This window comes from Malurus melanocephalus, unplaced genomic scaffold (genome assembly GCF_030028575.1).
Source record: "Malurus melanocephalus ecotype Western Australia unplaced genomic scaffold, MMel_1.1 scaffold_140, whole genome shotgun sequence".
In the NCBI taxonomy this organism is placed as follows: Eukaryota; Metazoa; Chordata; class Aves; order Passeriformes; family Maluridae; genus Malurus; species Malurus melanocephalus.
In genome coordinates, this window is record NW_026623372.1 from 1163480 (window position 1) to 1279225 (window position 115746).

Consider the following 115746-nt stretch of genomic DNA (forward strand, 5'->3'; position numbering starts at 1 on the left):
ATTTTTTTTTCCCTACAAGCAATTTTCCGAAGTTTTGAGTGGATTGCTGTAGACTTTCTCTTCAGATAATGTCAAATAAAAAAAATTAAATGTATTCCTACTACTGCTGCAATCCCCGCATCAGATGTTGTTTTTCTGGAAAAACTGACTCTGGACGGTTTTTGCTCATCCAAAAGAAAACAACAAAAAGCCCACCCAATYTGCGCTGCCCCTTTAAGCCCGACCGACAGCCTCACAGTCCACCCCCCTTCAATTTAATTTCATTAAAACAGAGCATGAATATTTCTATTAAACCTAAAATGAAATATGAAGCCATTTAGACTCTGCCTGCACCAATCACCCAGATTTATGACTTTTATTCATCACATCAAGAGCTGGGAAAAATGAATTTTCTTCACCCAGGAAGGAAATAAAAACCCAGCCTTGGTCATTTCCAGAAAGCTGTTAATTTGCCCGTGTGGTAATTACTTTCACAATTAACTAAAATACAAATCAACCTGACAAATTGGGTTAGTTTATATATTAATTAGCCAGTTTAAATTTATTCATTATGAAAAGACAATTTAAGAGGACCCCGGGTGTCTGTTTTATCGCAATAAATTATTGTTAGGAAATGGGGGCTAATAAAACATCACCGCATTTGAGGGCACCGGCGCGGGGCTTCCGCGGGCCGGAGCGCGGCTCTGCGCGGGGGCGGCGATGGGAGMGGCGGCCCGGAGGAGAGGGAGAGGGGCCGGGGCCGTGCCCCGCCTCCAGCTGCGCTGATTTAACACTCCGTCGATAGGATCATTCGATGCCTTYTAGCTTGTGATCTTTATAAATGTCCCGCTATTAAATTAGAAAATGATTCTCTCCTCGTTTAATTGTATTCTTTCGTTTCTTATTTCCAATTAATTAGTCCTATCGACGTTGCAATATTTTAAATGACTGGAGTCCGTTTACAGTTTAAAATATATGGGTCAGCGCGTGCAATTTTAGACTAGGCAGAACTATATAATGTGGGTTTTAACTACTCTTCTCTCATACGTCTTAAACATCTGGCTGAATGCATCACTGGGAAACACCGCGCGGATTTTGCGCGCTCGGGACCGGCCCCCGGTCCRCCCGTGGCCGCGGTGGCTGCGCGCAATGCGTGTCTCTGAAAATCGCTTGCGAGGCTCATTCCGCCGCCGCTGCGGGGAACTGAGAGGTTAAGGACAAACCGGGCCGTTTAGGGAAAAGCTGAGGGTTCGTTTTGTTTTATTTTGTTTCTCAGTGCAGCTCCGGGGGCTGCAAAATGCTTTCGGGGCTCCCTCCGCCCCCCATCCCCTGGCAGACCCCAGTGCCGGCACCGCAGGGGRAAGAGCTGAGGGGCTGCGCAGGGGACACGTCCCTCCCCTGCTGCCTGTCCCGCGCAGGAGCCTGGGCGGGGATCTAGAGAGGGAATAATGGGGCATTAAATAGAGATCAAATATGTGTTAATGGGGTATTAAATAACCGGCCCTCTCCTGGCTGGGGTTATCTGCAGCCCCGCCCCCCCCACCCCCAATCCCAGCACTGCCCAAAGTGTGGGCCGGGGATGGAGAGGAATGTGTGTCCCTCCCATGGCAGAAGACGCTTGAGGGGRTCCTGGTGCTTTTTCACTTCTCTGCTCCTCTCCCCTGTGTAGGAAAGACCCCTAAGAGCTTCCCTGAGAGACAGGTTGGGCAGCATGGGTGATCTTATTTAACTCTTTTCCAGGGTCATCCTACCCCCAGTGCAAACCCCCCTTCCTGATTAGCCACAGTCTTTTCACTGTCCCACCTTCTCCCTGAGCTCGGTTGGCTCCGTCCCCATGCTGTGAGTCCTGGGAGGACCCCACGAGCCCATGGAGGCACCTGAATATACACAAGGCCAATGGAGCAGCCCCCCAGGAGCAGGATGGGTGCAGGGAAGGGGCTGCCAGAAACGCTGAACAAGCAGGAGAGCATGGCAGGGCTGTGACAGTGTGGCACTGTGGAATACACGTTTTGATTCCTGCTCCTCTGCCCCGCTTGGTGCACGTGGATGTAAATGCCCTGATCTCCTAGTGCTTCATCCCTCAGCTGATGCCTCCTCCCTGGTGCAGCCCATCCCATCCTCCCCTCCAGCATGTGACAGTCTGGGCCACTGTCTGTGGCACCTTGTCTGTACAGTCACTGGGACATGCTGGGGCTTTCTGGGTGGTCCTTCACTGATTTGCACTTAAACATCTGTCACAGAGAAGGTGCCTCTCACCCACATCTGGGGTGATGCCAGAGCTCTCCCTGATGGCTTGGGCAAAGAAAACCTGTAGCAGACACAAATGTACTTCGCTGTCCCCAGCTCACCTCGTGTCCCTGGTCCCTCCAAACAGGAATGTGCCAGGGTCCATAGACCTTGGAGGCTGCCTTCCACATTCAGGTGATTCCAGCCTCCAACTCCAGCCCTGCCGCCATGGGACCCCCTCTCCAATCAGGCAAAGCTTCTTGAAATTATTTTGGATGAATTATTTTGAGAAATACCAGATCCATGTGGATGGAGGGTGGGGTACTTGCCACCTCTCCAGGACACACACGAAGCCTCTTTTCACCTCCAGGCTGTTCGGCTCTGGCTTTGTTTGGGCCTCCAGTGTGCAACATAAAAAATGCCAGGAAGGATAAAATATGAATCATAAGGACAGATTAATAATGTGACAAATGCTATTGTTTCCTGGCCAGGGCTCCAAAGGTCCTTCCCATCCACGGTGGGCTCAAGAAAGCACCTAATGTGGTAAAACCTGAACGTGAACTGCTCTCACAATCGATTGTATCAAATGTCATTGTAGCCACATCAATCACGGCAAGTTCCTCCCGCGATTTAGGAGATTGTAATATGTGATTCCATAAGACTCTCATTGTGATTTAGCATTGATTAATATCTGTTCATAAAATGATATAAAACTTACTTCTCTTCCATTGTAGAGCCCCAAACCGCATCCCAGCCAATATTTCAAAGCCTTGTTAATGTAACTGCTAATTTCAGAGGGTGATGGGGATGATTATGGTGTACATGGGCTTGTGCTGAGGGGTCTGCAGCGGGGGCAGGAAGAGGTTAGAGGAATTATWTCCAAGGCAGAAAATTGCTGTCCAGTTTAAATTATTTTAGGTGTTACATGGTCAATCTGCTGTGCCTTCAGATTCATATCAGAGTTCCTGAGGATTTAATCAGCACTTTGAAATGCTTGACTCTAAATGCTCAAAAAATCAAATTATTTTGGTGATAAACCCCACAGTATTTGTACCTGTGGCTTCTTCATTTCTGCATGGCATTTGGCCACCTTCCACTCCCAGTGAACTGGCTGCTCTGAAGATATTCATAGATACCGTTTGCTTTCACTGTATTTTCTGGAGGTAGGAGGCTCTGCTTGGCACACGGCCTAGTACAAAATAGCTCATGCTTTTTATTTCCTTTTCTCTTCTTTTTTTTCAGACACATACCAGGGATTGTGATGTGCATGCATAATGGTATGTGACCCAGGAATCATGCTCTTGCAAAAAAAAAAAATCAAATTAGAGAAGTGGGGAGAAGACTGACTAGCAAAATGTTTAGAGAATTTAAAAAAAAAAAGGCTGAAAATTGACAGCTGCATGAAAAAATGTAATAGGAAGTTGAACATTTGGTGCTTTRACATAAATAATTTAGTTACAGATAATAGACAATAGAGAGTTCAAAGGATTACTTGATGGGAAATATATTGATATTACAATTTTTCTTTGCAAAATGTATGCAATGATTGCAGTTTTGGTTTAATAATAAATGTAACTTTGAAGCATMATTTGATCCAAACCTCTGCTTTTTCTAATGGCATTCAGAATTATTAATATCTGTCTAGCYAGCTAAAGAGGTTTTTAAAAGAGTATGCTGGGTGTTCTGCAATTAGAGTAGCCATCTGCCCTTTATTAAAACTCCATTAACCTTTACATTAAAATACATTTAAAATGCAGACACACTGAAAATATCAAACACAAATAAAATAGATAAATCTAAGTGGTTTCTTTGCTTAAGTGGCTTATTTGTGCAGAAYCTGGCACCTTGTTGTGGCACCTATAATTTTCTGGGGAGAGATAGCGTCCTAGAATAAATTTTGCCATGTTAGGGGTAGGAAATAATTACAAAAAGGTAATAGAAYTAATAACATCCCTGATGAAAATTTCTAGAATGTGATCTTGTTTATAGAAGGCTAGAAAATGGTTCAAAGTTCATATTATTAACTGCAGAACAAAATGCTCAATTTTAAGAGCAGAATTAAATTACTTTGCTCATCCAGCTGATTACAGTGGATCTATTTCTGTGGTGGAATGACTCATGCAAATAAAATGATTGAAAATTTCCTGAAAATATTCAGATATATTGTCCATATAAAATCCAAAACGGCTCCTGTAGATGCTTCTACATTGTTCATTGAGCCTTATGCTGATGTCTCTCTAAGGAGTGAGAGCGATACTGTATTTTCCTTGCCTGAATTATTGCTACCATTAGCAGAGCTGCTGAATTTGTCTGTAAATAAATACACCTAAAAAAACCCTTCTAAGACCTATTTTTACTTACTTCTGTTTTCAAGCATTTGATCGATGCAGGCTGAAATTCCTGAATATCTGGAATATCTGCCTGCTTTTTTTTTTTTTTTTTTTTTTTTTTTTTTTTTTGTGTTGGGGGGGTTTTTTTTTTTTTTTTTTTTTTTTTTTTTTTTTTTTTTTTTTTTTTTTTTTTTTTTTTTTTTTTTTTTTTTTTTTTTTTTTTTTTTTTTTTTCAATTATTGCTCAGCTATTTCCAAGACCCAGATTAAGAAATAATCTCGTTTTTTCGGCCAGTTTAAAGTCTTCCCTGTGAGGGTGTTTGCACACCCACTGAGCACTGATTTACWGCCACATCTGGCCGGGTTCAGCCCCCCCCGCCACAGGGCGCATCTCCTGTCATTGATCCCACAAACCCAGCCTTTGGCCAAATCATAAAACTTTCCAAAGCGGTTCCTCCGTGAGCCGCACATCCTGCTCAGCTGCATTTCCCGGGGGCTGCCTTCGCTCCTGCTCGGGCTCTGAGCAGGATTTCCCTCTCTGTCGCTGGTTTTCCTGCGGTCCGAGGGGAAGGAGGTGCCAGAGTCCCCGGCAGCGGGGGAAGGAGCCGGGGACAGCAGGAGCCGGGTGAGGGATGCTCCGAGCGCTGTGGGTACCGCTCCTGCAGGGCTGGCAGGGCAATTCAGAGCTGGCTGCGAAGGAATGGGGATGCTGAAGGGACAGGGATGCTGAAGGGACAGGGATGCTGAAGGGACAGGGATGCTGAAGCAGGGAAAAGAGAGAGGGTGGTGGAGGTGAGGAGGGACGGGGAGGAGCGGGATGGGGAGGGGTAACGGGGCAGAGAGAGACAGAGCCTGCGGAGAACCGGGCAAAGAGGGCATCAGAGACAGGGAGAGGTTAGCAGTGAACTCTGGTGGTCAGCAATGGCCAGTGGTGGTCACTGGTGGTCAGTGCTCTGCACGATCAGCAGTGCTTGGCAGCTGCTCACAGAGGAATGAAGTCCTGGAATTGAATAACCTCACTTTCATTGCAGAACCGACTTTGCAAAAATTAAATGTGGCAAACCTTTTCAATCCATGCTGCAAGGGAATGTTTTTGCTTGGCTCGGCAGCATAGTCTCAAAGCTCTGTTTTCTCAGAAAGATGTACAACATTTCCAGTTTATTTTTATTCAGAACAAACACAAATGTCAAAATTATAGAATTTCCCAAGAACCACAAATGMTGCTTCATTTAGGGCTCTGGTCTCAGCAATTCCTGGGTATCAGTTGGTACAATTTGAGGTCAGATCCCAGTAATGCCCTTCTGATGAGAAAACAGCTGGGGAATTAAATAATATATTTCCATGGACTCTCATGCTGTTTTCTTAATGGCACTTTCAACAGCAGAATCCACATCTCCCTAGTTTGAAGGAACATCTTGAAAAAAAAAGCTCAGCTTTCCAACAGGTTTAGTTTTCTTAGCTGGGTTTATATATGGTCCTTATATTGACAGTAGTTTTTGATTAATATTGTGTATAACATTCCTTAATGCATCAGTTGAATTAATTATGCAGAAACATTTGGCCACCTGGACGCTCTATTGATGAAACGACATTTTATTGACAAAATGACAATTTAATACTGAGCTCYCCTAAAGCTCTCTGCTGAATAGATTACTTGAGCAAGCACAACAGGGGCTGTGGGCAATTTGGGAAATCCTTTTGTTCTTCCCAAAGTTTCTCAGCTGGCTACGAGTACCTCAGGATTGCTACAGGATATTAGTGTTGGGCTACTTTGTGTCCTCAAGTCCARTTGGATGGGGCCCTGGGCARCCTGGTCTAGTGGATGGAATCCCTGCCAATGGCCAAGATGCAGAGGGGTTTCAATCAGATGATCTTTAGGGTYTCTTCCAASCCAAACTGTCCYATGGTTCTGTGGTTTCATGGCTCTGCCATCGGACAACACAAAAAGAAGTGGTTTCACCCATAGCTTCTGCTGGCTGAGCTCAGTGCAGTTTTCTGAAATGCACCTGTGGGTCACGGCTCCAACATCTCCTTTTGGCAGGAGCCCTGCTCTGGCTTTGCACAGTTGAAATTATTCTGGTAAATGAGTRGAACTGTGGCTGGGTGACAAAAATGGCTGTTAAGGGGAAGAATGATCTGCCTCCAGCAGCATGGCTTGCAAAGAGCCTGGGTCTGCTGCCCTACCCACACCTGGMAGAGAGGAGTGCTCAAAACTTTCCCTTCCCACTGCTCTGTGGACAGTAGGATCTTGCTGTGTGGTCTCAAACAAGCTTTATTTTTTCACTTTTGCCATGTTTTTGAACCCCAGACATTAAAAATCAAACACACTTCAAAATTATACATTTGGAGCGGGATTTTCAAAAGCTTACAAGTGATTTTGGAACAGGAGTCCTGTGAAATTGCTGGGGTCTTCCATCATTTGGTCACCTTTTCTTAAAAAAATATTCTTTATCGGGACCTTAGTTTAACTTCCTTAAAAAATTGGAGTGTAGAGGTGGTCTTGATGATGGAGAATAATATTGACTTTCTGTAGCTGATAGCAGAGATGTGAGTGGGTTGGGAGTTTTCCAACCAGATGTTTTTCTCTTGGAAAATGCTGATTTATTAAAACTGAAACTTTTCATGGGAACATATCAGTACTGATTAAATCTTGTTGAGAGAGATTGCTAGGGTCTGAGCCAGAATCTCTGACTGTAACAAAAAAATGAAATCCTTGAATGGGGAATGGCCAGCAGGTCAGGGCAGCCATCTGGAGCCTGTCTGGGTCAGGTAGAGGAGCTGAAGGGCTGTGAGTCTCCCACATAACTGACAAAGCCCTTGGGCTGTTGCTCACTCCAAGGACCATCCACTGGTTTTTCACAAAGCTTCATGAAGCAAACTTAAAAACCTCTCCAGCTTATTCTTATATGGAACAGGGAAAGTATTTCCTGCCTAGGTTACTGTGAAAATTAAATACTTGCTTGCAATGTCTTTGAAATTATCAGTATTGCATTATTAATACTAATTTAGAGAGGAAAGTGCATTGCAAGGTAAAACCACCAGGAACATTTTGAAGGCGATGGGTGAATGTCAAGTCCAAAGACTTAATCCTCTGGAAGCAAATTACTGGTAACTGCATTATGGTRAGTTAATATCAGTAAATGTTATTAGCGTGAGGATTTGTTCCCGTGTCAAAATGATGTTAATACAATATTAGTGATGCAGGTCTTTGGTGTCAACAGAAGAATATCAAATGCAAGTGGAGGAAAATTGTATTGGATTGTGGAGATGATGGCAAATCAATGACACAGAAAATCTATGGAGAGCAGTTCACAGTGACACAAGAAAGCAGWGTCTGCATAAATCAGTGCAGACCAATGGCACACTGAGAGGAAATTTCCATGCAAGATTAAGTGGACATAGTTATCACATCAGGACTACATGAAATAAGTGCTGAAAAATGAGTATGATACTGTAATACCAACACTTAGACCAACCAATGTCAACAGAATTTGCTCTCACGAAGAGAAGGCAGCAGGCTCCTCCAATGCAAACTGACAGCACCAGGAGCAGTTACTGGGCTCCATCAGGCCTGGGAGCTCCTGTGGAGGATCAATCCCTGCAGCATTCCGGGCTGAGCAAACACAGACCTGCACAACCTCTCCTGGCCCAGAAAACTGCCACTGATGGGGACAGCAGATGTCTGTAAAAGGGACATGGCACAGAGAGTCCAAAGGACAACGTGGGCAAGGTGGGGGCAGCAGCCTCTGCTTTGCTGAATTTTCTGTATGCAAAGGAGACAGGTGAAGGGCAAGGATGGCATGATGCTCTGGGAACTCATGGGAGTAATGGAGAAGCAGGGGAGGGGGCTGGAGAACTGGACTGGGAGTTGGCAAGCTGATGCTGAGGTGAAGGAAAAGCTGATGGTGGACCTATCCAACACCTTTTCTAACTAGATGTGTGTTTAAGAAGGTAATCAATATCTTTTAGGGGGATGAGTTGATATGTCCCAAAATCAATACTTGCAGTGTGAAATTTGGGGAATATTCTTGACTGTATCTTGATCCACCTGTCCATCCATCACTGTGGCCCAGCTGAGTAGCTCGGTCACACGCCAACCCAGCCCTGCCTTAAGCGCAGAAGGGCATCACAATATGTGGAATTTGATGGCAGCACCCAAAGATATCTGCAAAGATAACCCTGCTCCAAAGGCTGCTCTTGTGGAAACACCTCCTCGATTCCACAGGCTCAACCCAGCCCCTGCAGGGCCCCATTTTCCAGCAAGGTCCCTGTGTACCTCGGACTCGAGGAGCTCTTTGCTGTGGGTGGAAGTGAGTCTGCATTTTCTACATTTAGTACACATTTACTGTACATTTACTGTACATTTACTGTACATTTATTGCACATTTATTGCACATTTGTTTAGTTGAGGCCTAGCGAGCTGGGTCTCAGGGAACTCAGTGGGAATTCTGCCACCAGTTTGACAGCGAATAGGACCAGGCCCTGTGTCTGCAGAGCAGTGTAAGTGTCCTAATGTGCTTAAAGTGTTTATAAAATTACTTAAGTCAGACACATTTTTCAGTCCAGCCCATTAGCCTTTCACACGTGTTKGTGCAGAGCACAGTGCCCAGGCAGACTGGCGGCTTGTAAATGTTAAATCAGCATAAATATCACAGCCTCCACAAGGCCCGTTCGTGTGGCAACTCACAGCACGATTAACATAATGTGGGGAGAGAAAATATTGACATTTTATAAATCTGTATCTCTGTAATGCTGCACGAAGTGATATCTGTGATACTAATGGGCGCCTAATTAATGTTATTACAATACTTACAGCTCACTGAGAAGCTGATGAGAGAGCCTGTAAAAGAGATAAGATTAAAAGAGAGAAGAGTAGCAGTAATTTCAGCCCCATTTCTGGCAGAGAGCTCTAGTGCTGCTCTTGCTTTATCTCCTGCCACAGTCACTGCTGGCATTTATGGCTTTGTAGCTTCAGGGGCTGCTTCTGCGAGGATGCTGGGTGGTAGAGGAGAGCAGAGGGTGCTGAGCAAGAAAAGCCACATTTGGAAATTGTTGTGGGCTAAAAGTCTTCTCTTTTTGATCCCTTTCTTTGGGAATTTTTTCTTTCCCATTTGTTGCTGGGATACACTAATTGCTGGGTCATCCTTTTGATGGCTGGGTGATTAACAAAGACAATGATACCTATGCCCCACCCTAACGGTCTGGCCAAGTGCTCAGAGAGAGTGTTTTTGTGCGGTGGGGGGGGGATTTGCAGTTGTTTTTGCTGCTTCATGTAGAGAAGGTAGTCTGCTGGCTGGCTGCTCTGGAGAAAAGCTRGCCTGCCCTTTTTCTGCGGAGACCAACACCTCTGCTCATTGGGTTCCTGCTTGCTGCACTGTGATTTTCTCCCCTGTGCCTTGCCGGGGATTCCAGCTTCAGGGGTGAGCTCCGCTCCATCCCGTTTTGCAGCCGCGGAATTGTGCTCATCTCTTTGCCGTCCTGGGTTTCTTGCTGTTCAGAGGAGCACCGAGATCGGCATTTCCGCTGTGAGTTTTGCAGAGAAACTTTTCTCCATCCACCTCTGCCATTTTTGTGTCAATCATTGGCAACGTGGGAGATCTGAACCCACCGGGACCCACGCCACTGCGTCCCCTGCAGCCTCCAGAGAATCGCTGCCCCCACCCTGCCCAGCCGGGAGCCAACAGCATCCCTGCCAATGGAACTGTAACTGCACCAAAGGGGAGGCTGTGTCTCTGTAATGCTGTCACTGGGTTTGGGACTGGGCTGTGTTGTTGCTATTATTATTGTTACTTGTTTCACCTTGTTATACATTTTAGTAAAAACTGTTATTCCCTTTTACCCATATTCTTGCCTGAAAGCCCGTGATTTTTCAAAGCTATAATTCGAGGAAAGGGTGGTCATATCCACCACTCCAAGAGGGGGTCCCTGCCTTCATTGGCAAACACCTATATTTCAAACCAAGACAGAAATGAATCAGAAGGATTTTGTTGCTGGTGACATTAGTGGCTGCTGCTCAGAGCTGTCTTGACAAAGCAGAGGAGACAGAGAGGACCTCAATGACAGCCACTGAGACAGCAGTGACACGGGGAAAGGCTCAAGGAGGAAAAGGCAGAGCTCCTTCCTGGCAGGGTGTGCTGCCAGTGTGAGGTTTGAAGGTTTTCTGGGTTGTTTACTCAGACCTTGCCATTAACCAGCAAATTTGGTTCAATCACRGTGATGGCACAGTATTGGCTGAGCCCTGTGCTGCTCAGGGAGAGGAGCCTGAGTGGCATTTGAAGAAACATTCCTGTAACTTGGAATGTGTCATTCCCAGCCATCCTGAGGAGCTGAGCAGGGGCATCTTGGTGGGCCAGGAAGGCCCCAGYTGTGTGACCTGGGCTCCAGGCAGGTGAGGGAGCCCAGGGACTGGCACAACCCATGCACAGCAGGGACCCTGGGACACATCAGCATTGCAGGGCATGGTGGTGCAGTGAATGRGAAACTCCACAAAAACAATGTTAAAAACCATTCTTGGGCTAAACCACTGGCAGTGGTCAGAAAATGAAAGCTCAGGATAATGCTTTTCTCTAACAGGGCTGCAGGATTTCTAGTGACACTGATCTGTCTCTGGAACATACAGATTTGCCTTTTTTTTCTCTGTTGTTTGAAAGATGCCAATGTTCTCTGGAAGCATAGCAGGTGCATTAATACTGACTGCATTCTAAAGAGGATTTCCTTCCTCCAGTCTCTGGAGATGTGGGGCACTGGTTGAAATGCTGGCCTTGCTGGAGAGCTCTGTCCCTCTGCAGTGAGGCTTTCACGCTGCATTTTCCTGATTGCACATCCCAGCCTGAGTGACACCATCCTAAGGTACTCTGCCAGGCTGTTGCAGGGGAATGCAAACAACACACAGCAATGCTAGAACTGCATGGTGTCATTACAGGCAAATCCTCTAGCAGTTACCTTGAGTGCACCAGGAATTCTTAGGATGTAAGGACTGATGTGTGATTTGCCTGAGGACACAAATCCACTGTTTGCTTGTCTCCAGCTCCAGGGCTGCTGATYTTGCTTCCACAACATTTGAGCAATTAGCTTTAGTAGCTAGGACATCATTTGCATGTTGAATAGCCTAAATTCTTTAATAGAAGACTGTTTTCCCCCAGACAGGTTTTGAATTTTCCTAAAAGATGGCAAAGAGCCACTGTGTTGTCTTGAGTCACAGTCTAGTTCCAGAACAATCAACTCTAAGTTGTTTAAGAAGGTTGGGTACATTAAAATGGCTGTAAATCAGCATAATGAAAACAACAGTACCTACAGAAATTCATTRCATATCTGATAGGCTGGGGTGTTACTTTTTTTATTTGGTTCGTTTTGCTTTATGATTGTTTCACAGCATAAAATTCAGCCAATGGATGTGAAAATACAAACTGCTGCCACCTCTCTCACAGTAAACAGAAAATGTTTTGGAAAATAAATAAATAAAATAAACACCTAAATGTTTTATTATAATAAAGTTACTTGAGGCCAAGAGTTCAATAAGGAGAATTTATAAACATATCATTTCAGATCTTGGAAGGATTTCAACATAATTTGCTTGTGGTATGGTWAGTGAGGTGAAATCCATCTACATGTCTCTCTGGAGTAATAAATATATGGAAGTGTCTCTTTATATTTGCTATGAATTTACTGTAGCACAAAAATGCTCCAGACTATCCAAATMAAATATGCATGACTTTGGGGCAAGGAAGAAATTTTTGATGCACTTTATTCTTATATAAGTTAAATTCTATTTCTCCACAAAACACAATCCTTATTCTCTCTTAACTATTTTGGCTCCAAAGGTACTACTCAGAGGTAASGTTTTGAAGAATCAGGCCCCAGGGTCCCAGCTTTCAGCAATATTTTTTAATATGTTTTCATCTAAGCTGACAGTGTAAATAAATTATAATAATTGAGACTTCATTTTATGTCCATTTGTAAATGAACATAGATTTTTCAATTTATCTAAGTAATTAACCTTTATCAGCACTGCTGGCTGTAATGCAATGACAATTTTATAAGCAAATAGACACAGGTGATTATCTGTGGGTATTTTGGGCTTGGTAACCAGTCTACCCTTGAGCAAATTCSCTTTTGTGCAGGTGGATGTGGTTGAAGAGTCACCTACTGCAAAATTCCCTCTCACATCATCAGCAGCTGCCTCTGCAGGACAGTGAGAGATGGAGTTGCTGAAGGGAACAACTTTGTTACAGCAGGAACAGTTTTTCATTTAGTGGCACTGCTGAGATTTTCACCTTTGCTGCCATTCACCACTGGAATTGAATGAACCTATTCAATTCAAGTCTAAACAGAGGACTTTCAAACCTTGCATGAAGAGTAGGGGAAAAAAAGGATGATCATTCAAAGCTTCTGGTGAGCAGTTAGTAAGTGGATATTAAAGACCCCTTGTACCACTCCAACAGAAATACTGCCTTCTTTCCAAATATCTGGTTTTAGACTAATTTCCTAAGGCAACATTGTTTGCTCCAAACAAATTTCCTCACTAGGGACAGACAGCCAATACTTCTCCTGCCTCTGCTAAGTCATCTCTTTCTATCCTACCCATATAAAAAAAAAGGGCCAAGAAAGGCAGCAATAACCAAGGCCAGCCCTTTTCTTAACCCTGTAGTGAGCACTTCTGTAGCTGGCCCCTGGATTTCCTGCAAGGGAATCTGCTTGCAGGCATCCAGAATGGGAGCAAAGCAAGCCCCACTTTCCCTCTGTAGTTTTACAATGATCTGGAGGCTTTCCCAGGAGTTCAGATATCTTGTATTTGAAAAGTTTAATGATTTGTTACCTGTACACTATTTCAGATTCAACAAAGCCATCTGTTACAACTTAAACAAACAAAAAAAAAACCTCAAAAAAAAGATTAAATAATATTTAGGAGTAGGTCTAATGGTTATACCTCCACAGCCCTCCAGGACCAAAACTGAACCACAGGAGAAACACAACTGGCACAAATATAATTTTTTTTGGCGATTTACCATTTTATTAAATGAAAACAAAGTCTTAAGWATAAACCTTCTACACCACGTTTACRGTAAMGTTGGAACTGAAGGTGATGGTCACATTCAAACTCTGATCATGGACTGGGCTACCTAAGGAAGGTCAGTTCTCCTGCATGAACAGCCTGTAAAGCATGAAGGGTTATATCCAGAGGCAGGAGGGGCTTCAAGTCTAATGCAGAAAAATATTTTTTAGAAGATCAGGCTAACAAAAGATCAATCAGAGATTAAGCAGATATTTTTGATCACACCTTAGGGGCTGAATCAAGGGCTTCTCAAGGTCTTTCCTGTTTGTCAATCCTGTTTTCTAAGATCTGACAGTTCCAGACTGAACTGCTGAAAATCTGCTATGTAATATAATTGATTTTAAAAAGTACTATGAGTTATTCTGGCCAATCTAAGAGAGAGAAAATGTCCCTTCTGTCCTCCTGGCTTACAAATCAAAAGCTAGATAATAAAATACAGATCATGACAGAATTGCTTTTCCCTCTGTTTTGGAAATGAATGATTTTAAAACATTGGCAATCTCCTCTTGCCTACAAACTCTCAAACCCATGTTTAAGCACATTAGGTTCTTTCCATTGTGCGAGGCACGGTAAGCATTTCAATGTTTTGGGTTTTGGCAAGCAGGGGAAAAAAATCATCAAACCCTCCTATTATTAAACTCTTGAGAAAGCAAGCAATGCAATCAGCAAAAAGTTGCAGTGGAAAGGAGCCACTCCTCAAGAGGAGTGGCAGAAGAGGATCACTGAACTTGCTCTGGGACCACAGGGATCAAGATGGTGAACCCTCGCCAAATCCTAAAACAGGCAGAAGATGGAGAAGGTCTGATGTCCCACCAGACCTGGAAATGGATGTAAAGAGAAAGAAGGACAAATTGGCAATGACTGAAAGTATGTGTGAAAAAAWGAAAAACAGCAAAAGCTTTGAAATCAAAAAGTCCCTGGAGAAGGATGCTGTTTGCAGCAATTTTTTGCCAAGTCTAAAGGATGAAGTGAAAAATCTCCAGTTTAGTCTGATTAACAGTGGAAGTTGCTACTGTCAATGAGGAAGATGAACCAGAGTACCCATCTCTCTATCCCTGATCTCAGCAACCTAAGGAAACTCTTAATTTGCTCTTCAAGGCCAGGATGGTGCATGGCTGTGTCATTGGAGGAAGTGTGTTTTCTGCCCTTGTTCTGAATCACCACACAATGGGCAACTTTTGCCAGTGAGAAATGTAATTTGCTTTACCAAAAATGGCCTTTCTCGTGAATCAATACATTTCTCCTGCTCAAAGTTTTCACCCTGCCAATCTGTCAGCCAKGTGGCACATGTCAGAGACAGCAAATACTCCATGAAAAATTACTTTTTAATTTGTAAAGACGAGCTGGAACTGCTGACCCAACTATGCATTGCTGACCCCACTATGCAGTGACAGCTCCCAGGTAATTTCTGAATGATCTTGCAAAAGAGTAAAACAGAAAGTTAAATTTGTTCAGCAAGGAACGGCCTACATATTCTTATTTCTCTTGTGTGGAAATACCCTCTGTAAGCACAGTGGGTGTTACCTGTGGCTGTGACCATGACAGGCAAATCTCATGGCTGCTCTGTGTATCACTTGCCCTATTTGCAGATCAACAGCAACTTCATGATTTGAAGTTATTTGGATTACTTTTCCAATGTGTTTGGGTGGAATCCCATGAACTAAACATGCCTGGTGGTCCTCATGCTRCTTCAGGTGACATTGCAGTTGCTTTACCAGTTATTTATGAGCAGCAGTTGCCTCASACATGAGCACTAAGTCTTCTTCACAGCCCTTGTTGACCAAATCCGGCAGCTGCCAGCACTTCCTTGGGTGAGAGACCTGGACCTTTTCCCCTTGTGGCAGGTGAGTCCTGAACTCAGTTTTTTTGTTCCTCTTTCTGGCTAAAACTTCCAACCAGAAGAGTGGAAACATTTTCTTCTAAACTGATAYATTTCTGCCAAATGCTTTKCTAAYTGGAAAGRATTTAATGGAAAAGTTCCTGYCCAGTTCTGGTKCATTGTCACACCAAACTCTCAGCAAGCACAGGAGCATGCAGAGACCCAGAACAGAATGTTACAAACTGGTGCAGTCCCCATGAATATAATCAATTTCCTTATATTTTATATCGGTTTAGCTAGGTAGTTAAATTCAGTTAACTGAAATTAGCTTAATTTGAGTCCTTGAGCAAAAGCAGCAACACAACCTGTGTGAGAGTCAGGAGYTGTTCTTTTGTTCTGCTCACGCTGCCTGGGGTAAAGCAGCCCTTTAGTCTTTCTGACAGTGTTAGAAATTGATATAAAGTGAAGACATATGGATTYGTTCTCCTCCCAGCTATTGTCAAGCAACCTGGGAGCAATTCCACTAAAATCAGTTGTTATGGTCTAAAGGTCAAAAGCTCAGGATTTTTATAAAATTTGGTCTGACAAAGAAAGYATTTCTTTTGTTCCTGGCTGCTTCTGATTTGCTGGGTTGTCTCTGTGGTGCCTACTCCAGTATCAGTGAATGRGTTTCTCCTTAGACATTTTCTCCATAAATTTCAGAATATCCTTKCTGGTTTATGTTTTTAATGTGACTTGAATGTTTGGTACCTGGAAAAAAGTCTCTGCTACAGAAGAACAGCAAACAATTGCAATGGGAACATAAAATGGCCCCTTGTGATTAAGGAAGTACCTGTGTTCAGCACTGGGAAGTATYTGACTCTCACTGAGTTTTAATAAAAATCAGCCAGTGAGAAATGGTGACATCTGCATGTGATCAGTGACTCCCATATCCCTGATGCAGTCAAGTCCAAGACCCTTCTCTAGTGAGGGAATGGGGGTAACCACTGGACTTGGAAGTGAATTTGTGGATCCCAACGATTATAGAAAGGAGTAGTCATTGCTGCCTCTGAAGAGAAGTTATCCAAACCCTGCTGCTTGAAGGACTTGATTCAAACCCCATTGAGCTGCACTGGGAATGTTTCTTTAGAGTTCAGTGGACGTGGCCCAGGGCTCAGAGCAGGCAGGATGTGCCCTTCCTTGGGCTCTATTTCTAAAGTGCCCACATGCGGAAACTCCTTGGCACAGAAGCAAAATGGGCCTTTCCAAACCTTACCCAGCCCTCTGGCAAACTCCAGGTCCTGTGGAGTGCTCATCACGGGCACTCCTACACAGCAGCGTTCTGCTGGCTTCGGGGAGTGAKGGGGAGAGGTGGATGAGTGACCTTGATGAGCATTCCCTGGGTGAGCAGCAGCCTTTGCTCCCCGATGTTCTACCTGGAGCCTCCTTTGCCTGCTGCTGTGGCTTTGTACGAGCAGAGACATTGCCTCCCTGCTGCTCCTCCTGTCCTGGGGAAGTGCTCAGAGGGTCTCTGTGATGCCTAAAACAAGGCTCGCCTGAAACAGAAGCCAGAAAAATTTAAGAGAATAAAAGCAGACAAATTTAATCMATGCCTACTGGTACATTGAGGGCAGGCAAAGCYTCCTCCTGAGGCTACACCCAGAAATGGATCCTGAGTAACGAGATCCTCCTCTTTTATAAGTTCTGTCTTATTAACATGTTGGGCCTCAATTCTCCAATGACACCGTCAGGTGATGATGTCAAGCACGTCAAACTTACTCCCTCCAATTCACTGTTTTTTCCATATTTTGGGACTCTGAGGCAGCAAAGYGTCCTTGAATTCAGGTTCAGAGAGGAATTATTTTGTCTAAAGATGGGAKAACGGTAGTTTTAGTGCTGTATACTAGAGAAGTACAGATATTTGAAAATATAGAAACTAAAAAATYCTAAGGCATCATCTGGAAAAGCTGTTGACCTTCAACAGCCAGCACTGAGAGGAAAAATGCTTGCACTGGCCAAGGCTTATTCTTGTTTGTTCAGAACTGAGCCCAGGACTCCCTGCAGAGGAGAGGGAAGCTTGCTTGGTAGCTAAGCTTTGACCTGGCCATTTGGCTAGGAAGAGTAAGAAATATTACAGCCCACCTGTAGATGGCCATCAGCTGTACACAGATGGCCAGCAGTGGTAGAGAGATGGTCAGCATCTATCCCAGGCTTGATTCTGTCAGAATTCAGTAAASACAGTTGCTAAACACAGGCCCAGGGGGATAGAAACACCTCTTAATGCTCTCAGACCTGGCCTCTACTGGAGGATACAGACACRGGTATACTCCTGGGACATCATTCTGTGGGGACTGGGTCAGTCCTGACATTAGGAAGCCAAAAAATGAAATCCATGAGGTTTGCCCTCACCCTTCCAGCATAATTTAGAGAAGTCAGGTGAACCTTGTTTCAACCTTGTTCTTGGGTTCTAAGTGGTTGTTTCATTTAGGACATTTGACTAAAAGCCCTTTTCATGRAACCAGATTCTGCAGGAAAGATGCCAGCAATTAATGAAAGATGATAAAATAATAAAAGAAGTAATACATTAACTATATTATCCTTGCACATTTGGGCAGTCTTTTTCATTATATCCTCTTTATGGACATCCTCCAGCAACAATTGAAGAGCTTCTTTATTGCTGTTCTGTGACTGTTTAGGTTTCTAGACATTTAAAAGTTATTTAAATGCAAAAGTTCCCTTTTGCTCATCCACTTTATATTGGCAGATTTGATTGAAATAACAAAAAACCCCTGTGGTACGTTACATTTATACAATTTCTCTGTATGTAGGAATACCCGTATCAAAAGGAATTTGGATATTTGACTTTCTTCTTTTTCTCTCTCCCTCCTGCAAACACAAACAGATGCAAATATTCCTTATACACAGGTGCACACTCTTCTGGTTGAGTAGCACAGCACTGTGTAGCCACACTGTTTTGATTATTGAGACAGTATTTGCTGAGTAGGGAAATCAGAGTGAGCCCACCAGCCCACAGAATAGTGATTTCTCAGCACCTTGGGAAAGACAACCTCTATCCCTTCTGGGCTAGATGGGAATCACACTGGCAGTTCAGGGCAGATCCTTTCACACAAATTCCAAGGCCCTGTAACTCCTTTGGTGCTAATTCTTCCAGCACCAACACAAATGCTGGTTTGGAGGTGCCATTCAAAGCTTGACTGCTTTTGTACAGAACAGAAATAGCTCTCCAGGCAATTCTGACTGCTGCCAACAAAACTGGGCATCCCATGGGAATGTCTGGTTTTAGAGCCCAGATTTAACAGGCAGGCTGGATTATTTTGAAAYGAAAGGTAGGTATGGTCAAGCCCAGTAAAAAAATTAGAGTGCAATTGCCTGAATGTGATAATCATTCATTGCACTGTCCCCAGATGCCTTCTGATAACTCCTTAGGAAAGGCAGCAGCAGAACTGGATCTGGGAGCTGGTGATTCCTGGGCTGCCTATGGACCACAGCTCTGTGTTGCTGCAGTGTTCATGTCTTCCACAAAAATCAAATACTGTGTCTGATTTTWAATTCTGCARTRCTACAGAGGCTGATGAAAACTGCCAAGGTTCTCAATGTCATCTTTATTTAGCCTATTTTTACCCACCTGCATTTCTTCTGAAGGACTTCTTGTTCCAKCTCCATATATGTTTTTAAATTCTCAGCTATTAAACAGTAGTTTGCCATCCTGGAAAAAGAATGTCAATGAATTGTCAATTCTTTATGTTGAGTAATTGATTAATTGGCACATTAATCTCTAAATCAGCAGCAATAAATTCTATCATTTTTAATCTTGAYCTAAAAGTACTAAACCACTTCTAATTGCTGCTGTTGAAGCTGTAAAATGGCTGATTAAACTGCATTCATATCATGATCTTGGTTGCTGTTGAGAAGTCTGATTGAAGTCACATCAGTGACTCAGTGCCAAGAAGGGAAGGGGACCCTGCTTTTGCCTTCTCTCAGGAATGACTTGGATGGGAAAATTTGACATTTACCCCTATCTGTATTGGACACTGGCCTCTGATTTTAATTCTTGCAGCAACGATATTTATTGCCTGCACTGAGTCCCAATGTGCTGGGTATTTTACAAACTCAAGACAGGACAGTTCTAAAAGAGTTGAAGGAGAATAGGGAGAAGTAGGAAAGCACAAAATGATGGTGAAGCACCASAACAGACACCAGTTCCAGAGTAATTTTTGCAAAGTTTCCATCAGGCATCAAAGCAAATGGGAATTGTGAGGAGACATTTAATTTTAATTTGCTGTTCAYGTAATTATTTTCTAGCAATTCAACATCACAAAGACCCTGGAAATCAGCTTTAGCCTGACCCTAGTATACATTCCTAGGAAAAGGGATAGAGCCCAAAATCCCACCATTATGGTGAATCATAAATCCTGGGGGCAGCTGGGATTAATGAACATCTGAGTGGCCCAAGGATTAGGATGACCATGGCCAGGTTTCCTTTGTTCTCAAGCCTTCTCTAGGCTGAACACAGCTCAGCCTGGCTGGTCCAGCCCTCTTGTTCTATCATCATGTACAAACAGGATTTGTGAAGTGGCACTTTAACCTTGTGAAAAACAGAGTTTTCTGACAAAGAAGCAGAGCAGACCATCAGGATCCAGACAGGACTTCTTTGAAGCTGGGGGAACTGGGGATGTTTTCTGACAGACAAAATACCATCCAACCCTTCCTGCATGAGTTATGCAAACTGCTGAGAAACTTGAGTGACAGCTTTGATTTGTAAAAATCTAAAAAAAYGAAAGAAAAAAAAAAGTAAAAATAATAAAAGACCCAAATCCTACAGGATTAAGCTGAGGCCCAGCTTCTAAACTTTTGGGAACTAAGTCAGCATAAAACCCATCTAAAAAGTCACAATGCTTTCCATCCCAGATCCTTAGATTCTTGTTCTGTTTTATTCATTATCAGCCCAAGTTCTGTAACTGCAGCTTTATTATCATTATAATACCACTTATAGTTTGCAGGTGAGAAAAGTTTTGAAACTGTACCAGATGTGGTCTGAAAGAAACAGGAAAAAAGAAGTCCAGACCACCATAATGCTGTAACCACAATTTTAGATTTTGTAAACCTTATCCTKCTTATTATATTCGACAGTGTTACACTGTAAGGAGCTCTATTGAAAGTCTCCAAACCCGAGAACCCTTTTTTAATCACAAAATTGGTTAAAGCAATCCAAAGCAACTAGAAAAACTCCAGGACAATCAAAAACCATCATTCCTTTTGCTTCCTTACACTTCCCGTGATCCTGAGGACAACAGGCCGGGGGGCGGGGGCAGCTAAGCTCTGTAGGATTTTGGAGAAGGTACTGGCAAGGCAGAAAGGAATGGGGAGAGGAAGGACACAACTCTTACACAGAGTTCTCTCAGTCAGTACACAGCAAATGCCCCTGGGTACAGGTCAACTGTAGGTGTTTTTAAATACAAGGAAGGGAGAATGCAGCTGATGAGGACACGAAGGACAGAAAGTTTCTCATTTGATGGACATCTGAGGGTCTGAAAGGATGGAACACCTCCTCCCCATGCTGGGAAAAGCCCTGCATTTTTCTGTTTCATGATGTGGGTCCTGAGTGGAACACAAGTGCGCCAGTGCAGTGTAATTCTGCTCCTGCAGGTCAACACCAGGGTGGCAGAGGGCTGTGGGTGAATGCTGGCATTTTCTATTATTTTTCTATATTTTTGAATCAGTGAGGAAGATATCCAATGCTTTAAAGGAGTATTTTAGGTTTTGGGGTTTCTTTAGGAAWGGGTTTTGGGGGATTTCTCCTATGCCATCTTTGCCTGATTTTGCAGGGAATTTCCCAGCTCTAGCGCTGGCAAATGGTGGGCAGCAACCGAGTGAACAGAGCAATGAGGAAAGAGGAAATAGGGCTGTRAAGTCAGCCAATTTAATCTCCTCCATGTAAAATGTTGTAGATGAGAAGGAAGCTCCAGCTGATGGCCATCTTTCATCAGACATTTCTGTCATTTGAAGTTTCCTCTACAAGGATTAGAAAGTATAAAAGTATGGAGTATTAATCATAGCTGATTTGATTGTTAAAATGACCTCTATAATTTCTTTAGGGTTTTCTCTTCTTTCAGAGCAACCAATTACTCCATATTGTGCTTTAAAAGCAACATGAAAATTGCTCTTTAGAACAGCTAAAGAGCACTGAAAGAATTTGCCTTGTTTCTTAAATAAAAGGTTCCTTCTACTTCATCACTGCCTTAAAATCAGCAGACATCACTGGTCATTTCTGTTTTTCCTAGGTGGGGCTGGGTAATTTGGAAATGCTGTGATTTTTCTGATCACAGGTGCCAGGATGGGAGTCGTATGTCTTTGAGAGAGAGAACTGATGACTTTTATACCAAACACCAGCAACTGCAATGAAACAACTTTAAAAACCAAAGCCACAAGTCCTTGGAAGCCATCTAAGAGATCACCTCCAGGGCTGCTAGTCTCCTGTCTCTTGTGATGTCCTGTCTCACCAGCTGCGAGGCACCACAGATCGTTGACCCAGCCAGGAGCTGGCTGAAGTGGTCTGAAAAAAGGAATAATAGCATAATACCCATTATTAAAAAGAAACAATAGCAAAAAAATTTATCGTGAGCCCCAGACTGCACAAATGCCTCAGATTTCCTTCCTTGAATGTCATGAAAAAGAAAAAAAAAAAAAAAAAAAAGGATAGAAGTTCAGTTTAAAAGAGAAAATTTCAGGAAATCTTTGTGTAAAGGGATAACTCCTGGCCCTTACTGAGATTATTCAATCTCATTTCCTCCTTTTTTTCCTCCATGTGTGCCAGGTATACGTGACATAATGCTGACAAGAGTGATTTGTACAATTGTCAGATATCGAATACAGTTGAAACTGGAAGAAGCCACGATGGGACTACAGGAACTTTTGGCACCAACCCCTCTGCACCATGGATTGGGTGTTCATGGGAAGGAGTGGGATGGCTAGTGGATTTAATTTGGTTTATTTACATGGTGTAAATATTTCCATTTCTCCTGGTKCTTTGGCCTTCAAGCCTGTGGCTGAGCATCTCCACCACAGCTCTGGAACTGCTTTGTGAGGTTGGAGCATTGAAGTAGCAATGATGGGCTCAAAACCCTGTGGGAGAATCCCCACCTGCATGGGAATAAAGGAAGATGTCCCTCTGAGTAATCAGAAAGAGCTCTTGAAAGACCTTGCATGGCTTAAAAATTATAATAAAATACATAAATAGTTGAGTTAGAAAACTATCATCTCTGGTTGATCTGAATTTCAAGTTTTCTCTAGAGCAGTGGGAGCTGTAATTTTGAAACCTGGGAATCACATAGAGCCACTCGCTGCAGGACAGGGCAGGGACACAGAAGAAGGGCRAATTTGGGGCTCAGACTGTGGTGATGGGGCTGTAGCAGAGGAGCTTCTTTGACCAAGAGTTTAAAATTCGGTGAAATGATGAATMACTCAACCAGCAAAGCTGAAGTTACTCCTGTGATAAAATTCATTATCTCTGCTGTTCTCTGTGTGACTTGTCCTGGAAGAACAAGTTCATAGCTTATTATTCACCAGTACTGAATACAAACCCAATTGTATGATGCAATACTTGCAATGAAAAAACTTTATTGACAAACTAATTTGGGAAGTAATTTATAACAGATACATTTTAAGAAGAGTGTAATATGGCAAGCTCTGGAAAGTCAAACTGTGGTGACTCTATGAAAGCCAAAATTTACACATTAGTAAACCTTAAAATAGTCCCTGTCCTAGATTTTAGAATAATCTACAAATGGATCATTTTTCAACCTGCAGATTCAGAAACTTTTAGACAGATCCAAAGAAGAATTTGATTTGCCAATAAGATTTTCCAAAGGAGCTGCTTTAAAAATGGTTAGAACATAATGTAATGACTTTATCTAACATTTTCATCTAATGGTTTTGGTTTCCTATGATTAAGAGTTTGGGACAGAGACATCTTATTATTCATATATTACAAAACAATTTCATCGCTATTTTAAAAACAAATGTCCATACAAACTCAAGTGCTGGGCTGCCTTTTAAATATTTGTCATCAAATCCATTTATCCTCCAAACCCTGAGTCCATTTGTGATTAGATTCATCTGTCACATTAGACAGCACCCTTTCTAAAATACTAATCAGTGGAACATTAAGTGACACCCACATGATGACCTGCAGATCRCAGAGGCAAGGCCCAAAAAGGTATTAGTGAATGAACTTTCAATCTTTCTCCAAATTTATAAGATTTTTTAACTGCCAAAATTTTAAAATAGTATACTGCCATTGCCATGAACATAATTAAAAATGAACAATAAATCCATGGAATAAGAGATGCTACATTAGCAGATTCACACAACCAGAATGTACCTTCAGTCTCTGTTTTGCTACAGTCCAACAGCCAGATTTCACAGCAGTAAATCTGTCAAATGTATTTTTGTACCTTYAATGGTCCTTTTCATATGGAGGCCTCAGTACAGGACAAACATGACCAAGCCCTCATATTATTTTTTATATTTTTATAGATATTTTTATAGATAAAACCATCTAATAATAAAAAGAAAAATAATGATACCCCCAGCAGAAAACAAGAATTTTCTTATATTACACAAGCTGTTAGACAAATGCATTTGTAAATTTTCAGCAYGCTTACTGTAGTCAGCTGCAGCTTTTGGTAGCACAAAAATAACTAAATTCCTGTTTTAAAGGCATATCTCAATGCAATCTTCAGTGCAGAAACATCTTGGTGATTCCACATTAAATGCTACTTCCAAAACTCCATTTGTAATCTTGTCATTGAAATCAATTGTACAAGCCAAATAACATGACAAGTCTTTGAATTTTTTTTCAGCACAAGAAGACAATTAACTGTAAAGGAATTAAATGTRAATACTTAAATTTGAATGCATTCAGTTGTAATGTTAAATATTGAAGATGAACATTCCAGTTCTTTTGGATGTTGAAAAATTCCACCATCTGACAGCTATGGTCTGATACTAGGAGAAGTCAATGTCCATGAATGCTATGAATTAATTTAATCTTAGTACTGTCATCACTACAGAAGCAACAGAGTTTATTTTCTTGTAGGTTTTTTTTTTTTTTAGTCACCTTCACTTGAGTTACTCTGTGAACTAACATTCTAATTTTGTCCACATTGTTCTGCACTTATTCTGACAAAGACAAGTTTTTTATTTCAGGGCACTGGTAGAAGTTGATCTATTCAGCAAATTCATTCCTAGTGAACATGGAAATACTTTTCTTTTTGGGCTGTTAGAGGATTTGTGAGAAGATCATAGCTTATTATTCACAAGTACTGGCTGAACAGAGCTGGTCTGGGCTCACACTACCTTTCAACTGTGTAGCTACTGAGCATGGACTGGGCTACTTGGGCCTCTTTACCCCAGTGGCTTAATCAGCTTGAGTTCAAGGCATTGTCTCTCTAGATTAAAACTTTCTCTGTGTGAATTTGACTATGACTAAAACTGCATTTCAATGATGACATCACTTAGCTTTGTTGCAAATACCAGCAAAATTTTCTTTTAATTCCARAAGTATTTGCCACCTGGTTGCCTGGACACCAATAATCAGAGCATTTTTAAAAGCCTTTTTTTTTCATTCAAAAATAATGAAACACAAATTTCAGGAAGTCTCTAGATGATCTACCGTAATCAAAGTAACTTGAATTCTTGACATTTCTCCCTCTTGCCTCTTCCCTCACCTGTCACATTGTATGTTTTTACAGCTATACTTCTTGTTTCCATGTTGCAGCATTTGATTCCTCACACTGTATCAGGGCTGGTCATCACTGGATGTTTCTGATCACCTTTTGCACTTTGCTACAGTGATCTGSTAATCATATTTCATTATCAAGTGCAGGGTAAAATACATTATATAGGCATCATAGGCAGGAGACCTGAAAGGTTAATGCAAGTACAGGAATAACTGCTCTTTGAATATAATTATATTTTCTTTGTATTCACTCAGCTATTTTCTTTTCCTAGAGACCAGGGTTATGCTGTGGAAAACGTTACTTTCCATCAGGCCTTGTTATTGGACTTGAGATTAATGTCCTTAAAATCAAAATACAACCTGCAGAAGATGTCATCTATTGGAAAATTGCTACCAGAGATACTTTATTTAGTAAATTAGAAATCAGTGGTGACACATTGCTGTAGTGTGTCAAGTACAGCAGAAAACTGCTCTGCAAAGCTGTCATTTGAGCAGGAACCATCTGAAACTAAGTAAAGAGTTTTCCTTGAGTTCAAAAGTTAAACACATCCATAAAGTTTGGTCCCTTTTTAGTTTTGCGTACTAGATAGTAGATAGTGCACAGTGCAGGGCCAACAAATGCATATCAAAGGCTGGATAATTCTTTATATCCCAGGGTGTTTTGTTCCTTCTGTGGCTCCTGAAGGCAGGAGTTTTACCTAGGAATTATGTCAATTTGGTGTCAGGAAGAAAAATCAAACTTAATCATGACAGGTTCTAAAAATAACATAATTACAGCTAACAACTAGGYAATACTCAAGATTTCATTGTTCCATCTCCATAGCCAGGTAACTAAATATCTGAAGATTATCTGTGGTGTAGCACCTGGTGACTTCCATGTTAAAYATGCCACGTAATTTTAACTCAAGAATAAATTAAGTGGAAGCAGGGGATTTAGTTGGCTGCCAAATAAATGACAATAAATAGCACACTCACCTGAAAATTATTAATACCCGTTGTAAGCAAKAAGGAGATGAGATGCATGGGGCAGTCTCCTAATCCATGACCTTCTAGTCACTGAAAATTAACTTTTAAATATACTTTTTTTCCAGGAAGTCTTCCAAAGGCAGTCTACCCTGGAAACAAACCCAATTTAAAAAAGCTTTGCACAAACAAACGAAAATAGCAAGAAGAGTACAGTAATTGATTGCACATAACCTATATATGTTTACTTTTATTTTTTAAACATTTCCTCTTGTTTAGGCTTTACAGTACTTTGAATGGTGAGGAAAAAAARTCAAGGTCAAGTTGTCTGACATAATCTGTCTGCTTTGCAACATTACATTTTCCTTAAGTTTGCTGTTATCAGAGTTTAGTGAAGAAAAACTCCAGTCAAGCAGAAATTTTCCCAGTCAAGGGGTCACCAGAGATGCTCTCTAGTGCCTGTCCAGCCTGGGGCTTGTCTTGTACAATTTCTCTATCAATGATTGAGACACATGCATCAGGAACTCGCCGAAAGTAAAAAGTTGAGAGGCATTGATACTGAATTGAATCTGATCCAGGGCAAAGAAAGTACTGAATAACTAAAAGTTACCGAATCTTATTGAAAATTGAGTCCAAATTTCATTGTGCAAAAGTGTCCAGCTTCAGGGGAGCCACCAGAAGGACTTGTACTGAGAATGTCTGAGGTAAAGRAAGATCAGGATGTGCCAGTGAATGCCAGGACTATTAGGAAAAAACAGTGTTATGCAGAGATGAGAAAAGTAAATGGAAACACATTGACAGAAGTAATTCAAAGAGTCAAAGTTTCATTTTGACAAGGGAGACCACCTGTTCTGCAACTTGTCACCCGGCTCTGGCCTCACGTCCTGAAAAAACGTGTGAAGAAGGGCTAATGAGATGATGTTGGGAGTGGGGAGCTGGTCTTACAAGAAGACACAGTGGTTCCTAGAGGTGGCCTGAATGAGCCCAGTTTTGACCACCTGTCAAACTGACCCTGCTCCCTAAACCAGCAGAAAGCTCTTCATATTTTCTGCTCTGTTATTTTACTAATTTAATCACCTATTTTATTTATATTGATTTAATCACCTAAATTGGAAGGTCAGATAAGAGCCAGAAGCAGTTGCATAGAAAATACATACATGGATAGGAGAGAGAAGAGGAGGAGGAGGAGGAGGAGGAGGAGGAGGAGGAGGAGGAGGAGAAGGAAGAAATCCCTTTCAATGGCAGGAAGCTGATTGATTGACTCAGCCTGTTTCTGGAACCTTGCTCAGCCCAGAAAAACTTGACAGGGCGGAAAGTAGATTTTGTCTATCAACACCCAACCAGATAAGACAGAAGCCAGTGCTGTTGCAAGAATAAATGGATACAAACTGGCCATGAACAGAGCTGGCTGCAAATTAGAAGAGTGGTTTTAGGCTCCAAACSAGCCAGATTCTTCAACTGCTTCTAATGGGATTAGTCAGGAAAATGGGAAAGACATAAGCACTGAGGGACACTCAATAAACAGTCAAGTAAAAACCTTAGAACAGAGGGCATTACTTTTTCACCCACAGAGAATTTATAAGCATGCAGCAACAGGACTCTGCTGTTGGAGGATGTTACAGAGGCCTCGAGGAAAATTTAGCTCAAACAGGGATTGGCCAAACTTGTGAAGGGAAAACCCATCAGTTTCTGCTTCAAACAGTCTAAGTGTTCCTGTGATGGAGCTCCATAAATTTGTGCAAAGGATTATACACATGGAACATGCGGTAGCAGAGGACCAGAGTGCATGGTGCAGAATGCCTTTTGAAGTCTCAGACACACTTCAGTGTGTATGGAGCACTGCAGAGGCAAATGAACCAAATTCCATGTCCTGTATTCCACAAGAGWCCAAATGAGCATTCTTGGCTGGCCAAAATATTCCCTTGCTTAAGACTGGGGTACCAGATAGTGCAAAACAGGCACAGACATGTGCAGACATGTTTTCCATTTCTCAGTTAAAAATATTTCACTTTTATTCTCCACCATCCATCACTTTGCTATTATTGATTTCAAATGCTGGAGAGACTAATTGGTAAGCATAGAAAATGGAACTGACTAAAGTGAGTATTTAATTAATATAAAATCCAGTTTTGTAGYTCTTACATCCATTATTTGATTTAAATAATTTAATTTTTATATTACAGGCTAAATTATTTATATAATTATAATTATATTATTGTGTTACAGAGATGCATAATACACAAGATTTAGCAAATGGTCATACTTCTGTTACAGAGTACCACAAAAYATTGTATTGCCAAGCCAAAATATTCAAAAGTTATGAATGGGACCCCAATAATCAGGATACGTCCTTAAAATATATTTTTAAAGGAATCAAGAAAATTCTGACTGCATTAAAGTCAATGACAAACCTTTTGTAAAGTCAATGACGAAATCCATATGGGATTAGTTTTAATTGCCTTTTGTTTTTTATGAGCCTTCAGGACTCACCTACTTGCCATTTCCAGCCTCTGTAATCAGAAAATTAATTTTCCTCTTTAACTGACTGATGGAGTTTTCCCATTGTCTAATAAGTCCAGAAGCTGAGGCAATAAGGGAAGGACAAGTTATCAGAAGCTCTGTGCTCTAATTAAGTGTCTCCAGTCAATTGGAGAGCAAATTTTTCTTTTAAACTCATCCTACAGGAAAAATGTAGTGTCTCACAGGGAGATTTGATGAATTGGACAAGAATGCCCTGGAATTACAGGCTGGGAGTGTGGTCCAGRCAATCCTGAGAAGGTGAAAGGATGCAGATCCTGCTTGAGCTGTCCTTGCCACTGCTCCTCAGAGGAGAGGTGTGTTGAAGCAATGACATCTACTTCTGGGACTGTCTGCCTCCTTCCTTATTGCTGTCAATTTTCTGCCCTGCAGAGGCAGGAGCTGCTGGTCCTGTTCTGCAGATGGCACAGGCAGGGGTGCAGTGGGAGCAGAGATGTCAGATTGTGACTTCMTCTGTGCCTGGAGTCACCCCTGCTTGCTGGGCTGCATGTGGGATGGAGGGAAGCAGAGGACTACCCTTGGAAATATTTAATTTGAGGCCACTTTTACTCAGTTCAATCTTGACATCTCAAATGGTGGCTGGCAGTGGATGTTATTTTTGATGTTATTTTACAGAAGATGGATTTCTCTTCTGCCGATGTTTGCTGACAATCTTTTAGACCTGACTAACTCTTCATTGCAGATTGAACTTCCTGGGAAATGTTTCATACAGGAACAGTGAAGACCTCTTTTGAGGCTGGGAAAAAAACATGGAAAATAGCTTGAAATGTCTSCTTGGAAGATAAGTGCTCAGCCAAGGAAAGGGGAAAAAAAGAAAAATCTGCAAGAAACAGGAATGGCAGGAGGGGGCCAAGAGGGACAGAAATGTTTTAAACTAAGAATAAACCTCAGTTCTGAAACTTAAATATATAAAGCTGTCTATTAAAAAATAGCACCAGATTACATCTATACAGTGCCAAACAATTAATAACTTTTAATAACCCTAATAAATTTGGATTTCATCAAAATCTTGTTGCATATCATTGACTGTTTCAAGCAASGACTATGAGTTCTTAAGGGAGACTAGCACCTGTGTTAAAATGTACACTGCTGACATCTTTCCCAGGTACATCAATTATAATTAAAGTGTAATAAGGATGCCAGGATGGACTTCTCASGTACTTTCATGCAGGAGCCCTAGCATTTAAAATTAAAGCCATTAATTGTAACTACTGTACGTCTGTGATCTCTCAGATAGCGCACAAACTAATTCATTGCTTTTGCAATCATGCCAATCTTTGTTAATTAAGGTTTKTGATTTATTTAATTTGAGCAGGGATGTATCAGAGTGCCCCAAACTGGACTGATAAAAGTTCATTAGTTCGTACTGTTTAAGACAATTTGGGATCTGATAATGAAAAATGTTTCTAGGCGCCTGACAAAAATTGATTAGCAAAATGGTCTCTAATTGTTTAAAGGAAAGCTCCATATTTTCTTCAACCCACCCATCTGAAAGTTCAYGTGTTAAGAAGCTCTTCTCACTCTGAAGTGGCTCTGAAATACGTTTGAAGATAAAAGGCTGATTTAAAATTATTGTTGGCATTGCTTGGAGGAGGAGGGAGCCACTGTTCTGTCATCATCTGGAAGGCTTTATTTCTTTCTCTTTCCATACATAGCAGCCAACATCACAGTCTCTGAGTGAGACTCAGTTATTAGCAAAAGTGTTCCTCCAACAAAATATTAAGGCTGATTTACAAATGTGAAAGAGCTGAAGCATGTGGAACTGCTATGACCAAATTGTCATCAGAAAGATCTCAGCCATCGAGCAATAATCCTGACCGTGGACTGGTGAGTCTCATCATGRAGGTGGCACTGGGTGAATCACAACAGGGATGACAAAGGGAACCCAGAGMAAACAGATCAGACATGAACAACCACACCATAGCTATTAGTTTGGTGAACTGAGTCCCAGAGCCAGAGAAGAGTTGAGGCTGGAAGGGACCAGTGGACAAAGCAGGGCATCAGATTGCTCTGCACACTGTGCAGAGTTTGCAGTGTAGGTTTGAATGTCTGCAAGGAAGGAGGTTTCCCAAGGTATCTCTCTGGGTCCCATCCCRGTGTTTCACCACCACCAGCATGAAAACTTTCTTTCTAAAATCTAGTTGAAAATAATCTAATTTCCCTCATTGCAACTCGTGCCCTGATCGCAACCTGTGTCCTCAAGAGGAGTTTGGTTCCTCCTTTGCTGTACACTCCCATTAAATGATGATAAACTGCAGGGAGGTCTTTCCTTCAGCTTCTGGTCTCAAGGGTGAACAAACCCAATCCTTTCAGCCTCTATTAGTATCATACAGCTCAACCCCTCATGATGTTGTTTGTCCTCTGATGGATTTCCTCCAGTATTTCAAAGCCTTTCTTGGCCTGAGGAGTCCAGAATTGCRCGCAGCTCTCTAAATGCACTCTCAGAGGGAAAAGTCACTTCCATTATGCTGCTGGCTGCTCTCTAGTTAATATAACCTGATACATGGCTGGTTTTCTTTGATGCAAGGGTGCACTGGCCACTCATATTGASCTTCTTGCCTAGGTGGAGCCCAGGCCCTTCTGTGCACGGTTGTTTTCCAGCTCGCTTACTTGGTCATGATTATACAGCAGGCTAGTGGAAGTGCTGGGCATTTAAACCACATCTCCCAAATCCTGGCTGTGGCACCTTCATTTCTTCCTGATGGCATTTTGAAAATCCAAATTTACTGGAAGAGATCAAAAGCCAAATGTAATTTCTGTGTCTTTTTCCAAAGCAAATGTTAACTACAGTCTCTAGATTGATAAAATGGGAATTATGGCACTTTTCTCGACATCCTTCTGTRACACTAATAATAATCCTGAATAATCTTATTGCTCATTTGTCATTTAGGTCTTAAAATCTGTTTAGAAGAATCTAAGCATCATTGTTCCTACTTTAAGGATGAAGGATACATTTTTCTTTATTGTTTTATTTTCTTTATTTGTCTTTATCTCTTTATTTTCTCTACTGGCTTGTCTTCAGTCACATGGAGGGTGAACTCACCCCAGTTAACTTCAGCCTTGCACATGAACTTTCAATCAACATGTCCAGTGACCTGAACCCATTATAAGGGAGGAGTTTAGAGGAGGAAATGACTGCCTGTGTGGAGAGGTCTAGATGAAGAGGTTAGACCAGATGCCTAATATTTAGACAGCTAAAATAAGATTATATTGATGTCACTTATAAGGAAATATATGAATAAGTAGGAGGAAAATTAAGGAGCTTTATTCTAAGGCAGCATAAACTACCTTTACCCCTACTGAATTCTGTGTAACCATGCTCATTTTTATCAATGGTAAAGCAAAATGAATGGATCTGAACCATGCAAAATCTAAATTTAGAGGARAACCTATACAGCTCATATAGGATTGAGCTAAAACACCCATGCAGAAAATTAATCTGAATAACTTGAATGATATGCAGATGTAAATCAGACCGATTYTCCAGGATCTCATGGCTAGCTGTAGTAAATTCTCCAGAGTAATTTTAAATATCAGAATACTATTGTTTCCCCTTAGTTATCTAAACTGATTTCTGTGGGGTTTTTTCTTGCTTTCTCTTAATTATTTTACACCAGATCATAATTTGTCTCCGTTAAAGACTTCTTGAACAAGTCTTCAGAATATGAACTTACTGTCTGCTTTTAATTTCAATCTGCTTCCAAATGAAGACCACTTCCACCTGATAAGAACTGGTCAGTGAAAGTTGATTTTCTGAGCGAGCATGCTACTGACATGTGTTTTCAATAATTTTTTTCACTGTTACAAGAGCCCAGGCTCTGTACAGCAAACAACTCATCTAAGTGTTCATAATTAATGAACATAGGTTGGTGTGTACTGGGATCTTCTTCAGACATTCAAGACTGTGAACATTTGTAATTATGAGTAATTTGATATGAAGGACCTCTTTAAATTCTTTTGAGAGTTTCTGCATGAAAACATATCCATATATCTTTGTATCAATACATACAAATGTAAGCATGCATGTGTGTATGYGTTTTCTGGATTATGGGGAATTTCAGACCTAATTCAAGGAAATAATCTGGTCTGTTTTTTCTCAAACCARTGAAAGCTTTGACTTCAACAAGGTTCTTGTTTACACGGGCACCAAGGGAGGGTGAAAATACTCCAACCAATTTAAATAGGAAATTAAATGGAACGTGTTTTATCAACAGCTAGATGTGTACTGCCCCATAGCACATGTGTTTCTCTCAAGATAAAATCAACATGTTGGAATTTGCTTGGAATGGCAATTTTTATAAGGCTTATGTTTAGGGAAAACTTCCAGGTGTATCAAAGGTGAGCCAAAGATAGCAAGGTAAATATGAAGTTATATTTGTGTTCACTTGAGGGTAATTGTTCCTTAAAATTTGGTTTTCAATGGCATCTAAGAATCCTGAATGATCCATTCCTATTAAAATAAATAGCTCAGTTTTTAGGCAGACTTGAAAAAGGTGATATAATCTTTCCTRTTTAGCTGAACATCTTTGCAGCAATAGCATTTGAATTAAATATTTTTAAACCCCAGAAAACAAATTAGGATTTATGGTTAACTAACACCTGCCAAGCATAATAATGTCTCACAATCACAGCTATAAAACTATAAAAAGCCCTTACTCCCAATGCTCTTCAGAAGACTGGATTCTGAAAATAAATTATCTTGCTCCATCAGAAGCTGAGATTGAAATGTAGACACCTCTGGGGGAGGGGARATTTTGCCATGTAGATATTTGAAAGGAGCTGAGACCATAGACTAATGAATTTTTCATCTCAGAAACTATGGATGTAAGGTTCTGAGACTCTTCAGCTTAGCATTCCTTTAGAGGAATAAGGTGTCAGTACTGAGAAAGGTACCACTTGTTTGTTTTGCAGCCTGAAAAGCAGGGATGGCAGGCAACCAATAGATATTTGTAGATTCCTAATGGAAACCCCCAAAATCTCACTGAGCCAAGCCAACAAAACATGGAATGATGGCCCCAGACTGGAATCCAAAGGCATCTCTGTAGTTTGCTGATGTGATTAGCTCTGTAGTACAGGATGGAGTCTGTCCATTTTTCAAAACTGGGCAAAGCCTTGAACAGTTGTTTTGGTAATGTAGATGAGGCTTTAGGTCCTAATAGTTCCTACAATTACTGCWGAATCTGGCCTTGGCTCAGGAATAAACTCCTTGTATTGAAAAGATTTACTACCCTAACTATATCTGTATCTCAATTTAATGAAAATGTTAAGGATAATTTGATGGTCTCTTGCCAGTGTAATTTTAAATAAAATGTCTTCATTCCTTGGCAGTGTTTTTGGCACTCAGGTTTAACTAAAGGAAGTGCTTAAGTGAAGTGCTTTTTACATTACAGTCTTGCCAGTATCTCCTTTGATAGAATAGATTTAATTTTCAGTGTTTTACCCAGAGTAAATAAATTAGAAAAAAAAAAAATTACCTCCCACCGTCAATCCATATGGTAGCAAACCTTACTAAAAGCATTACTAAAAATCAGATATTGGCCTATCACAGCATTTGGACTAATCTCAAGCCTCATCTCCTGTAAATTAAAGCATTTCTAACTTATTTACTGTCCATTTTTTATGCACTCTTGTAAAAARTCTTTCTGTACCTTGGGAAATAATGTAGCACATAATGAGGCGCTGTCAGTGCATCTTAGATTTTCATTTGAGTTCAGCAAGTCAGCAAAAAAGTTTAGGACACTTTATTATAATTGCATAGGGAATGGAAAGTAATGGTTAGGTGGTGACAATTTGGCCATCATACCCTACAGAACTGAGCAGTTGCCAAATACAGTCTTGATTGCTTACCCTGTCTAAATCAGGAATGTGTGTACAGAATGAGGCCAGGAGGACAATGCATCAGAACTTAAATTGTTTGGGGATTAGTTTGAGAATAAAAAAAAAGGATTGTAGATATAAAATAGTGGTCATTCAARGGGTAAAACACATGTAATATTTATTTTCTTTCTAAAATTTAAGTGCCATTGATTTGTTTTAGTATGTAGAAAGAGTATTTAGAAAAATAAAAAAAAAAATCTCCCTGTCAGAGTGTTCTGCTACTTACATTAAGGTACCAGTAGCTCATCATTTTAAAAGTTAATAAGTCACCTCAGTAATGTTATCCTTGGCACCCAGCACAAAAACTCAAGATCTTCATCACTGTCGGGAAGAAATGATTTTTCTTGTTATTATTGCTACCCACCAAATCTTCATTCCTCTTTCTCTTCTGCTCAACAAGAGATACAAGGAAGTGTCAACAAGAGACTTTTAGAAGATGGCTTTGCTTCGAGCCACTCAAAGTGAATAAAGGAAGATCTTACAACAACCATATGGGCATCACAGATTTCTCCTGTCCTTTGGTACTTAGAGGCAGGCCCTGGAGAGATTCTATAATAAGTTTCTCTGTAATGTGGATTGAATCACACTTTACCCATATTTTCTACAATTGTGMCTACCTTTGCATTGCTGTTTTAATTTCTATGGCGTGCATTTACAAGAAAAAGATGGTATTTGCACACATTTGAAAAACTTAATTTCAGGAGTGAAGAAAATGTTGAGTAATGCCATCTTTCTAAGAGACTGCATCTGATAAACAATTGGACTTGTGCAGTTCACCTGTACCTGGCAGCAATGTGAAGAAGCAAATGGGTACAATCACAGGGCAGGGAACTGTGATTAGGAGAACACAAAATGTTTTGTGGAATGGGTAATAAAGAGATGAGAAAGATGGGKATGATTGCAGAGGTGAGGCAGAATGGTTAATGGAACACATGTACAAGAGCAGTATTCCTACATCCTTGAGTAGGATCCTTCYCAGGGCCCTGGATTTCCCTGAACAGCTTCATCTGGGGACTCCACTTGCTCACCCCACTGCTCATCAGTCCATCTAAGCTCAGGCATACCCATCTTCAGCCTTCCTCCTGGATGCACCTCATAGCTCTGTTTGGCCTCTGGCCTCATCCCCTCACCCTGCCTGGGGCTGTCAGTGAATCCTGTGTAATCACCACAGGCTGTGCCCTTTCTCTTGGATCTTGTGGGATTATGTTCTGCCCTGGGAGGGCATGGCCTGTGCTGGGGTCATGCTGGGGATATCCACTTGTCTTCCTTCATGGAACAACCTGTTCTTGCTGCTCCCTGAGAATATTAAACCAGTCATGGCCTTAAGGGTCACATGCGAATCATAGAAACCCAGAATGGCTTGAGTTGGAAGGGACCTTAAAGACCATCTTGTTCCAAACCCCTGCCATGGATAGGGACACCTCCTACTAGACCAGGTTGCTCAGGGTTCCATCCAAGGAACATTCCCAGGGATGGGGCATCCACAACTTTTCTGGGCAACCTGTTCCAATGCTCACCACCCTCACAATAAAGAATTTCTTTCTAATGTCTAATCTGAACATACCAGCTTTCAGTTTAAAASCATTCCCCCTTGTCCTGCTACTACATTCCATTGTAAAAACTTTCTTTGCATCTTTCTTGCAAGCTCCCTTTAGGTACTGGAAGGCCATAATGAGGTCACCTCAAAGCCTTCTGTTCTMCAGGCTGAACAACCCCAGYTCTCCCAACCYTTCCTCAWAGGAGAGGTGCCCCATCCCTCTAATCACCTTGGTGGCCTCCTCTGGACTCAATCCAACAGGCTGATGTCCTTCCTGCGTCAGGGACCCCAGAAGTCATTAAGACTTCTCAGACATTCATCAGCTGGGCCCAACCAATGTCATCTACCAACCACTTCCTCAGAAGGTAACAGCCAGAGTCAGCAGAGGACCTTGTGTGTTTCTGACACTTACACTGGAACAYGTCAAGTGTGTATCAGTCAAAACTCTACTTCACAGAAACTCTGCCTCTCTGCAGTTTCACATTTCTTTGGCTTCCTACATGAGGGGGATTGCATCCCTACATTGTCTTTGATACAATTAAAACCAGCACAAACTTACAATCTAACAGGTTGCTTCTGTGCTAATGCAAATTAATTAATTAACTGCTAGGGACATCTAGACCAGTCTTTTTTTTTTTTTTTTTTGTATGAGACTTACAAAATTTATCAAGGCTTAAGTACAATTGAAAAGAATCTTGTCATGTCTGGAAAAAAAACTTGCTATCACTGCAGTATAGAGCGGTGGGATATTTCATCAGCAATGCAACRTGTTGAAACTATGAACAAGTATTTGATGTGGTATTTCACAATACCCCAAACCCCATCTGCATTTGTAAACAGTATTTAAGGAGGCCAAGCTTGCCTATAYTGAGACTATATTATCTGGGGAAATGGCAGGCTAATGCTTACTCTTGCCAAGGACTCATTCCCTTATGAAAAGTCTGAAATGTAAAAATTTAGTCTCTTCTGAATCATCCAAATCCAATGAAATCTCAACAAATATTTCATTTGTCAGCCAGCTTGGCAGCAGCTAAAGAGCTCTGTGCTCTTGGTATGAGCAGCTGCAAAGCACATACTTTCTCTCCTGAAGTGGGTCCTTGCCATTTGTTTGTTGTGATATGCTGTTGTGAGAATTCATGAGTTAGGGCTCAATCAAATTTCCACCAAAGGGAATGAAAGCAGGATTTGACCACCTACATTTATTTAGCACCTTGAGCTGCAGACTGAATAACTGCTTTTTGATATTGCTGTTGTCTGTATGACCTTTGTATCTGGMAGGATGCAGTCACTGTGCTGAACAGCGGAGAATGGTCTAAGGAATGCAAATGACCCTTAGGTGTAGTTTTACCATTCGGGTCTGCTGCTTTTACATTACAGCCGTTTTCTCTTTGCTGACTTTACRTTACAGTGTTTTTCTCCTTCCACCCCTCATCAGCTGTTGAGGCCCCATTCCTGKGCGCAGCCCACCTGCATCAGGGACATTCTCAAGTGTATCTTCATGGCTGTGTGTTTTTCCATGGCTACACAAAAGCCTGTGCTGGTGTATCCAGAGTTCARTCTTCAGTCTCTGTGACACTGGTCACAAAGTCTTTGCAATGGARCAATGTCCATCACATGTCCATCTCTTTCTGGAGAAGAGGAGGCTCAGGGATGAYTTYATYGCTCTCTACATCTCACTGAAAGGAGTCTGTAGCCAGGTGGGGGTCAGTCTCTTCTCCCAGTGACAGGATGAGAGGAACTGGCCTCAAGCTACACCAGGARATATTCTGGATGGACAGTAGAAGGAATTCCTTTGCAGAAAAAGGTGATTAAACATTGGGATGGACTAACCAGGGAGGTTGAGTCACCTTGAGTTGTTTTAAGAAGAGAGTGGACATGCCACTTAGTCAATGGAGGTGTTTGGTCAAAAGTTCGACTCTATGATAATCTCAGAGGTCTTTTTCAACCAGATGGATTCTGTGATACGCTTATCCTACGAAAAGTACTAATTATATATATACGTGTGTGTGCGTGTGTGTAACAAGTGTGTCCCCGCAGCCCACTGACGCTGAGGGGGCAAGCGGTGCCAAAGCCCTGMCGGACCCTCAGCGGCCCATTAGGGCAGGAGGTGACACCACAGTGCACAGCGGACCCCGCTCCAGCCGCCCCTGCACACCCACAGAGCTCCCCGGGAGACCGGGACCAGGGAAGTTTCCCCAGGAGCAGGGACGTTTCCCCGGGAACACCCGCAGCCGGGACAGCCGTCCCTGCACACCCGCAGAGCTCCCCGGGACACCGGGAGCAGCGAAGTTTCCCCAGAAGCAGAGAAGTTTCCCGGGAACACCCCCAGCCGGGACAGCCGGCGCCGCTGAGGCCGGCGCGGGCCGGGGGCGGGGCGGCGGGCGCGGCCGTGTGTCGGGAGCGCGCCCGGCGGGCGGCGGGCGGCCGCCATCTTCTCTGCGCGGCCGGCGGGAGCGCTCCCACTGCCCCCTCCTCCGCTCCCTCCGCCTCCTTCTCCCTCCTCCCACTACGCTCCGCCGTCGCCGCCGGTCAGGAAGGGGGCGACCGGGATAGCGAAGGCCGCGGGGAAGGCGGGGGACGGGGTAGCAGCCCCGCGGGGGCGGGCGGGCCGCGGGGCGCCAGCCCGGGGGATTCGTGCGGCCCCTCCGCTCGCCCTGCCGGCCGGCCGGGCCCCGCTCCCCATGGGATAAGCTGTAAACATGTTCAGCTTTGAAGGAGATTTCAAAACAAGGCCCAAGGTGTCCCTCGGAGGAGCGAGTAGGAAGGTAAGGAGCGGCGCCCGCCCGTCCCTGTGTCTCTGTCGGTTCCGCCGCCCCCCGCCCTGTTATCGGTGCTTTTACCGTCGGGCCTTCAGAAACGGGAGCAGCGATGACTAAGGTTTAATAGWGGGGAACAACCCTCCCCTCCTGATGATGTGTTTATCTCCGATCTCCCTGCCTGCCTCTTATTATTATTTTTTGTGTAATCAGGCCACACCATGCCAGACTTGTAGTGTAGTAAGAATTGTGGGAAGCGAGGAAATGTCTCCTTGGCTCGTCCCCCCCGCAGGCGATCGATCGATCCCGGGTGTCGTGGCCGGTGGCACCTCCCGAGCAGTCGCTCTCCAGGTCTTCCAGGGGGAAGGGACTAGGAGACCTCCTGTCATTTCCCTCCAGAGAGAATATCTGGCGTGGAGCCGCCTCCCCGGAGGGATGTGGGACACACACAGCCTCACACAACCCGAATTGCTGGGGGAGGCTCATCSACGTGAGCCGGGGCTGCTGGGTTGGTCTCTGTCAAGTTTAGGTTCAATCAATTTGTTGTGTCCAGGGTGAGTAGCAGTTAATTGTTAGCTGTACCAGACTATTTGATCTCCTTGTGTTTATTGATGGGAAAGAAGCTGAATGATTTATTCAGATTTTGCTGATTGGACAGGGTAAGCAAATGTTAGTCGAGCACTGAAGGGCACAGGACCTCCGAAGAGTGACAGAAAGAACGAAGTGTTTTTAGAAGTGGCCTGATCTGTAGAGGTCACTTTAATTCACTGTGAAAATACTGAATCTCCCTGTTGTCATTGGAGATGACTGTGTGGGAAGCTAATGAGTGTTTCCATTAGTATTTTTGAATTTTAATTGGGTAAAAAAAAAGTCTTAAGTTTTTATTACTGTCCACTAAAAGAAACTTTGGTTTGGAAGTACAGTGAGGAAACAAGCAAAAATACTGCAGTATGTGATACTAAAATCACAGTGAAGTTTGCATTTTGGCATATTGACTTGATATGAAGAGATTGTGTACAGAACTGTATTTAGATTATGCAGCTTTTCCTCTGATTCATCTTCTGTTTATCTTAAAACATTTCTGTTCATTAGGCTACATAAACTGGCATTACATGAGTCAAAATGCCATAAATACTACCCAGCTTAAGTAGGAATTGGCAGGACATGCCCTGGTCCTCAGCTGTACACTCCAGGTACTTTGCAGCTTTTGACCCTGACTTGCTCATAGTGCTTCTTGCTGAACATGTTGCCTTCTACAGAACTAAACAACTGTCATTAACATCTTCTTTTACACTTAGCAGTTCATGAAAATGTATAGGTATGATGTCTTTTAATTATGTGGGACAAATTCATTAATGTTATGCAGGTGTAAATTCCCAAGGGCAAATATTAGCTTGTAAAGGACTGGAGACTGAAATTGATGCATAACCTTCACTCTGTGCAGTAGAGGTTGTATTTCATGATGAGATTGATACTGACTGGTGCGCAGTTTTCATGATTTTACATTGGTTCACTGAAGTGCTTGTGCTGCATCAGTGCAAATCAGTTACATGCAGCTTTGGGCATCATGGTTATATAGACATCCTAGAGTGTCCTTGAAATAGCTGCTTGTTTGCAGAAACTGTACAGTACTGATGAAAGAATTTATTTAAACMGTATTAAAATCTACTTCTAAACACAGTTCACCTGAACTTCTATGAAAACGTTCTACAGCAGAGATTGGCTTGGGAAGTGTTTATGTGGATTCCGTGAGTTTCTCATTATTTCACATCACAGGCTCTTTGGGATTAYGTTTTTCATACCTATAGGCTTCATTTTTAGAGAAGGCTGAATTGTAAAGTATTTCCTTTCAGCTTTTTGTACACTTACTAAGAATGTACACATACTCATTTTTTTGACAAATGCCCTTGCCCTCCCAAATGGTATGTAATTTTAGAAAGATACAACGCTGTACCTCTGCCATGCTTTTGGTAGTTAGCTGGATACTTAGTGCTGCCTATTGTGATTCCTTTGGTGGAAGAAAGCACAACTCAGAAATATTGGTGCGTGCAGGCTGGTTAGTGCTAAGAATAACTCTGTATCCAGTTTGGGGAAGTTTCCCAAACGTGGTTGCACCACTGCAGAACAATGTCAAAACCTCACAGTATGGAAACGAGCACCCTTATTTGAGGAGCAGTGAGTGCTAAAGGTCCTAGGGGAACCTGATGTGAGTACATCTCCACCAAAATAGCGGTCAACAACACTATTACAYGTGTGTTATGCTGATGGAACTGCAGCTGCTAACAGTAAATGTGTTGGTCACTGGTCACATGTGTTGACACCTGTCTGGCACTGCCATGTGTGTCTGCAGCGTTCCCTTAGGCCTCACAAGGGGCTGATTTCAGTAAGTTCTATGAGTGCAGTGATAGAAATATAACGGGACTTGCATCGTTGTGGCAGTTAGAAATGTACTCAATCAAGTGTGCCTTCTCATGAGTAGCTTTTATGGCATTTTTGAATTACAAAAACATAGTTTCAGATCTGATATTGCCTGTTTGCATCTTCTRTTCATGGGTGTGTGAAAAACGAGAAAACACAGGTGTTATGGTCTGAATTGTAGCTGCTCTAGAGAGGCACTTCAATTCACCCATATCTTTGGACAAAAAAGGTAGTTTTTAAGTATCACTTGCTTTTGTTCTGGTCATGGGGTACTAATTGGTGTTCTCAAAATTACTACSYCATTGACTGATCCTTTCAGAATATTATTGTATATTATAATATTGCATTGTACGTAAGTGTAAAAATGTGGGTAGTATAGTAAGTATTTAGACTTTTCCTTCCATACCTACTTTCAAGAATGTGYTGATTCATCTGGACTATTTGCGCTGTCGTATATGTGTTTGAGGGTGTAGATATAGGGTTTTATTTACAATGTGATAAGCTAATTTTAGTGGGTTTTTAAAATTTATTTTTATTATTGGGTTAGTTTATCATCACCGTTTAAATGTGGTTCCTTGCTTTTTGAGACTCTTAAAAAGAAATTTTCAAATTTTATGTAGTTGTAACTGTCAAACCATATTTTTGTGCTTCTGAAGTAAAGTAGCCTCCAAAAATGAATGCTGTTATTGGAGTTCGATATGGGAACGTCTTGAATTACTCATGGACATTTTGTGCAGGACAGTAATTGTTGCCTGGAAGGCTGTGGCTGTGGAGAGTCTGTGGTGTGTTAGGCAGGAAATGCAGAGCTGTGCCTGAAGAGTTGGCTTGGGGTGCAGCTCAGATTGGACTCCCCCAACCCAACTGTGCAGGGGACTGAAGCAGATGGTCCTTCACCTGGGTGCTTCCCAGCCTATCCCCTGTGTCCCATGCAGTGAACATATTTCTGCTAGGTGGATGTCACCAAGGCTTCTGGGGGCAGCTGGTAGGTCTCACTGATTTCAGCATGAGGTTGAACATAGTACAAAAATGGTTTAACAATGTCAGCCTGTTTTGCTACAGTCAGGCCTTGTATTACTTTATTAATTCATTAATATTAATAAAAATCTGAGGTAGCAATGCTGTGGTACATCCATGCAGGGATCCCCAGGCCGATGCTGAGATGCACAAGGGGCTCTGGAGCCCCACATTGTTTTATTACGTTGTGAAATGTATGGATGACACCTTRTAAGTCTAGCAGGAAAAACAGGTAAAAGAACATTACGTCAAATGTATCACTTGGAATWGCTAAACTATGCTTTCATAAATCCCAARACTGTTTCAAATAGAGTATTTTTAAATTATAGTGCATTATGAGATGATTTTAAAAAGCCCCTCTTTTTCAGAATTCGTAATACAGATAAGTTACCACTGTCATGAAAGTGAAAGTGAAAACAGTTCCATTGAGTTCGGGGAGTTGTTTTGATGCTTGGCTTTTTTTGTGGAAGACAYGGTAGGTTACTAATGAGCAAATAGTGATGACTCCATCTGTGTTTTAAAAATTCTCTGTAATTTCTTTTAATATGAACATTTTTAATAATCAGAGATCTTCAATTTACAAAGTTTATTTATATTTTAATTTAGTAGTTACTGATGTGCATTCTTAAATAAGTAGCATGACATTAAACATGAGATTTTTTTGTATATTTCCCTTTGCTTTCAGATGAAGTGCAGAGGTAGAACTCCAGAAGCACCTTGTTTGCTCTTTGTTGTTGTCAGTGTTCTACACATGAAGTAACTTTTTTGGACTAAAAATTAAAGTTTTACAAGCAGTAAGCTGTAAGTTTGCCAATGTATGGAAAGATCTGCCCAGGTTTGGATTGATTATCGTGACAGATGTCTGTAGGATGTAAGCATTGATGGGATAGTTAAAAACTGGTTTTGTTTCTCTCCTACTGATTGATTGAGGAAAAATTTTMATAATTTTAGGAAGGAAAGACTGTTCTATTATAACTTATTTGAACCTACACCATGTGGCAGTGGAAATGAAATGATGCTAAGGATTTATAGTATGGAAATTCTAGATTACAATTACAAATTCAGTGTTTATTTTTACATTTTGGGGAAGAATTGCAGTGCTTTGCTCTCCATGACCTTTGTCCCTTAAGGCGCATGGTGTAGATCCGTGTGCAGGTACGTGCCTCATTCTGAGTCAGAACTATGTTTTATCCAGAATCTTGCAATGTCAAAGCCTTAGTCCTGAAATACTCTTTGAATATCAGATCTGTGGTGTAGATGTATGAGGAGACCATCATGTTGTAAAATAATGACTGTAAGTAGGAAGCTATACAGTTAATGCATATTAGATTCTTGGGCACTTTTTTCCCTCTCTGTAAACTTGAAATTCTCCTGATTTGAAAGCAAGCTACAAAAGATGGAGTTGTAGTTAGCTGACAGCCATGATTATGCTGTTCTTTTCAGTTACGTGCTGTTTTTTCAGATTCAAACTAAAAATTTCTACTTTTATTAATACATTTTTCCTGCTTGATCCTGAGAAAATAATGAGTCATAGAATGGTTTGAGATAGAAGGGATGTTAAAGATTACKTAGTTCCAACCCTCTTGTCATGGGCACGGACMCCTTCCCCTGAAGTCACTGAACTCAGCTGTGTGTACAATATACATCTTAAAAATCATACTAGGGACAAAATGAGCATAAATGTAAAAGCAACTTGCTGGCATTTCAGTTAGCCCTTGAAGCCTCCAGTCAAATCCTGGTTCTTGGTTCCAAATTCTACAGTACATCGTACAGTAAATTTCAGCTAAAATGCTGAGGTGTTTTCGAGGGAGCACTGTGACATTGACTTCRGTGAGGCCAGGCTTTCCCCGGCCAAGTGCCTCCTCCTGGGAGTTGTTCAAACTACCTTCTTCTGCAAGATGGTCTGCTCTACATGTAAACATACCTCTGATTAGTCACATCATTATTAAGAAGAGTCACAAACTATTTAAAAGCAGGATATTTCAAGCTGCTGGAGACATTTTACTCAGACATATTCAATGGAATTTGAATTGTTGAGATTCAGTTCAAGATGTTGTAAGCCTTTCAAAATGCAAATTCCTTTTACTATTCAGATTTTAAAAAACCCAGTTGGAGTTCATCTTGTCCAACATAATGTTGGGAAATAGAAACATTACTGAGTAGGTGGGGGACATCTCCCAGTGTCCACATTTGTTCAGTAAAAGTAAATGCTAGAAAACTTTGCATWTATTTGCTGAAGTTACTAAATACTTGTATTTAAAGGAATTTTATTCTGTAAATTGCTTAGGTCATTTCATTTCTTTTGTGAGTTGTTACTGATTTTTATGTGGTTCAAGCTAAATTCTGCTGTAAAGTCATATTCCTCATTTTAAGGAAGAAAAGAAAAATTTAAGTTTCTGGGTTTTGTAGACAAAAGTCATACAAGTTTTTATAATTGTCCCCAAAAATTAAAATATTTAGTGCTTATTTGTTTTTTGAAGAAAATTTCATAAAGTCACTCCTTGTAATGTGAAATACAAAACATTCTCAGCTACTAACTAAAATAAACCCTGTTTGTTTACAAGTAGGCATCAAACTTATTAATTAATATTATCTCTTTTGCTTCAGTGTGTCATTAATTTTTTTTWAAAAATGTGATCAGTGTTTAGCTCATACCTGAAAATAATTATTCAGTTTCATCTTTGCATCTGGCATATTTAGGTTTTAAATTTATTTGCTGTAAGGTAGCTTGATTAACATAGCTGTCCAGGAGCATTCAATTTCAGATTTTAACGGTCAACAAATAATAGAAGTGTTGAAAAAGACTTTTGTATGCATTTTGTTTTTCTGAATATGGATTTTGAGCCAAGAGGGCTGAAAGTGTATGTCTTTCAAGAAAAAGTGTTCAAATGCAGGATGAAAAGAAGAATTATTTCTGTGTTTGTGTACCTTATTCAGTCTTTGTCAAGGATATGTGAAGGCTAGGAGTTCTGCAAACTTACTTTTGGAACCAAAAAGTGTATTTCAGCCAAATGAGGATAAGAAAACAATATTAGCTCTTTTTCCTTYTTTTCATTATGGATTGAATTGGTGTTTTTGATGCACTGACAATGACATTGTTACACTGTTAGATGTGGCTCTTCCAGTGAACTGCTCTGTTACAGCAGTGGTGCCACTTGGAACTTTGGTGTGATGCATAGTACAGAACATAGCAGTTTTATCCCCGTGTACAAATTAACATTTCAAGTGTTACTCAACACTTCTTGGGTGGCAGTCACAAGTTTTTCTTTCTGTATACTGTCCTCCATCTGCTTCCCTGTTTTCACCTCTTTCCTCCTTCTGTCTTACCCTTTGAGTCATTGTCTGTAATGTCACATTTTGTGTTGCTGTCACATATTGTTTCYCTGCTTTCTTGTTTCTTTGTAAAACTTCTCAGAGTGGGCTTTTCATGGTCCTGCAGCTCGTGTGCTTTTCATGATCCCGCAGCTCGTGTGGAGGAGGAGGTCGCTTGTCTTTTCTCGTTTGGAAGAGGCATCAGGCAGGAAAGGAACTGCCAAATGTATTCTGTGTTGCATGGGGAACTCACAGTGTATTCCCTAKTCTGTGTATTCTCCCTCTTAGGGAGGGCAAGCTCATCATAGAAAGTGTCAGGACTGTGATTCAGGGAATAGCCCTTTCCTCCTTTTGAGTTAAGTTTCCCCCTACCTTGTGTGCCTGCCTACCGTGAGAKATGGACTCAACACATGACATGTGGCAGGTGTAGAAAGAGGGTGGCGTGACCATCCCAGGAGCGAGGCAGGGTGAGGAGCAGGAGTGAGCCAGGTGGGATCTGTGCGAGTTCCTTTCAGGCCATCTCCTACCRTGGGTAGCTCTGGGTGTCAGCAGCAGGARGAGGTGGTGGAACTGCCGCTGTCAYTGGCCAAAGGAGACTSTGGGAGCTGTGAAACTTGTGTCACTTGCATAACACTGTTGTCATTCACAGCTGGCCTCAGAACACTTGAGTTTGGCTCCTTTTCACAGTGCTGCTTGTTAAGGTTCTCTTCAGGGAGGATTTCAGAGATGACTGAAGTGCAGTTATCTGTCTTTGAAAAATAGGCTTGTTAGAATGCCCTTTGTAGGTGATGAAGATTGTTTCATGGTTCTTTCCATCTCTTTTCTACTGTACATGTATTTTCTTTTGCACATGTACAGTTTCTTCTTAATTTTTTAAGAGATGGTGTATTCCAGCTTGGCTTGATAAAACTTAAGGGGATATATTTTTCTTGCATTTAATTTAAATGTATTTTTTAGTCATAGTGATGGTCTGTGTATGTCTTGTGAACATGAGTAATAGTATTATTTTACCCATAATAATTCTTTAAAGGTAGGATGTACTTACCTAAAAATTTTGATTGCCTTAGGACATTTCTTATATTTTATTTAATTTATACTTTAACAAGTAGTTTTCCTTTAAAAGTACTCAAGTATGTGGCTGACTAAAAACTTCTGTTAAAGAGTGGATTGCTTTAAAGAGTGCTTGCCACAAAGAGACCCAGTTCCTCATCAGTGAAAATCTGGTGATACRCTGAGGATACACTGCCTTGTTATATCTCCTTCCCTCTTCAAATGATTTAAAATTGTTTGGTTTTGATGAGCGCTCTGGCCACTTGTGTTCCTTTATCTACTAATAATTAGTATTTATTGTGTGTGTTTGTGCGTTTTTGTACCATTCTCTACTCACRTGTAGGAATTTGTTTTCCCTTTTTTGTATTTTGTTCTGCTTTTTCTTTCAATTCTCTCTAAAGTGTAAGGACAAACTAAAAATCTGCTCTTTTTCTAAGCACAAATGCACTTTACATGGTGCTGCTTGCAGAACAATCATTTCKAAACAGGGACATTTCACTAATCTCTTTAATGCATTGGGTATCAGCTGTTGAAAAAGTCTGAAACTTTAAGCCGTTTGTTGGTTATTAATTTAGTAGCTTGTTTTGTCTTTGTGTGTGCCTTTCYGTACTGCTTGAGTGGAGACAGAGCATCCTTATGTATGGATTTTGTTACATTTGTTTGTACTGTGTTTAACACATGGAACAAACCCTGTCTTTAGAGGGCAGCAACTGTAGTTAGTGGTGTCTTTGGCCATAAATACTGTCTTTAGAGGAAAAGATGGTTAACCCTCTTGTGGGATTTTTTTTCTTTTTCACTCTTGGTGGTCTGCGTTCGAGTATTTTCTATCCTAAAGAAACAATGTGTCATCAAAAAAGAAATTCTCAAGAGTTTTGCTCTCATTTTTTGTATCTGCTGATAGATATTGAAAGTATTCCAGCACAGTTGCTTCAGTCGTGACTAAATATTTTGTAAACATTTGTTTGCCAACTTCAGGTTGATTTTTCAGTATTAAGATAAAATACATTTTCTGCTTGAGTGTGTCTTATTTCTTAACTTCTCTGGGCTAATAGGGGCATAGGGGGGAAAAATTAAGTTATCATATGTGTTATACTGTCAGAAAATGAGAATAGTTTCCTTAAATCGGATGTGTATTTTAGACTGGATTTGGGAAGGTGCCAGGGTGCTTTCATCTCCTGCTACCTGCAGTGGAAACTGAACACTGTACATAAAAATTGAATCATTTTGTATATTTCCTTGGAAATTACTCAGAACCATCCAGTTAGAGAATCCTGCAAATTAAGCTTTGTTTGTGTATTGTAATCTATTTAAGATTGTGGTTTAAAAGCTTAAGCACGGGTTTTCTGTTGTAATAATACTGTGTTTTGAGGCCTCATGAATACTTTAGTATTCTTTTCTTTTTCTCTGTTGATAAGATCATTGTCCTGAAAGTTCTAGTTTGTAGCCCTAATTTGAGTGAAGAGTTCAAAATTTTAAAAGGAAAAAATTCCTGTCGTTTGTGCYATGTCTCTTTTGACGTCTTTTCTGGACAAGTTTTGAGAACAAGGATAAGAAAATATGAGAGCTTAATTCTTTTTTACAAGTTAGACAAAAGCACAGGGCTTTGGAACACGATGCTATTGCTCTGAACGTGCCATAGCTTGCTGTGTGCACCTGGGTCGTGGCTTTTATGTACCTTCCAGGCAAGGAAAACACTCAGACTTTTGGTATGATCTGGTGGGACTGGGACCTTATTGTGTCCAGCTCTGCCATTTGTTAATGGCTGGTGTTTGCCGGGGTTATTGAAATGCTGAGAACACAAACGKGGGCAGGGATCAGTACAGTTCGCTGCTCTTTGTGTCCCTTTTCACAGGGACATAGCTTCCCTCCTTCGCTATTCTTTTGGGAGGGCTGTGAGTCATATATTTGTGAGTTCAGAAAATGATTAACACCTACTTTTCTCTTTGTTTTACGTGTTAAGCATTCTGAGCAAAGTGAAGTCCCTAAAGTGAAATCTGCCTTAAATATCCTGAGCACAGCTGAAGCATGTTTGAATGAAAATGCAGTAGTATCTTTATTTGTGTCTTACAGGAAGAAAAGGCTTCTCTCCTTCATCGTACTCAGGAAGAAAGGAGAAAACGAGAGGTAAAGTAGCCTGTAAGCATTTGCCTGCCCACTGGACTTTCCTTTGGTCTAACATTTACAGTACAAAGTACTTCTGCTCCAGTTGTACTTAGTTCAGCAATGTTTTCTTTCAGTGTGCAAGTTCTGTACAGTTTTAAAGTATGCTGTAATTGGCAAAACAGTTTGAATGCTCTAAGGTGTTTCTTCTGAGTGCTTTTCATATTAAAAGAAGATAAACTGTAGCTGGTGGCAAAGGGAATTTTTTATTTTGGTGTTCATTGTGTCTAGTCTTTGTTGAGGAAAGATAGGTATTTGGCAAATARATTTCAAATTTTACCTTGTCCATAATCACTTGCTACAGACTGGTCTCAGAAAACTTTCTTCTTCCCCTGGTTCTGCTGTGGTTTCTTGGCTGACCCTTAGTAATTCAATTCCCCAGTGTGTGCCTCAGTTTTGTGAAGGTAAAATCAGAACAGTGGTTCTTGAATGCTTTGAAAATTGCTCAAGTGCTTTGAAATCACCTCCATCATTAAAGAGCAGCGAGATGTGGCAACCTTAATGCTGGTTTATGATGGAAGCTTACTGCTCTGGATAATTCAGTCYGGAATAATGCAAAGGAGGAATAGGCATTGAAAGAAAAAACCCAGAATTTAGTAGTATAGAGTTACATTGAATATGTCAATGTTGTAATTTCTCCCCCACCCCCTCTGATATAAATTGAAAAAAACTCTTGGAGAAAACAGCTCTTTGGCCCTTAAAGGTGTGTTTTACCCCTGCTAAATTAAGCACAAGTTCTGCAGTGGCTCCTCTGAGAATAAAATCACCTATGGCTTTTAAAAAACTGCCTGTAGCAGAATCTTAGCAGTGACCTCAGACTTAAGACCTTTGCAATTACGGGTACCATTTTCTGGTTAGGAGTGGATACAAAGTCTCAATAAATGGACAATTATGTGTTCTGAGATAAAACTGGTACCTAGAGAAAAGGAGATCCTATCTGTGTTTTAGTTGAACCTTACATTATGGTTCTGAAGAGACACTGYCTCTCTGAAACCCTGTCCTGATTGCACTTTTACTATGGCTACTTTGGAGAGAAAAATACTCTTTGGGCTATCAAAATTTTTTTTTTTTGGTCCATGCTTTAGATGTAATTAGAGTCTTCAAGAACCTGCTTATGCAGACAAGTTGCTTTAGGAACTGGAGTTTTCCAAGAAGATTAAAATAGGCCTTGAATAGCAACTTGTCTGGTGTTTTCTCTGGTCAGTTCATGTTGTATTTTTAARTTGGATATGTCTTTATGGGACAGTAAATTAGAAATCAAGGTTTTGTGAATTAAAAGTTATTTGAACTTTCCTAAAGGTAATTWATGAAATTTATGAAAACATTTTGGTGATTTGTTTTGCTTGGTGCCCCTCAGGTTCTTTTTAGTTTAAGGATTGTTTAGGTTAGAATTTCTTTTTAAAGCAGGCTTCTTAATCCTTGTGCTTTTCTTTCAACCACTGCTTTATAGTTCTAGCTTCATTCACAACTCTTTATTTTGCTCTTTTGTTCCCTGAGAAACCATATGGACCTTGTTAGAAACATAATTACAGTAGCCACTTCCTGGATGCATTTATTGTAATGGGATGTGCTGAGGGTGTTGTTAGGGAATCCTCCAAGTGCTCTTTCTGTAGCATCTCAACCAAGCTGGCTTTCAGTTCCTCAGAGCCATTGTAAAGGAGTGATTTTTAGCTACCCTTTCCACCTCCTGAGGAAGATGKCAGTTTGGAGAAGGCACTAAGAATTTTTGTATTGTGCTCTTGTCCGCGATGAGCTTTAAGACTCTTTTTCCTTTTGATAGAGGCACTGTCTCCAAATAACTAGTTCTTTTAAACTATTTTCCCAACATCTAAACTGTGCCAGCATCATAATACTTTTGTATTTTTTTGAATGAAAACAAGTAATTAGGTCTTCAGTGTTTGCTGCTCTATGCAGAAAGAGGTATCATTGAATTTGATGAAGACTTCAGTATTTTTCAACGTAATATTAAGACCTTTTTGGCAAATAAAATGCATTAATAATGAAGTGGTACAAAGTAATAAAATGGTCATGTTGATTTCTGTAGTATTACATACTCACTGAGTATTAAAAATCCTTTTGCAATATTTAATGGTAAATTTGCACTTAAAACGTATTCTCACTGATTTGTGTGCATTGGATACAAACATTAAAATAATTTATGTTAGTAATAATTACTGCCTAATTTTCATTAAAAACCCATTTTGAATACAAATTTTTGATAAAATGGTAGAAATTAGAGTCAGTCCTATGGTGTTGATTTCAGTTTTCTTGCTTTGTTTTACAGGAAGAAAGGCGGAGGCTGAAAAATGCAATAATAATCCAGTCATTTGTAAGAGGGTACAGAGAYAGAAAACATCAAGTCAGTACCTGTTTATTTTATTAGAAAGATGCTAAATGGTTTTGTTGAAAATCAGACTTTTTAGTAATAAATAATTTCTTTGAAAAATCTTTCTGAGTATTTGTATATTTCAGAAAGTGGAAGTYCTTTTTTCTCCCTTGAAATTTTAATTTCAAACTCAGTATTTTAGTAAGCAGATATGTGTTATGCAAAGCACAGATGTGCCTGGATCTCAGTGAGTTCATGAATGTTTTCTTTTTAACTGATAAATTAAATGAAATCCATTAGGTATTAAGAACTTTCACACACCAGTAGAGCTTTTAATTTTTTTACAGTATGACTCTGGTGGTAGTTTGAGTCAAAAAGTTGTTCTAAGTTGCTATTGGGTAGACTATTCTAAGAAAGTTTTGTTTAAATKCTTTAATTTGGGTAAATTTGATTAAAATGCTTGATGTGATATGCTTGATAAGCAACAGATTTTTTGCATGTGTACTGAGTTACAGAATGGAGTTATGGCTTCAACTATGATACCATGTGTATATTTTGATCTCTTAATATGTGATGTATTTGTTTTGCTGCTTTGCAACCTCTTGGGATGGGAAGCTGAAATTTTGCATTGATGTTTTAAATCATAACCATTACTGATAGATTGATGTGTGTTTTATTTTGAAGTACTCTATACAAAGAAGTGAATTTGATCGCTGTGCTAATTTGGCCCARTCTGGAGGAAACTTCTCCACTGCTAATGGAGCGAATTTGACAGTTTTAGTTCGCCAGTTACTATTTTTCTATAGACAGAATGAGGATTCAAAGCGTTTGGTGAGTACTGGTACATACTTGATTCATAGTACATGCATTTTATGCATTTTAAAAGTGGTCTTTCACTTGAAAGATTTTGAAGGAATGCATTTCAGTAAATTCATTTAAAATTCTGGGTTTTGCCTGCACTCTGCTGTTTTTCATTTGGTCACAATAACTTAAAATTAGATTATACAAGTGCATGTGCCCACACACATACATAGTATGTGAAATGAAGCCTTGAAAAATCCTATGTGTATTATTCACAGTAAGTTTTTAAAAATACTTATWCTTCTCCTAGAATTTTAATTTTTGGACAGTATTCCTGCTTAGCGTCCTGGTCATTCCCAAGGTGTTTTTTGTGATATTTTTTTTTCTCATGGTTCAGTATTGCTGGCATATCAATTGCAAAGTCACTGCCAGCTTCCCAAATGTATGAATGAGTGTTATTCATAGTGGCTGTTAATAATGGATATTAAAGAATTATGGCTGCTTAAAACAAAAAAAWTACAGATAATTTTGTTGCCAGAATAAAGTTATTTGAAGTGTAACTCAGTTGTAAATTTGATAGTTTAGTGCTAGTGGTTGTGGGATTCATAAAGAGTAATAACATTTTTTTATCAACTGAACACGATTCAGTTTGAGTTTGTGTGTTGTAAGTCATCCAGARGTTCCACAACAGCCTTGAAATACTACTGTCTGAGTTGCAATAGATGATAGAACTTGTTTTTATGAACTGTAAACTTGTGCATATCTTGTTGYAGGTGTGGATGTGTCAGAATTTAATTAAACAGAGTTCTCAGTTTGTTAAGCAATTGGATGGTCCAGACAGACTTACTTGCTTATTCCAAATAAAAAGACTGTTGGGGCTGTGTTGCAGGTAAGTTCTTTTTTTTCTATGTGCTACTATGTAAAAAAATGTTCAGAATTTATGTTGGACACTTGTTTGTTTMTTTTTGCAGCAAATGAAGTTTAAGTGTGAGTTTATATAGAGGACTGTTTATATTAAATATTTGTAGGCCGTGGTAAAAGATACCTCTTCCTATGTAGAAGAGTGGAATGCTCTTAAGCACTGTTTGACTTTCAAGTTCAACATGTGCATAAGTGAGCCTCTCCTAGGATAAGCCTAAGTATGTTCTTAACTGTTTTGGTTCAGTGATATCATTGGSAATATTTGTGGAAAACAGGTTTTCTTGGGAACTGATAGTGTTTAGGTGTCATTATCTGAAGTAGACTAATGTTCCAAGGATATGCTTTGGATATGTGTTGTTTCAAAACTAATATAATTTAATATGCCTCCTCCTTCATTTTGAACTTAAGGCATATTAAGCAGTGACATTATTGGCTTCAGTGTTAAATTTGTTATTTTTGGTGCATCACAGGAAAATAAATCTGTTAAGATGACTTGAATATATGGCAGCTGTTGTTATTCTATTAATARAAAACTATGTATTTGTTCTTATCAATAATAGGGACTAGTTATACTCTGCAGAGCTTTAAAATATACTTTTTTAGAAAATTGTTTAAGTCACTGAGCCTTGCATTCTTGTAAGTATAATGTGTGTATGATAAACAGAGACATCGGGTGCTAAAGGAGACTTGAGTGGTGGGCTTTAAAATCCATATGCAGTGGGACACGGCTGTGATGTCACTGCGTTGAATTGTACATTTTCACTGCAGTGGAAATTGTCATGCAGCTCTTAATATGGATGAGGAAGAAAACACATTGTTAGGGCAAGTCTGCCTATACCCACCTTACTAAAAAATCCTTTGAATTCTGAACAGGCTCTTAACCTTCATAATTTCTGTGGTTACTGGTAGCAATTTGTTAAAAGGATGGGAATTTCTGTATTTTTAATATTTCAGTCTATAATCAAAGACATATTTTATTAGTTGTGCATATAGTATTCCCTAGCACTTGTTCCCAGCCYGTGCTGCTCTGGGGTTTTCATGGCTTCATTTTTAATATGGCTAGCTAATACATGTTGGAGAAACATGTATTATGCTKTGCTTCTCTTACAGTTTATGCAGCAAACCTCCAAATTTTCAAATCGATGAGAGCAAGAATTTAGTAGGATTTAAAGGTAGAATGCCATAATTATAGATACCCTAAAATCAGGAGTTACTATTATAAAGATGCCATTGGCAAATTGTAGCAAAATCACTAAGGGCACCTGCAAACCAAGTAGATAGAAATGTAACTTTAAGGAGAATGTGAAAAGGTTTTMATGATTTTAATTCTAAATCAGTATACACATGCCTGTGGTGAAATAAGAGAAATTTCCTGTTAAGTAATTTAAATTTCATTTTGTTTATAGGCTACTGCAAAATTGCAATGATGACAGTCTGAATGTTGCACTTCCTATGAGAATGCTTGAGGTATTTTCATCTGAGAATACATATTTGCCTGTTTTACAAGATGTCAGCTATGTGACATCATTAATTGAACAAATTTTGCACTACATGGTTCAAAAAGGTGAGTAGCTAGGAACTAGAAGTTCTGGGAAATACTCAGAAATTAAACACCTGAAGACCATATTGTTTAATCAAATTTTTGTCTTTACCACAGACATAATAAAGTGCTGTATACACTAACCTATACTTTAGGTAGATTTTGTGCTTATARTGAGATTGCGGCTTGAGAAATTACTGCTTGATTTATTGGGAAATTCTGTTTATAAATTGTATGTGCTACCAAGTTACTTATACAGACTTGTAGCACAGATTTTGAGGGTAGATTGATATTGCCTAAGGGAAGTTTTATTCCAGTACCTGTTTAACACGCTCACRTGGACACACACACACACACTGTGGCAGATACAAGCTTTAGTTGTCTATAAGTTGGTCACCGTTCTGCACTATTGTTTTCTGTAAATGTTAACAATCATTATTATTCTAGATTGGCATTACCTTTTAATCCAGGCAACACTCAGACAGCTTACCAGAGATGGTGGCCTGGCTTTTATTTCTCTCCTACCATCGTCAGCAAAACCATTTGCTAAACTGTGGTCAGCGACACCTGTGCAAACACACCAAAAGTTAATGAATTGGATAATTAGCACCAAAATAATGCTTTGTTGCAAAGAAACTTCATTATTCTGGGGATGTCCAAAATAAATTCTTGCCTTTATGGTATAGTAACTTAAGTGTGCAAAACTTGCGTATCATGAGGAAAGACAAAAACATGTTGAAATAAACCTCTTGGGTGCAGTTTTGGATGCATAAAATGCACAAAGAGCATCCTCCAATCATTAGTTATTGGAATATTCAGGTATAATATTTAAATGCATTTAGTGGACTAGGCTATCTCATCTTGTTACTAAGGATTTGCTTTTAACTACTGTATGTTGTAGTCACTGTGAGGAAAAAAATACTTTTATTGTGGCATATTTATTTTACTTGCCTTGATGTAACAAAAACTAGAAGTATTTGTACTTGAAGTATGTGTTTGTCTCATTATTTTTGTATAATAAATATGTCTTCCAAAATGCATATATTTGTTCTTTTAATGTAATTATATCAGTCCTCACAACTGATATATGAAAGTTTGATATCACAGAATCATTATTTTTTTACTAAAATTTAGCTTTCTAATTACTTCTAATGAGAATAAAAAGCAGTTTTGTGCAACCACACATGTTATGTCTCCTTATCTCCTCATTCTGATGCTAAACTTGTAAATAACCTGTTACGAGTTTTTATTAGTGTATGTTTTTGGATATAATTTGCCTTCCATATGTGTCTGGTCAGCRTTGCTAAGTCATTCCTTTATGGGGGCATTCACTGTGACAAGTTAGGTGGTCCCTGAGAAGGAGTCTTAGAGTGGACTCTCAATGCTGTGATGCTTTTTATGCATTTACAGTGTTCCTGTAATTGTGGAACTTGTGTCTTAGTTTAGGAGTTCATTGAGCAAGAGGAAGTTGGTTTAAGAAGAATGAAATCACRTGGTTTCATTTGTACTTCAGTGAGACAAAAATAAATTACTCTCTACACATGTCTTTATGGCATGGGTGATAATGCATTTTATTACTGTCTGACAGAGYACTGTTCTGGAGATAGTGATTGTATTCTTCAGCCTGCTCAGGCAAGGTGGAATCGAGAAATTCTGCCAGCAGGCCTCATGTCTGTATGCTGCAGTTATGTTTTGGTATGGAGTGGAAAACTCTTCATTTCTGGAAGAGTGGAAGGGCAACGTGACTAGAATCACTTATTCATGACTACAGTCACTTAAAGGAGAAGAAAACATAGTTTTCATAAACCATTATTTAAAGGAATCAAAATATTCATTTCATCAGCAAGAAATGATTAGTCCTTGAAAATCTGAACTGAACTGAAAAAACTGACTGACTACAGTTATCAAAGAATGATTTTTTAATGTGATATTTCCAAAGGGATAGCTGATATAGCCTATGAGTTATGTGAGGGTGACTTGGACTGTTGTAACATGTCTTCCTAAGTGAAGCAGAATGTAATGAAATGTAAAGTATTTTTCAAGTTAATTTAAATTGTTTTATATTGAAAAGAGGAAAAATAATACTGTGTTTAAAAACTGATCCTTTTTTTTATTTGCAGGCTACTACAAGTCGCTTTATTTGTTAATTAACAATAAGCTTCCCTCGAGTATTGAGTATTCTGATGTTTCTCGTGTCCCTATTGCAAAAATACTTCTGGAGAATGTTCTGAAGCCATTGCACTTTACATATAGCTCCTGTCCAGAAGGTGCAAGGTAAATAAAGATAATATTAAACATTTGTGTACTCATTTGCTATAGTCAGAGGTGCAGTGTGTCCAGACRTTCTTTCAGGGCAGTTTTTCGATTTATTTGTGTAGTAATGGATTCTTGGTAACACTGTATATCAGTGAAACAATGTAGTTTCAGGTGTGTTTAGGAAAAAGGCAATAAAATGCTGAATGCTGCAATAAACAGCACAGGGAACAGCAGGTGCCACAATACACAGGAATGAGGATGTGGAAGATTTCGATGAGAGCAGAGATGYAACTAAGGATAGATGAAAAGAATTTTAGAGTTTAAAAGACCTTTGTGGCACRTGAACTGAGGTTTATGGGGAGAAAATATTGAGTCAGTCTAAGCTTACAAGCAGAACGAGTCAGGTATGTAGACAGAGGGAACATAAAAAAAATTGTGGTTTTATCACATGCTTTAGTGCTTTGTGTTAAAATAGGATTTTGTGTAARAAGGGATTTTATATTAAAAATGTATTTAACTTCAGAATAGTTTTCTTTGAGTTCATGAAAAGTTTAAAGGATAAAATTGCATGTAAGATCATCAAGAGGATTTAGTGTAAGAAGTTAGTTTTTGAGAAATCTGAGAAATTTGATGTACTAGGAGAGTACTAATGGAGCACATCTTTGCAGTTYTCTTGATGGATGTGTTCAAACTTGAAAATTGATCTATTATTCCACGGGCATAATTGTGGGAAATTTTGCCTATATTTTCTATAGCAACAATTTTTCTTCATTTCAGGCAGCAGATATTTGCAGCCTTCACAGAGGAGTTTCTGGCAGCACCTTTTACAGATCAGATATTCCATTTCATCATTCCAGCGCTTGCTGATGTGCAGACCATTTTCCCTTATGAACTCTTTCTGAATGCACTATTATTAGCAGAAAGTGGATGTTCAAGAAGTGATCAAGCCCCATGGCTTTTCTACTTTGTGTTAACAGTTGGAGAAACATACTTGGGTGAGCAAGCTGAGTGGCCAATTCACTGGCTTTTTCATGTTGGAACCAATGTATATTTGCACAACTTGGTTCATTGCCAAGTGAAAAGGACATTTTRTGGAGAAAAGTATTGGAGAGATCTGTTTCATGACCAGTTCTTACCCTTTTAAGTAAAAAATGCACTGATTYGATAAGATTTGACATAACTTGTTTTGGTCAGCTATTTCTGGTAAAATATATTTTATAGCACAGTGTGATCTCACTGATCTTTTGTTTCAATGTATGTGCTCTAGGATCCCTTTCAGAGGAAGGACTTCTTGTGTATTTGAGGGTACTTCAGACTTTTCTCTCTCAGCTGCCAGTGTCTGCTGCTGGTACAAATTGTCAAGATGCCAACAGTGATTCTGAAGATGAGGATGAAGAGATCAGTAAAATGACAACTACACCGGTAAGCAGTTCAGAGTTTCTATGAATGGATTTGTATTATAGCAGCAACAGCAAAGATAGGCAAAAACATGATCACTGTAAGTYCACTGTTATTGTATAGGTGTAGAAGGGAGCCAAGCGTGTTTACTTCTTAAAAATAGATGACTGTTCACTGCAAGCAAATGGAACTGATTGCTTACATTAAAAACAAACCCCTTACTATRATAAGAGATCCTAACTACRGATARTGTGTCTATGGAAGGACAAAGCTATTATTTCTAAAAACAGGCTTAAAATTRCCTTTTTACATTTGTATTTTGCACAGATTTTGTCACTCTGCATTCTGTAGGTCCATGATGATGCTATCATGAAACACACTGCTCTGATACTCCAACTTAGTATTCTCTTTTTTTTTTTTTTGTCATGGAAATACTACAAGTCAAGTATGGTCTTTACCCTGTAGAATAGGTCTGTGTATATCCACTAACTCAAAAGTCCTCAAAGGGAAACACCTGCTTTCTGTAATAATATGTAGAGACAGTTTTATAAATAGAACTTTTTCACTATACTTTAAACTTAGAATAAATCTGTGGTAACTTAGCCTCCTAATATTTGTATCAATGCTTTGACTAACCAAAGTTGGACAGATGTAAATTCAACAGTTTCTTATTGGCCTTTGTGTAATCTTTCAGAAGACACTGTCTTTTGAAGGACTTAGTGTGCAGGTCTTCCTTGTAAAGTGTGAGAAATTTCACCAGAATTTGGGTTCATTAAAAAAACACAACTTAAGAAGAGCCATGCTGCCATGGAGTACTTGCAGCAGTTTACTTGTGTGGTTTTAGATGTTGTTACTGTCACACCAGAATCTTTACCAGGATAGTGTGAATAAAATAYTTAATTTGCCAGTTGCACACAATGTGTACAGTGTAAATATTGGCAGATTCTACTTGTGGCATATAGATCAGTGGTGTATAAGAGGTGATTAGGTAAAAAACAAAACACAAATTTCTCTTCACATATAACTWACACTAATTTTTAAATAAGAAAAAAGATTCTGCTCTGAGGAGGCCTTACATTTATTGTAGTATGTTTTTTGTATGTTTATCTTGTGCATTTTATATGTATTCCATATTTTCATGCATGTCTTAGAAAAAAAAAGTGAGCGGGTGGGGAACAGCTTTGCTCAGTTGGGAGCAAGGTGAAGATAGGAAATTAGGAAAAGGTTGTATGCCAAGAGAAAGCATTCCTCTTCACACACTGCTACTACCCAGATGTGCATTGACCACCCTGAGCTGTGTTGTCATTTGTTAACCCAAGAATCATGAATATAAAAATACTGCTTGTAAAGGAATTTAGAGTCAACATTAATTTCTGGGTGTCATGTCCAWTACTGACTGATCTCACTGGAGAAAAGATAATTTTTCCCATGTTTTATGCCAGTAAATAATTTTGCCTTATTGTATCCAAGCGTTGCAGAACATGCTTRTTTGAAACCCAGTATTTCCACTGGCCTAAGTGAAGGATGGATACCACAGCCCAACAGTTGCCTGCCTTGGGTTTTAGGTTGGCTCTTGGGTGTGATGCTTTTAAGAATTTGATATACATATGTATTATGGAATATATATATTCCATTTTATTATTTATGCAAAAMACTTTATGTGCTAGTTAAATTTGGTGGTTTTTTTTTAATAGAAATGAGGATACTTGAGCATTAAAAAGAATTAAAAGTAATCTTTTCTTTGATGTGTTTGTAGGGTGATGGAAGAATATCAGTTCAGTACATAACTGAGGAGTGCCTAAAGAAATTGGATACAAAGCAGCAGACGAATACTCTACTGAATATGGTTTGGAGAGATTCTGCGAGTGAAGAAGTCTTTACCCTGATGGCATCAATCTGCCACACGTTAATGGTACAACACCGAATGATGGTGCCAAAAGTCAGGTAAGTAGAAAWAATAGTGATCTTGAACTGTAGTGCATCAGAAATTAGTTCTATTAGATAGATTTGTTTGACGTAGTGAAATTTTTTCCTATGTTTTCTTTTACGATCAGCTGAAATAAATTAGACTTTCAGAATTTAAACAGTAATTCCAGGCAAACCAATAAGTAGATTCTTTGTTTCTTRTTTTTCTTGTTTTYCCATATGCCCTCTCAAGATTCTTGRAAGGRTTTTCTCTTGCCTTGCTCAGAGGCAGCGTTGAGTGCCATTCTATTAGAAATTGGACTACCTTGTTTTTAAAGCATTCGGTGCTATGGATTCCACAGTCTCTAGCTAGCTGAGYGCTGAAACCAGCTTGTTCCCTCCCTTCTTTAATCAAAATCTCTTGCTACTAATTAAAGTAATTTTTAACTATTGAAAATCRTATTGTTTGGGAAGGGTTTGGCACCTGAGATGAAGATAAAGGATATGTTCATTTGTGCAGTATTCTTTTACAAAGATTGCAAACCACAAATGTCAGAACAAGGGGAGAAGATGTTTGACCTTTTTATTATCAGACTGAGACCCATAAGTATTAACAATGTTCTGGTTCAAGTAGTTTTGAGTAACTATGTAGTTGCTGGTAGTAAAGTAAGTATTTAGGGAATGTTGTAAACATAATTCAAACTGCATTGTAAACAGTGATACAGAAAACTAATTAGGTGCTATCTTAGCCCAATGGTGTTTATAGCTGCTAGAGGAAGTAAGATGTCAGTGAAACTGTGATTGCCCGATTAGGGTAATTAGTTCTTTGTAGACTAATTGCATTAGAGCAGGATGTGAGACCTGAAGATCATAGCAGCTGTTGAATTAGTGTGCCAGCTTTATTGTTGTAAGTAGTACATTGCCTTGGATAGTAATTACTAAGCKTAAATGCACCACTGCTTTGACTGGAGGTTTGCTGGTGGACTGTGTGGAAAAGGGTGTTTAATGAATAAAGAAGTCTCCGAACTTTAATTGGATGAGTATGGCATCTRTTTCCTCTGAGAAGCTGTATTAGGTCTTTGCAATTATTTGTGATAAGCTATTTACACGTTGGATAAATTCAGAAGTTATGGAAGTTCTACTCAACATCAAATGGAAAATAATGTACAAATTTTAGCTTTTGAATAGCTCCAAAATTGCTGAATTTTAGAAATAAGCAATATGGATACTAAGATTTCTTTTAGTGATAGCACTTGCATGGTCAAAATAAAGTTAATTCATACAGATATTTGGTGAATTAAGGTAGACATTTATTTACTTGCTCTGACTTAAAAGTCAGCTGTAAGTGCTGAGTTTGCTGGGGATCAGTATTTCAGCAGGTGTCAATCTTTTGTCCTATTCTCAGTGCATTTGAGAGCTGGCTTAGGTTACCAAGCAACTATTTAAAACATTATTTTTGAGTGTTTTTTGAAGGGCAGATCATATTTATTTGTGGAATTAAGAAAGATAATTATAAGACTTTTTGTTATTAAGTTCCACTTTTTTTAGTTGTCTGGTGATCTTTTTAAAATCCCAAATAATTTTATTAGATTAAATGATAATCTTTTGAACGATGCTTTACTTTCTTTGAARTTGACTTGTGAGATACTTAATACCCAGAGTAAAGTATTTTTATTTAAGTAAACCGTGTAGAAATAGTTAAGCAGAAATACTTGATCTCAAATTATTTTTAATATATTCTAAKAGTTTAATAGTCGTCTTGTATTTTGTGTTTGAAATCATACTGGGTCAAATGGTTTAAAATAGAAAGAGTTATTAAAAACTTTAATATTTGCTTGTTTACAGCATATACAAGTATAATAATAAAAACAGAAGTTTGAAATCTGAAAAATGGGATGCTAAATAGAGTAATAATTGAAAATAATTTTTCAATAACTGAAGAAAATTAGACTAAGATTAACACAGTTTTAGTAGGGAGGAAATTACAAATATCTCACTATTGTTTTATAGTTCTGAGGTTTTTTCCCTTCTTGAACAAAGATGAGAATTTCAGAATATGGAATTGTATCACTGTTTTAAAACGGAATGCTTTTTCTTTCTTAAGCCTTCTCAGTACTTTTTTAATTTGACTGATGATTATGATAATGTGTGGTATTAGGAACATTGATGTTGCAGAATTAACTTAGTATTTTCCTTGGTTTCGCAACAGATGCAAGACAAAAACAAGATACCCACAAATATAATGTAGTTTTGAAAGCAGCAAGCCTGTAAAATTCTCTTCTGACACTTTACAGAGGGTGGTGGGATCCAGAGGTGAATAACTGGAAAAAGGCATTGCTTTGGGTTAGTTGCTAGGAATTTTGGTGAATTCTGAATAATTCTGGAAATATACAGYCAAGCCCAAATAAAGGGGAAGGTCACAACAGAAGAAAACTTAACTGTAGCTTATGTTCAGTAACCCAGATGAGAGGTGTAGAATAAAATCCTGATTGTGAAGAAGTCATTGGGAATTGTGTTTGTTTCTCGAGGGACAGGACTTTCATCTTTTCACTGTAAAGTTGATATATGTTATTGAATACAATTGCTAAAAAAAAAGAGATAACTTATGCCTTGGACTGTAGTTCTCATAGACAGGCTTGCAAGACTTTTTTCCATCAGAATTGTACTTTAAATAAATAGTAAGTTCTGTTTCTCTAGAATATTTTGGGGTGTGGTTTAATACCTTAGACTTGATCTTCACTGCAGCTGAATATTAAATAGTGATGGAAGCTATGTTTGTACTGGGACATCAGTCACTGTCAGTTGTCTGATCAGTGCCCCTGAGTTCGCTCATCTTCTCTTCACAGTCGCAGGTCATCACTACTGTTTAATTGCAATAACATTGCTCATCTTAGCCTGTGGTTCAGAATTGTTTGGTAGATGACGTTCTGGTGTAATCTGAGCAGCCTGCGTTCATGTGTGTGTTGAGATCCTCAGGAGCCCCAGGGAAAGCCTGGATTARATCTTCAGGGAGCATTCTGATTTTGCTTTTCTCAAAACCAAAATCATTGTATATGCAGTTTTAATCTACTTTTTTTTAAMCTTTGCTTTACGTTCGGAGTCCAGTACAATCAGAGGTAAAAGCATAAAGCAGCCTAAAGTGCAGAATAGTTCATTTACCAATGGCTCTACTGCTGTCTTGTACCCGTGTCACCTCACAGTTCTGAAGTGACAGAATCCGCTGCCCCGGCAGCAGTGACCTGTCGCAGGCTGTATGAGCTTCTCTCATTCTGCTGTATTCTCTTCATTAACTTAAATGGTCTCAGTGGGAAACTGGGCCCAATTTATGACCTAGACTGAAAATCTTGCCTTTAACTAATTAACTTGTAGTGGTTCCTCTGCTAAATTAAGCTTAATGGGTCATTTAATCTGTCCCATTGCACAGGAGGAATTTGACACTTTTTTTAAACCAGAGGTGCTCAGARTGCTGTTCTGGCAAGTCGACATAAATCATGTGGCCTTTGTGGACAATTAGATACCTAGAGAGAGAAACAAGGTTCTAAATAAATGATTGTTATGTACTTACTTTTGGGAACAGATAATTTAATTTGGTATGATTAAAATTGACAGGAATTACTGAAGTGGATTTAACTCTGTCACAGCCTGTGGCTGAGGTAGTGTGTGTTTTTCCACCTGAAAGGAGTTTATCCTTTCTGATRGGAGGGAAATGTTTCTTTCTTCCAAACGAAGAAAATCTTGTGCTAAGCCCTTAATATTGGGCTTAGTATCTGTGCTAAATCTTAATATTGGGCTTTACAGAAAATCTATTAATGAATCCATTGCATAAAAAATGTGTAATGTTCTCATAATAAAGAAGTTGGTGGCATTCAGTGAAATTTTGAAGAAAATGCAAAACCCCCAGATAGGAGGAGTTTAAACATTAGCTGCTTGGTTTTTTTTAAGAATAGTGCAAATCTTGAAAATGAAACCCCTGAGTTAGATTTTACAAGTTTATATAAAAATCAAAATGTCTAATCTTTTCCTATTTTTTTGTGTGGATATCTTTTTTTCTTGAAAGAAAAAAGTGCTCAAGATTGGATGGACACTCAAGCTTTATATTAACTGATTTCTTGACTTTGTGGATTCTTAAGACTTTTTCTTCAGGATGTATAAGCCATCCCTCTACTGTTCCACAGTTTATCACGAGTTCTTGCATTGTGTCATTTTAATGTAGCTCTACTTGGAAAGGTTGTCTTTAAGCAGATGCACATCTTTACCAAGAAAAAAGACCAAAAAAGGTAGATTTTGACCTATTTTAATTCTCAAAGTTTTTATTTTTTACTTTTCACTTTTTTTGCAGTCCTTTTTTTGTCAATGTGTAGCCAAAGATTTTGAAACTTCAGTGCAGCCAATTTTGTGTAGACATGACTTTTCAAACCATCCTTGCATTTTGTGGTGGGTTTCTTTTTTGTGTTTTTTGGTTACTGTTGTTACCTTTAACTTTGAAAGCCAGTTTCTGTCCTTGAAGTTGGAAGCTATCAGTTTTCTTCTGCCATCTTTACTTTTGCAATGGATTAAATTTCAGGTGAATTTATTGATGCAAACTTCTGTAACACAAGGCGAAATTCACCATTCTGTGTTCAGTTTGCAGTTCCATGTTTGTTTTCTGGTCACGGTACGTAAAGTTTAGAATTGAAGCTTTAGAACGGATGAATTCATTGCTTCATATTTACAGATATTTAATATTAAGGAAAATAGGCTGTTGGTACCATCTTCTGCCAAATGTGCATTTTTGTACTTAACCAGATTTTCAGGRAAGGGAAATGTGAAAGTTGAATTCACTCAATGTTTCTGGACCTGGGCCATGAAACAGAGCAGTTGCCACAATTGACTGCCTGAATCACGGATATGGAATAAAAATGGCTAAAACTTAGATAAAGGTTATTATTCTAAGCTCTTAAGGTTTGTCCTTTTCTCCCCTTCATTACTGCTGAATATTGCTGGAATGAAAAAATGAATTACATTATGATAGGTTCATTGTCCATAATGTTTGTTCATTTCTGCTCAAASGGTTACATAATTTCCAGGGATGATTGTAAAATTAACAAGTTTTTACTTGGAAGCTGTGTGAGACCTGAAGGCACTGTGCCAAATTACTTTTCATTTTAAATATGAGGCTGAAAACTGAAGGTCACCGAGGAAATTTCTCATTTCGGAAACCAAGACATCTRAGCTATCATTCAGATATTTAAACATTAAAACACAAATCCTTATTCTAAATTAGCTAGGTATGAAAAGCCCTTCCTTGCATGTTAATGCATAATTTTTGCCAAATGTCAAAATAATGTGACTTTGGAAGGGAATAGAATTCTCATGTATCAAATTCAAGTTGAATTTAAAAAAAATMCACATAATTAGAGTAGATGTAACACTACTGTTACAATGTAACAGTAAAGCTTATCTTTAACTGGCATTAGCTGCAGTTARTTCAACTTTGACTCGAACTCAGTGATGTCTCCAATGTGCAACTTCTTTGAAATCAGTGAAGCTCCCAACTTTTTTTAAAGGTACTGATCTATGCGTTTAAAATTCAAAGAGACACTGCAAACTAGAGGTTGCTTGTGTTTCACTTTCCCTTTTTCTGCGTGTCTCTACTCTATTTCCACAGCTCCCTGTACCTGTGAAACAATCCTTTGTGCTTAATGACGAGTTCTGCCCTTCCCATCCTCCTTTATCCTGGCACAGATTTTTGTGTGTGTGGCTGGGTCTGGTGAATGCAGGTGAACTGGGAGCCCGAGGAGCTGTGGGGATCAGGAGAGAGACTGTGCTTGTGGGAAGGCAGCAGGAGGAGCAGTCACTGAGCCAGGACACASGGGCTTGTGGCACTGTGCAGTGGTTTGTGAGAGCTGTGGAGTTGTTCTTGTGTGGCATTTTTTGTCTTTGGTTTAAGTGGCAATTCATTCATTCTCCAATGTTTTTAGGTCTGTATTGATACTTTACTTCCTTAATGAAATGTGTGCTTCCTTTTCTTTTGCCATCTGGCAAATTTTAATTTGTCTTGTGGTCCRCAATAAATACTGTGTTTTCAGACAGCAGCTAGTCCCCCCTCCCTGCTCCCATTTCCCAGCCTCCTACCTCTTGTATGCCTGGTCACAGAGAATTTTGGTRTTACAAAGCTGTTGACCACTGAGAGATGTCGACCTCAGTATTTGTTTTCTTTATTTATTCTAACACTAACTGGGAGACCTAGGAAAGTGGCATTTGAAAAAAACTAACTGAACACTGTTCTTCCAATACCTGAAAMATGACTGTTTAGTGAGTGAAATCCCGTTTGGTTCCTAGAAGACATTGTTTCAAATGATTTTGTCTCAAATGTTGTTTGCTGCAGGGTGGGAAAAATACTCCAATGGGGGGGGGATGATTTTTGGTTTCAGGAAGCTTTTTATTTTTCATTTCTATAAAAAGTTGATCATACTGTAATCATGTCTGAAATTGCACATTTATTTTTACAGTTTAGAAACAATTTTCAAACAAACAGTACATAATTTTCAGTTTACAGTTGGGTTAGTGTATGTGTAGCTGCCCTGATATTGTTCCGTTGATGTTTTATTTCTCTCTGCCAAGCAGAGTACKCCAGTAAAATTGCTATGTGAAAGTATTTTTATCTGCCTTTTGAACAAATTGCTATGTTGGTTACTGTCAGAAGAATCACAGAAGTGACCTGTTAACTAGTTTAGTGGGATTTTCTAGATTACAATTTTTAAAAGTCCCAGATCAATAACTCAGTGTTACGTTATTTTTATTAATATGTGTTGAATTCTGTGGAAGACTGGAAATGTGGGTTTATATTTTATGGTTTGTTGCTGAGTTAATAAAAACTAGTATTTTTGGTATGAGGTTTTATATGCTCAGATTCAACTTTTGGGGCTCTCACCAGATTTTATCAGAATAAAACCCTTCATCTTGAAAAAATAAATTAAAATSGTTAATTTCTGAGAACWACTTCTCAGAAAAGTTCTTAYAGAAACATTGTACTTTGTGAATACMGTATTTTGGAAGACACAATTTATTTGAACTTCTTCTTGCAGGCTTCTTTATAGTTTAGCCTTTAATGCCAGATTCCTGAGGCATCTTTGGTATTTGATATCTTCAATGACTACACGAATGATTACAGGGTAYGTATTATACCATTTCTGAAATTCATTCTTTGTTAAAATACAGAATATTTAAATGAAAAGGGAATGGGAAAATCAGATGATTTCATAAAACTGRGCAAAGTCTTGGAAATTCTCGATAGTTATAAATGAAGAAAATGCTTATTTAAAATGAATTGAATGTTTTGTAGTTCTTGAAGTGCTTATGAGCATCAGTGTAACAAACTGAAGCCCCAGGCSGTTCATCCCAAGTGTGTGAGTTTTATCTCACATAGGTCAAGTAGTCAGAAATAGATGGTGGCAGAGCCATGTTCCTGGGAGCTGGGACACTGGACCTACAGATGTGTTTAGTGCTGACATGCAGAAAATTATTCTCTTTGCTTTGTGTCTCAAAACTATCTGCAGTCTGTAACAGATAATGCCCAAGTTTATTTATCGTGGAGACACCAAGGTCCCAGTGACAAGAACTTTCTGTTTTGCAAAAATTAGAAATAATTGTTATTTAACTGAAAACACCATTGTTATATTACTGTTGGAGCTACTCTCACTTTTTTTTTTACAAGAATGCTGAAAGTAATACTTCAAAGAGCACTTTTATTAACCCTCTCTTTTATATTGCATTTTATATTTGAAGGTCTATGGTGCCACTCCTTCAAGTGATTTCAAGAGGCTCTCCAATGTCGTTAGAGGATTCGAGCCGAATTATCCCTCTCTTCTACCTTTTCAGTTCTTTGTTTAGTCACTCACTTATTTCTATTCATGATAATGAATTCTTTGGTGATCCAATAGAAGGTGAGTTTCTAGCATACRAAATAGCAGTGTTTTGTAAAATGTTTTTGTGTAAGGCTAGACAGCTCCCTGGGCAATGATTTGCTGACATCTGGGAGGAAGGATCTTCTGGGCTGCCTTGCTGATGGTCCCCTGAGCACTCAGCTGTCAGCTGGCTCTTTTATGGTGATTGCATCTAGAAAAAAGAGAAAAAAAATAATGGTCTGCACCTTGGGAACCCTAGCTTTACACAGGGTCTGATRTGGAAGTCCTTAATCATGATAATTTTAAATGAGTTAGTGAAGAGAGCAAACTTCTTCTGGATTGAACCTGTAGTTTAATGTATAAATTTAACATAGCAGGAATTACAAAGGAGAACAAGAAGATACTGTAATTAAAATAATTGTGACTACAAACAATCCCAGGATTTGATCTCTTCTATAAATATTTTCTCATTCTCTTTCTGGTTGTTGTTTCTATTCTCTACTCTTAGATTTTGTGTATTAGTATTAAAGTTTAATTAAATAAGTGGGGTTTTAATAATTAAAAGAAAGAAATTTAAACTTGTATTTCATGTAGTTGTAGGTCAAAGACAATCATCAATGATGCCTTTTACACTAGAAGAGCTTGTAATACTCTCACGCTGCCTTCGAGATGCATGTCTAGGAATCATAAAGTTGGCTTACCCAGAAACAAAACCAGAGGTTCGTGAGGAATATATTGCAGCATTTAGAAGTGTCGGAGTAACAAAAAACACRGAAATGCAGCAATGTATACAAACAGAACAGAAAAGGTGGATTCAGTTATTCAAGGTAAATTATGTACCTTTTCAGAACATAATTGTATAGAATTTTCAGGCTTCTGCTGAAGATACAAGATGAGATTTGTTTTTTCTCTAATTGTATTGTTGTTGCAACAAGGAATATGGATTTGGGAAGATTGCTATTTGGCATATATACTAAACTTAAAGTAATTAAGTTTTGATAATTGGAATAAATTTTTTGTTTGCTTCTGTCAACTATTTTCTTGCTTCATAAAGCAAACTTCTTGTCTTGTTCATAAAACAGTTACTGTATAAAATACAGGGTTTAACTTTGGACTCCTATTCAGCAAGGTACTTAAGCATGTTGTCATAACTTTATACAGGTGTGAAATTCTAATAAATYTGATGATTAGGTATTTCTGTATTGGAGACTTTGAAGTGCTGGTACCATGCTGTGTTGGTTTTGTTGGTGTTCTCCTTAAATCTGTTGGTACTCCTCATTTTGGGTTTACTGGAATACTAAGGGAAGGTGAATCTGGCTTAGCAAATATGAACTTAATGTATGCTCTTCCTGGAGATTTACCAGTGTTTTTCTGCTGGTTTTATAYGTGGCATCCTACCGAAAGACACGAGTTAAAAAGAGCTGAAAATGTTGGCGGAAAAAAAGCCCTAATATAGCTGTTGCTGAAAAAAAGGAGTGCTTGACTTGTCATGAAAATTCTGCAGCAAACACATCTAGTCAGCTAAAATTGCTCATTAAAGAAGTGGGAGCAGAAGAAATGCATTTTCCAAATTGAATGCTAGATTTACTGTCTGTTTAATACTGGTGACCTCTCGCACACTAATGTTCAGTTCGAGTCATCAGCTGTCCCTTCAGGTCTTTTATCACTGCTTTTGTCAAGCTATCTATTTAATTGAAAGAAGTTAATTGAATGAAAATGATCAACTAAGCTTGTATTAATATTGCTAATGGAACTTTCTTCTTGGCCATGTTTGGAGAAAGATGTCATGCTAGACTTTAGGAAAGGCCCATTAAGGCTTGCACTTAACCTGATGGGCTAATTAAGGAATGCTTATTCATTCTACAAGTCTAAGGTAGCCTCCATCCAGCCTATTCTGCCTGATTTTACAACACATTTCACTTATGAGCATAAGCATTAATAGCAGTGAGAGTAACTGATAATGTTTTGATTGCACTGAATACAGTCCTAATGCACCACTGAATTTGTAATTTGCACAGATTGATCTAATATATGTTTGCACAATGTAATTTAATTACTTGTCTTTAAATTGCCAAATAAACTTTTAATTTAAAGGTCACAAATGAAAAACCCAATATGTCTATTTTTCTAAGAAAGATGTCACACCAGGGTTATTTTTATGCATGCAGTTCATATCATGCCACCTCCTATTTGTTGGCTTTTGTTTATGCCTAATCAATCTTGGTGTAAGTTGCTGGATTTCAGGTGAATTTGATCATATTTTGCTGTCGTTCAGAAGGCTGTAAAATCCTGAGTTACTTTGTCCTACTTTGGCACTTGGGAATTAAACTTGTAGTGGAACTACCTGAACTCAGTGTACTCCTACTGTGTTCAGGAGCTGGGATTGTCTTCCATTAGCTGAATTGAAAATATTAGGTCTTGAGGGTATCTGGAAGGCTCCAATTCTACCCAAAAAAGAAGATAATTGCAAAGCTTTCCTTGTTTACTTCTTCAGAAATGTGTTTCTGTTGTTACGGAGAAAAATTGAACATGACTAAGGTTAATCTCATGGAGAAGACTCCAGTGCRTAACACTGAGTTGTTCCTGAGGGCAGCTTCAAAATAGCTTCCTGCCAGTAAGCAGGCAGTAGTACCTTCTTCCAAATCATTAAAACAAAGCTAAAGTAGTTCATAACAATTTAAGTAGAAAATGCTTTCTCTTTCTTTTGCAGTGTGTCAAATATATCTCAAATACATGGGATTTATCTTTGCAAAAGCTTTTGCAAGCTTCCTGCAGAAAAAAGAGCACATTCCTTCCTTATCATCTGTGCTTTTAATTTCTCTTTTTCCTCTTTTCTTTTAGCTCATCACTTTTTTTTTGGTCTATTTCCCATGTCTCTGATGTCTAATGAAATTCATATGTGTATATATGAAGTGAACAAAACACACACACACTTACATRTGCCATATATGTAGGCTTTACTTCTGCAAGGTAATGGTAAATCTGGTCACAGTGAGGCTACTGACAGTGATGTGCTTATTTGCTAACAGATTGAAGGTCTTTGGTAAGATTTACATGTGCAAATGTCTTCATTCAGCAAAATCCCCCCCCCCCCCCTTTTTTGCTTGGTGGAATGAGTAGTGTAGTTAACTGTTACAGATTCCATAGAAAATCTGAAGTTATGAGTGCATAGAAGAGGATTTTGTTAAACAAAAGAATGATTTCACTACCTTCAAGTAATACTATGAAATCAAGTTTCTAATTTGCTGAATTCTAGTTTTAAATGCTGYTTGCACTGAACATTTTATTGGAAAKAAATCCCCATATTTTATTGTAATTCATCTTTGCTTTCCATAGAATGCATACATATGAAAATTTTTACAAAGGAATTATGAGTTGAGGTGGCAAGTACCCATGCATTCTGCAGGAGAAATTAAAATTTCACCATATTTGATTCAGCTTCCTTTAAGGTTTCTTTAACTACTTGTAAAATACTATGTTTACACGGTCTTCATGTCGGTAGAATTTTCCGATTTTATTTTCCTTCCTAAAAACGCTTGCCTTACTTAGAGYGGTAATGGGACCACAGAGCTTCAGTGACTCATGTAACCTGCACCGAATTTTATAAGGGCAAGGTGATGAAAATTCCTGTGTAATCAGACAGTTCCCTTAATAGCATTCTTTGTTCTGTCTTGAATGAAGACATTACCTTAAAAACTGGATGTTAAAAGCTCTTTTGTGTAGCATCTAGACACAGAATCTTTTAGAAGGCCCATTAAACTTTGTTACTCTTGACACCTGTCTATTAAGACTGTCTTTTAGCAAGATTATTTCAGAAAAGCTCTGTGTGCGTTTTTTCCCTATTCATTTTTCAAGTGCTGTACTTTAAAGTTGCAAAACAGATGGCTGTTCATTGTAGCAGTGATAACGTCTTTTTAGCCTAGTAATTTACTATTTCATTGATTCCACTTAATTATGTTTTATGTAGTGTTGGGCTAACTTGATTCAGCTAGGGACAGAAGGCATGCAACCAAGTATGGCAATTCTGCTTGAGGTGTAGTATTTGTTAGCTTTGTTTCTTTACTTATTTCTAATTTTTTTCTGGATTGGAGAAAACTGCCAAGACAAATACTAAAATTGCAGAGACACCTTAGTGACCGTGATAACTACTTTTCTCCGCCTCTCCATTTTKCCAGGAAGATAAAGGATGTTATATACGTACATGATATACACTGTGTGTGTTTGGTCAGGTGGTATTTTATTTAAATAAGTTATTTAATGTTCATAATGATTTCTTTGGGCTTTCCTGAACTGGCATGCAGAACTTCAGGTGTGCAGTACTACTAAGTCCTGTGTAGTCCTGGTTCCTAGGTTTTGGAATGAGACTTTCAAAAGCCAATTTTTTTGATGACTAGCATGTGAACCGTGATTACTTATGTGCATTCTAAGGTATTTAAGTCTAACAGCAAGTTTTTGTGAGTTAAAAGTAGATGGCAATTTTATACATTATTGATGTTTTTTTTTAAAGAAACTTTTACTTGTGTAATTTCATTCACAGTGCTAAATGTATATTAAACATAYATGTTTCTGACACCTAGGTCATCACAAACTTAGTGAAAATGTTGAAATCTAGAGATACAAGGAGAAATTTCTGCCCACCAAATCACTGGCTCTCAGAACAAGAAAACATTAAAGCAGATAAGGTAAGAGTCATGTCCTTTTCCACAAAACCTTGCAGGTGCCAGGATTTCAATTGTAAAGTGTTTGATTCSTGACAGTATTAGTGAAGGTGATGTTGCACAGATTGTGTGGTTTGAAACCTGAAATAATGTTGCTTTTCTCTAATGTGAAAGCCTTGCATCTGTTAAGAAACTTGTATGTTAAATCACATTTCCATAAAGTAGAAATGTGTCAAATCCATAAAGTAGAACTTGCTCTACAGTGCAAGCGTGTAAATCATTGGYTTTTATTAGCAGAGGAGAATTGAAAATATGTAGTATTTTGTTGCATCTTCTCATTGTAAAAATGCTAAATGAAAGAATTACTCTATAGTGGGGAAAATTCTCTTCCAAAATAAGAGAAAATTCAGCAGCATGTTCTGTACTTACCTCACCTAGAAATTACTTTTTTTCTAAGGGCTTTTGGAAAAAATTAATGCTGAACTTCAAAAGTGTGTATGTGTGTGCAAAAGAAAAAGCTAATACCTGCTGTGGACTAGATTCCTTTGAATCATGACTCACGCTCAATACAAAATAAACAGAATATTTGATGTCTCAAAATTCAAAATCAGCTTTTGTAGTATTCTGAATACCAGAACTTAAGTTACATTTTGTGGTATTTTTAAATGATACATGGGCTTTATATTGTATTGTTGTTAATTGTGCAGCTCTCCCATAGGGTACAAGTGTAAGGAGGGATCATCAGAAGTGAAGATGTTAAGGCATTCAGTACACGTTCCTGTGTGTGTCCACTATATTTATTTACAGTGCAATAGTAAATTGCATAATAATATGCATAATAAATTGCATAAAWAATGTGTAATTAGGTCCTGTTTAACTCTAAAATCCTGTTAATTCCTTAGGTTACACAGCTGTATGTGCCATCAGCCAGACACGTCTGGAGAGTCAGGAGGATGGGAAGAATAGGACCACTGCAATCTACTTTAGATGGTAAGATACTGCTCACACAATTTTTGCATTGCTAAGTCAAAATAAGAATGCTTTATGCTAAGAAAATCAGCCTTTTCTAGGAGTCAGTTGAGTATTTTGTATTACAGTCTTGGTAGCCAAAAGCAAGGCAATCTTGAATAATTTTGGTTCAGATATTTTAAAATATTGTGGTTTTGTATGCATGTGTGTATGTCTTTAGAATATCTAATGTTATTTAGTTTAATAATTTCGTTGCGCAAGCATCTGCTGGCATTGATGAGGAAATGATGAGGTGGAGAAATTATATGTTTTAAAAATAATGTATTAATATGTATAAAAGGCAGTTGCATAAGATAGAAATTCAATACAATTGCAGAAGATGAAAAGCATTGAGATTCTGCTTTTATTGTATACTAAAAGAAAGATCTTAGTTTTATTTTAAACTGTTACAAACAGGCATTTCATGGTAAATATTAATTCTGTTTATAAATATTATCTCTAATCAGATAAGGCAGAAACTTAAACTCCCGAATTACTCAAAATACCAGAATTTTATGGAACTTGCAGAGAAAGATTAGAGAACTGGACAAACTTAGCAATCAGAGTAAATTTACACTAGATTAGTTGTGCCAATATGCTTTCTCATGTAGATMGTCTGTTTCTTCCACTTTTCATGCCATTGTAGATTCACTATTCTAGAATTTTACTTTGCTGTGATCAGGTATAATAATCATTAAAGCACTAAAGCTTGTGCAGAATTGATAATGAATTAAAAATAGGGCCTTTAAGTGGCAAAATGATTCATCTGCAATAGTCCATGCTCTCTTTCAAGGTGATGCAATCTACTTGAGTTAGTTTAGCCAGATGCAGTAGATCATGKAGAGGCTGTAGTCTTTGAATGGTGCCACAGAGTTGTACAGAAATAAGAGCTTTGTCCAGGGTTGAAACCTAAAGACTTGTAATGATAATTTTTATTTGAGTAGCTATGATGAGAAAAGTTGGTTTTAATTACCTTACAAGTGTAGTTGCCAGAAAACAACTAGTTGATCAGTGTAAGTACTGATCAGAATTTTGAACAGTWTATTTTTTCAGTTTAGTTTCTTTCTTTGGAAATCACCTTTTCTCCACATCAGCAGTCCTTATTTCTTCCACTGACCCACATGGCTCTGCACAGCTGTGTATCCTGTCTGGGTGTTCTCCACTGTYAGACCTGTTCCACATTTATCACTTCCACATTCTCCTGCTACTGATTTCCTTGCCCTCGTACCTACAGTGCCTTGAGCTCTCTGCCTGATCTTGCCTCCCAAAATAGTCCCAGTTCCCTCCATTCCATGACTCACCCTGGTCTGGGCAGTTGGGGGATAAGGAATGCACAGGCTGTGCTGGTGTGAGTAGCTGTGTGCCCTCGTTTTCCTGGGTAGCTGTGAGATGAGCTGGCACACTGAGCAYAGCTCTCCTGCCTGTTCCTGGATTCAGGTTGCTAAAGGAATTTCTCCTCTCTGCCCAGTTGAAAATTTTCACAGTACTTGGTATTTTTGAATCTCCTGTACTCTGACAAAGTTCAAATTCAGCTGATTGGCTCAAAAGGTGTGTTGAGGGTGAGATGGTGAGGGATGATGACACAGTGTGTTCATGTAAACCTTGTTTTCATATGAAACCAGGCTAAAAGGAGAGTGCAGTCAACATGAATGTGTGAAAACAAGCAGGTAACCCTGTGCACATGACTTGTTTAATCCCTCTTGACTCCATATGGGTTAAAGCCAATTAGCATGAAAGTACTGCTGAATCACATATGGTCATGTTTATTTGTGCTTTTTCATTTACTTTAATGGCAGACTTGTGAGTTCTAAATGCCCTCTGTATTGATGACTCCATCCCATATTTCTCTTTAAAGAAAGAAGCTGTGATGGAGAAATGCAGATAAAATTGACTAATTGACTGAAATAATTGAACTGTCGAAGTCTTGTAGTAGTTTACCTTTGCTGTACATGCACTTTTTATTTAAAATGCTTTTAACTGTTGGCTTAATAGGCTTCATACATTGACTTTAATTAAAAATGTTTACTAAGTAAACTAAAGGTAATCACAAATAAGCTTTCTATCAGAAATTCCAAAGGCTTGCAATGTTGAAACTTGCCCTCAATTAATATATATCAAGAATAGTGATGTTTATGGTCACATCCTATTAAATTGGTGCTTAAAATATASCTACTGAAAGTGCTTTGAGGATTTAAAAAACAAAAAAGAACTTTGATGTCCAGTTGCAGAGGGGCAGCAAGATGCTTGTCACCATGGGTAGAAGCCAAAGAAAAAACCTATAAACTGTCATCATAAACTTCCAGACAGGATACTGACGTGAAAGATTTACTTATTTTGTAATTCACTCTATGAATAATCCAGACTTTGGAGTTTTTTTTCAGAGAGATGGTTATCAAACCTGAAAATGAAACAACCAAGGAACTGTGGGTGTTTCCTYGGTAGGCTGAAGCCAGGTGGACCTTGGGCCACAGTGTCTCGTCAGTGAGCAATACTGACTGCAGTTAATTAATTTACAGTCAGATATGTGCTCAWCAGCTGAGTTCCCTCCCGTGAAGTTCCCTCCCATGTCATTTCCACTGTGCATCGCCAGAAGTTGCATTGTTGCCTAAAAATACYCTTGTGGATTCAAAGGAGCTGCATGGTAGTTTGGGCACTGCATGAATGAGCCTCTGCTGTGGCTTCTTGAATTCTTCTCCAGTATTTTTGTCTTAAGTACATTATACAAGTTCTTGGTGATGTTTTCATTGTTTCTGTGGTGACTGGGATTTAATGTGGTCACAGTGACTTTGCTGTTAGGAGAGAAAACTCATTGAAATAAATATTGTCTTTCTGTTGTTTTCATTAGATTCGGTTTAATTCTTAGGATTTTTACCTAAAATGACTTGATTCAAAGTAGATGATCTAGTTGAAAGCACACTTTTAATTATATTGATCATTGGAATATTGTGTGTTCCTGCAATGAAAATTCTAAATCAGTACAATTACTAATTGTATTCTATTACGCATTTTTTCCTAATTCATAAACTAAAATGCCAATAATTTTTTTTTCTGAATAAAATAAAGAGATGAAGAAGTACTTAATTTTTATATGCATTCTGTTTTCAGTGTGTTTTCACTAATATTTCACTTTGGGGCAACTAATGTTTAAAGAAAGGTAAGGCTTCTAGTGCATATGTAGTAAATAAACTATTTCATTGTATGTATTTTTATACAAAGTAGATTGAGTCACTTGATACATAATGTACTATTTAAAAAAAATGTTCTTTGCAAAATTTTTAAAATTATTATTTCTATTTTAAGTGGGTTTGGAACCAGCACCTCTTTCTGTATCTGAAGAGCGACAACTTGCAATTCTGACAGAGCTACCTTTTGTAGTTCCTTTTGAAGAAAGAGTGAAGGTACCTAATTTYTAATTTGATATGCAGTTTGTTTCTTAGCTTTTTGTTTTGAGTAAGTGTAAAGAGAGCAATTATTGAAGTAGAGACTGAATTGATTCCCTGCAGAAGGATATGGTGGTCTGCACTGKTTTTCTTCAGTACTCACACAGCAACTGAACATTTTAAGTTAATGACTTCTCTCTTATTTTATTACTTACATTACCCTTTATAATAATTGCATTAGAGTTAGAAACATTTATTCTGAGATGAGAGCAGTTTGCAGTCCTGGCTCAGTGATGGCTCTACRTGATTGCACCCTCTTGTGGTGACACAGCAATGACCAGTTGTGTGTAACAGAGTGCAGGGTCACAGCTGGAGACTTGGGAGCACTGRCTGGGTTTGGGTTTACTCCAAATGAGATGATGGCTGTCCATTTTGGAAAAATACCACCTAGAGATTAAGTTCCTGCATTCATAGCTGAGTAGCTGAACTTTAATGAGTGTAGCTTAAAACTTGCAAGGTTCTTACATTTGATTGAATGGATTTGCTTTTTAATATTTTTTAGATTTTATATATGCAATTTTTAGTTCTATTACCTATGTCAGTTTGCATCATAAATGTTTTTGAAGCTTTTTTTTCCTGTTAGGCACATTTTTTTTAACTGGTTTAGTTTTCAACAGTATAAAGTATTTTAAAACTGCCCTCTAAATTGTTTTGGAAACATTAAGTTTCAAGACACCATCAGGGGTTTGAAGRGTAATTCCTTAGGGAAAATCGGATTTTATTTGTAAAAACAGAGGCAGCTTTGGTAAAAAATAAGTGGGGTTTTTTTCTCAGGCTTCTATGAAACAGTTGTTCCAGCAAAATATCTTATTACTGCATGGCAATACCACACTAGGATTATAGGGAAATGACAGGAATTGCCCTCAAGAAGGGCTGTCTATGTCATGACTTCATCACTGCCTTCCAGCCTCTGGACCTCTTAAAGCTGATTGAGATGCATACATGTTATGTTTTTGGAATTCATAAAGCCTTGTTTGATACCATTGGAATTCACAGAGCCTTGTGTGCTTTCATTACCAAAATTGAAGTAACAACTGCATAAGAGCTTGGAGAGAAGGATAAAGCTACAGACTGGACTTTTGTAGTTCAGAGRAGATCCTTTCACACTGTGTTTTGGAACAAGTGTGCATGTTCCTTTTTGTGTAATAGTGGGAGTCAGCAGTCCTTTGGAGTGTCCCACTGCCTCTACAGAGCAACTTACAGTAAGGGAAGAAAATACCACATCACCACCATAAGAAGGTGTTTTTTTTTTCCCTTTTGGTCTGTTGCTGTCCATTGCTCTGTAATTGAATATGGAGCAGGTTGTGTGGGGGTTATTCCATATGCCCTTTAATTTTCTGACTTCCTCATGACATTTTTACATTGAATTACCAAATAACAGATACCCTTACAAGCAATTGCAGAGTCCAGTTTCGTGGCAGGTTCTTCAGTTTTCTGGCCCCTTTAGCCTTAAGGCACACTGGGATGYACCTTTCAGTCTGGTATCTAGCTATGGGTGATAATGAATTCCAATTTGTAGCAAGTGCCTTCGTTCTACCCCCTTAGGCCTTGCTTGGGTCAGCTTGACTATGGTGRTGCTGCTTCCCATGGTGTGTGCTTCAGTCAGCACTACTCAATTTTCCGTGTTAGTCTGAAGTCACTGCAACTGCCTCAGTTGTGCATTAGGGTTCTATTTTCAGGACTAACATATGCATGAACATTTTAGGAGTTTTTAGGGGTTTTTTAGGAGTCAGACTCAGTACCAAAAAGAGTKTTGCAAGGAGATGTAATTCTATGTGATTCTTTCAATCTAGAGTTGGATAACAATAATTAATAAACTGTATCTTTTAGTCCTGCTATATATCCTGTAGTCCTGCTACAGGAAGGACAGTGGTGGTGAACATGTTCTCCTGCTCTAATACATAAAAAAGGTGCCCGTGGCTACATGTCTTCATGTTGTAAATCTTTAGAAAAATTTAGGTCAGAAGGGTACTTTGGAGGTACTCTAGTCCATATCCTTCCTAATGCAGGAATAGCTTCAGTGTTGGATTGGCATGCCCAAAGACTCCAGATGAGTTTTGGCTGTCTCCGAAGATGGAGATTTCASAAACTCTCATGTAACCTCTTCTAATACCTAATCACTCATACTACAAACTTTTTTCTTTATGTCTGTCCATGGTTTCTCTTTCTGCATCTTAGGACCATTTTCTCTTGTTTTCCTCCTGTGTTCCGTAGGAAAGATTCTGCTTTGTCTAGACTATAATCTTCCTGGTTGAAAAGCATCTTCTCCACTAGCAACAATTGCCATAAAAACAGTAGATTTGAGACCTTACTCTAGCTTTGTCTGCTGTGCTCAGATTTCCTCTTTCATGGTGAATTTTTTATTTTTAAACACCCCTACAGACTCTTATTTAATCTTCTTTGTTAAAAAATGGTCTGACATATTASTGGGAGATTATATCCCTTGGAAAATGTACTAGACTATTTATTGAATATGGGAATGATGCCAAGAGACAATATGGTAAACATAGACTCCCTGGACAGAGGGAATATTGTTGTACATTAGGCAACCCCCTCCCATGCTACATCTTGGCATAGAAGCTCAGTTAGCTACAGTTAGAGTAGGTTCCTGCTGTGAAGGTTTGGAAAAGGACAGTATGAAGTTCAGTTTRTACTTCACCTGGCTTAAATGTTTTGAATTGTTATGATGCTCTGGTTCTTTTTTTAATATGGCACTGCTATCCTCTATTTTGCTCTGAATTATTTGCTCACTGCCTGTGTGAGGGGAACYGATACCTAATTTTTTATTACTGGGAATGTTCCTAACCATTGCAAACAGCAAGAAAAGATTATTTACCACTATTGAAGACAGCCTCTGTGTGTGCAAAATACTCATGGGATTTTTTTAGTTTGTTTTTGAATACTTTGCATTTCAGAATTCTGAAAGTTAGGGAGAGGAAACTGAAATCACTGGCACRATATCTGTAGATGTGCCTCTTTATGTAGAAAGATGTGAGAATGGTTCCTTAGCACAGAAAAAGTTCTTTGCCTGTTTCCCTCCTCCCCTTCCTTGGGTCATGGCTCTGTATTTTCTGCAGCTCAATGAGAGAGAAGACAAATCACTTGAAAGTGAGTGCCAGAAGCAACTCAAAGGACAGTAACAGTAGTGAACAACCATTTCTCACCGAATRTTTAGATGTGCACAGTGACATGATTTCTCTTTTTACTGGTTTTAACAGATTTTTCAAAGATTGATCTATGCTGATAAACAAGAAGTTCAAGGAGATGGGCCATTTTTGGATGGAATTAATGTCACTATTAGAAGAAATTATATTTATGAAGATGCTTATGATAAACTTTCTCCTGAGAATGGTAGGTTTGCAATTAAGTTACCAGCTTGTAACACTTCATTGTTCTTACCATGTTGTTACATATTTGCCTGCTTGACAGGTATTCTACAGGGGTATCAGCTCTGAGGTGTGAAAGTTCTTAAAAGAGTTGAAAGTTTCTCTCCTTTCCCTGCAGAACCTGACCTAAAAAAGCGCATTCGTGTTCACTTGCTTAATGCACACGGTCTTGATGAAGCTGGGATTGATGGTGGTGGAATATTCAGAGAATTTCTGAATGAACTACTCAAATCAGGATTTAACCCTAACCARGGTTTTTTTAAGACCACCAATGAGGGACTGCTTTACCCTAACCCTGCTGCACAGATGCTCGTTGGAGACTCATATGCCCGACATTACTACTTCCTTGGAAGAATGCTTGGAAAGGTAAAAACAGTGGTGTGTAATACAAAGCTGTAACATTACTGAAATTATTCAGCAATGTTTTTTTTTTCTATTTCGAGGGGGTGGATGGGAAAAAGAAAAGATTTTTTGAGACTTGAGAGAAAATAACTTTCAGATGTTGGGTCTGAATATTATTACCACAGATCAGCTAAATTTCTGATTGATTTTAATAAATTTTATGCTTGGGAAGTGTAGAAAATTTGTGATRTCCTGCCAGTTGAGCAAAGTTTGCATATGTTCGCTTGTGTGTATAATCCTCTTGCTTAAGGTTACATTGATGGAAGCCAGCAGATCTACTCCACTTGTTGTGATTTTCAGCCTGGAGCTTTCTTGGACTGCAGTTCCATTTTCATGATTTGGAATAGATGTATGTTTTAAACAGCTTCTAGTTGTTTGTGGTATACAATTCTTGCTAGCATTTAAAATTCTCCATCAGCATTTACCATATTTAAGAGCCGTGTGCAAATTAATTTTCACATATCCTGTTTGGGGGTTTGTACATTTGCATATTTKGTGAGTTTCAGTGCTTGATCATTTGGTGATATGAGTGTTCAAAGGCTAATAGATGGCTAATAGATGTTGAGCTAGATGAAAAATGGGAGGGAAGAAAAAAGAGAGAAACCATTACAAGCATTAATTACATTCAGTTTTCTTTTATGGTCAGGTTTAATACTGAGGCTATTTCATTCTAAGTGCTTGAAATAATTTTTATAAAGCTAATAATTGTGAAACAAAGTTTGGAATACAAATGCCATTTCAGAAAAAGAAGTGTTAATTGCTACCTAGCGGTCTAATACTGAAGGTATTTAGATATAAAAGTGCCATTTAATTGCCTGAAATAATTTGAAGGCTAAAATGCTGCTACCTTGCAGTGGGATTTGACCTGCAGTTGGATGTCTTTGTAGTGTAGCTGGAAGTGGTTTCAAGGGATGTTGTTGGCAAACTTGAATTGTCGAAACAATGTTATTCTTGGGAGTTGCCATCAACTTATTTAGATGAAACTTTTTGTAAGCAAATTCCCTGCTAATGCATCGTATCTTCTTCTGTATGCAAACTTTTTCAAGAATTGAAATTTCAAATTGGCCATTTGAGTGATGTTTCCAGTCCTATTGGGAGATGGATTCAGTACAATTATTTGTAATTGTGACTGATATTGCATATCCAAGCTTTATTTTCTTTCTGCATGTATAGATTTTTGGAGTGGGAAAGCAAATACTTGTGGTATTTTTAAGGAAGTTACTTCAGCACAGAAATGCTTTGTGTATATATTGGAAGGAGGCAGGGCTCAGTTGTCAGGGGAAGTTTGAAACATTATTAAAAAAAAAAAGCTAATTCTCAATCTTCAGTTTCCTCTGTCAAAACAATGCGTTGCCTTCTGTCATTGAATTTCAAATATTGGCGTAGAGACAGAAGTTGCAAAATGGATTTTATCTGACAGGGTGCTAGAAGTAGAATTTTACTTTCATCTTTTTAAAATCAGAGAATCTATTATTTAACATTTTGAAAGCATAAATTGTTTTTGTATTTGCCGTATATTTAGATAAGGTAAGAATTGACAGTGCTACTTAATAATTACCCTTGCCCAGCTGCACAGACACCTTTTTAGTAGTGTATTTAGAGACTTRATGAATTAAACAGAAAGATAAGGCACGACCATACTATTCAGAACCTGCCAGTATTGTGGTCTTGGTTAGGTTATTAAATACCCACTCATCCGTTTCCAAAAATGTGTCCATTTTATGCTTTGCACAGGGTTATTTGAGAGCAATAGTGGATTATTAAAAGCCCCTTTGCAAACAAAATAGATACAATGCAAAGGAAGCAATCAGGCATCCACAGCAATTTCTTATTTGTGGAAACCAGTATGTAAAGAGTGCTGCCACCAAAAACTCTCACGTAAGAAGCTTCAATGTTATCAGAAAACAAATACATTAAAATATAATAATTTTTAGAAAGTCTCTGTCTCTTGGTAACCATTTCATACTAATGTCCCAATCCATTTCACTTTCAGYACCATAAAGTTACACCTAATTCAGTTTTTCTTCTCATCAGGAAGCTTCTAACAGCTTGGCATCTTCTTTGTTAATTGGTCAGGTCAGAAGCAGAAACATCTGAAAATTGAAAGTTTATTTTGAAAAATGGTATATCTGGAATTGCAAATAATTTTAATCCTGGATTAATTATTGACTTTTTGGTGTCTTTTTCTAGTTAATRAAGAAATTAAAATCTGTGTACAAACTGCATAGTTTATTCATGCACATTTTATAGTCATTGGATGAGCAAAAGGTCTTATAGAAGTAATATTGTGTGATCATGTAATTGCATATGTTGTCTGAAATCATTCTTTAAATAGAAAATCAGAAATGAGTTTGCTTGAACTGCAGCTATTCAAACACTTCCAAAGTTTACAGTTCTCAACTRTTACTGACTTTACTCTGAAATGTAAATATTATCTTAGCACTGGTGCCTTTTGAGCATTTTCCTTTCTCTTCCTTAAAAGTGAAAGCTGAGCTTGCTGTGCACACCTTTGGTAACGCTCTCCCACTGCCAGAGGGTTGGAAACTTGGTACCCCTCAGTGTTCCCCCCACTGGAAGCACAGCTGGGCCTCTCAGAGTCCCAGGTTTTGCTTGACAGCCAAGGGTGTCTTGAGSTGTCAGGAATGTTCAGGTAGAGGAGTTCTAACCCCAGATTCTCTACGTTGTCCTCTCTGGAAAATAAAGTCKTCTTGTCCCACGTGGTGTCCCGGAAGAATGGGTGGTGCAGACACTGTGACCCTTTTGCTCTCTCATTTGGTATTTCTGGGCTGTGGGGAGGCCCCTGTTTGGTTCCTTTCCACATACAGTAGGTGATGTTCTGGCCACTGAAAATCTCCCCACATGCAGACTTTCCTGATGCAGGTTTGGCAGTGTAGGGGAATTCTGCTCAGGAGAGCAGAAAAGATAACTTTTTTGACAGGCTGCCAAGAAGCAACAAAGCAAGGAAATTTGGAAGCAACACCTGAGAATATTAAAYGAGGATTTTCTCCATGCTGATTCTTGAGTGGTGTGCTGCAAACCTGAAAAAAGGGAAACACTGGTTAATAGAAAAAGTGCTTAGTAGAACTGTGACAGAGAAAATCTGATCTTCACCATGTTCTGACCTAAACTCAGTCTTGAATATACCATATTTTTCCATTTCTAGTTTACATTTGCATTTATTCAATGATGTCACTGGGACAGATGTTATAGAAAAGGACATTATTTGCATTTGGAATTCTTTGAYATCAAGCTGCTGATTCTTAGGATAATTTACTTAAATTTCACAAAGTATCAGCATTAGTTTAAGAATACAGCAGGAAACCCATAGATTAGTATGATAATTTTTATGGTTTCCTCTTCTTCCCTTTTGACATAAACCTGCTAGATCTTGCATTTATTTCAGTGACTGTCTTTGCATGTTAAACAGAGTGACTTTTTCTGACACTAGAGATTCTTGTATAACACACTCAATGTCTTTGATTTTACTGAGTTTTACCATCTCCACCTCTTACTGCAGAATATTAAATAGCACTTGTGAGTCACACATTCATGTTGCTGAAGAATATCTATTTTTTGGAATACGATATTAAGTCCCCTTTTCTAAGCAGTAGAACCTGCAGTCCTTGGAAGATGTCAAGGTTTTCTGAAAAGATTTAGATTTGTTTTGGCAAGACCCAGTTTTTGTCTTTAATGGTTGAGAAAGCAATATGGAGAAGAGAGTGTCTTTTGAGTTGTTTTGAACTGAGTCCTTCCTTTGTGGAACCAAATAAAGAACCTTCGTAGAAAAAGCAGCAAGGGTTGAGCAAAAAAAGTAATGCATTCATTTTAAATTTCAGCATTATTTTGATGATGGGTACAATCTTGGTTTAGTTCTCTGATCATTACCATTTACTGGTATATAGGAGGTCAGTAATTTGCATGGATTTGTGGAGRTTATATTGATGAAAGTCAAAATAGTTTATTTTCTTGTGACTTTTTATAGGTTACTAAACTGATTTAAGATCTAACAGGCTGTTCCTTGCACATATCTAATGTTGTTAAATATATATGTATCATTGAAAAAAAAAAGAGTTATAAAATAGGTCCTTGGGTAAAGTGAAACTTTAGAAGAGTAATACGAGATCAAATACAGATTTTATTCCCCTACAAGTRAAAATGGGACCTAATTATTGATTAGATTATGTTTTTGATTAGGCTATTTTTCTGCATCTTAGATAGTGTGCCTTATGGTTTCTGTTTGTAACTTTAAATAGAGCTGTGAGATGTTGCSCCTGTCTGGAAGGTACAATTCAAATGTGAGCAGTGTCTGTAGAATCCATTCTGCAGAAAACCTAAATGTTCTAAATCATCCTTGTGCCTTGTTTAAGARGTATTGAATCAGGGAAGTCTTTTCACAGCAAGATCTGCATCAGATCATAAACTCTTAAATTATAAATAAGCTACACATTCTGAGTTAAAGCATTCAAGGAGATGTTTCTAATAACATATTTGAATGCCCTTTGTGCACCAAAAGGTTGTAGAGAGAAAACAAAGCAAGAAAACTGTACAATGAGAATTGAGTTACATATACTTGAATATTTGGTAGGATGGTGTGTCAAGCATTGCACTGCYACTCTGACTGTTGAAGGGTGGGGTGTTTTCCTTCTGAATTTTAGGTTTCCCTTTCCCTTTTCTTACGGTTTGCTTAATTAGACCCACTTTGGCTTTGCTTCTGACAGTACACCCTAAAGAGATTTGTGGTGCTGCCACAGTTGGTACTACTAGTAGCTGTAAAGGTAGGTGTGGGATTGGTGATGCTGATGCAAAGAGGAGGTAATTGGTGTAAACTCTTTGTTTTATTAATTTCAGTTACCTGAACATGATTTTGTAGATTCAKCATTTTGCTTAAAAGCAAGTTAGCTGATGATCATTTGTCTCAGAAAATCCTGAATCATCTTATATGGAATCAAAACAGGAATTTACCATGGAAAGTGGCATGGTGCTTTAATTACACACTTACACTGCGGAAGCACAATCCTCAGAGAGTAGAATTGATACCTTATGGAAGTTATTTCATGATTTATGAATGCAGGTGTAAACTAATCWGAATCTATTTTCTGACACAGTTATTCAGCTTGACAATTCCTTTGTGTACTGGTGCATTTAACAAAAGCAATTATCTTTTGATTACAAATAGCTGTGTTAGTACTAACCTTGTAAATATATGTCTAGTGCTAAAAGACTACTGAAATGTRGTATTTTAACTCTAAATCTTTAGGAAGGAAAAGTGTTTATTGATGGATTGTGATATTTATTGAGTCATAATGTATTTAAATTTTCTTTAATGCATATGTTAGTGATTGTTTACCGTGATAAAGTGCATAGAGGTCTCTGCAAGGAGTTCTGCATGGAAAGAATTACCTCATGTCAGTGGTCACTCCTCAATTAAAAGTTCCATTAGCAGATGATTCCTGCTTCTGGTTTGTGTACTGATTGCATTTTATTGCCTCTAAATCAGGTTCCTAGACAGGGAATAAATAAACAGAGTGTGTGGTAATGGTATCCTGATCTTTTTTCACAGTTGGGAACACCTACATCCATTKCAATCAATTAAGTTTGGAATATTTGCTGAAATTCTTAATTCTGTTTGAACTTCTAAAATTACTAGTTTCACTGCCATTAAAATACAGATTTGTCTTAGAAGCATATCTAGAGGTTAGTTATATAGTAGTAAGTGTTTCCATATGTCAGAAGATTAAACTTAAGTAAAGATGAGAAGTCTTCCTTTAATCCTCAGTTCTTCCTAAACTGTGTTTAAATTTGAGCGGAGAAAAATCTATTAAGCCTTTACTGGAAYTTCAGTATTGAATGATAACGATCAGTAATCTAGTGCATCCACAGGTATCTATAGTGCTTTCCTCTCTCATCCCTCAAAACCCCYCAAATGACATTGATAGCAATTTAGATCATACTTATGGCATAAGTTTTAGAGAGAACTGTTCCTATTAAATGAGAAATAAAGTATCAAGTGGTAGTTTTCTGCAAGTACTGGCATTTCTGAAGCTCTCTGTTTTGGTAATAAACATTATTGYAATTAAATTAAATACATCCTAAATTCCTAGAATAAAGATGCTAGCATGACTTTCCATTTTTAAATTAAAAATTAACTCAAGGTCATTACAACTGATATGATCCAAGGAAGTCTTTGGGAATGGTTTCTTAAATTTTTTTGGTCCTGTGTTCGTGAGTTAGGAGTTTGGTCTGTGCTGCCACACCCTTKCCACCCAGTGCAGTGATTTGCACCAACTGCAGCACCTGTGACAGGAAGSTCCTTCACACCTGAGTCTTGCACCCAAATCTCTGGAACTTTTGTAAACTTACCGACCTTCAGATTCCCACTGAGTGGGAAACCTGAAGTAAAAACAATTCACAAAAGAATTTTTCTAAAATAATAAGATGATGATGATGATGATGATGATGATGATACTAGCACTGCAGCTAGGGCCATTAATAAAGCTTGCAGAAGCCTAACTGCAGGTATCAAGCTGTGGAATTTTGGGCTCCTGTTTTGTAAAACACAGAGCTGTGTGAGCTATAAACTTTCACAGTAGTACAGGGACGATAATGTAGTAGATTTTCCATTGGTATGGTGATACAAATGCATCTAGACATCTGCTACTGTACTCTACATCAGAGGCCTGGAAACAGTGCCTTAGAGCTCCCAGGTAACAGGAAACACATTTCATTGTGACATACACTTGAGAGAATTAATTTTATTTTGCCATACCATATTGGCATTAGAAACAATATCATTTGGGGTTTGCTCRCTTTAAAGCACATTATTAAGCATATCTTTAAGAAATTATTTTATCTAGAGATTACTAAATGTTAGCTTTGAAAATGCTTCAAAAATACCAAGTACATATTAATTAAACCTAAATTTTTAGTTTCATCTTTTTCATTAGGGTTGAAAAGGCTTTGCTGCCCCCAAAGGCTTTGTGAGTGTGATRAGATATTTCTAGGATATAAATAATAAGGTAGAAGGAAGTTCTAATGGTTTTGCTATTTTTAATCATTTTTATTAATGGTTCTGTACAGCTTTGAAGATCTRTTGCACTCTGTAAGTGCTAAGTATTATTTAATAGTAACTGTTTAAAATTACTGAAATAGAAGGGGTTATGGTCTTGGGGGCTGATTATGGAAATAACTGAATTTAAGCCCAGTCATCTACTTCCTCACCCCAAAAGCCGTGCATCTTTGTAGGGATATGACTTTAAAATACAGTTCTGGGTTGTAAAGGATTAATGGTAAGTAGAAGCAGTGACTGATTATTTTCTTAAGAGAGATTTTAGTTGAAATAATAAATGAGAGTATTAGTTGTAGATCTGAAAGTGTAAGTGAAGGCACTAAGCTRCCTCACAGGGAGAGAGGTTTAATTAGTTCATCTGTGAATTTGTTTACACAACTGTAACCTTACTCAGCACGTTGTAGTGCTCATATAACCTCTACTGTGTATAGCTAATTCAGCTGAAATGACCATTTTGCTTAATTTTGGCCCAAATTTAAAACATGACATCTCTTTTCTTTCTGAGGAGCAGTTTCCTAAATCTTGGGTCATGCCTGAACAATAACTTGTGCGACTATGTAGTACTTACATTGTGAGAGGTACCATGCATAGTCCCAGTCAGGCATTATTATTGAAYGAAGAAAGTCCTCCTTGTCCAGAGAACTGTCCTTCTCCCTTTATCACTGTGTACTGGGTACAGCTGTCCTTCCAGCCCAGGAGCTTCTTCCTTAGTAAGTTACAGCTATTAATTGCATGCTTGTATTCTGAAAGGTTCTTGCCTTAAGGAATTGTTGCTTGTTCTTGCATATCACAGATGTTTAGTGAATGAATTCAGTATGTTCATAACTATCTGAACATCATATTTTTCATCATTTCCAAAGGCCCACATTGTGATCTGTGTCACTGAGTAAAGGCCAGTGCCTGTTGCAGTCAATCACTGTCAAACTATACTGTAATCACAGGTAGCTAAAATTATTTAAAAGAGGAACAACAGACTTCAGACTGCAYGTGAAGTGAAAATTTATTAACCAAAGTTCTGTTACTTTGGTTGGTTTTAATATTCTAGTGTGTTCTGCAGGCATTCACACGCAAAGGGGAAGAGACGTGTGTGAAGTTCCTTTCACTGAATACTACCTTTTCTATAGTGAAACAATTGCTCTTGGCCATTTAACTAGAAGAAAATGTTATTTTAACCATGTCTTCAGAAAGTAGAAAAAGGTTGGACAATTGGGAGAACACTGGATTGGGGAGTACTATTTTTTGTTTAGTCACTTTTGAAGCTTTCAAGGTACGTTTTTTGRTATCTAGAGTTGTCAACTTTATCTAAAGACCATCCCTAATTTATATGAGTTTGAAATAGTGCTGGGAAATCCAGGTTGGCCTTTTCAGTAAACATAACCTTTCAGCTACTTGGGGGTGTGTCACCCTATGTTCATTACAGTGTTTGTGTGATTGGCCTTCATGTGAACGTCTCTGTGTCTCCTTCAGACCAGCTTCTTGACCCAAGCTTGTACCTGCAAATTGCACTTCTGGAATTGTCCAGCTGGAATTGTTAATATCCCAGCCTTTCAAGGAGGCAGAGGTRTATAGGCTCTGGTGAGGTGTTTCTGTTGTCCCCCACATCTAAACGTTAGAAACCTGAAGCCTGATGCCATATGTGACCACCAATCACTCCTTTTGTGACTTCTCATCTGGGAGTTGGTTTCCTCTGTAAGAGCTGCTCACCATTCCCTTGCCTGTCACTGATGCTGGGCTCCTGCCTCCTTTGTGTTGATGTTACAGAAACCTGGTTCAGAGACTTCAAACAGGCAAAAAACTAAGCTTAAAGATAGGRTAACATAGAGCTCCCCCTGGCAGAAGAAGGAAGGCAGGAACTCTCCCTCTTGGCCATTAGATTAGCTTTAGTTAGAAAAACACTCATCACGTTGGACTTCCATGGCAGCTGGCAGCTTGATGGCTGTGCTCCTGGTGAAACAAATGGTCCTGCAGTTCCCACCCCATTTCAGCCATGGCTGTGAGCTGGATCTKAACTCTGATTGGAAAGAAACTTCATGCTCTGGCCACCAGCACCCACCCACCCTGCAAACCCAAAATCCAGCAGCCCAAACAAAGCATAACACAAATAATTTGCACGTTTTGAACCTTGTTCAGATTGCAATGGTCCTGTAGCCTCTACTGTACAACTGCTCTACTTGCAAACAAACCCAGGTAAATCAGCAGCTGGTGGGTTTCATTGCCCTGGCAGGAATGTGTGGAATCACATCTTCCAGCAACAACAGGTAGTTTGATCAGTTTATGCTGAATGAGAAACAAAAGTTAGGTGGAATCCTGAAAATAAARTTTCAGTTTATTTTGTCATTTTGTACACAGCATTTATCAGCATCTCTGCACAGTGCTGTAATGGTAGAATTAACCTCTTTGAAACAAACCCAAAGGTTATCATGACTATTCACCAGAGTTTTAGTGCATTTTTTATTAAACTTTATTAGGATAGCTTGACTTTCAAACTAATTAAAACACTACTGTTTGTCTTCTTTCCAAAAATACATTGTTCTGGATATCACTTAGCTGAGAGGAGGACTAATTAAAGTTATTCTCAAGTTGAACAATTTAGTTTATTTAAAAATGCTTTATATAGTTTTTGGATGAAGTTATAAATGTTCGCTTTGGAACTACCTGAAGATTAATAGTGATGCATTTGAAATGCATTATTTTTTTATTGATTCTTAATGTAGTAAATTACTGAAGTTATTTGGCAGCAAACAGAAATAGCCAGTGATGTTGTTCACATTTATTTTCCTGATAGCATCACAATTTGCATTAATTGCATTGCAGCTGCACTCASTTATATTAAAAAGCTTCTACCATAATTAATCCTTTTTATTTCAAATCATTTTGGCACAATTTCTAGCAATAAACACTCATAAAAGACAGACACTTGAAAAATAACATACAAGTTTCTTCAATATACCTATTGCTGTTTTTTCCTGACAAGGAATTATTGATAGGCTTCTAGGTTCAAGTGTTGCAAGTGGTGAAGACTTAAGACCAGTTTGAAAAATGCTAAGTGGATTATTTTGCATAAAAAATAGACAGGTTTTGAATTTGTGTAATTAACCTGTGTTTAGAAAATACCTTGATTTATGTCTACATTTGTATTTCAGTTGCATACATTATSGAAATTTAATTTATAATCCATTTAGCTGATGTGATCATAGTTTTTAGTGCTATCATTTATTAGTCCTTGTATATTAAATGCTCTAAAGGCTTAAACCTGCCTTGTGTAAAAAATTACACCTCTGCATTTACATTTTATGAGTCATAGATGGAATTCCATTTTAAATTCGGGTAGCTTTGATATATTTAAGGAATTACAATAGCTTTATTGTTACTAATGCAGGAACAGCAAACACTGACCTTACACATTGCAAATTAATGATTTATCCTTCTAGTTTGCTTTTAAAGTCAACTATACAAATGAGGATTTTGACTTCTACACCTTGAATAAATCATATGGCTCTAAATATAATGCACCCTTTGGCTTTGAACTCGTTATTCTCAGGTTTTTTTGCAAGGTCTAACTCACCTCGTAGAAAAACGTTCTTTCAAAAGTTTAAGGAATTGTGTRTATTTTTCTTAACGTCTTTGTTAGGATATCACTGAGTGATTAGAGCTACAWTTATTCTTTTTTTCCTTTTTTTTTCCCCTTGGTGGGATTCCATTTCTAAGTTTGCAGCAGATTATGGAGGAATTAAGAGATGCCAAAATGCTGCTCTTGGAGTGTTGAAAGGGAACAAACAATGATGTTCTGGTGATGTTATGTTGGTGATGCCTTTTCTGATCAGCCTGGCAGGATAGTGATGATCTGTCAAGATTTGGTTGTCATTGGTAGAGGTGCTGATGTGGCAGACAGACTGGACAATGAGAAAGGCAGCATGTACCACAAACAGGTTTTTTAAAAGCAGTGGTTCTTCAGTAAGAATAACTCTGAAGTTAACACCTCTCATTCTTCTGAGAGCTACCATGTGTACTTTTTTCTTCCAATCAAGAAGGTGTTACTGACTTAATGAAAAATAATGCAAAGATTCTTTGCATTATATAGAAATGTTCTCTTACACTAGATCAAGTAGAATTGTATTGCTTGAGTTGGAAAATTCTTGAGTATGCTTTGACTGTACAGTCAGAATACATCTTTCATGAGTGCAGCAAATTTGGGTCAGGTATGTGTTTGGTTCAGTAATTTTTTGGCATCTGCAGCAGTGCCAGGCACAGGAGGAATTGGGCCTGTGACACAGTGAGAACTGGTAAACTCTTGTCTTGGAAATGACGATGGTTTTGACTGTGGCATTAGAGCAGTAGAATTCACCAGAAATATGCAGCAATGAGTCTGTATAACATGCAATAAATAGCTTTTATTAGTTTAAAACATAWTGGGTTTACAGAGTTATTTTTAAGGGGATGATGGGGATGGCAGTTTTACATGTAGTGATTGATATGAATGGAATAATACTGCTTGTGATGGTGCTCATGGAARTAGATATGTTAACTTTTTTTGGAAGACATTCTTGATGCTGTCACACTGTCCTTTAGCAAACCTCATTGTTCTTGAAAATCTGTTTAATTTGGATAAGAAGAGTAATGACAGATAAGCAATGACCTTACATTTTAAATAACAGCATAATTAATTTGTGACATTTGGGACCTTGGCATTTCGTAAGAATATTCACATTTCAAATTTTGGATGAATGTATAAAATTTAAATTTATACAATATCTCAGCTATTTCCATACCAGAAGAACCTATTCAGGCACCAAATTAAGACAGTATTACTCAAAAATTGAGAAATAGACAGTAGCCTTCTGATTTCCTGCATRTACAACAGTAAAATCTAATGTGCTTTTAATTGCTTTATTTTTCAGGCTCTTTATGAAAATATGCTGGTGGAGCTACCATTTGCTAGTTTTTTCCTCTCAAAGTTACTGGGGACAAGTGCTGATGTTGACATTCATCATTTAGCTTCACTTGATCCAGAAATGTACAAAAATTTGCTTTTTCTCAAGAGCTATGAAGGGGATGTGGAAGAACTCGGGCTAAACTTCACTGTGGTAAATAATGACCTTGGGGAAGCACAAGTAAGAATGGCTTTCAATTGTTTTTTTCTTTTATCTATGACAGATGAATAATTATTATCCTTATTAATTAACTTTTAAATTTAAATGTGATAGGAAATAACTGTGTAGGTGTTGTGAGGCATCAGTTGGGATTCTGACTCAGTGTTTCGATTGGAGAGTAACTGTTCTTAAAATAACTTTTGATGATGACTTAAAGGTCTAAACTTTTAAGTAGTAAACTACTGTTATTTGTGATTATTTTCTGACAGTCATACATATAAAGTACTATTGCTTGAGAAWGTTTCTTAACAAAAAATACGTTGTTTCTTCAATTGCACTTGTAATAATTGCAAAATTTAGATGATATGTAAAGTGTAGAAGTACTGCCTGGTTTTGGAATTGCACTTAGCAGTCAGAGAGATTTTAAATAATAATGATAAGGAAGACCRTTTATTGTGAGATAAGCATTGTCTCTTTAATTGGAATTTTCAAAGTAGAGAGCCTGAAGTTTGACTGTCTTTAATTTTTTTTTTTACCCCCTTGCCCTTTTTTTAAAGGGTTGAGACACCAGATTAGTCAGAGGGGATAAATGGTGTTCAGTGCTTCTGAAAAGCAGTTACTGAGGTCCTTAAGTCTGAGTTTTTAACACAGTTGCACCATATAATTTGATCATAGCTTTTATTTGCTCTGTTGTGTGTACAAAAGATCACTCACAGTAGGAAAAAATGTCACTAGAGCTTTAAAAGCCTGCCTTAGCGTGATAATGCAGGTAACCTCCTAGGTAAAGTCTTTTGTCCTGCTTCCTTTTCCATTTCTGAGGATTTAAAGTTGAGGATTTAAAACTTACACTTGATTATGGCATATAATAGGATGAAAAAAGTAGACCAGATCACATTGTGACATGCAGCAGTGTCTGAATTCAGCCTCCTCTCCTGAGGAAGAGACTCTAGAAGGGGGTGAGCAGTTCTTTGGGGTTTGCTGGTCAGGGAAGCTGAGGACTGTGCACATCTCCAGTGCAGCAGTATCGCTGAGATGCAGTAACCTGCCCTGGGAATTGTTAGTTTGAATTCTCTACTGCTGCTTAAGTCATAGCAAGTTTGATGGCCAAGACTTTTGCTTSAACAGCATCAGACTTGGGTTTTGCATTACTCTTCTGTCATCCATTCTCTCTGTTTTAGAAGGTCCTAAAATCTGGATTGTATTAAGTAAAGTAGTATCCTCAGATCTGGGGTTCCTAAAGCATAYTAAAGGGCAGAGTCAACAGTTGCCTGGTAGAAGTAATGTTTAATATTAAACATGGGTCACGTGTCATTTTCCTCCCTGGATTGCACTCTTTATATGAAACCATCTGCCCTGTGCCRTCTTCAGAAAAATACTCAAAAACTTGAGATAAAGAAGAGACACAGATGTACCCAAAAACATAGTTATAGAGTGCCTGCTCTGTGGTACCGCGTGCTCTATGTCGGTGGTACTGAACTGAAGTCTGTAGCACCCAGAGGTTGGGTTCTGGGGTGCAAAGCACCCAATATGGCAATAATACATGGGATTTTCAACAATGGGAGGAAAGCCTGAATTCTAAAAGCTTTTATTTAACTGAGCTTGAAGTAATAGCTTTGTTGGTCACAGCTAACACAAATCCAGTTTAGTATCTAACTAAAATGAAAAGTAACAAATATTTTCTGAAGAGGTTTTGGTTTCCGTTTATTTTACATCTRCTCAGTATGTCTTTAAAAACTAGCCATATGAGTTAAAACCTAGCTCAACAAAAGGACATAGGAAGGGGAAATAGCTCAGAAGTAAAGGTAAAGGAGAGCCAATTTAAAAGATGTTGCCAGATCTACTTACAGYAGGAAAAAAGTTTAAAAAGTGCACTCTTGCAAGAAGCCAAATTTGTTTGTTAGAAGTCGCTGAGGGTCGTGGCTGCTGTTATCAAGATTTCTGATTTTTAATTGTTTGGCATAACTTTGAAAGGAAGATTCAATATATTAGTGAGTTACTGAGTAACTAGATGAAATGCAAGTTAAAATAAATATTCTGATGCTGTTTGCTGTGTTTATACTTGGAGAGAACATTTTACCCATGAAGTATCAGCCATCTTTCTATGAGGCTGTCACTGAATGTTAGTGTAGCTCAACAGAACCCATTGGTTCTGTCTTCTGCYTTTCAATGCAGCAAGTCTCTTCATTTCATTACCTTGATAAACCTCATGTGGATAAATTTTGTCTGCTATTTGACTTGTAACCATTGCGTACTAATTGGTTGTGCCAAACTAAGGCTAATTCACTTTGGGAAAACAGCTTAATTTGCACTCCTTATCTTGAATATAGATTATACCTAGTTTTCAGCTAAACAACCACTTTAGTGTTTAATAAATTAGTGCCCAATAACTGCATCATAAATCTATTGTTGTAAATAGCTGTCCTCAGACAGTATCCATCCTCCAGTTGTGGCACAAAAGCATTATCTGCAATGAAAGACACATTCAAAAGGGGTTCTATTACCTCTGCCAGTAGTAGAAGGTGGAAATTCTATTATCAGGGTATTGATTCCAATCCTGTAATGTGCTTTTAGACCCCATTAAACTATTGTCAAAGTGCATTCACAAGAAGTTGAAAAAGGTACTTAATAATTTGCACATTAGACCTGCTAATTAGGGGAGCTATGCCATCAACCTTATCTTCCAACCCCAAATAGCTTTTGATAAAGATCTGTCTATTGCAGTAACACCACCCTACGTTTCAGCTGTTGGGTCTCCTACAGAAAATGGTGGCCAGTAGCAAARTCTCAAAAGGAGGTCAGCCTGTAGKTACAGRTACCTTCAAGCAGCTGYRTATATTGATTTAATTTTTCCCTTTATCTTGTGGATGAGATGGTTATGAAAGGCCTATAATAAGGTTAACAAATTCGAGAAAATACCTTATCTTTTCAGACCTTCCTCCCTGTCTTTTCAGTGAGGAAAGCGAGTTTTGTAGCAAATGTGCAAATGCAAATTCCTCCTTCAGAAATGCTGGACACTTATACTTGAGATTACATGGATCAGAAGTTGAGTGTGATCAGAAGAGTCCATAAATACAGTGTATAAAAGCACAAATCCACAGAGAAGCACTGATATAAATATGCCAGCAGGGTGTATGAAATTAATATAGTATAGACCTTGGGACACTTTCTTAGGCTTTTTAAACAGGTGTGAATGCCATTGCTGTCAAGCAAAAGATGCTGCCTCACCAAAGGGGACTTCTTTGCCTTTAAATTTCTAAGGGGAAAAAAATTTTGAAGCCTTAAAAAAAGTGTCTGTCCCAGCAATCTCTGCTAGGATATAGTGGCTCAGATGAATGATTTTAGAGGTTTTTCAGCAGCAAAGTAATTAAGCTGAGGCTGACTCTTCTCAGGCAGACTCATAATACTTACAGAAAATTCACATTCTTAGGCAGTCTCTTACCTGGAACTCCTGCCTGAACATCTGGAAAGCAGAGGACAGGGAGAGAAAGAAAAAAATGCTTTATCAATGTATTTTCAAAAAGGGGAAAAACTATAGGGGTGATGTGAACAAAAGTGCCCAAGAGAAAAAATACAAGATTTTCATCTGTCCTAAAAAGACATTTTCGGAGTTTTTGAATATCTGTAAGAGCTTTTTGAAATTGCACTGGAGGTTCTGTGATWCTCTGAAGAGATATATATCTTACGTTTTCCTATGGCACTTTTCTGACCCATTTTTATATTTCCCCTTCACTTTGAATACATGCTTCATGAATGGGGAATCAAATTTGTCTGAATGATCTGCATACTTACCCAAATTATATCTATGGTTTGATTGCCTTTATTACATACGAATTTCATGGTGAACCAAGTTCAAATGCTGTTTGTTTGTTTGTTAAAACTTAGATYGCAAAATAGAAACTGAGGTGATAGCACAGGTCTGTAGTTTTCTCGAGTGGCCTATCCCGGGTAACCTGGGTTATTGTCTTGCCCCATCTAGTGGCGAAAACTGAATGCATTAAAGTGGAAATGAAACAGATAAAGCATTTAAAATGCATTAAGTTGTGCTATGGCCTTTTTGAAAAGGAACTCTTAAACAATTGTTCCTGACTTTTAGAATTCAGTGGGAATTCTACAATAGTTCCTTTAACACCATGAAAACATTGAGTGACTGAAAAGTGAGCTGCATCTACCTTTAGTTTAATGGTTACCAAGTGTTACTGTTTTCTGTCTTCTGTTTTACATCCTTCTTAGACTTTTTGGCATAATGTATTTATTTGTGCTGTGTTGTCCCTTTTGTTTTGATTTTGGATGATACTTTGACAAGACAGTGATGAAATTAACCTGACATCTACAAACACTGAAAAGGGATARTAAGATCTCTGGAAAACCCCAAGAAATGCAGTTAACTGAGTGCTGCGCCCTTACTTGTGGCAGTACAGGGCTCTGGGGAGGAAGGGGAGCTACAGAAGTGTTGCTGAATCAGAAATCAAGATTTGCTACTTAAAAATATAAAAATAAAAGGAAKGATAGAATTTTAAAACAAAACCCAGTTTTGTCCTGTTTTCTAAAAATAGCAATTAGAAAAAGAACAACACTTTTTTTTTCTGTTTTACAGGAAGAATGTTATGGGGAGAGAATAGCTTTTTATTATAGAATGAATATAGCTTTTCTGACATCCTTAGAACACTGTGGAGCCAATGCTATTAAAATGCAAATGTAAATTAATCTGTGTCCTGATTTCTGTTTGCTGGCCTGCAGGGAAGGTCAGACATTTTACTTTACCTAGTGCTGGGATGAATCTTAAAATACAGCAGTTTTCTAGSACACCCTGCCAGTAGTTCCCTTTGGCTATTTTAGGAAGGAGGTCAGTTCAAGCATCTTTTTRTGTAAATACTGAGCTCACAGAAATTATTGTATGCACCTGGAGTAATATCTATTAGTGTRTTGTTGGTGTCCATATTCTTAAGAAATATCTGATGAGTTAGGTAATACAAATATGCTTTAATATGGCCCAAACAGTGTGTCCCTACCTCAGAGAGAGGGATTGTATTGGGTGAAGTGGTGTCAAAAACCCAAGGGATTCTGCARTTCTTAAAGACAAGTAGAAAAAGTTTGTAAGTGAGCAGATAGCGAAGTATTAGTAAATTTGAGGATGCAAAACTGATCTGTGTTCATGTTGAACATAATTTGTAACTGATCTTATGAAGCTAAAGAGAATAAGAATTTAAGAAGTAAGAGAAAGCTTTCTGAACTTGTTAGGTTTTGTAAAAGGTATTTTATAGGAGGAAATTKAAAAAAACCCTGTATTTAGTTCTGTGAAAAAGTATCTGGGAAGATTAGTGAAGTTGCTGCCCATAAGTAATACATCATGGATATATTTGAGGAGGAAGGAAAGAGCTGATTAAGCTCTTCAACATTCAGATGAGGACAGTGGGTATGAACAAACTTTACTCRTTGGATTTGAAGTGAAAATTAGAATGTTTCTAGTCAATAATTGGATTAATGTGATGATTGGCCTTCCTGTGACAGTAGTAAAATGACTACAGTGGAATGAAAGACAGGGGAGAAAGCTCAGCAGTGCAGGGGCCCAGAGAGTCCTCCTGGTCTTGTGTCCCTGGTTCTTGTTGAAGGGAGCAAGATAATGTACAGGGTGTGAAATGGTGTCACCTACACTGACACATGCCTTTTACTTAACTCTTGCAGGAGAAGGGTTTAAGCATAATCAGTACCTGCATACATGGTGCAGTATTGATGAGTTTTTTTACTGTAGGCACTAACAAAAGCCAGAAGCTTGCATCTGAAGGATTAATGTGGGAAGATGTATTTTTAACACCTATTGTAATTCAGGTTGTGGTAGCTTATCAAAGAAAGTGGTAGATACTCCATCACAGGATTGCATGTCTYTAAAAAATGTGCTTTAACTCATCTGTGGATTTATTGAGTTAAATACAGGAATCTCTAGACAGATTCCTCTGGCCGGGTGTTTTCTGGGAGGTCAGAATTCACAGATCTTAATGGTCTCTTTTGCCTTAAAGAGCCATGAATCAAGAAAAAATCAGAATGCTCAAAAGCACTGTGAATTTTTAATCACATTTTAAGCACATTTTGCTTAGTACAAGAACAGCTCACATTATTAGGCAGCATGCTAGAAGAGAAGCTATTCATGTGTTTAATTCTTTGTGCTCTAAAGATGTCATCATTACCACATACTGAAGTGCACAGTTGTTTTAAAGGAAGAAATTGCTGACTTCAGGGTGTAGAAAAAAAGAAAGAAACAGTTTTTGGAAGAGTTCAGAAGGTGAAAGTTTCTCAGCTTTTCAGTTTTAAATTTTTCTCTTAAGTACTCTAATAATGCCTTCCTGTTGGGCTGCTGCTTAACAAAATTAACCTCACGTAGTAAAGAGTAGAATATGTGAAGCCTGTAATATTTTAATAACAACTATTTTTGATCCTGGTTTATATCCTAATGTAGTTACAGTGTCTTTAGTTTTGTGGTTTTTCTTGAAAAATTCTTCCATACTGAGGTACCTTAGTGTACTTGAAGGASAAAAGTTGAGCTTCCCAATAGAAAAACTACACTTAGGCTTGATTTGTTATTTGGATTTTTACTTTCATTGAATATACTGAGCGTGTACACGTTCAATGGTATGAATTGTGAATACTGAGCATTCTGCAAATCAGCCTTACGTCAGACTTTGAACTTTCGCTCAGCAGACATTGGTTTTACCATAAGGTGACCCTGTAGAATTCACCAGCACCRAACAGTTATTAGGGAAGAGCCCAGCTATTCAAGCACAGCTTCCCTAATGCAGCTGCTGGGAGAGTACTCTGTGAGCTCTGTGCTTTTACAGKCTGCTCTCTCCTCTAGAAGGAAGCAGTGAGGCAGGTGGGGAGCTTGCCAAGAAGGGTATTTTCACCTCAGCTCTCATCTGACTTGCACTGGTGAATTTAGTGTTACAGACAGCTCCTGAGCTCTGATTGTACTGAGTCTGCTTTCTGGTGATAAACCATGGCACTGTGTGATGAGCTGCATTGGCATCTGGAGGTCTGGGTGCACAGAATGTGCTCTTACACATAACCAGAAAAAACACCCACCTTTGTAACTCACCGTAACCTTCTGTCTTATTTTGAGGTCAGTCTTGTAGTCAAATTTCTACATCACTTACTAGAATGTTTTGCAGCTGCATTTTACAGTTAGAGCACAGAAGTGCAGTTTGTCAGGTGCTGAGAATTGCTGTGTTTATAGGTTGTTGAGCTGAAGCCGGGTGGAAAGGACATTCCCGTCACCAGCGCTAACCGGATCGCGTACATCCATCTGGTGGCAGACTACAGGCTGAACAAACAGATCCGCCAGCACTGCCTGGCTTTCCGTCAGGGACTGGCCAACGTGGTGAACCTGGAGTGGCTTCGAATGTTTGATCAGCAGGAAATACAGGTACTTTTCTTACTGAATACTGCAGAAAAGGAATGCTCTCAGGAGAAATAATTGCTGATTTTTGCCTGTAATGTAACGGTCTGATTTCCTGTTTTGTTAGGTTCTGACTTCTGGTGCACAAGTTCCTATTAGTTTGGATGATCTTAAATCTTTCACAAACTATTCAGGTAAGCATATTTTGTTTAAGTAAAATAAAATCATTATGACTGATTTGGGAATAAACAAACTTGCTTTTATCCTACCTTTTAAGAAAAGGTTGCAGGGTCATTCTTGTTACCTTTGGCCAAATTTGATAGATGGACCTAAATTTCAGAAAATTGGCTACAATTACAACCCAATTTTATACATAGAAAAACATATACATGGAAAATAGAGATAGGCAGTTTATTTTAATCACACACTTAAATGAAAGTTTATAGCCAGATAATTGGAGGTTGTTCCCTTTCTAAATTAAAGTTAGTCAATGATTGTGTTTGGTTGAAAATAAGTCTGCAAATGGCTTTGGGATAATAGTTTCTACTACCRCATTCAGATACTTAACATTTCTCAGACAGTCTGAAGAGAGAGAGATCRTATTTTTTCCATGTGAAAAATGCAAGGTATCTTCATTTTTTTCCCTGCATTTATTATGAAGGTAATTAAAAAGTAGCTATCAAATCATCAGTTTGTATCTGGGCTTACCTCAGGGTAAGTGCATTCATTCAATAAACAGCATCCTGGGTCATGGAGATTTTACACACTCTTGGTGTAAAAGCCAATAATCGAAAGTTACTAGCTAAATGCTAAACTAAATAAAATTAATTTAAAATAGGATTCACTGAAGAAAACTGCATTTAAGAAGCTGATRGATAGGGTAGCCATAGGTAAGCAATGAAACTGAAATTGCAGTGATCAGAGATCTGTAGATACTGGAAATTAGCAAGTCTRCTGGTTATATTTTCCCAAAGCTTTTCACTAGGTTTTCTGAAGAATTTATTTCTTACATTAAACTATTCTAGCTGTAAATCATTTGAATTTCATTGTAGGTGGCTACACAGCAGACCATCCTGTTATTAAAATATTTTGGAGAGTTGTAGAAAGCTTCACTGATGAAGAGAAACGCAAACTACTCAAATTTGTAACGAGCTGCTCTCGACCACCTCTCCTGGGGTTTAAGGTATGTCCTCTGACTTCCTGACAAGCTTTTAGAAATGCATCAGATGTTGATCCAAGTTTTTGTTGTTTAGGAATCTACAATTTGAGAAGAATACTCGTCTGCRTCTACAGAAATAGCTTCGGTGTTTGCATTTGCTTGTATAATAAGTGTAGTTTTAAAATACATAATGAAGTGTTCCATTCCTTTCTATTTTAACCGAAAAATTTGATAAACCTACAAACCCATTGATTAGAGTCCTTGCTGTGTGTCATAGAAGATCCTTGCTGCCATTTCATGTTACTGTGCAGAAGCAGAATTGCTACCAGTTCCAAGGAAAAGGTTGAGTTAAGAATAGTGTCTTCTAAGTCAGGCAGAAGAGAATTTAGGATATAAAAGCAGCTATTAAATTTGATCCTCTTAAATTAACCATTTAAGCCAGGACATATATTGTGTTTTCTTTAATTCCCATTCATCTGCTTATAGATCATAGCTCATTACCCTTAGTAGCAAAATATTTAGCTGTAGTCTCCAGATGGCTATTTACTGGGAAGCTTAAATATGAAGGAAAACTTACTGTACTGCTGATAAAACTAAAAAGAGGCCAAGGCAAGGTGAAGATATTTTGAAACTGAATTCTGGGGATATTCTACCCATGAATTTCACTGGATTGCAAAATTTTGGCAAAGAATCAGTGCTGTGTCATGCTGTTACCATGTGGATAGGCAATGTATCCTCCATCTTCAATATTTGTAACCTATAGCTCAGCTACACTCCTTTTATAGACATCTAGTATTGGAACTGTCTCTSTCAGTTGGTAATTGGTCTGACTGTTCCGTGTGTCAACTCCAGGATGAAATGAATCATGTCTTAGACTGCCCCAAACATGCTAACTAAATCCCCTTCAACAGTAAAGAGTGTCCATAGATTTGGATATGGAGACAGTGGAGATGGCTGTTGAATCACATAGATCCTGTCTAGGGTATTTGTTAATTGATTTATGTGATTCATTATTTAAAAACCTGCAAGCATTCCTCCTAAACTTGCCAAGTCGTGAATATCACTGTGCAGTACTCTAGCAATGAACAGGATTTTACAGGATAGCAGGAAGAGCAATTTGAAAACTCTGGGATGAGACCAAGATAGAAGAGTGCACCTCAGACACTTGAGGAAGGGAGAATTGGGAAACAACCGGGGAAACAAAGTGAGCAGAAGTTCCTGTAAGTTGTCATCCTCCTAAATTACAAGGGGAGAGGAGGAAATGCAGATGTAGGTACCCAGCTTTGAGGTAGCCAGTGGGACATTTGAAGAAATGGAGGAAGTGAATCAAAAAGTCTAAAAATACTAAGGTTGACAGTGTCACATTCGAAAGAAGCTAAATGTGGAAAGCTGAAATTTGTGCATTCACTTGGGAGATGGCCCAYAAACAGACTGTACCATACGTGGCTAGGAAAAAGCTGAAGCAAATTAGTCATAAAATTTTCAGCATGAAAGTAGTAAGTTAAAGGATGAGTTCACTGTACAAGAGGCTTGCATGCTGAGCCATGTGCAGCAGTGTTGGCAGAGGAAAGCAGCAGGATGGGCATTAGAGCTGCTCTGTTGGGCAGCTCTGGGCAGGACCTCAGGCAATACCGCAGGGTGGCTGCAGCAGAACCTGTTAGCAGGGATTTACCACCAAACCAGGGGCTTGCCAGGAAGTGTCTGCCAGAAAAGGCAGCGGGTGACTGGTATTGCTATCAGCAGGAATGTCTTGGTAGCCCATGACTGTGTGTTGTTTGGAACTTTGAAGGCGCAGTGTAAAACCACAGGAGCGCTGAGTATTACTGGCCAAGTAACAGTGAGAACATGTTTGTGTTGATGGGAGACATAAACAGAAACCATCTTCAAAATTTGTTTGCACTTTTAGTATGTGTGCTGTATTTTTCCGAGGGAAGCACAATTTCTGATTCTCACTGAAACTTTCTTTGTGCTTTATATTGTGGGACCAGTACATTTGCTTCAAGTCAGTGCACACTGACTTAAGATAAGGAACTATCTTGACAGTCATAGATAACATAATCTAGCTTTGCATCATTGAAAAATTTTAAACTTTCATTGCCAGAGTCAGGTTCAGAATAACATTTACTAAAGCTAATTAAAGTTTAATAAGYTTAATAAATGTGATTGTTAAGGACAAAAAAAAAATTAATTGAAGTGGTTGAAAATTGTTAAGTTCCAATCAGGTCACATAATAAATTGATGATACTTTTCCCTTCCAAACTATTGCAGTTTACCGCTGTACAGTAGTTAATTATGCAACAAATGGTGCCCTTGGCATGACATTTCAATTTAGAACTCCATTTTTCCATTTTTAAAGCTAAAGTAGGGGAATTCAATTAGCATTTTGAAAGGAACACTAAAAATGCAACATTTTAGCTGTGAAATACTTTTAAGGCCTCCATTTGAACAATAATTTAGCTTAGAATCTCATTGACCTTTTGCCTTTGGAGCCGGAATTTTTTCCAGTTTCTAAAATYAGAACTTTTTTTACCTCAGGCAAGCATCTGATAAAATGAATACTGTCTTGCCAGCAAAAACAGTGCTTCGAAGGTGACAAATAAATACATTTTTCACTATACTCTTCCTCAGAAGATGATAAATGGGATATTATTGCAATAATTTGATGTTACATACAAAACATCTTTACAGTGTGTTCTTCGGATCAGTAATTATCACATCAGAAGAATAATCAGGGTTTGGAAAGTTTATATCATTACAGACTCACTCTGCACATTGATACTGTGTTTTTGTAGTGTTAAAAATTTGTATAATACACTGTATGTACAACAACAACAAATCATATTTTCCTTAGAATCAAATAAATTGCTTTGTGTTTTGCAAATTAATGGATCGTGTTGGGACAAGGCAGAGGGAGACTRTGCAATTCAGGAGTGGTTTGGTTGCTATGAGGAATGAAAGAAAAGGCCATTTGAGTGTCATTGTGACAAGTTTTAATCTACTGATTGACTTCTTAGAAATGTGAGCCAGCTGCTACAGGGTGGATTTTGGCTTGTGTATCTTTTTTTGATAAGTGTTTGTTTTTTGTTTTGTTTGCATTTTCCAGGAGTTATATCCTGCATTTTGCATTCACAATGGAGGATCTGATTTAGACAGGCTGCCTACTGCCAGTACCTGCATGAACTTGCTGAAGCTTCCCGAGTTTTACGATGAGAATCTGATGCGAAGCAAGCTCCTCTATGCCATTGAATGTGCTGCTGGATTTGAACTCAGCTGAGTCCAACTGATGCTTATTTGGATGATCTGCAGAGGAACGAACCAGTGCCTACTCTATAAGCAGCACCCATACCCAAGCAGTTTTAAGGGAATTCTGTCTACATTTCTGCAGTTCTTGTGTCTTACCAAATGCCCTCAAATAGGTTTCATTTCTAAACACGATTTCTTAGTTAGCTTTCATTACTGAATATTGCGTTGACACTGCTTTATGACTGAAAACAATGAATGCTGTGTGCAGTGTGGCTGATTTCTGTGTTTATGTGAAGAAAGTGCACATTTAAAGAACAGTGACATCTCAGTGAAATTAACCAAAGATGAAGCTTTGGCTTTGTGCTGTTCAAACATGAATAATTTTGCAAACTGGCAATAAAGTTGTGTACTGTGCGGTGCATTGGGATGAGACAGGGCTAACATCCTGTAATTAATCTTTTAAATAGAAGGCAAGCAGATGTTCRCAGATATCCCAGAACTGAGAGGATGAAAATGCTCATTACTAACAACCTAGCATCTTGACTTACATTGTAGAGTTGTTTACAAATCACAGAGAGATGGGAAATCACCAACTGTATGAGGTTTAACTGGAGCAAGTGCTGAATTCTGTACCTGGAACGGGGCAACCCTAGATGTATGGATAGCCTGGGGAATGAGAGCCTGGAGAGCAGCTMTAGAAAGGGACCTGGAGGTCCTGGTCAATGTTGAACATGAGCCAGCAGTGCCCTGGCAGCCAGGGGGACCACCTGTGTCCCAGGGCATCAGGCACAGCACTGCCAGCTGGGCAAGGGAGAGGATTGTCCTGCTCTGCTCTGCTCTGCTCTGCTTTGCTCTGGGGCAGCCTCAAATCCTGGGTACAGTTTTAGGTGTCACAATACAAAGAAGACATTAAGCCATTAGAGAGCATCCAGAGGAGGCCACAARGATGAAGGGCCTGGAGGGGAAGCTGTGTGTGGAGTGGCTGAGGTCACTTGGTCTGTTCAGTCTGGAGGAGAAGAGGCAGAGGGGAGAYCTCATTGCAGTTACAACTTCCTTTTGAGGGCGAGAGGAGAGGCAGGTACTGATCTCAGTGGTGACCGGTGACAGGACCTGAGGAAACAGCATGGAACTGGATTGGGAAAGTTTAGGTTGGGTATCAGCAATGGTTTTTCACCCAGAGGGTGGCTGGGYACTGAACGGGCTCCCTGGGGAAGTGGTCACAGCCCCAAGTCTGCCAGCATTCAAGGAGCATTTGAAYAATGCTYTCAGACACTTGTGATCTTGGGGGTGTCCTGTGCAGGAGCAGGAGTTGGASTGGATGATCCTGATCGATCCCCTCCAACTCAGCATAGTCTATGACAGTTGCAGAACTGATTTTGTTCTAATATTACCTTCCCTCAAGATGGTAGGCACTGAGATAAAATGGGTGTAATATTCCATTTGTGCTTTCTGAAACACCTTTTAGAAAAAGATTTGGATTATTTTAAGTTCAACCTTTGCTGCATCATTATCACTTGAACACTGTTCTGAATGGATGTGACTTTCCAGGTTTTCTCTGTGTTGTTCCTGTGTTTTGTGCCTGTACAGGTTTTTTGGTTGGTTGGTTTTAAATGAATCAGTCTCCTATCGCATACACAGTACATACAGAAATCATCACTTTGGAAAAAAATATACATGTAATAATTATTAAAATTATTTGAACCAAAGTTATCAGGCTTTATCTTTTATATTTGAAGCCTGTGGTGTTCACATTCCTTTTTCCCTATCATTTCTTTCCATCTTAAATACTCTATCTCTGCCGTAGACACTAATCAAATTAACTTTTTTTTGTGATTAAACAGCTTTTATATCCATTTCCCTGCAGTATTTCTGCTGAGAAAAGTAAGTGGAAATATGCTGCTTAATATAAATTGATACCTGGGGAGAAAATTGCTTTCATATGGAAGGAGCTGATCCTCTACCAGTAGGCACATCGTAGGGTTTCGTATKCAAACTGCAGTGAGTTTAAAAAAGGAATTATAGTTCAGACTGTAAGATTCATAAGTCCATCCTTCTGAACTTTACTTTTATATTTTAAATCATCAAAAATTACAATCAAATTTATATTCATCTCTTATGCAAAAAAATATTTTGCTGTTACTGGAAACTCTGCTGGATTTCCTATTTAATAAGCAGTAACCAGCAATATCCTTTTAAATGTGGGGAAACTGAGTGGTTTTAAGATGTTTACTAGTAACCATATAAAAATGTATAATTTCTTAAGTTGGGTAATAAATGAAGTGTTAAAATACTATTTGTAGTCTTGATGTACAGAAATAAAATGATTGGTTTTCTTTTTGGTTTTGCTTTAGGCTTTTTATTTATGTTAAATGTTACATACCCAACCTATTCTCTATCCCAAATTCTTTTCTTGTATATTTTTCTACATAAATTATGAAACTTGTAAAGAAGTTGAAAAAGAGATCAGTAATAGTGAAACTGCCTCCTAATTGCAAAACCTGAACACTTCTTTTAGATAGCATTATTTATTTTAGAACCTAATGCTTTAAATATTTTGAAATTATTTTTCAATTCCATTATTTTGCTACTTTGGGTAGTGTTGTATCTGTATTTTGTAAAATTAAATTAAATTTTTCTATTAAATATTTGTATTTTGAAGATTGTGTTGGAGTCATGCCAAGTACTGGTGACTGGTAAYGTCCACTTTGTGCTTGAAAAGGAGCCAGTGCCCACTATTGCTGTCTGTGGCCAGGAGAGCAGCGGGTTCCACAGGGAGGGTAGGCTGGGGGAAGTGTGATTTGCACAGAGCTGTAATTGCAGGAATCATAGAGCTGCAGAAACCTTCAGAAGTGAACTTGAGTTTGCTGAAAATACTATGATGTTTTATTTCTTCGGTATGCAGCACTTAGTGACCTTGTTGGTGTATTCTCTATGTGAAATGTGACACAGGAGGGCATTGAGAGCTGTTGTAGGTTTGACTGTGCACAGGCTGGAAGTGTGTGCAGCTTCACCGCCTTCAGAATCCAGACTGCAGTGAGAGGAGAATGGGGTTTCCTTTGGCAATCAGTGCTTCCAGCTCTGCCAGCTGCTTTCAGARAGGCAGGATGAAGCACAAATTCCCGCTTGTCAATGATCTCTTGCTGGATATTTTAAGGAACAGGAGATAAAGGTGTGAGAGGTAACATAGGCAGTCATGTCCTGAGGAGCAGGGTGATCAAAATGATCTCTCATAGCACTTATGTAGCAAGAATTATTTCTACATGAAACCGGATTTTCTGGATTTTAAAAGAGCGAATCGTCTCCCAGTTGCAATGCTCCTAGAGTTTAGGTAGGCAGAGGCAGGAGCACTCTGCATGCAAGCAACCTGAGATACTGTAGATTTGTTCATCAGAATTATAGGAGTAATAATGATGAGTTTGGGGTCAGTTTCTGTACAAGACAACCCTTCCTTAAAATAAGTTTCTGTACTAAAGTGTTTCATCCTCCTAGTTCAATACTTGCGTTTTGAAAAAGCTAGCTTTGGTTTTTGTTTTCAAGTAAGTTTGGGTTTATAATTTTGTAACCTGTTCTAAAAACATTTTTGTCAAGGTCAATTGGATGGAAGAGTTCGCAAATTTTTCATCTCTACAAAGTTCAAAGGCGTTGAAAATGGAATAAAGAAATAAAATTAGCTCTTGGTCTCTTTATTTCATAAATGAGTTTTTCCACATGGGGTTTTAGTCCTATCAATCCTAGCTRGATTAAAAACCATTAAGCACAACAAACCAAACCAGGAATAACTGGCCTTGTCTTTAAGCTCTGTTGTCTTCCRTCATGGTCCTGAAAGCCAGACTTGTATAAATTGCACAAATTTATACAAGGGATTTCTAGGGACCATTTGTGTATCTGCAAAAGAAGAAGGATTTTGCTCCTATTGCTTGTGTAAACTATTGAGCTGAYAGCAGTTCTATTTGAATAAGGAGGATATCTTCAGGTGTCTTTGGGGAGGTGCTCCATCATAATAATAAAAAAAGAGCTTCCTGATGCTGTTAGTAGTAATGTTGACTTTTTTTTTTACTCACTTGAGTAATACAGCACAAACATCCTAATTTAATCCTATAAAGGAGTTTGGAATKCCAAGAAAACACTTTATGAGTGCCGTAAGCTCATAAATTTCAGTTTCTACAAAAACTATTTGTTAAATACCAGTAAGCACATATTATCACCACACATTCTTACCACCACTGTGCTATACTATTTTTCTGTGCTGAAAAATAGTAAAGCACAGAAAAAAACAAAAGAGGAATGTTTTGTTGGACCTGTAATATTTGCTCATTTACATGAACCAGTGTTAATAATGGTTTGTGATGTAAATGCTTGTTATTTCCTTTTTCATTATGCTTTTGCCTGTCAGTGAAGGAGAGAAAAAATGAACATGGTCTGTAAAACTGATCAGGATATCTATATTTTTATTGACTTCTGCTTTTGTGAATAAAATAATTTTGAGTTTTCTTGAAACTCTGCAGAAACACTTATTTTTTGCAGTAAATTAGGCATTTTCTTGTTATTGATGGCACTGAAGYGGTTCTAAAATAATCTAATATTAAGTGCTTATTGGTTTTAGTACTGTTGGAACTGGCYACCCCTGGCAGTGGTGGAGTCACTATCCCTGGAGGGATTTAAAATTCCTATAGGTGTGGCACTGACTGAYATTGTTTAGTGGTGGGCCTGGTGGTACTGGGTTATTGGTTGGACTCAGTCATCACTGAGGTYTTTTCCAACCTAAACATTCCTATGGTTCTACTGCTTTGGGATGGCTGATACCTTCMGCTTTTGAGCTGTGTTTCCCACTCTGACAGGGAAGCTGCAGCTCTGAGGTTTACCTTTGTTTCATGGTGTTTTTCGAACAGTGCACTTGCTCTGCTTTGTAAAAACTTCAGAATCTTTGCAAAGAATAAAACTCCGTGGATAAAAGTCTGAGAAGCTGTAATTCATAGTGAAAAATGCTACTCTGTCAGCAGACATAGAAAAATGTCTCTTTCAGCTTCTACTGGAATTTTAGCACGTGTCAGCCCCTATGAAGGTACAATTTTTTTTTATCTTCTTTTATAATTAGGCTTACCTGCTTACTTTTGTTTATTTATTATTTTCATTGCTAAATATACTTTTAGTTCCACTTTAGTATTTATAAAGGTAGTATTGTCCATATTTACTTTTTATTATGTAGAAATAGCAGCATATATGCTTCAGTTTACCTCCTACTAAAAATGTGGTAAACATAAAACTACAGAAGACTCTTGTAGGCCATTTCATAATTTGTAAYATTAATAAYATTAATATTACAAATAACYTTTGTAACATTTCATAATTTGTAACATTAATAAAACTGCCCAGGTATCTTGCTGGTTTTTCAGTATGTCTCTGGTAGTCTGGAAAGTTCATTAAATTTCTCTTGTTGTGTAGTGAGACAACGCAAGGCAAAAAGTGATGAAGTTACACAAGTTAATCCATTACAGAGAACACACAATGGCTGAAGTCATCAGGAACATCAAGAGACCACCTGCTCAAAGCAGGGCCACTGCAGCAGGTTGTGTAAGAGCCTGCCCTGTGGAGTTTTGAATGGCTTCTCAGACCAAGAATCCACTATTTCTCTGGGCAACCTGTTTTCAGTGTTCAATTACCTTCACAGTAAAACATTCTTAATCAGGGTTAAACACGATTTTTGTATTCCAGTTTGACTTTCCAAGGATCTTCCAAATCTATTACCAGTGCAAAACAGCAGGCTTGGTAAAAACTCAGCTCTGAATTTTTGTCACTTTTTTTTTTTTTTATAAACTGGATGCTAAACATTGAAGCAAAAAACACAGGACTAATGCTGAATGTTAAATCACCTAAATATACATTCTCTTCTCTGGCAAGAAGTGCAACTTCTTGGGCAAACTCCTGTTCCTGAGGGTTGAGTGGCCTAGAATCCAGCAAAGTACAGCAGACACTCAAACAGGAGAAACATGGGAATTCTCACTGGCAAAAATGGGACATAAAGGCTGGCACAGATGTCCTACAGCTTGATTTCACACTGTCAGGGGATGAACTTTTCTTGTGTGAGGGTTAAATTGTTGCTACATTTATTGCCAGAATTATTGCTCTCCAGTCTGGGACTAAGTTTCCCTGTCCACAGCTCTGCAGAATCATACATTCTGTTTGCAAAGTTTGTTCATGTATTTATAGGARCAGCATGCTCAAATTTCCTACTATATTTAGCATCATTCTTTTCTGCATTCCCAGAGCAGCTGTTTGTTCATTCTGTGTAACATTTAACTTAAAAGTAGTTTTGCATTATTTCTCGTTTATTCTTTGTTTATAGTTACACATAGTTCTTGATTGCTAAAGAAAGAAACAGGCATTCACCAGATGGTGTTATTTCAGATCCTCCTGTTACTGCTGCTTGCCCAAATGTTAGACCTGGGAAAAGCATCTCTCCTCAGTTGCTATGTAATTTTGTATGTTGTCAAACAAACCTTCTGAAGGAATTGTTTCCTGCTAGCCSTCATKTCTTTAATTAAGAATAATTATTTTYAYTACAGCTCTGCTTACTGTTTTTCCCCTCTTCACTTTCAGGTAAACARCAGTAGAGCTCATAGTTCTGCAGAGATATTTTAGGTCTAATTATCTGGTAGATCTATCTGGCTTTTGCTGAAAAATTACACAGAATTAACTAATATTTGGCATTGTTACMTGGATAAAAAAGCATCTCCCTGATCAAGTTAATAAACATAAATGCTGATCAAGCTTTCCTTGCAAGAAATAAGCACTTGGCATAAGCTGTGAGATCATCTGACTGCCCCAATGGTTCTTGGGTTGTTGTGTGAAGACCCCAAATAATCAGYAGAATACATCTGGTATTTCAGCAGGAATTGGCAAAAACGTCAACTATCCTGAAGTGGTTTAACCACTTTGAAAAGCATCCACTTGGCTCAGGCTTTTGCTTACAAAGAGGAGTCCAGATACACAGACTTGCAGCCTCTAGATAACCTAAGAAATGCCGATACAATGAAATTGAGGTTTTGCTCTGCAGGAAAACACTGGAGAATGCAAGTCAAAACGGGTTATTTTGTGCTTTAAACTGAAAGTTTTAAACACTAGGTGTTATTGCCCATATTTCAAGTCTAATTGTTTCTGATAAGCTATCAGCAAAAAGGTAATGCTTATATTTAATTAAATTGCACTTTCCAGAATTACTTTGCCAGCAGTACTATAATTAGATGACGTGAGAACAGTCTTTAATACATATGCTCATATTCTTCGTTAACACCAAAAATAGAATCTGTAAATCTGTAAATAGAAAAACTGGATGCATTAAGCAGCAGGGCAGAGCAGCAGGCCAGGAAGGGTACAGCCATTACCACCTCAGAAGGTCKAATATTAATGTCTCTCTAATGCAGCATTTTTAAACATTTCTTGTGTTCYGATGGGCTTTGCATAATTGACCTGCATAAATAATAAAAGATGGTTTAAAAAAGAATCTGGGAACTATGTGAATTGCTAATACCTCCTGGAATGCTGCCACATTATTTCCATCATTAGGTTATAGCTACCAGTTAGGCCTGAATTCATCTTACTTAACTTCAGGCATCTGTGAGGTGGCTRTTGAGGCACTTGGGAAGGAAAGGCAGCCCTGGGACACAGCTCTGGCAGGTGGTTCCTTCTTTACTGAAACACATCTCCAAAGAGGGCAGTATGAATTTGTCCTGGAGGTGCCCCCTCCTCCTCTCTTCACAGTCAATGGCCTGGATGTTTGAGACAGCTAAAGCAGGTGAAGTGACCAGACCTTTCCTTCATATTCCCAGGGGAGAGCAGAAAGTTCTTAAACCATTAAGATTCTTTGATAGCAGAGTTTATTCTGACTCAGTGACTCAGCACTTGGATATCAGCCTGGATCTTTCATACCAGCTTTAACAGACCCACCAGACCTYCTTTTGTTATTGGAATGTTGATGCTCTGCCAGTGACATCAGATTTAATGCCCCTTAACAYAGTACTCCAGGCTCCTGCTGCAAGCAGCTCACCATAAAAACACAGGACACTTTAACTTCATACTTTTGCAAATATCTTTGAAGGTTTTCTGTATCTAAAAGCTTCTCAGTTTTATTAGTCCTATAAAYAGATCTAATTAAACATGTTAATGAGCCACTTATGTAATCCTTTTGGATTTCAGTAAAGCTTTCGATACTGTCTCTCCCAGGATCCTTGTGGACAAAATGTCCAGCACACAGCTGRATAAACACATCATGTGAAGGGTGAGCAATTGGCTCGAGGGTCGACACAAAGGGTTCCAGTGGATGGGGTTGCACCCCACCTGTCCCTAGTGGGGTTCCACTGGGCTCCAGCCTCAGCCCTGTGATCTTCAACATCCTTATAAATGACTTGGAYGCAGGACTGGAAGGGATAYGAAGTTTGCCAAGGACACAAAATTGGGAGGAGTTTCTGACTCCCTTGGGGGAAGAGAGGCCCTGAAAAGACCTGGAAAATCAGAGGGCTGGGCAATCACCAACCATTCGAAGTTTRACAGAGGGGAAGTGCTGAATTCTGCCCCTGATATGAGGCAACCCTGAATGTATGGACAGACTGGGGRATGAGAGGCTGGTAAGCAGTGCCATGGGAAGGGACCTGGGGATCCTGGTCAATGGCAAGCTGAACGTGAGTCAGCAGTGCCCTGACAGCCAGAAGGGCCAAACCTGTCCTGGTGGGCATCAGACACAGCATTGCCAGCTGGGCAAGAGAGGGGATTGTCCCGCTCTGCTGAGGGCTGGGGCAGCCTCACCTTGAGTCCTGAGGGCAGTTTTAGGTGCCACAATATAAGCATCTAGAGTGTTCAAAGGAAGGCTACAGAGATGGTGGAGGTTCTAGAGGAGAAGCCCTATGAGGAGCCGCTGAAGTCACTTGGTCTGTTCAGTCTGGAGAACATTGCAGTCTAGAACATCCTCCTTAGGGGAAGTGGAGGGGCAGACACTGATCTCTTTAAGATCAGTCATGTCAAGATGACTTCAGGTGGGATGCCTGGTCATTTACCACCACCATCGAACCACAGATGGGAGGTAAAACTTCTTCCTTTGGTAGGAGCAGTCTGATGGATGGTGGGTTAGAGGCAGCCTCAGCTTAATTTTCTGGAATTACTTCTTCCCACTCCTAAGACTGAAATATAAATAGGAATTCTCAAACTGTTACCTCTGTCCCATTGTTCCCAAGTGTCACTAAACCTCTGTGGCACTCTGTGCCAGCCCAAGCTGTCTCCTGCAGAGATGGTGAGATTGGACTCTGCCAGGGTGCAGTTCCACAGCTGAGCAAACCTGCTGCTCACAAGTGTGAGAGGGAAAATCCCTGGGGCACTGGAAAGATTCAAGCAAGCAGGTCTGCAGAAGCTGGCTCAGGTTAGGTGGGGACTCTGTAACAGAGAACAGAAAATTAGATACCATGTGCATGACACAAGCAAACTACAATGTAAATAATCCTTGTTATTTTTCAGTGTTAGAGATAATTTGAGCTATCAAAGCTCATAAGTTAAAAAAGAAAAAGTGCCCTGATAAATGGTATTTGTAATTGGTGGCTCTGCAAACTGCCTATTCTGCAAAGAACTGGGAAATGTCTTCATATCTTCTTCAAAGACAAGCATAAACTAATCAAAATATATTTTGGATTTTAAAAAAAATTTTAAAAAAATTTTTAAAAATTATGTAATTTTTGTTTCCATCTAAAACTTTATTAGGAAACATTTATTTACATTCTCAGTGTTCAGCTGTAGAAAATGCCAAACTGTATCYCATACAGCTTGCCCTGCCCTCAGCAAGCACTTTACATTCTCATACCTTACTTTCTCCAAATGCAAAATTGGTCCCTAAGCCTTCCCAAATACTATTCCTRTATCTGAAAGATGCTAAAGAAGGCTATGCTGTCTAGAGTCAGAACAGTGTTAAAAAATCTGTAGGCAAATTAATGTCATGAAAACAATTGTGTTAAAGAAGCCATGGTCCTGGTTGCATTGATGTAGGTGGTGTTTTGATTCCAACCCCGCAATTCCATATGGAATCATGCTTCTTTGCCATGTTCTGTTTGCTTGGATAAATGGAAAGTTTTATGGTGGGCATCCATCATACCTCAACTTTAATATAAAATCTGCTCTGTAAACTACTAAAGCAAAGAAACTGCCTTGTGCTACTTCTGTCTTATTTCCTGCAACTCAGRTTTTAGGACTCTTCATACTTCTTCCCTATGTTCTGTTATGAAAGGTTGGGGGAAAACCTTTATTCCCACATCAAGAAATGTTTAAAGGATTAAAACAAAATTTTATATGGTCTCTTCCTACACCACACACTACTGACCTGGCCTTGTCAGGCTGTGAATCCTCTGAGGTCTGAACCTCACCCATGAGGAAGAGCCAGTCTAACCTACAAATCCTTTGGTTTATTTCCTTTGCAAGTGGATCAACTTGGACTTCACAGCTACTTGCTGATGAGAAACTAATAATGGAGTGAGGTGTCTCTTTGATCTAATATTGAAGACTTGTTTCCATGACCACAACTTAGCATCAATAATCAACAATATTTCTTCTGAAGCTTGTACTTCCGCAAAGCACAAAACCTATACTTAGGGTTGTCCTGCAACTTGTCCTGCTGATTTGTTTTAGGTTTTCCTCTGCCTTATTCCAAGCTGGCTTTTGTCTTTTTGAACTGACCCCACTCCCACACAAACAATTCCTTAATAATGAATAGCCTTTTAACTGACTTTACTTGGGAAGCAYATGGTTGAGGCATGGAAACACTCTAMTTTCACTTTGGTGATCTATAAATTAATGCCTCCTCCACTTTTTAAACAAAAGGCAAGAAATATAACTTTACTGCAATTTAAAGTATGGATAAGATCCACATTTTAAAAATAGAATACTAACTGTGCTGCCCTATGTTGTTCTCAGCCATGACACTCAGAAAACCACATACATGAATAAATCCCAAAGGATGCTCCAATACATTCAGCCAGCGCAGGACTCTGTCCATGTGTTACATGGAAGGAGAGGAATCTGGCCTGAAAGGAATTGTGTACCAGAGTTACAATTTTTGAGACTACAATTGCAAG

The 115746-nt window shown here is 38.6% G+C and overlaps 1 protein-coding gene across 1 annotated transcript; it reads left to right on the plus strand.

Annotated features, from left to right (window-relative positions):
- The first annotated feature begins 38466 nt into the window (after positions 1-38466).
- Positions 38467-107284, plus strand: UBE3C (ubiquitin protein ligase E3C). The gene is made up of 23 exons (XM_057371078.1): positions 38467-38824; positions 48680-48733; positions 51054-51128; positions 51780-51926; positions 52670-52785; positions 54224-54381; positions 56478-56631; positions 57391-57608; positions 57881-58035; positions 59768-59955; positions 66984-67070; positions 67684-67841; positions 68397-68629; positions 72380-72484; positions 73363-73450; positions 76769-76866; positions 80127-80259; positions 80413-80660; positions 92661-92873; positions 100078-100266; positions 100367-100433; positions 101292-101422; positions 104502-107284. Exons 1-23 carry the CDS (start codon positions 38759-38761, stop codon positions 104670-104672), a joined length of 3252 nt encoding a protein of 1083 aa, XP_057227061.1. The 5' UTR covers positions 38467-38758; the 3' UTR covers positions 104673-107284.
- The last annotated feature ends 8462 nt before the right edge of the window (positions 107285-115746 follow it).